The sequence below is a fragment of the Camelus ferus genome, chromosome 12 (genome assembly GCF_009834535.1).
Source record: "Camelus ferus isolate YT-003-E chromosome 12, BCGSAC_Cfer_1.0, whole genome shotgun sequence".
Taxonomy (NCBI): domain Eukaryota; kingdom Metazoa; phylum Chordata; class Mammalia; order Artiodactyla; family Camelidae; genus Camelus; species Camelus ferus.
The window spans coordinates 2,865,310-2,991,716 of record NC_045707.1 but is presented as its reverse complement, the minus strand read 5'-3'; the positions used below and the strand labels follow the sequence as shown (position 1 = coordinate 2,991,716).

The window sequence follows — 126,407 nt, the reverse complement described above, 5'->3', positions numbered from 1 at the left end:
TGATGTTGCACAAACACTTGGTAACCGATTAAACTAGCTGGGTCTTTCAGGTGTGACCTCCGCGCCCCCTGCAACCTCTGTAGAGACACTGAAGGAAGGTGTAATTTCCTGTTAGAAGGTTGGAAAACCAAATGCTTACCTGAGAGACCGTTAGCATCACTGTATCTCCTTCTTCTCTTAAGTCTATTTGCGTCATTTTCTATCAAACACACCACGTGCTCCTAGAGACTTTTGCAAATGTGATAATCCCTGTTTCAGTGGTGAGAGGGACACCAGCTCTCCCTGAAAGGCTCTGCAGTGGTTTTTCTTTGCAGACCAGGATGATAGTGGGAGATGCCACTTTGGAGATAGATGCCCTGAATTCAGTGGGGCAGGATGGGAACCATCTGCGGTGGAGGCTAAGAGAAAGCAATTGGAAGGTGGATGTGGTTAGCATCATGGGAAGCAGGGCTGAAGTAGTTACAGTGCAGCACGTCCTGAGAGAGCTTAACAGAAGTTAAGCCATCATAGTGTACGTGGGACAGACACAGTTGGGCAGCCTATGAAAGTTTTAATCTGTGCGTGTGAAAAAACTCTTAGCGGACAGAGATGTGATTTGAATCACCACGCGAGGGAGCTTTTCCAACCTCGTCCAGGTCCTAGAACCAGGCCAGCTCACAGACCCAGAGCCCCTTAAAGTGGCTGTCACCTGGCCATTTGGGGTTTCTCATATGGCTGAATCAACAGGTAAGAAAGGAGTCACTGTCCTGTTGGGGTGATGGGTTGTGACTCTCAAGCAGGAAGGAGATTGTTATTTCATAATGCAGAAGGAAGAGCACCTCTGGAACCCAGGACCCTGTTTGCAGTGCCTCTTAATATTACACGTTCAGTGGTAAAAGCTAGTTCAAAACTACAGAGACCCACCAGAGGCAGTACCACCTTCAAGGATGGTGGGGGTTGCCCTGCCAGGTAAAGAACCAGGAGTGTGGAAGTGCTGGTTGAGGGCAAGGAAAACAGAATGGAGGCAGAAGGAAAAGTGATTAATACTAGCTGTGTCCATGCTGCCAGTTGCAAAAATGAGGACTGTGTAGGGACTATTCAGTTTTTTCTCCTTTGTTTTTGAAAAAAGAAGAAACCCATGCTCCATTTTATTATTTATTGAATTACTAAGAGTATCCTGATGCATCGGCATCCACAAAGTTAAGTCGGTGTTATAGGCTCTGATACATGATTGATGTAAATTTCTTTTAAGGAATTCCCCGAAGTTTGAAATACAAATTCCGGTTTGAAATACATCATTAAATGGCTCATAAAAAGTCTCCCAAAATTTTGCCTACCTCTTCTTTGACATTTTTCCTTTTTTTAAACTTTCTCCCTTTCCATTTCTATCTAGTACAAGGTATGTTTGATTCAACACTTACATTATAAAATATTAAAGGGGAGTTGTGACTGAGACAGGAAAGGATAAAAGATAAATAGGACTTTGGAGAGAGATGTAAGTCTCTTCACTTGACTGAGAGAGTTGGATCATGTTATGCAGAAGAATGATGCTCTCACTGCCTGTATTTGGCAATCAAATGTGAGTGTAGGAGTGTGTGTGGATCCCAGTGGAAGGGGCTGAACTCTTTGAATCACCTTGGCATAACCACCATTGCCACCTGAGGTCTCTTGTACATTACAAAGGAGAAGCGGAAACTAGAGTTCCCAGAATCCCTTTCCCCTGTGGTCCACGATTAAAGCTTGTTTGTGAGAGACCCTCTGTGAGAAGTGGGAAGCTTAAGAGATGACAAGGCATTATTCACTGGAAGCAGGTGCAGCCAGTCCTGGGAGTGTATGTGAGGCACAGCTTCCTGGAGAACTTCCAAGAACCAACTGCTTGCTTGAGGCTGGGATCTTCTGTTCTTAGCTTCTCTGATCTTGGCTTTCTCTGTGCTTCCGTAAACGGTGTAAGCCCTCAGTTCTTGTATTTAGTCCTTCACACATGGAATGCATAGAATGAGTTCTGGTTTTCTGACTGAATCTTGATAAACTTGCTCATAATGAACACCTATTGTAGATTAGCTTTGATGTGCTTTTATGCTACAAATAATCTTTGAATGGCCAGAAGCCTTCTCCCCACGAGGAGTGAGATGGTCCAGGAAAGGTGAGGGGAAAATATTCTCATTCTGCTACATCTTCATCGGCCATTTGTATTTCTTCTGTAAATTCCTCACCCATCTTTCTCCTTCAATTTTATATTGCTCCTTCATTTTCTTGAGGGAACCCTTTGTATGTAGTGACCCTCTGTGGCTGCATCTGTCATGAAGTGTTGAGAAGAGGGAATATCTCTCCTCCCCCAAAACACACACACACACACACACACACACACACACACACACACAGGTGCACACACTCACTCAATGATCTCCGTAGAGGAGAGGAATTCTGACCCCTCTCTCACCCTCTTCCTCCATTTTTTCCTTCCCCCACCCTGGGGAAGACGCTGCTCAGACACGTCCATGTCTACCTCAAGTTCTCTTAACTCACCTAAAATCAGTTACAGCAGACCCTTCCTCTCCTTCCTCTCTTCTTGGGACAAGCCCACCACATTCCCATGGGTTTATTCATAGGTCACAGAGCCTAACATGTTTTACCAGAAGTTTTGGAAATTGGGGGTGTTGAATAGTTTTCAGCGACTAATAAAGCTAACATTTTTTTCTCCACTTGCCTCAGTTCTTTACATTTGCTAGTGAGAAGGATCTGGAAGGGTGGGTAGGAGCAAGGAGTGTGACTGAAGTTCCAAATGTCTTGCACAAATGTCCCCTCCTAGGTGATTGCTTGGTGGTTTTGTTTTTAACTTTATTTTGAGTGTCCACCACCACCTACACATTTAAAAGTTGTATATAGTCAAATCTGTCAATATTTTCTGCTAGAGCTTTTGGGTTTCATTCCTTCTGCCGTCACTCACCAAATATTATTTAAGCATTTATAACATGCCAGATACAGTGTCTAGTCCTGGGAATGTAACAATTATAACAATGCCCGAGGGCTTCCTTCCCTCTTGAACCGTTCGCACTAGTCACATTTAGAAGGACAGTCCCATCTGAAGATCATAAAAGCAGTTGCCTATCTTTTCTTCTAGTACTTTTATGGTATTGTATTGTTTTATTTTTAGATTTTTAGCCAATTTGGAAATTATTTTTGCCAATAGCGTGAGTTAGGGAACATAATTTCCAAATGAGAGCTAATTATCTCAAAACTTTCGGGGTATGTCATCCACACTTTCACCATGATTTGAAATGACCCCTTGTCTTAGTAAATTCCACATGTACCTGGTTTTATTTCAGACTCTTGTGGTAGGCAGCCTTCAAAAATGGTTCCCAATGATCTCTGCCTCCTGGTAGTCATGCCCTTGTGTCTCCTCCCCCTGTGTATGGGCTGGACCTAGTCATTGCTTCTAATCAACAGAATACCACACAAGCACTGTGACATCACTTCCGAGGGTAGGTTATAAAGGACCGTGACTTCCTCCTATTGGCCCTCTCTTGGTCTCTCTTTTGTTAACTTTGGTAAAACTAGCTGCCATGCTGTGAACTGTCTGATGGAAGGGCTCATCTGTTAAGAAACTGAGCATGTCAGGCTCCGGCCAATAGTCAGAAATGAACCGAGTCTCTTATTCCCACGGTACATGAGGCACTGAGACCCCCAACAATCACTGAGCTACCCTGGCAGCGAATCCTGGCTCAGCTGAACCTTGGGATGACTGTGGCCCAGGCTGACACCTTGACTGTATCCTCGCCAGAGACCCTGAGCTGGAGGATCCAGCTGAGCCACATCTGGTCTGACGCAGAGACTGTGAGATAATAAATCATGCTGTTTTAAGCTGGGCACCCTGACACTCTTCCCAGTCCTCTGCTCGAAGGTGGGTTTCTGCAGCCTTCAGGGCAGTCTTAGAGTCTGGCTTTATACCAGTTCTCTTTCCGATGGTGGTAACACCAGGGGGGTTTGCTCTTGGCCCAAGAGACCTCCTGCAGTGGCCAGATGGAGAAGTTACCAGGACCCATGTGATGTCCAATTACAAGTTCCTTTTATCTCACTTGGGATAATGATGCAATCACTCACTTTTCTCTAATTTTTAAGAAAAGCATATACATATATAGACAGCAAGCAAGTAGAATTCCAACCACAGCTCTGAATTATTTTTAAACATAATTTTGAGAAGGCAAATGAAGAAATTGCAGGCATGGTGTAATTCCTTCATTTTAGAGATAAGCAAGCTTTACTTGGAAGGACATGAAGCCCTTGACATAGCCTGCTGAAGGGAAGTAGGCAACAGCTAACAGGAGGGAAGGGAGGGAGGAAGGAAGGATGGAAGGAAGGAAGGATGGAAGGAAGGAAGGATGGATGGAAGGAAGGAAGGAAGTAAATAAGAGAGGGAGGCAGAGAGGGAGGAAGAAGAAGGAATAATTCCCCTCTTTCCACCAGAAGAAAGAAGTCCTGATACTTTGATACCACGAGGTCTTAGGTTTCTTGTAGAGAATTTTCCAGAAAGAACCTGACAATGACACACCAAAGGTGGAATGTTAATACTGATAAAGTCATAACCAGGACCTTTTCTGCTTCCAGGTTAGAAAACATTTTGCACTAAGGGCATCAGTGAGCTTATTCATGGCATGTAGATTTTACCAATAGTTTTATTTTGAGTGTTTTAGAAGACTTAATGCTGCCCTGGTCTACATCTAACTTTTAAAAGAGAAAATAAAAGCATGTCATGTACAAATAAGAAGAGTAGATACTGTCATAGAGATAGAGAAAATTAATAAAAGTCTAAGAAAATGTTATGTGCAACTTTGTGCCAATGATTTGGAAAGTTGAGATGAAATGTCCAATTATCCTGTGAAATATTAATGCACCAAAAACCAATTCAAAGAGAAGTAGAGATGCTAACGAAAGAGAAAAAAGATGAGAGTCTTTCTGATGTTGGTTTTAGTCTGATTCTCAATTTAATAATATTATTAAAGAAGCATATTAAATTAATACTATGCCACAGAAATCAAAGATACAGTTCTCAGGGGGCGCTTTTGCTCGGACACAGATCCTTGAGAGGTGAATGTTTGCTGTCATGTAGAAAGAGTAGTTTACAGACACCAACAACAGGTTTCCTTTTAAGTTGTGAAATACTGAAAAACAGAATAATCATAGACACAAGTGGAAAGCATTTTGAATAATTAACCACTTATAAATGTATCGGGTCCAGACAGTTTAACAAACAAGTTCTTTCAAAATTTTAAGTTCATTTAAGTTTTTAAGTTCTTTTAAGACAAGTTCCTTTTTTTTTTAATTTTAATTTTTAAATTTTTTATTGAAGTGTAGTTGATTTACGATGTTAGTTTCAGGTGTACAGCAAATGACTCAGTTATACATATACATACATGTATCTATTTTCTTTTCAAATTCTTTCCCATATGTGTTATTACAAGAAATTGAATATAGTTCCCTGTACTATACAGTAGGTCCTTGTTGTTCATCTATTTTATATATAGTAATGTGTGTCTGTTAATCCCCAAACCCTAATTTATCCTTCCCTGCCTTTTCCCCTTTGGTAACCATAGAATGTTATCTATGTCAGTGAGTCTGTTTTGGGTTTGTAAACAGAATTTGTAACATTTTTTAAAAGATTCCACATTAAGTGATATCATATGATATTTGTCGTTGTCTGACTTACTCCGCTTAAAGGATAATCTCTAGATCCACCCATGTTGCTGCAAATGGCATTATTTCATTCTTTTTTATGGTTGAGTAATATTCCATTGTATATATATACACCACATCTTCTTTATCTAGTCATCCACTGATGGACATTTAGGTTGCTTCCTTGTCTTGGCTATTGTAAATAGTGCTGCTATGAACATTGGGGAGCTTGTGAAAGACAAGTTACTTTTAAGTGACAGATGGAAGGAAATCTTCCCAGTTAGTTCAGTGCAACTGCCACATCCTTAAACTGTGGGGAGAATGCACTCAAGCCTCTCTTTATAAATTTAGAAAACAGAAGATCGGGAAGACGAAGGTCGTTTTTAGAATGGAGGTCGGCCAGCTGCTAATCAGAAACGGGCTTGCCGGCTAGAGTTTAAAATTACAGAAAAAGCCTTAAAACCAACGCATTTCTGCTTTACCTGCTTCACCTGAACTCAAACTTGCCTCCTAGGGAGGAAAAAATGAATTCCTCTGATGCTAATACATATGTTCATTTACTTTTTATTGCTCATATTAAGACTCTTTGAATAATTTAGTTGTTTCAAATGCTTGTGAAACATTGCTCAGGCTAAATTATATAATTCATGAAAATTGATGATGGTTCAAAAATTATGTCAGTAGACATGAATGATTCAACAGCGAGCTTAGCAAATTTCTTAAATAAGCGTGATATTCAGAGAACATGAGGTCTCAATGGGATGATTGCAGCATTGAGAGAGACAGCCCTCGGTTCTCTTTCTCCTGTAATAGAATTTTGAAATATATGATATTTGACAGCTTTTTTAGCCTGAAATCCAAATGTGAAAGCAATACTTTTTCACTTATTACCCTTTTTAGCTTTTTCTTCCATGTTTCCCAAATTTGAGAAAGCTGGCATAAAAAGAGATTTATAGAATAACCTGACTTACAAATGCAGATGCAAAATCGTCAGTAAAATATTAGCCAGTCAAATCCAGCAGGGTTTTAAAGGAATATCTGACGGAGTAGAATTCATTCCAACAATGCAAGGACAGCGCCAATTTAGGAAATCAATCAGCACCATAAATTAAAGGGGAGACCCTACATGTAAGTCCCATGACATTAGGAACCTCTCCATAACCCAGGGCAGTTGTCTCCCTGGTGGGTTTGGGGTTCATAGGGACTGTCCCATCACTGTTGCTTCCATGTCACCAAGCTAGGAATTGCCAAAGCAAAATTGTATCCAGCAAAATTAAACCGATAAGGAAGACTTTATTTAAGAATATTGAAGGGAGAGAAAGACTAGATCCACATCTGAATTTAACTTGCCCAAAACAAAAAGCGTAGGAGGGTTTTTTTGTGTGTTTGTTTTTTTGGGGGGAGGCAGTTAAGTTTATTATTATTGTTTTATTAAACTGGAGGTACTGAGGATTGAACCCATGACCTTGTACATGCTAAGCATGCAGCCTACCACTGAGCTATAGCTTCCCCTGAAAGCAGGAGGGTTTTTAAGTGCTCACATGAGAGGGAAATCATGGGCCATATGTGCTTACTAATAGGCTTCACCCAAAGAAGAAGTAAAGTTTCTTCTATCTTAAGACAGGAGAGGGTTTTACAACTCGGAGCAAGGTGTTCAGCGCAGCCAGGCACCTACCTCCCCACAGGCGCTGGGAGAGAGAGAGAGACCCATCTTCTTTGATGGTTACACTTCTAAGGGGTGGCACCCAGCCCCCAGAGAAGGTTCTGGGTTGAAACACTGGGAAGAGACATGACTTCCGTGTCTCTCAAAGGGGCAGAGAAAGAGTTGACAAGTTTTCTAAAGAAAATGCTTTAAGAAAAGGGAAGTTAGAGTTTCAGGTTGAGAAGCCACTCTAAGGTTTAGTAAATGACAGTTTCTTTTTAATTGGTCTGATTTACAAATAAAAAGTTGGTACTGCTTCTCCTGTTCTTTTTTTACTCACGAATATCAATGAAAACTCAAAGCCTGGAAACCATGTATGTAGACAGAGGTAGGGAAGCAGAGAAGAGACAAAGTGAGCAGTAATTGGGTGGGGGTGGGAGTGGGGGTGGGGATGTCCTCATTTGTTAATCGCTGGGGGCGGGGGAGGGTGGGGCAAGAGGAAACCTCCAGTAGGAAGGGGGTCTTACCTGCAGGACCCAGGGGGTGGGGCCCCAAGTGCATCTGGGAGCTGGGGAGGCAGGGAGTCAGCCGTCAAAGGCTGGCACAGGGCTGCCGTGGCTCTCAGGAGTAAGATTGGACCCAAGGATGCGAACAGAGGTGCACAGGGGTCAGAAACTGCTCTGACTCTCAGCATGCTTGCTGCCTAGGGCCAGGGCTGGTCCTAGGACTGAGGATGGGCCTCTTCCTCCAGCCTGGCAGTAAGGAGGGGGGGGGGTGAGAGGGCAGGGCACAGGTGGCTCAGTCAATGGGAGAAGAGGACCCAAGAGAGCACAGAGAGACCTGGATGGACAAATCCTGTGAATGTAGCTCAAGGCATGGAGTTGCCTCTGACGCAGGGCCAGTGGGCTGACATGACAATGAAGGAGGCAGAAGGCAAGAGAAAAATGGGTGTGCAGAGCTGGGTTTAGAGAGGCCGGGCTGAGGTTGGGGACCTGCACAACCATAGGAAACTAGTAGCCCTGGTTAGGGGAGCTGGCAGAGAGCTGGGAGGAAGCTCGAGGCGAATGCTGGCTCATCCCCGTCCTGGGAATCCCCCCAACCCCCAGTCACCACTGGCAAGGACCTGCTCCGGTTTCAGAGGGTGCCCTTTTCGCTGCCCTTTGGCCCTCTCTCCCCCATACTGTGCATTGTGTATCTGCCTTATGCATCGACCAAAATTCCCGCATAGGCATGAGTACCTGCTCAGCCATAAGGAGCAACATTCTAGCACCAACAAGACAGCTCCTTAAAAGACAACATCCCTTCTTGATCACGTATAATGCTTAGATCTGGACTGTGTAAACTGTCAGTAATATGTCAGTTAATGTGCAGCCCTCGGTCTCAAAACACTTATACAGCTGTGCCTTGACTTCTAATGGGCAGAAGCGTTCTCAGGGCTGAGATGCTCTCTGAGGATGCAAATCCTCAAACTTGGCTGGAATGAAAATGTCTATTTCTTTCTCAGATCAACGTTTAATTTTTCATTGACAAAGGACAGGCCCAGGCATGTAGACCCCAACACAGGGCCTCTTCCCCCAGGCTCCCACTGCACCCTCTGTGGTCTGTCTGCAGACACAAAAGCCACTTTTTCCCTCAGCTTCTTCTTATTCTCAAGAGGCTCCTCGACTCCAGGAAGCCGTTCAAGGCCTCGTGGAAGAATGATTATCCTAATCTCACTAATTCCCACAAGAACTTTATGAAGTAGAGGAACAACTATGATTGTTCCCATTTTACAGTTGAGGAAACTGAGACTCAGAAAGATGAAGTAACTTGTTCAAGGTCACACAGCTTAGTGGCAGAGCAGGATTCAACCCCTGGTGTGACTGCAAAGCCACTCCTCCCACCAGTCTGGGTTGGAACCCTGTCATGTGTTTCTTGGCCAGGAGCTCCCATGTGAAGGATTTTCATAAATGTTGTTCCATCACTGGAGAGGGAAGGCTGCCGTGTTTCTCAGCCCTGAACTCTTCCCTCTGTGCTCATATAGGAGAAGCTTCTTATCTGTCTTTGGATGGAATGAGCGCTGAGAGGTTTATCTTCCTTGTGACCACAGTGTAGTTCTTGGTATCTCCTTTGCTTCTTTGATCCGCCCTTGATAAAAAGCATGTGACTTGGGGAAGGGTTTTCGGGCCTCCTCTCTGGTTCCCCATTTTTGGCTCAGGCCACCTTGGCCCATGAGTAGTCATATGTCCGGCACTTATGTGACCTCAGCAGAGCCAGTGGCCCAAGGCTAAGTCACTTATAAAAGGTTAGGTGGCTGGGGGGGACTTGGGGTCATGGTTAGGATGTTGAATTTGAGGCGACTCTGGAACTTCTAAGACGAGGTGCCCTACACGTAGGTGGATTTGTGGCTCTTAAGTTGGGAGGAGAGAACTGACTTAGAGAAACATCCGGGGAAAAACTTGAGAAAGCCAAGACCGTGAAGGCAGGGCACAAAACAGGAGGATGGTTCATGGGCAGTGCGGTGAGAAATGGAGCCTTAGGCCCCTAGGGACATGGGGGAGGCCTCAGAGAGGGAGGTGGGAGAGATATGGGTGGCACTAGGAGCTGTTGGTGTTGGATGCTGCGTCTCAGAGGACAGGGTGGCAGCAAGCCCCCGGGATGAGGGGAATGAAGCTCCTGGATGACAGCAATGACAGACAGCCCTGGGGTGCGTGGAGGTGGGAGTGAGATCATAGTAAATATGAAGCAGGAAAATGAACACAGCTTTCTGGAAAAGCTTGGCTGGAAAGGGAGGAAAGAGATGGTGTGGAAGCCTTACACAGATGCCTGGTGTAGGGCGGAGAGGCAGGGAGGGTTTTTTGAAGATAGAAGAGTGGATTATGTTTTCAGATCTGAGGAACACACCAGAAATTTATGAAATACAAGACAAAGAGAGAATCGACTGGTGGGATGGGGGAGACGGAGGGAAGGACTCCAGCTCACACTTGACACAGCACAGGGAAGAGGGAGACGAGAACTGGGAAACAGGGATGCTCTGAAGTTGGGCACAGAAGGGCCAAATGACTAAGCACCTGCCTTGGAGATGCTTCTGGCATTGCTTCTGTGGGACCAACCATGTGACCCCAGGACCCCAGAAGTTACACTGAACCTGACCAGCAAGACTGCTCTGCCTTGAGAACCAACACCACTGCTGTGTAACTGACCACTCCCAAACGCGGCAGCTGAAAACAGCAAGCACTTGGTGGGTGTCACCATCCTGTTGGTAGGCTGGGCGCATTCGCATGGCAGCATCTCGCTGGGAGCTGGGCTGGGGCTGGAAGTGGCGGATGGCCTCGCTGGCTGTTAGTGGGAGTCTCCCTCCCCTCCACGTGGCCTCTCATCCTCCAGGCCTTCTCTGTCCCCCGAGGCCTCTACAGCAGGAGAGCCCGGGCTGCTTTGCCCGGCGGCTGATTTCTGACAGAGCAAAAGAATTAGCAAGACTTGGAAAGGCCTCGTCCTGGAGGCCGCACAGCTTCAGTCCCACTCCTTTCTACTGGCTGGTGTGAGGCAGCTCAGATCCAAAGGGAGGAGAAATAGCATCCTCCTGTTAACAAAAGAGCTGCAAAGTCACAGCCTAGATGGGCTGGGGGGGGGGGGCGGGGGCTGTTGCTGCCATCTTTGGAAACAGCTGACCACCACCCATCTCAGGACTCAGTGCTTTACCTGAGCATTCATTTTCACACACAGGCAAGCATTTGAGTTTTAATCTGCAGTGAAAGTATCTCGTGTGTGTGTTTTTAAAATGGCTCAGTGAATGCAAATTAAATGAAAAAAATCATCTTAAAGGAACCTTAATTATATTTATTGTTCTATTGCACAAATGTGCACTCATTATGGGAAAATGACAACATAGTTTCACAAAAAGGGAAGCCCCCATTCTTTAAAGAAAATGAAGAGTAGGTGTATAATCCTGCCGAGTTTGGACTGACGTTCAACCTGTAAGACCTTCAGCCGGAAACCCTTCTTCTGACGATTAAACTTCTTAGAAGATGTATTGCCCTCTTTTAATCATTATGAAAAATTATGAAGTGGAGCCTGAAAAGTTAGTGGAACAGAGAAGCGTGTTAGGTTGAGACCTGATTTATTGGATGTCTGGGGGTTGGCGAGGCTCCTGCTCTCAAGCTGCTCACCGTGGAATGGGAAAGACAGATGAATGAAAAGAGAATTTTTCTTCATCGCGGTGAGAGCTACAGCAGAGGGGTGCAGGGAAGGCCTCGAGCCGCTGGGTGGGAAGGGGGGAAGGGGGAGACAGGAGGAGAGATAGGACTAGTTTCTCACCATGATCCCTGAGTGGGGGTTGAAAGATAAACAGGGGTATGCCAGGGCCAGAAGGAATAGGGAAAAACAGGAATAAATTTAGGCAGGTAGGAAAAGTAATTTGTAAAAGAAGGCCTTTGATGTCACATATTATGCCCCAGGTTTTTGTTTTCCTTATTTCCAGGTTGGAATTTAATCCTCTTTGAAAATCCACTTTATCATCAAATACAACACAGCACCCCAAACCACATGCAGCATGGGTAGCTTAATGGATGGTTAGAAGTTCAGCGTCCCTGTAATCGCCCCCCTACTGCAGGTCAGGAGGTAGCAATTGCTAGCCACCCAGAGCCCTCCACATGCTGCCCCCAAAGAAACCTCTCAGCACCCCCAAAACCAGCATCCTGATTTCCATGGCAACATCCATCACTTCCTGACTTCTCATTTCCATGGCAACATCCATCGCTTCCTGACTTTATTGTTTTATCACCCCAGGTGCATCTTTGAACACTATACCATAGTTTTGCCTTTTTAAATCTGCTGGTACCCCATCTACTTCTTTTTTCTCCTTACAATTTGCTTGCTTACACAAGCACTTTTTAAGCTGAAATTGAATCAGTCAGTTGAAGTATAAACACATATTTATTATTTCAAGAGTAAAATGCTGCGCTAATTAATGATGGTGAAAACTGTTAATTTTATGAAGAAAGCCAATAATTAAGGCTTTAAATCAAATTCAAATAGGGAACTAGATTGATGGTTAATATAAGTATCAAGAGAGTGTGTATTTGCTTGATAATTTCAGGAAGACTATGATAGATGGTTTGAGCTTATAAAATTTAAACAACAATAAAAGGCAGAAAATAAAATTTAATGATAATTCTCGTTGCTGTAGAAATTTTAGATCGGTAGTGTTCCTTACATGGAACAAAATCCCTTTAAAATTTCAGTTTCATTTTTTTAGTGATTTAGTTCCACATAGGCCATAGATCCTTTAAGAAAAGGTCGGGTTTGAGCATTGTTGACATCTTGTGTGAATAAATTAAAAGCAAAATGTCATCTTTGCCGTGTCTGAATTTCACAAAAGTTCAAAACTGAGCTCAACATCCACGATAAATCATCTTTGAAGCAGACGTGCTAAAGACGATGAAGAAGAGAAACCAGAGAAGCGAGGCACCCAAGCACGTTTTATTCCCATTATTCAAACCTCAAAACTACAGACTTCACAGAAATGCCTGAGGAAGGCCATTCCTCATAGTTTTGAGTCTTTGGCGGCTAAAATGTAAACAAAAATGCTCATAGAAATGACTGCTCTAGACGGCCAACTATTTTCAGCAGTTAAAGAGGAAGGCTTTGGGATCTGTCTGAGCCATCCATCTTGGGTACAGAGCTCCTTCAAGAAACATATTGCCTGAAACTTTTACCTGAACGATGTTGCACCAGATAATTAGGGATATTTTCCAGTGGTTGGATACTATCCAAAGGAGTGTTTATTAAACATTGCAGGAGTGTAGGAGAGGAAATCCAGAAGGGATCTGGTGCTGACAGTGCTGAAAAATTGTTATTATTACCCGGAAAAATGTCAGCGTTTAAAGTTTGGAGACTCACATTTGTAATAATAAAATTGTAGACATGTTTCATTTCTGGCAGGTAACGTTTCAGATTTGTTCTTGGATCCTAGAAGTGTGTTTTCGGATGGTGATGATTGATTTGGGTCTCCTCGGGGCCCTGGGCTCTGCTTGTGGGGCTATCAGCAGAACAGAGAAGGCTGGAGGGTCCCCAGGGCAGCAGGGGCTGGGCTCAGGGCACAGACTGGTGAATGCCATCTGATACCCACATTTTACAGATGAAGAGACCTCAAAGTGAGGCTCAGAAACAATGAGGGGCATGTGCAAGGTCACATGGCCAGGTAGATGCTAAGTCCAGGCTGGGGCTCTGATTTTGGCTGCAATCCCAGGAGGGCTTCCCGGTGCGGAGGCGGTAGCCAGTCCCGGGCCCAGGCTCATGCTCCAGCCCTGGGACCCAGGAAAGAGAACACACTCCTACATGCAACTTCTCAGATCTTGACTTTCCAACCATCTTTCTGTGGGCTCAGCATTTCTGTTGTGAATCCACATAAATCTCACCATTTTACTTTTACCTGAATTCACCTCCACACAATGGCCCCCGTGTAAGGAGACCTCAGTTTGACCTTCTTACGTAGAAAAATTGCTACAGCTCTATCTTGAGTCTAAATGTTCCAACACACAAGCCTCTTCCCCCTTTACAATCAGTTCCCTTTCCTGAAGTTCCACGTTCCACCAAGGTATTCTGTCGCCCTCAGCCTCTGGGCAGCTCCTCTTCCCACCTCTGTCTGACTGAGACCCAGGACTCGCCATCAGAAAGAGAGTGGGAGGAACTTGGAAAGTCACCAAGACCAATGGTTTGAGAATGAGGGTGGGTTAGAGCTTCAGCCACTGCACATGGGGAATGGGGTCTATCCCAAGTGCACCTCATGGTGTTTATCAGGGTGAATAGCCAGGAAATCTCTCCCCTCAGGGCAGGCTTGGAAAAATTCTGGAGCCAGGAGGCCTTGGCTTAGAGACTTTATTTAACCATAACAGGGGGATGGAAAGAAGAAGCATGACTGGGGCCCAGGCTGAAGAGACTGTTGTCCAGAGATTGAGAAATGAGGCCTTCCGGATACTGGCCGGGACGCCCACCTGTGCCTTCACTGATAACAACTGTCATATGGCGTGAGCAACTATGTGTCTAAGTGCTTTATACACACCTACTGATCAATCCTTATAATAACCTTGTGAGTGAGGAGCTATTATCATCCTCATTCTACACATCAGAAAACAGCACAGAGAGGCTAAGTAACTTGCCCAAGGTCACACAGCCAGCAAGTGGTAGAGCTGAGATTTGAACTCAGATAGGTCAGTTCCAACTGTGCAGTTAACTATTCATTACAAGACATCACTTCTCTCTCTTTTTTTTTTTGGTGGTGTTGTTGTTGTTGGTTTTTTGTTTTGTTTTGATTCTTACTTTTTTATTGAAGTGTAATTGATTTACAGTGTTGGTTTCAGGTGTACAGCAAAGTGATTCAGTTATGCATATACATACATATATATATATTTTTTTCTTTTCAGATTCTTTTCCTTTATATGTTATTACAAGATTTTAAACATAGTTCCCTGTGCTATACAGTAGGTCCTTGTTATTTATCTATTTTGTATATAAGAAAGGACATTGCTTCTCTCGGAACCATCTCCCGGAACTATGTGGTGGAAAATGATTGCCCCAAATTTACCCTTATGGTTGATTCTCATAACTAGACCCAGGACATCCCTCAAAGCTCCCTTTTCATCATTTAATTTTTAGATGTTTTGTTGTTTAATATTTTAGTATATCCATAAGTGGTAATATTTTTAAATCTGTCATTATTTTTAAAAATATATTTTTATTGAAGTACAGTCAGTTTATAATGTGTCAATTTCTGGTGACAGCACAATACTTCAGTCATATAGGAACATACATATATTTGTTTTCATATTATTTTTCACCATAGGTTACTACAAGCTATTGAATATAGTTGCCTGTGCTGCAAAGTATAAACTTGTTGTTTTAAAATTTGTAGTTGTTTGTCTTAGGAAGCTTCTGCTTCCATAACTTCCTGTGCTCCATTACCCAGTTCCCATCTCATTGCAGCCTGGCCAGGGGACTCAGCTCCTGGCACACAGGGTGCCAGACAGCTAAGGGGCACCTTTGCCCACCAGGGAAGGCACCAGCCATGTGAATCTCTCAGCACTCTCTTGGTGAGTTATGGGGTTAGCAGTGCAGCTTCCTAAGCTCCCAGGCAGCAGAAATCCCTGGCAGCCCCTGCACCCGTGTTGGTGTCCCCAAGCCTTGATGTTTCCGGTATAGCTGTAGGTGGAGAACAGGGAGGAACTGTGATCCTCTGAGGAGCATCTCCCTCCCTCTGCTCTACACACCTCCAGACTGAGCTCCCCTACGGCCAGCACAGCCTAGGGGTTCCAGGAAGCTCAGTGGAAAAAGAAGGCTAGGGGCAGGATTCCAGCTCAGACACATTGTGCCCTGCACTGAACCCCTGAACGCTCTCTCCATGCCAGGATGGTGATCACATACATGCAGGAGTGCCAGAGAGCGTGCTGGATCCAAGAGGGGCCTCGATGTGCCCCGAGTGCCCGGCTGACCCCCAGCTGCTGTCCTGGGGCCAGGACTTCCCCACCAGGAAGGGTACTCTACATTCTTCCTGGCCAGATGTGCCCTTCCTGGAGGAAAGTAATCAAAGAACCATAAGGAGACAATGCCAGTGGTTGCCCACTCTTTCCCTCTCCTCCTCCTTGCCCTTTTCCCCATCCTAGGAAAAAAAACAGGATACCAGTGTCTGAATTCTGAACATCAGGACTCAGCGTGCCCATCCCTGTGGTCTATACACCACACCCAGCTCATTCTATCTCCAAATGAGGCTCCCAATTCATGTGCCCCCCCCAGACCTGGTTGGACAGAACCAGAGAGAAGGGAGACGTGTGGGCTCTGGAGTCTCTGTCCTCAGGGAGTCATTCATTCATTTGTTCGTCCATTCATTCATTCCACACACAGAGTCCTGAGCGCCATCTCCAGGCCGGGCCATGTGCAGACAACCCAGGAAAGTGATACTAACCAGGCTGAGGGGTGGACATGAAACCTGAGGTCCATAGGACAGTGTGGGAGGGTGCAGGGAAGAGGAGGAACTCAGGGGCGGGAAAGTACTTTCAGCCACCACGGAGTGAGGGTTATCAGGTGCCAGGTGTCACCTTACGTGATTCATTTAAAGCTCCTTTGAGGTTTGTAGATGATCACTTCCAAGTAACAGCTGGGGATCTTGAGACATGGAGGTATTTGCATAAGGTCCCTGTCTCAATCTGCTCGGACTGCCATAACAAAATACCGTAGGCTAGGAGGATCACACCGTGGAGGTTAATTTTTTCATCTTCCTGGAGCCTAGAAGTCCCAGATCAAGGTGCTGGCCAAGGTTCCTCCTGGTGAGAACTCTCTTCTTGGTTTGGAGATGGCTGCTTTCTTTCTGTGTCCTCACATGGTGGAAAGAAAGAGAGAGAGAGATTGAGAGAGATTAAGGGTGCTCTGGTGCTGCTTCTTACAAGGACAATGATCCTATCAGATCAGAATCCCATCTTTATGACCTCATTTAATCTTAATTACCTCCATAAGGCCCCATCTCCAATGCAGTTGCATATAAATGGGGAGGGGAGACACAGTGCAGGCCATAGTCCTTGCACTCGGAGCAGCAGTGGAGGTGGGAGTCCAGCCAGGTCCGTGTGGCTCTGGGCTTTCTCCTGCTCTGGGGTTGCAGCCGCCTCCCCCTACTTCCCCCCGGGGGGTCAGGGACGGCTGCGTAGGGGGTACTTTGCATTGCCCTGACAGAGGATGCATGATTTCCAGGGAGACAAAGTGTAGAAGGGAGGCGTACTTCTGGCAGAAGGAATAACATTCGCAAAGTCACATCTCAGGAGAAAAAAATGATATCTCGGCGTCCACAGTTCTAAGAAGCTGGGCAATCTCGTGAAGAGTCGCTTGTGCAGAAACAGGCCAGGGCCGGCATCGCTTCCTCTTTCTGCTTTTCTGTTTCCTAACGACGTCAGCATAAATAGGAAGCCGGAGAGACTCCGGGCCGCCTGGAGACTCCAGCAGGAGGTTGGTCTGTCCTGGCACAAAGAGGTATGGCTGGTTTCAGGGGCAGGCTGTAGGGTAGGGTGGGGAGTAGGGCAGGGTGGGAGTCTGGGATGGAGAGGACAGGGAGAGCTGGGGGGTGTGGAGTGGGCAGGTGTGTTCTGGGGACTTGGGCGGTTAGGGCTTGACCTCTTGGGCAGACATTGGGATGAGGAGTTGGAGGAGAGAGCTCTGAAATCAGGTATCTGTCTCCTGTCCCTTGCTTTGTCACTAAGGCTTTGGTGACAGTGAGAATATTCTCTCCCCACCTTGGGGCTTCTGTCTCCCCATCTTTATAATCAGGGTATTGTAGCTGACAACCTCTGAGACCATTTCCAGCTCTGACACAAACATTTAGAAGTGTGTGTGTGTGTGTGTGTGTGTGTGTGTTGAGGGGTTGTGAGGACAGAGGAAGAGGGATGTAAAAGGTGGAACTTGGAGATCTGCCCTATTTAGGCTCAACGTTCACTGTGGCTTAGTGAGCTCCATTTAGGAGTTGAGAGGGTTATTCCAGAGCTGTAGAAGGGCATTGACTCTTCTTGAGCATCAGTCATTCATTTCCCCCAATGTTGTATCATTAACCTTGCATCCCATAACTTTGTTAAATTCACTCAGTTCTAATAGCTTTTTTTTTTTTTGGTAGTTTTCTTAATATTATCTGGGTACATGAGTGTCCTCTATGAATAAAGACAGTTTCATTTCTTCCTTACCAATCTGTATGCTTTTTACTTCTTTTTCTTGACTTACTACATTGGCTAAGACCTTCAGCGAAATGCTGAATAGCAATGATGAGCGTGGACATTCTTGCCTTGTTACTAACCTTTGGGGGAAAGCGATTGTAACTTTTTCATAGGTGCTCTTTTTCAGGTTGAAGAAATTCTCTTGTATTCCCACTTTGCTGGCAGGCTTCTTGTTTTTCTTACTGTATCACAAATGGGTGTTGAATTTTGTCAAATGCTTTTTCTCTTTGAGATATCATATGACTTTTCTCCTTTAGTCTGTTAATGTGGTAAAATTATATTGATGTATTTTCAAATGTCAAGCCAATCTGGCATATCTGGCATAAACCCTACACTGTTATTATGGTGTGTTATCTTCCTTATATATTGTTGCTTCCAATTTGATAATATTTTGTTAAGGACTTTTGCATTTATGTTCATGAGAAATATTGGTCTGTAATTTTCTATTCTTGTGGTATCTTTGATTTTGCTGTAAGTGTATTGATGACTTCACAAAATAAGTTGAGAAATATCCCCTCCTTCAAGTTTGTATAGAATTGATTTTATTCATTAAAACTCATCAGTGAAGCCATCTGGGCCTGGTATTTTATTTGTGAGAAAGTTTTTCCCTATAAATTCAACATTTTAAACAAATATAGGCTTATCCAAACTTTACAATTCTTTTTGATTTAGTTTTGGCCATTTTTGTCTTTTAGAATTTTTTCCCATTTTTATCTAAGTTCACAAAAGTATTAGCATAAAATTTCTTCTTCTTCTTTTTTTTTTTTTTTTTTTGGTGGGAGAGGTAATTAGGTTTATTTCTTTATTTTTTGAGGAGATACTGGGGATTGAATCCAGGACCTCGTACATGCTAAGCATGCACTCTACCACTTGAGCTATACACTCCCCCAAGCATGAAATTTCTCATGACATTTTCTTATTATCTTTTTAACGTCTGTAGAATCTTTAATGATAACTACTTATTTCCTGACTTCAGTAATTTGTGTCATCTCTCTCTCTTTTTTTTTCTTGATTAGCCTAGCTAGAGGTATATAAATTTTATTATTGAGAAAAGAAAACAGCATTTAAATTTTCTCTAATTATTTTTGTATCTCATTTCAGTGATTTCTACTCTTAATCTATTATTCCTCCTTTTACTTATTTGTGTTTAATTTGAATATCTTATTTTGTGCATACAGATGAGTATAAAAACTTACACGTACAGTTTACCCATCACTCATACTAAAAATTTATTTATCCCACAGATATGTATTGAGCACTATTCTAGGTACTTAAGATACATCAATGAAAAGAGAAGACAAAAATTTTTATCCTTACAGATCATGTGGGGAGAGAAAGACAATCGAAAGAAATGGAGCTAGTAGGGAGGGAGAAACAATAAACACACAAAAATTCATATACCGTATAGTGTGTTAGAAAATGAAATGTACTGTACAGGGTACGGGACACCGGAGTGTGGAGGAGGAGGGAAGTGGGTTAAGGAAGGTCTCATTGAGAAGGTGCTACTTGAACAGAGACCTGAAAGAGATGAGGCAGTTAGGTGTGTGGATCTGTAAGGGAAGAGCATTCCAATCAGAGGGAACAGCCAGTGCAAAGACTCTGAGGGAAGAGCAGGCCTGGAGTGTTTGAGGAATCCCCAGGAGGCAGTGATCTAGGAGGGAGTAATAAACAAGATCAAAGAGGCAATAGGGGGCCAGGTTTTATAAGCATCGGAAAGACTTTGCCTTTACTTTAACTGTAGTGGGGAAATCATTGGCTAGTTTTTGTCTGAAGATTGACATCTGCTTATGGCTTCCGTATTGTGAATAGATGATGTCGAGAATGGAAACAGGAAACTGCTGGGAGGCTTCCCTGTAATTCTAGATGAGATACGATGGAGACTTGGCCGAAGACGTCAGCAGTGGGGGTGGTAAGAAGTGGTAGCTGGAGTGGGCAAAATCCTGATTAGAGCAGGCACAAAGACAGAATGGATGGAGAAGAGTTAAGATGCTGAACGCAAACAACTTTGAAGGAGTTTTATTGAAAAGAAGAGAAGAGAAATAAGGTGTGAGATGATGGGGGAAAGTGGGACCAAGAAAGAGTGTGTTTTTTTTTGTTAAAGATGGGAGAAGTTACAGCATGTTGTAAGGTGACGGGAGTGAGCCAGTAGTGAGACCCAGACTGATGCTGTGGGAGAGAGAGAGGGACGGAGAACTTTTGGAGTCATGTCTTTGAGTAGGCAGGCATGGCTGGGTCCTGTGCGCTAGGTGAGGACTTGGCTTCGGATGGGAGCACGGAGAGTCTATTGGTGGCAATAGGCCAGGGCACAGAGTGTGTGAGTGCAGATGCTAGTGATGGCGATCTGTAGGGGGTGGAGACCTTTTCTGATCAATTTTCCCAACCAGGGAGAAAGCAGGCAGAGGCTGGGAGTGGAAATGGGTGCACTGGAATTGTAGGTGTAAGGGGAGTGGAGAAGGTGTGAAATAACCTCCTAGATTGGGAGAGAGAATGGACTGGGTGAGTGTGGGATGGATGGCCCTTCTGGACCATAGTCAAGAATTTAAAGTAAGACCAACTGGTGTGGTTTTGTTTAGCTGTGCAGGAGCAGCTGGGTCAAGAGTCAGAGTTAGCCAAGATTGTGGATTAGCCTAGACGCAGAGAAAGACAGGCCAAGGGAGAGCTGAAGATGGATTCTGATGGAGTATAAAACACGGTCATTTTCTGTACCTATAAACATCACTGCCTCCTTGCAAACTCCATCTCAATCAGGTCCTCCTTCTCACCCTTTTCCAAAGTGAAAGATAACTTTCATACGAAACTCTATGTTAATGTTTTCCTGGTTTTTCCTTAAAGTTTGGCCATGTATTGCTAAACAAGATGCTATGAATCTAATTTCGGAGGACTAGAAGCACTCACAGACCTGGCTGGAAAGGGAAGGACAGCATCCCCACTGTGGGGCGGAGGCTCCCGTGGGAGGGAAGCCGGACAGAGTGTCTGACCCTCAACTCCGCCACAGAAGAACCCACTCGTGCTGGCCAGCCCCTGCTCATCAGAGCTGGCCCCGGAGATGGCGCTGACCCGCCAGCTGCTCCCCATCGCCCTGCTGGCGCTCTGCTGGGGGCCCAGCATGGCAGGGGCCCAAGGTGAGCTGATCGCTACCCCCTCCCGGACCCCTCCTCACTGCTGAGCCCCAGCCCCCAGGAAGCTCCCAGACCCCAGGGCTCCATCCTGTCCTCCCCCTCCCCGCCCCTCCCCTCCCTCATTTCTTCTCTCTCCTGATCTTCCCTTGGTCTCCCCTCTTCCCTCCTCCCTCACTCCCACTCATTCTTCTCTGGCTTCCTGTAAACTCCATCCCCAGCTGTGTGGCTTCTCTGCCCACACTTCTCAGTGAGGCATTCGAGGCCCCTTCAGGCCAGCCAGTCCAGTCTTTTCTCTGCCCCTCCTTCCCTGCAAAACATTCTGCTCCCCTGAAGGTCTTGACCTGTTTCCACCCCTGTGCCTTTGCTTCTGGGGACCCTCAGCCTGGGGGGGGTCTCTCCTCTTTCCTGGAGGCTCCTTGGGCTCCTCAGGCCAGTGAACCCCCCCTCCCCAGAGGCTCCCAGAGAGCTTGGCTCCTCTGGTGACTATGGGAACCACACTCCCTTTCCCAGCGCTGACCAAGAGAGCAGGCACCGAGGTCCCAGAGGAGGCCCTGCCCCTGGGTGCGGGGTCTGAGGGGTGGGTCTGTGCCTCTGCTCCCAGGCTGCACCGAGAGGTCTCGGGGCAGAGCCTGTGCCTGAGGCCCGTCTCCATCCCGGGGTGGGGGGACCCTGTTCCAGGGGCAGGGCAAGGCAGGGGCTCAGAAACGTGCTGTGAATCAACTAGAATATTGTGTTTCTGTCCAGCCAGGAGGGCCCACAACTGGCACCCTCCCACCTGCAGGGCCCCAGGGACCTCTGTCTGGAAGTCAGGAGCCTCCACGGGACTCTGGGAGACCCCGTGGGAGGCACCCAGGAGGTGCTGGGAGGGGCGGTGACAAGGGGCATCTGGAGGGGGTGTGACCGCCTTCCTGCCTCTCCCCCGTCAGGGACGGTCCCACTGCAGACCCTGCGCTGCCATAACGACTACACCAGCCGCATCATCTGCAGGTGGGCGGACACCCAGGATGCCCAGCGGCTCGTCAACGTGACCCTCTACCGCAGGCTGGACGAGTAGGTGATGTGGGGCCCCGGGCGCAGGGCGGGCGGGGCGCTGCTGCGGGGGGGCTGTGCCTGGGCCGGGGCTGGACGGAGGGCACTGTGGGGAGGCCCCTGGAGGCCGCCCTGGGGAAGGAGCCGCTCTCACCTCACAGCATCATCATGGTTCTGCTCTCTGTCCTGCTCTCCTGGGAGCCTCCATCTTCCTTGTCCACTGTCCTCAGCCCCCACACCCACCTCCCCGCTCCAGCTGTTACCACTCCTTCCTGCACTGGGACAACAGACACCCCCAGAAGAGAGGTCCCCACCCCACCTCCACTGCCCCCACCCATAGTCTGCCACCTCCCTGAATCCGTCCAGCAGTGACGACCTGTCCCAGGCCTGTCTGAGTCCACCACGGGGTCCCACCTGGTTTTGCTGCCCAAGGACATAGCAGCCAACACAGTCCCCAGTCTCCTTGCCATTGACGGGCCCTCTCCCAGGATCTGCTTACAGATGCCAACCAGGCTGCAGCTCAGGGTCCTCCTGGCCACACCCCCCACCCTTGTCCTCTGCTTCTCTTCACATCAAGGCTTCTCCCTTGGGGTTCCAAGAACCCATCCAGTAAGGATTTCACTCCCACCACGTCAGTCAGCCTCCCTTGTCAGGATTACCTGTGTTCTCACGTTGCTGAGCGTAAAGGTCATTTCTCAGCCTCCTTTACCTGACCCATCTGCATCACCTGTGCCAGTTGACTTTGGGACAGTTGCTCCCAGGGGTGCCTTGTGCCACTCTGGCCCCCGAATTGATCTCTTTTGCTTGCTCACCTGATACCCCTGACTCAGCTCGGTGGGATGTTCCAGTGCTCACATCACCGGCTGATGCCGCCTTCCCTGACAGTGCATTTCAAGTTGCACCCTGTCTCCGCCTTCCCTGCTGGGCTTATCTACAGAAAGCTTTCTCCATTTGACCTACGACATAGTTTTTTCCATTATTTCCTGTGTGTCTCCCTCCACCAGGAAGTCAGCTGGGCAGGCAGGGAGTTGTGTGTTTTGTTCGCTGCCAGCCCCACCCTGGCCCCAGGCAAAACCAGGCACGTGGGGGACATTCAGCAGTGTTTATGAATGAGTGATTCTCCTTCACTCTGAGCTGATCTGTACCCCCCCCCCCCCCGCAGGGACCTTCCACAGCCAGTGTCCTGCGATCTCAGTGATGACATGCCCTCATTAGACGGCCCTTGTCCCAGCTGTGTGCCCAGAAGATGCATCATTCCCTACTGGAGTTTTGCCCTTGCCGACTCTGACTACTTCTCATTCCAACCAGACTGGCCTCTGGGCACCCAGCTCATCGTTACTCTGATGCAGCACGGTGAGGCCTGGGGTCCCTGGGCAAAGGTGGCCCCCTGTGTGGACAGTGGGCCCCAAGGGTGTCCAGGCTGCAAGAGGTGGGCCAGGGAGGGAGAGCCTTCAAGGGGTGGAGACAATAGCTTGAGTTGGATTTAGTCCTTGGGGGTAGAGGATATGCTTTCTTTGGTCTCCATGGAGGTGCTGGGTTGGGTACAGCTGGAGGTGCCCTGGCCAAAGGCAACTCCTTCCCTGATGCTCCACCCCCTGCCAAACCATAGCCTCCCAGCACTGAAGGAAGAACCATCCTTCCTGTCCAGATACAAACTTTATAGCTTGAAGGTTCTTTCGTCAATACGGTCTCATGCACTGTCTGCGACAACCCATTTTATAGATGAGGCACTCGAGGCCCAGAGCGGTTATGTAACTTTTCCAAAGTGCTGCCATGAGCAGTCATGACAGCGATGGGCCGGACTTGCCGAGTGCTGCCTGCACGTTGGAGCCAGAGGTCATCCCCTCACTGCCCCCGCCGCGTGGCCCCCAGCGTGTGTGCCGCGTGCGTCTGAGAAAGTCAGTGGTCTTGGGTGGTTTTGAATGACTGTTTTCTATAGTCAGATTTTTATTTAACTATATATTAGAAAGAAGTATAACCAATGCTTCAAACTTGTGTGTTCAAGGCAGTTATTTCTTACAATGATGCTAAACAGAGGAGGGGAGTCATATTATAAAAGTTTACACTGACCTGGCAAAAACCACGCCTGTCCCAGCTTTCAGGAGACACTGCTGAATCTTATTTAACTCTCAAGACGACGACATGAACTTAAATACCATTGTTACTGCCATTTGGGGATGAAACAGGCAGAGGGAAGTGAAAGCTCAGAGCCTCGCAGCAGCTGGTGGCAGAGCTGAAATTCAAGTCCAGGGAGGTCTGACTTTAGTGTGTTGGGTCCCAACCTCAGGGCCACCTGCTGCTCCTTGCACGTGTCAGATGGGGAGGGGGCTCTGGCCTTTGTTTCCTGCCTCTTTTCATCCCAGCAGCACAAAATAGTTGCCTGGAGGAGAGGATGGATTAGGCTGTGGTGAATTCACTGCAGACAATGTCTAAGCACATGTGCCTGATGGATAAGGAGTCCCGTCCTGCACGAAGCTCAGAGCTTACAGAGCAGGAAACACCAGATGTTGTGTGGTGTGATCACTTACTGAAGGTGGGTGTGTGCCACGTGCCACGGGGCAGTGGACAAGGAGCCCCCTGGAGGTCAGGGCAGGCTTCCCCGAGGAGAGAGCTCTGCAGGGAGATCAGAAGAGAGAGTGGGAGGAGAGAGCAGAAAGAGCATCCCTGGCAGAGGAAACAGTGCGTGCAAAGGCTGGGAGACTCGGGAGCGCGAGGCAAGGTTAGGAAAAACATTAATAACTGTGTCCGGGGAACTTTAACTTCAAGGGGGCTAGACAGCGGTAGGAAGGAGAAGGGCAGGGAAGGCTGGGGGCTGACCTGGAAGAAGCTTGTGTGTCCTGCAAAGGAATTTAGGGGTCATCCTCCATCCAAGGTCGGCAAACACCTTGGGGGCAAATTCTCAACTCCACCATTGTGACATGAAAACGCATAAATGAACATGTTGGCTGTGTTCTGATGGAACTTTATTCATAGACACAAACTGGAATTTGATTTAATTTTCATCTGTGGCAAATATTTTTCTGATTTAAAAAAAAAACTAAAAAAACATGAAGTCCATTTTCAACTCCTGGGCCATATGACAAGATGTGGGCCAGATTTGTTCCCTGTATCAATCTCTGCTCTGGATAACAGTGGGGAGAGAACATCACATGTCAGAGGGGTGAGGCAGCCAGCAGAGGTGAGGGTCAGTGGGCCACGGGGCTGAGGTTCAAGGTGGGAGGTGAGGGCAAAGCTGCAGTGAGCAGCCCATGGATAGAAGATGGACCATGAAAAGAAGATCACAGTCAGGGATTCATTCATTAATTTGCTCCTTCACTGAGAACCTACAGAGGCCCGGAGGGCACTGAAGTGGTCAGTCAGTATCCCCGTCCCAACTGAGCTTACGATCTGGCAACCAGGGAAGGCTTCATGGTGGAGATCAGACAACTTAGGGATGGGGCAACGTGGCACTTGGGCTCCTAGAGCATTCCCTAAGTCAGGATGTCAGTTCTAGGCCATGAAAGCAGGCTCAGGGGCTAGGAGGGCAATGACTGATTAGTGATGCCTGCTGTGGCTGTGGGTGGGGCAGGGGTCCCCTGGATCTGCCATTCAGGGCTTAAGATTTTCTGAAGGCTCCAGCCCTGACATGCTCTACCATGCCCTGTTCTGAGTCCAGCAAAGAACATTTACATCTCGTTTGGGCTCTTATTGATTTTTTTTGTGTTGGGAAGTCACCTCTCAGTATTCAGACACAGACGCTTCAGGAAGCCAGGAGTCATGCTCTTCATGGATGAATCTGCTCACCTGACCCTGTAGGTCCCGGCAGGTGTCTGCTTGCTGTTGGTCATGGATGTTTCCATAAAAAGCCTCTGAAGGTGGCCCACATGTGTTCATTCATTGATTCCTTCATTGATTCCTTCACACTTCACACTTTGTCCCCCACACTCACAGAACCACTGATCTCAGGACCCAACCCCTGCCACCCACAAGCTCCTGGACTACAAGGGGAGGCAGACGTGGAAACACCTAAATCCTCCAGGGTCATAAGGACCGTTCACAGGGCTGTAGTGGGACAGGAAAAGGAGCAAGGGGCTCTGCCTAGGGGAGGGAGATCCAAGAAGGTCCTAGAGGAGGAGCACGTGTGCTGGGCACTGAGAGGTGCAGGAGGACACTGGGCGGTGCAAACAAGGAAGGGGCTGGACAGCAGAGGAAGCAACATGAGTCACAGCACCCTCTGCTGGGAAAGAGGCCACACAGCCTCCACATGGTCACTGGAGACAGAGGGAAGTTCCCTTGGGATTTAATCGCTAGCATCTTTTATGGGGCTTCTGTTCTCTGTGAACAACAACCTGCAGAACCTTCATTCCCATTGACTCCCCACGATTTAGCAGATGAAGGTCTGAGGTCCACAGAGGAGAGGGGTCTTGTTCAAGGTGCTGGGCCTGGAACCCAGGTCTGTCCACACACGAGCCACGTAGGCCCTTAAACTCCCGCACGGTCATCCAGCCCCTTATGGACCCTTGACTTCCTCTCCTTCCAGTGCAGCCCCCTGCGCCCAAGGACCTCCGCGTCAGCCCTGACGGGGACCGTTTCCTGCTGTCCTGGAATGTGACCCATGGGGGTTCTGAGAGCCACTGGCTGTCCAGCCTGGAGTTTGAGGTGGTCTACAGGCGGCTTCAGGACTCCTGGGAGGTAGGGACCCCCACCAGCTCTGCCCTGAGCCCACAGGGACCCGGCCCAGCCGGCCCTTCTCCAGCAGCCCCTGTCTCCCACAGGACGCCCCCACCATCTACTCCAACTCCTCCCGGGCCATCCTGAGGCCGGAGCACCTCACCCCCAGCAGCACCTACGTGGCCCGAGTGCGCACCAGGCTGGCCCCAGGCTCGGGGCTCTCAGGACGGCCCAGCCAGTGGAGCCCGGAGGTTCGCTGGGCCTCCCAGCCAGGTAACAGAGTCGGACTCGGGGGCAGTGCCGCCCCGTGGGGAGGGCGGCTCATTGCAGCTCCCGGCCAGAAGGAGGCCACGGTCACACCACGGGATTCACGGTGGCCCTGCGCCATGTGTTTAGAGAGGCTCCCCTGGGCCCACCCCGTCCCTGCTGTGACTCTGCAGAGGCAGCGGCTGCATCTTACTCACTTCTGAGCCCCAGTTGGCTGCCACTTTCTGGGGAGGAGCAACTGCAATTAAATCACAGTGGCGCATGAGCAGCTGCGCTTTGGGGAGAGCGGCGCCACGTGCGGACAGACAAGCGTGATCGTGTTTCCTCCCCGAACGCCGGGGCTGAGATGCCCTCCCCGTCTTGCACAGGGGGCGCAAAGTCTCACAGAAGTCCCTCCCTGACTGCGGCCGCACAGCGGGCGGGTCAGGCTGAGTCAGCCCCTGGGTTTTGGCCCCGACGCCCGCGGTCCCTCTGTGATGAGACTCACGGTGGGCCCACTGAGAGGGACGGAATGAATGAGCGAGGACTGAATGAGGGGCTGTCTCCTCCCTCCCAGGGGACGAGGCCCAGCCCCAGAACCTCCAGTGCTTTTTCGACGGGGCTGCCCTGCTCAGCTGCTCCTGGGAAGTGAGGTCCGAGGTGACCAGCTCGCTCTCCTTCACCCTCTTCTACAAGCCCGGGCCCCATGCAGGGTGAGTGTCCCCTGCCTCTGGCCCCTCCCCTCCTCTAGGCCTTGCCCTCTCCAAGCCTCCTCCTGCCCCTGGGGGCCCAGCCGAAGCCACAGATCATCCCGAGGCCTCATTCCTCGCATAGCCCTGCCTCCCGATGCGCTCACCTCTGCCGTGCTCCCCAGGGAGGAGGAATGCGCCCCAGTGCTGAGGGAGGCAACCAGCAGCCCCTACGTCCAGCACCGGTGCCGGATTCCCGTGCCCGACCCCAGGAGCCACAGCCAGTACGTCGTCTCTGTTCGACCCAAGGAGGAAGAGAAACTCATCAAGAGCTCCGATAACAGTGAGTCTGTGCCCAGCCTTCTGTGTAGAGTGTCTTGTGTCAGCACAGTTTTGTTTGTAACCCATATAAACTCAGGGTTCCTCATGGCCCAGTCTTCATATTTCTCATTTCAATGAAGTGCAATCCAGCAACCCAATGTGAACAGGAGTAATTCTAATACTTATTTTAAGTGTTCAAAAATATATATAAATGATGAGGTTGATAACATACCATTGCGGTTCTGAAAATACTTTCCCCCTTCTTTGCTCTGAGTTCTTTTTTCAATCTGAGTTTTGAGAACTTTGATCTGAACCACTTGGTATCACTTGCCCTCTCAACGTCTACAGTGGATGAACAATGTCATTTCACACCTAAACATGCTCCAAAGTGAATGTTTGTTGTCCCTCCTAACCTGCTTTCCCATTTCTTCCCCATCTCCCTGAATGATAAGTCTTTTTCAGTTGCTTAAGCCAGAAATCCTTGTCTTAGCTTTCTCTCAAATGCCACATCCAGTCCCCCAGCAAATTCTGTCACTGTTATCTTTTTAACACACCTAGAATTAGGCCACGTGTCTACTGCTCATCTAAGTGCAGTAAGGTCTCCCTCTCTCATCCTTGCTGTCCCTTAAGTCTTTTCCCATCAGCAGCCTGTGTGATTTTGTTAACACATAATCAAATTATGCCCCTCCAACACCCCAAACCTTCTGCGAGTTCCCGCCTGCACAGAGGAGCTACCAACGGCCCTGCCACAGCCCACAGGCCTCTCTCGCCTGCTTCTCGCTCTTTCCCTACTGCAGCCTCGTGGCCTCCTCCACACTGGGGGACTCCCTGGGCACACTCCTGCCTCAGGGCCTTTGCTCCTGCTTCCTTTGATCCTCTCAAGTTTATAAGGCTCCTTCCCTCATCCCTTTCAGGCCTTTGCTCAAATGTCACAATCTCTGTGACATCTTCTCTGAAAAGCTTATTGAAAATAGCACTCAACGCTGAAATCCTACGTCTACCAGTTACCCCACTTTCCTTTCCCATGGTACTTACCACCACCTGACGTGTATTAATCTATCATGTCAGCTTTGTCAATGCAGGGACCTTGCCTTGTTCCCCTCTCTGTTCCTGTGTCCAGAGCAGCACCTGGCACACAGTAGGCCCTCAAGATGTGTTGAATCAATGTACTGACGTTGCCCAACATTAGCAGCCCTCTCCCCATCTCCTGTCCGCTCTCTGTCCTTCGTCCTCCTCTTCCTCCCAAATTTCTCCCTCTCTCACTACCACAATGTACCCTCCTTGTGTGGGGATGGGGAAGGGAGGGGCCGAGGATGCTGTGGGGAAGGGTCGGAGCAGAAGGAAGGAGTGGATAATGAAATATAACATCCCCATCACAAGGTCCTTAACTCAGTCACACCTGCGAGAGTCCATTTTGCCACTTAAAATAACAAGTTCCGGGGGCAGGACCTGGGTACCTTCGGGGGCCTTTGTTTACCCTTCCACAACTTCTCTCTGGTCTTTTCATCATGGCAGCTCCAAATCCTGCCCGAGGGTCAGCCTCAGGGAGGGGTGAGCACAGAGCTATTGGAATAGCCCGGCCTGTGTCCAGTGCTAATGAAGGCATGGCCTCTCAGAGCCCGGATGGTGTGTCCCCAGCGAGCACCTCTGAATTCCCTCAAGGTGGTCAGTCTGCGCCTGTGTCCAGTCTCTGGTGGACATGAGCCTGTCCCATGCTTGGCAAACCCACATGAGCAGCAGCCAAGAGAAGACAGGCTGGAGCCGTGGGTGGAGAAGGGCACCTTTCCAGGGCCTGAAGCTCTGCCTACCTCTCCTTCTCAAGGCAGGTGCCTGGGACAGGTGCTATCAAAGTGACGAGTTTGACTCAGCCTAGGTTAATTTCAAGTAAAAGGCACAAATTGCCCAACATCGCTACTTTCACAACCATGAGTAACCAGCAACCCAGCCACCTCATTACTGATCAGTGAACAGCAGCTTATCCCTGCATCTCCCGGGGAGGAGCTGGTCTGGCCGTGGTAGATGCTGTTACCCCAAGTTGGCACACAGTGACCCGTGATGGTGGGATGTGGGGTCCTGGGTCAGTGGAGAGAACACCTGTGACCAGCATGCAACACTAGGAACGTTCCATGGGAGGAATGTTAGGAGCGCTGTTACCTAAAATTTCTCTCCCTCCAGTCCAGTTGGCTCCCCCGACCCTCAACGTGACCAAGGGCAGAGATGGCTACATCTTGCACTTGAAAAAAGAAAAAATTCACAGTGGACTCATAAGTCACATCTTCCAGGTCCAGTACAAGAAAGATGAAGAGACATGGGAGGTGAGGGCCTGTGCCTGGGGAGGGACCGGGATGGGGGGAAGGGACATTGAGACAACACTGGGGACAGTGCCACCTGCTGGATGCCTGGCTCCCAGCAGGCGACCAGTCAGAGGGAACCACTGAGACTTGGTGGTCATGCCCCTGTGCGGTCAGCCAGTCAATGTCCCATCCCTTGGTGAAGGAGCTGAGACTCACAGAGCTGATGTGACTTGGCCAAGGTGAACATGTGACCCTGACTGCAAAGGGGACGTAGATGTCAGGACTGGGAGGGCTGAGAGGCAGCTGTATGAAGGGTTTTCAAAAGTCATAAAGGGGACATTTCTTCACAGAAAGCAAATGTGCAGCTGCTGAGGGGAGAGAGGCTCCTGGTGAGGCAGGCAGGGCTCAGCCTGGGGTTCAGCATCCGGCCCCCACCCTCAGGGCCTGCATGCAGAACCTGGGGCTCGACAGAACCCGGATCAGAAACTTCAGAGCCAGCTCCAGACTTTCAGGCTGGAAATGGGGAAACTGAGGCCAGGAGAGGGTGGGTCAGTGGTGAAGCTGGGAGTGGTCCCCTGGCTCATGAAAATCTAAGGGTCAGTCATCCTGCACCACACTCCTGGGAAGGCCATAATTGGGGTCCAGGCTGCCCCAAGAAGAACTGGGAGATTGAGGGGATCCCAAAGTGGCAGGGGAGGGTGGCATGGTGACTCCTCAGAGTTTCTGCACCTCGGTGTTGTCATATGTCACAGAGATGCAGTGCAGGAGGGGCTGTCTCTGTGCCCATCCCGGTGCTGTCCCTCTTTGGCCCTGGAGTGCGGTCCTCCATGGTGGGAGTCATGTTGCCTCAGATTGGGGGACATGACTACAAGCTGGGGGACTGATGGGGAGCAGGAAAGCTGGGGCGATGAGGTGGGAGGGCTCTGTAGCTGTGCCCACGTGCGCCAGGCACGTTGCCTCAGCCTCAGCACACCTGCTCCCACACCTGCACCCACAGGAGACCAAGACGGAGCTCTTCCAGAATGCCCACAACATGCCCCTGCCACCTCTGGAGCCGTCCACCAGGTACCAGGCCAGAGTGAGAGTGAAACCCAACCCCAGCGGCTACAACGGGATCTGGAGCGAGTGGAGTGAGGAGCGCTCCTGGGACACTGAGTGGGGTACGTCTCCACAGCCCCCATCCGCCCCTCCTGGTACAGCCCTGCTGGGCAGAGGATGGGGATGTGTTGGACATTGAGACCCCATGCCCAAGTGCTATTCTCCTCTGCGCTCCCTTCCTTCTAGCTAACTAAAAGCTAGTGGGAATTAGAAAATGCATCTTCCACAGACCCACGGCCACAGCATATGAGCCTCAGGTTGGATTCCTGCCACTTGAACTTACATGGTGTCCCTGTGCAGAGAACAACCTGCATACCTACCTGTGGGGAACCCGCTTTTGTCTGTATACATCTTAACTTATTGACAACCCTTGGGAAGTCACACCTGATGTGCAACACAGACCCATCATGGCCTCTCAGACGAGCAGAGCAGAGCAGGTTCTTCTGTCTCACCTCTCTCAAGTTGGAACAAAGGCCTCTACTGATGTGACCCACAGTTTCATTAGCCTTTGTGGCAGCCACTCCCCAGAGACACTCAGCCTGAGCTTCCTGTTACCATGGCAGCAAAAGAGCTACAGGCCGGGGTCTGGGTTTCAAAGGTTCTCGTCTGATTTCTTAATCTCCCTGTTTCCCTGCACTGCTATTTTCATTTATCTTTCACCTTTTACCAGAGTGACCACCAAGGGACAAGTACATGACCAGGTCTAGGAGGTGTTTTCAGAGGGGATGGAGGAGGAGCTGGCAGCAAGGACTCCAGTCCACAGCCAGTCTTGCTAGAGGCGGAGCCCCAGAATGGGGGCTATGATCCACCAAGAAGGAGGGCTGGACCACCAGGCCCAAGAAAGGGAGAAGAGGGGAGTCCTTGGGGGCCTCAGCCTGTGAGGGGCTTGAGGCGGCTAAGCAGGAAGTGTGGGAGCTCGTGATGGGCTTTGTACCTGCTGGTTCCTCTGCCAGCAGGCCTGTCCCATCTCTGCCTCTCTAGTTCTCCCTGTACCTAGACACCTGTCTATATGGCGCCTCCTTCAAGAAGTCTCCCATGACTGCCGTGGGCTGCAATCAGTGCTTGTCACCCCTACCCCACCAAGGCACCTCCTGCTACTGAACAGGATCTAACCCTCTGTGTCCTGCCCCATTCAAGGAAATGAATTCTAAAGCACAGAGAGGGTCTGGAGAGCACTGACCTGGCCCCACCTGCCCCGATCTCCTGAGCCTCCAGCCCTTACCCTCCCCTGAATCTAACCTCCTTTTTCCTCCTGGCTCCCTGGAAGAGCTGCCCACGTGGGTCCTGGCACTCATCCTGGTCTTTATCACCCTAACCCTGCTCATGGCCCTGCGCTTCTGTGGCATCTATCGGTACAGGTAAGGGGACTCCTTCATGCGTAGGGGGAGGGACCACCACGGGGCACCAGGGACCTTACAGCAGATTTCCTCTGGTCTCTGCTCTACAACACACACTCTGTGGGGCCTTGGACAAATCCCGCCCTCTCCTTGGGCTTCTGTTTCACCTCTGTTCATGAGCACGAGGCAGCTTCCTAAGGTCTAGGGCAGCTGTCACCTCCCTGCTGTCTTTCCAGGCTGAACCAGAAGTGGGAAGAGAACATCCCCAACCCCAGCAAGAGCCACCTGTTCCAGGTAGGAGCTGTGGTGAGGGCGGCAGAGGTGCTGGGGGCCTCTGCTCCTGCACTCGTGTCCCCGAGCCCACATCCCCACCCCCATGTATGCTCTCCTCCCCATCCTCTGGGCTTTGAGTCAGGGGAGCAGGTGCTGAGGGCAGGGCTGGGAAGCTCTTCAGCGCCCCAGCCCCAGCGCTGCAATCCCGTGGGTCTCATGGATGCACGAGGCGTCCTACCCGGGGGACTCCCGTGGAGCAGGAGAGATGGCTGGTGTGGGGATGCCAGGACCCAGGGGGCCCAAGGAGGGGCTTAGTCTTGCCAGGGGGCAGGTGCGGTGGTGCGAGGCAGAATGGCTTCCCGAGGGCAGGATAGTGGATCTGAGTTTTGAAGGATCCAGGGTGGTGGCAGGAGGGAGAGGTCGCTGCACGCAGAAGGGAAGCATGTGGAGGGTGGAGACAAGACTCCCACAGGAAGGGAACTGAGGGGGCTGGGCAGTGAGGCTGGGGGCGCATCTCAGGAGGCAGGAACGGGAGCAAAAGGGGAACCAGAGCCCTTGGGTCAGGCAGGCAGGGCGGGAACTGCCTTGGGAGCGTCTGGTGACCAGTGTGGAGAAGGTGAGGTTGCAGGCAGAGATATTCCAGACTAGCCTACTCATGGGAACAGGGTCCCTGTCCTTGGATACCCCATGACCCCAGGGGAGTCCCAGCCCCTCACTGGCCTCATCTTCCTGGTGTTACGAGGCTGTGGCCGGTCTTGCTCATGCTGAGATTCTGCTGTGTCTGGGGGCCCCATGAATTCCCGCGAACTTCATGGCCCTTCCCACACCTGCACCTTCTCCATCACCCCCAACACCACAGACACAAATGTCCTTTCTCTTGCCAGAACGGGACTGCAGGACTCCGGCTCCCAGACAGCATGTCCATCCTCACCAGCGGGAGCTGCCCACACAAGGGGCCGTGGAGCAGCAGCTACCCTGAGCTGGATGGGTGAGTGTGGGGCCTGGGATCCCTAGGAGGTGGGACGGTGGCCTCACCCTGCGCATCAGGGGCTCAGAGGAGGTGGCCTTGGACTGGGGCTCAGGATGAGGAGATCCATGGAGGCTGGTGGCTCAAAAGCAAGAGGTATCCCAGTTAGACATCGAGAAGAACTTCTTGATTCCCAAGTTAGCAAGGGCTTGACCTCACACTTGACCAGAGGCAGGAGACTGGACCAGATGACCTCCCCTCTTCCTGCTGCCCAGGCAGACCCCACCCTGCCTTGGCCCCATTGGTGGTGGAGGCTCTGGGAACCCCGTGGCCTCAGCACCTGAGCCATCAGCTCACCACTAACCTCAGGGGAGGGAGGTGAAGGACGTGGAAATGGCTGAGCCCAGGTTGGGCACTGACCGGGGCCCTGAAGCTGGGTGATGTCAAGGAGCAGAGGGTGAGCAGGGCCACACCTGGTGGAGGCCGGCTTTGAGCAAGAGCATGGGGGCTAGGGGGCGAGATCCTCGGGGGCTGCAGGAGCGCCTGGTTTCCTGCTCTGGGCCTGCTCCCCCCTTGCCCTGCCCTGTGTTTTCTGTGAGACCCCACTCCGGGCGGGGGCGGGGGCAGGGCATGAGCTGAGGCATCTGCCAGGGATGGTCCCAACATCTCTGCCCCTGTTCACCCCACAGGGTGTCCCCCGTGGACTACAGGCACCGTGAGGTGTCACCTCTCACCACAGAGGACCCTAAAGATGCTTGTGACTCATCATGTGAGCCTGCCATGACTCTGGCCACCTTGGATGTCCCCACGGAGCAGCCTCCCAGCCCTCCATCAGGTCTGGCAGCCTCCTCAGGCCAGCCTGAGAGCCAGGTTTCCTGCTTTGACTTCAATGGTCCCTACCTGGGGCTGCCACACAGCAGCTCCTTGCCTGACATCGTGGGCCAGCAGGTGCCCCCACAGACAGATGTGAGCAGGAGGCCACCGCCCCCAGGGTCCCTGGAGTACCTGTGTCTGCCCCCAGGGAGGCAGGTGCAGCTGGTCCCGCTGGCCCAGGTGACGGGGCAGGGCGAGGCTGGGGATGCGGAGAGGAGGTCCAGCCCCGGGGCCGAGGGGAGTCCCTCCCTCGAGTCAGGGGCAGGCCCCGCCCCTGCCGACCCTGGACGAAAGGTGGGCGGTCAGGGCCCAGAGGACAGGGCCCCCACAGTTTCGCCCACTGGCTCTCGGGGTCCTAGGGGTGGTGTCGTGGCTTCTAGTTTTGTCACCACTGCAGATCTGACATTCACCCGGCCCACAGGGACCCCGTCTGCCTCCCAGGCTCCCCCTCTGGGCCTCCCCTCCGACCAGAACCCCAGCTTCTGTGCTAGATTGGCTGATGGGCCCCCTGTATCCTCCGCCTGGCTGAAGCCAGAGTATGAGGGCTATGTGGAGCTCCCTCCAAAGATGAGCCAGTTTCCCCAGTGCCCTCTGGTCAGTTTTACTCATCTTGCAGCCAGGAGCCCCAACTGAGCCATGTGTACCCCCAGGCAGATGTGTCCCCAGCCTCTCCACCCCACAAAGAGCTTTCCTCCCACAGAGTGTGGGTAACTATTGCCTCCCCTCCAGCTTTAGAGCTCCCTAGGCTCCTCCCCAACCCTCCACTCCTGGAACTGGGGGCTCAGACCAAGGGACCCTGGCCAAGATGCTCTTGCCAGTCCAAGTGTGATGGACAAAGTAAAGCTTGGGTCTTCAAAGTGTGAAGCCACTGCAGGACCCAGCACCACTGAGGGGTGACAACAGGCCTGGAGAGGTGTGGCCACTTCCCCTGCCTCAGCTGGGGCTCTGCATCCGCCTCCTTCCTTGTTCTGTCCTCTGGCTTCTTCCCCAGAACTTTCTGTGGTTCCAGAGACCATTGTGGTAGAGAGCAGTGGTTCTCAAACTTTATCCTGCACCAGAGTCAACTGCAGAACTGGTTATAGCAAAAGAGCTTTTGATTCTGTAGATTTGGGGTGAGACACCCCCTAGGTTGTATTTCTCAGGAGTTACCAGGTGACACTGATGCTGTTGGTCTGACAATTCCTCAGTTGTCCCTTGCCATGTGCACGGCTGTGGGTTGGGTCCTCAGGGGCAGACAGGTGAGGGAGACCAGATCCCTCAAGGTCTCTCAGGACATCAGCGAGTGAGAACCCACACCCTCATTACTTATCTTCAAAGAAATAAAAACATTTTTTACGCTCACCTCTGGCTCAATCTTCCCTCCCGCCACCATACTAGCTCGGTTTATAAATTTCTCTGTCTTGCAAGCAACATGGATCACCTTACATTTATGTGTGGCTCTTCCGGTGAGACACCTCCCTTTCGAGGGCAGACTCTAAACCACAGGACCAGGGTTCGAAGCCTACCTCTGTCCCCCACCGGCTGGTTGACCTGGGGCAAGTTCTACAACCTCTCTGTGCTTTTGTTTCCCCACTTACAAAAAGGGTATGATAAAGATATAGTATCTGTCTCAGAGGGTGGTGATCCCTTAAATCAATTGAGCAGGACCTGCCAAGAGTAAGCTGTTAATAATTCTCATCCATTTTTACGGAGAATTCAGTCTCTTTCTTTCTATTTCTCCACTCTCACTGGAGACCAAACACAGGATGTCCAGTTAGATTTGAATTTCAGATAATAAAGAATACTTTTTTTTTTTTTAAGTGAGTGTATCCTTTATATTCCTCTCCCCCAACCCCTTTCTCCTTCCCTCACTCCCTCCTGGCTTGTCCTGGGAGTGCCACCTGCTTCTCACTCTCACAGCATTTCTATTCTCACTGAAATTGCCCCTAACTCACTGTAGCACCTCAAAGACCAAAGGCCCTTCTGCTGAACAGATTCAACCTCCTTAAGGCAACTGTACTTTCAAACAGCACCCCTCCCCAGCCACCCCAACACACATACACACATTTAGGGTTTGGTTTTGTTTTATAATAAAAAATATTTTATTGCAATTTTTTTTTCGGCTAACAATGTCTGAACAATTGGCAATTAATATCTTGGACTTCCTTCTAATGCATGTGGGTTCACTTTATTCATTTTTAACACAGGATTCCACCTTAGGGTCTCAAATGTGATTAATTTCATTACTGGTGAATATTTAAGTTGTTTATCATTTTCTCCCACCACCAACATTGCTGTAATGAACAGGGATTTGTGGACAAAAGGAACCAGAACATTTTGCTCTGCCACTTATTAAAACAAATGGTAAAGCCAAGTGGCATTTCAGATACATGGACGAAGAAGGGGTGATTCAACCAATGATGCCAGAATACCTGGGCTACTGATTTTGGGGAAGCAGACAAGCCAGCTCTCCTTCCCACATGCGTACCTCCCCAAATCATCACAATTTTTACATCAAAATCTTGAAAGCAAAACGAACCCAAAAAACATAACTTAGGACAAATGTGATTTTGAAGTGGCGGAGACCCTTATGAATCTCACATCAAAAGAGGAGCCGTGAAGCCATTCACCCGTAGAGCTATTGGACCACACGGACAAACCTATACTCTGAACACCCCAAAGCTTTGCAGACGAAATTCACAGACCAACCACAAAATAGGAAAACAAATTTGCATCATACCTGAAAAGCCATAGACAGGTAAATTGTTTTTGAAACTGAGTCAGAAAAAGGTGAACATCTGACAGGACAAAGACCTTCACGGGCTTAGCCCAGTAGAAACATACAAACGCCCCAAAAATACGAAAATATGTGCAAACTTGAGAGTGATCAAATAATGCCAATTAGAACAATCTAATGCCTTTTTTTTTTTTTGCATATCAGAAAAGCAAAGCTGTGAAAAGACCACGACCCCCAGTGAAGCCCCTCGTATGTGGCTGGTGGGGGCGGGAGTCGTCAGATCTTTCTGGAAGGAGTCAGGTGATTCAGACTATACGCTTTAAAGAGTCCCTGCCCTTGGATCATTTTCCAGCTTTTCTACTGTAGACGTGGGTTCTGGACCCTTCTCTCTCCCGAATTTCCCCAGGCCCCAGGGTGTAGGAGGGAGAGCACTTCAGCCAAGAACCAGAGCTGCCCACTGCTCAGGTCAGTGGTCTCCACATGATGCAGGACCTGCAGTCCCTGAGGATACCGTCACCTCGGTGAGACCAGCAGGGCTTCCCGGGAGCTCTGAACAGTCCTTCCCAAGCCACTCCCAGTTCTTGGAGTGATGCTCAAGACTGGTGCTTTGTCACCGTGTCTGGGGCTACGGTGCCTGACATAAGGATGCCCGGCCCTGGGCTGCTCTTCCAAGCCTTAAACCCCTAAGGCCCCCACCCCGAACCTCCTGCCTCCTGCCCTTGGGCTGGAACCTGTCCTGCGCATTCCTGCCTCCTGGGGACAGACAGAAGCCCTCCACACAGCCAGGCACTTCAGCATCAGAATAGGCTCTGGTGGAGACAGGACATCTCAGAATAGGCTTAGCTCAGACCTCAGACTCACTCGAATAATAAATCGGTGAAGAGAGAAAGAAGAGTAAAAGCAAGGAAACCAGGTAGAAAGGCAAATGAAGGCAAATGAAATGGATCTGTGTGGAAAGCTTGAATAATTCAGAACGTAAAATACGTTAACTTGAAAGAAAGGTGTGTGCGTGTGTGTGTGTGAGATAGAGAGACAGAGAGGGAGAGGAGAGAAGCTTGACCGTGCTGAAGGTCAAGGGAGGAGGTAGATGGTTGACTCGTCTTTCTGGTCTCCATGTGGTGCAACATGGAAGCTTCTCCTTGGCTTTGCAGAAGTGGCCGTGGAAGGGACCAGAGGCTGGCAGGAGAGAAAGGCAGGGCGGGAGGGAAGGCAGACCTTCTCCTTTTACTCCCCTCCCCCAGGGCCTGCAGGGCGTCAGCACACCTCCCCGGGCCGGCTGACACCCCAGGGAGGCAGAGACAGGTAGTCCTGCTGCTTCAGGGCTTTGAAGAGCTGAATGGCCGGCACCTGCGGGGGGGCCTGAGACGGCGGCTTCTTGGCCTGGAACACCTGGTTGTGGTCTCTGATCTCAGGACAGGGTCCCGGGGAAGTGGGCTTACTCTGGGGGCAGAGAGGGCCAGATCCCGGGCCAGGGAGGAAGCAATAGTCACCCACCTGCTGCAGGACCAGGAGCCCCTCGGGGGTTGGGGAGGCTGGGGACACATCTGCCCGGGGCTGCCCTGGGCTCAGGAAGGAGCTGCTGGCTACAGGAGGGGCAGAACTGGCCACAGGGAGCTGGGGAAACTGGCTCATCTTTGGAGGGAGCTCCACATAGCCCTCAAACTCTGGCTTCAGCAGGGCTGTGGGTGCAGGGGCCCCATCAGCCAGTCCAGGACAGAGGTTGAGGTTCTGGTCTGAGGGGAGGCCCAGAGGGGGAGCATGGGAGGCAGATGGGGTCCCTGTGGGCCGGGTGAATGTCAGATCTGCAGTGGTGACATAACCAGAGGCCACGACACCATCCTCAGGACTCTGAGAGCCAGTGCGCAGAACTGCGGGGGCCCTGTCCTCCGGGCCCTGACCACCCACCATTCGCCCAGGCTCCGGAGGGGCGGGGCCTGCCCCTGACTTGAGGGAGGGACTCCCCTCGGCCCCGGGGCTGGACCTCTTCTCTGCATCCCAGGCCTCGCCCTGCCCCATCACCTGGGCCAGCGGGACCAGCTGCACCTGCCCCCCTGGGGGCAGACACAGGTACTCCAGGGACCCTGGGGGCGGTGGCCTCCTGCTCACATCTGTCTGTGGGGGCACCTGCTGGCCCACGATGTCAGGCAGGGAGCGGCTGTGGGGCGGCCCCAGGTAGGGACCATTGAAGTCAAAGCTGGAAACCTGGCTCTCAGGCTGGCCTGAGGGGGCTGCCAGACCTGGTGGGGGTCTGGGAGGCTGCTCCGTGGGGACATCCGAGGTGGCCAGAGTCATGGCAGGCTCACATGATGAGTCACAAGCATCTTTAGGGTCCTCTGTGGTGAGAGGTGACACCTCACTGTGCCTGTAGTCCACGGGGGACACCCTGTGGGGTGAACAGGGGCAGAGATGTTGGGACCATCCCTGGCAGATGCCTCAGCTCATGCCCTGCCCCCGCCCCCGCCCGGAGTGGGGTCTCACAGAAAACACAGGGCAGGGCAAGGGGGGAGCAGGCCCAGAGCAGGAAACCAGGCGCTCCTGCAGCCCCCGAGGATCTCGCCCCCTAGCCCCCATGCTCTTGCTCAAAGCCGGCCTCCACCAGGTGTGGCCCTGCTCACCCTCTGCTCCTTGACATCACCCAGCTTCAGGGCCCCGGTCAGTGCCCAACCTGGGCTCAGCCATTTCCACGTCCTTCACCTCCCTCCCCTGAGGTTAGTGGTGAGCTGATGGCTCAGGTGCTGAGGCCACGGGGTTCCCAGAGCCTCCACCACCAATGGGGCCAAGGCAGGGTGGGGTCTGCCTGGGCAGCAGGAAGAGGGGAGGTCATCTGGTCCAGTCTCCTGCCTCTGGTCAAGTGTGAGGTCAAGCCCTTGCTAACTTGGGAATCAAGAAGTTCTTCTCGATGTCTAACTGGGATACCTCTTGCTTTTGAGCCACCAGCCTCCATGGATCTCCTCATCCTGAGCCCCAGTCCAAGGCCACCTCCTCTGAGCCCCTGATGCGCAGGGTGAGGCCACCGTCCCACCTCCTAGGGATCCCAGGCCCCACACTCACCCATCCAGCTCAGGGTAGCTGCTGCTCCACGGCCCCTTGTGTGGGCAGCTCCCGCTGGTGAGGATGGACATGCTGTCTGGGAGCCGGAGTCCTGCAGTCCCGTTCTGGCAAGAGAAAGGACATTTGTGTCTGTGGTGTTGGGGGTGATGGAGAAGGTGCAGGTGTGGGAAGGGCCATGAAGTTCGCGGGAATTCATGGGGCCCCCAGACACAGCAGAATCTCAGCATGAGCAAGACCGGCCACAGCCTCGTAACACCAGGAAGATGAGGCCAGTGAGGGGCTGGGACTCCCCTGGGGTCATGGGGTATCCAAGGACAGGGACCCTGTTCCCATGAGTAGGCTAGTCTGGAATATCTCTGCCTGCAACCTCACCTTCTCCACACTGGTCACCAGACGCTCCCAAGGCAGTTCCCGCCCTGCCTGCCTGACCCAAGGGCTCTGGTTCCCCTTTTGCTCCCGTTCCTGCCTCCTGAGATGCGCCCCCAGCCTCACTGCCCAGCCCCCTCAGTTCCCTTCCTGAGGGAGTCTTGTCTCCATCCTCCACATGCTTCCCTTCTGCGTGCAGCGACCTCTCCCTCCTGCCACCACCCTGGATCCTTCAAAACTCAGATCCACTATCCTGCCCTCGGGAAGCCATTCTGCCTCCCAGCACCGCATCTGCTCCTTGTGGGACTAAGCCCCTCCTTGGGCCCCCTGGGTCCTGGCATCCCCACACCAGCCATCTCTCCTGCTCCACGGGAGTCCCCCGGGCAGGGCGCCTCGTGCATCTGTGGGACCTGGGGCGTTGCCGCGCTGGGCTTGCAGGGGCTGGCCCAACCCTCAGCGGTTCCCAGCACTTCCCTGCCTCCTACACCCCTGCCTCAAAGCACTCAGAGTCCAGTTTCTTCAAAGGCAGGTGAGGAGAACATTGTCTGAGGACATGGTCACAGGAGCACTGGCCCCCAGCACCTCTGCCGCCCTCACAACCGCTCCTACCTGGAACAGGTGGCTCTTGCTGGGGTTGGGGATGTTCTCTTCCCACTTCCGGTTCAGCCTGGAAAGACAGCAGGGAGGTGACAGCTGCCCTAGACCTTAGGAAGCTGCCTCGTGCTCACGTACAGATGTGAAACTGAGCTCAGTGAGAGGACGGGATTTGTCCAAGGCCCCACAGGGTGTGGATTGCAGAGCAGAGACTGGAGTAAGTCAGCTGTGGGGTCCCTGGTGACCCCTGGGGTCCTGAGTGGTCCCTCCCCCTACACATGAAGGAGTCCCCTTACCTGTACCCGTAGATGCCACAGAAGCGCAGGGCCATGAGCAGGATGAGGGTGATGACCACTAGGATGAGGGCCAGGAACCAGGTGGGCAGCACTTTAGGGAAGACAGGAAGGAAGAAGGCACATTAGCATCTGGGGAGGGAAAGGGCTGGAGGCTCAGGAGTTTGGGTGACATCACCATCGTGGGGTGCAGAGGAGAAGAGGAGACCAGAAACATGCTAAGAAGAAGAGGGCCTTTGTCTGAACCACCCACAAAGTTCAATTGCTGGCAGGACACAGAGGGTTAGATCCTGTTCAGTAGCAGGAGTTGCTGCATGAGGTCAACGACTGCCACCAGTGGCAATCACAGGGGACTTCCTGAAGGAGGTAGCATACAAGGTGGTCATCAAGGACAGGGAGGACTGGAGAGCCAGAGATGGGGAAACAGTGATGGTGGAGGAACCTGAAGGTGCAAAGGCCCATCAGGGGCCCCCACAACTTTCTGCTTGGCAGCTTCTAGCCCCTCACAAGGAGGCCCCTCCTGGACTCCCCTGGTCTCTTTCCCTTAGGTCCAGTGGTCCAGCCCTCCTTTCTATTTGATTGTGGCCCTCTTCCTGGGGGCTCTTTCCCTGTTAAGGTGGCTGGGACAGAGGACCTTGCAGCCAACGCTTCACCCCCTCTCTGCAACCACCTCTCGGACTTAGTCTTGTACTGCCTCCTGGTGGTCACTATGGTGATGGTGAAGGATAAATGAAAGTAGCAAGTACAGAGCCTTCCAATCCCAAGCCCCAGTCTGTAGCTCCTCATGCTTGCTGTCATGGCAACAGAAAAACTCAGGCTGAGTGGTCCCTGGGTGGTAGCTGCCACAAAGGCTAATGAAAGCATGGGTCACATTAATAGAGGGCTAAGGTCCAGTCTGAGGGAGAAGTGTGGATGTGACATGCTTTCCTCTGCCCTCTCAAGACCTCACCTGCAGTCTGTGTTGCATACAAGGTGTCACTTCTAAATGCTAATGACATCTGGGAGGGAAGGATGCTGGTGTGGGGTGAAGCCGCATCTCTGTGTCCATATCGCCTCCATCCTCTGCCCAGCGGGGCTGTACCAGGAGGGGCGGATGGGGGCTGTGGAGACGTACCCCACTCAGTGTCCCAGGAGCGCTCCTCACTCCACTCGCTCCAGATCCCGTTGTAGCCGCTGGGGTTGGGTTTCACTCTCACTCTGGCCTGGTACCTGGTGGACGGCTCCAGAGGTGGCAGGGGCATGTTGTGGGCATTCTGGAAGAGCTCCGTCTTGGTCTCCTGTGGGTGCAGGTGTGAGAGCAGGTGTGCTGAGGCTGAGGCAACGTGCCTGGCGCACGTGGGCACAGCTACAGAGCCCTCCCACCTCATCGCCCCAGCTTTCCTGCTCCCCATCAGTCCCCCAGCTTGTAGTCATGTCCCCCAATCTGAGGCAACATGACTCCCACCATGGAGGACCGCACTCCAGGGCCAAAGAGGGACAGCACCGGGATGGGCACAGAGACAGCCCCTCCTGCACTGCATCTCTGTGACATATGACAACACCGAGGTGCAGAAACTCTGAGGAGTCACCATGCCACCCTCCCCTGCCACTTTGGGATCCCCTCAATCTCCCAGTTCCTCTTGGGGCAGCCTGGACCCCAATTATGGCCTTCCCAGGAGTGTGGTGCAGGATGACTGGGCTCTGGACCCTTAGACAAATGTTCAGGAGCTTGGGGACCACTCCCAGCTCCACCACTGACCCACCCACTCCTGGCTTCAGTTTCCCCATTTCCAGCCTGAAAGTCTGAAGCTGGCTCTGAGGTTTCTGATCTGAGTTCTGTCGAGCCCCAGGTTCTACATACAGGCCTGAGGGCTGCCTGGGGTGGGGGCCGGATGCTGAACCCTGGCCTGGGGCCCTGCCTGTCTTACCAGGAGCAGCTCTCCCCTTAACAGCTGCACATTTGCATTCTCCATGAGATTCTTATGAAGAAACGCCCCCTTGATGACTTTTGAAATCCTTTCATCCAGCTGCCTTTCCGCCCTCCCCGTCCTGACAGCTACGTCCCCTTTGCAGTCAGGGTCACATGTTCACCTTGGCCAAGTCACATCAGCTCTGTGAGTCTCAGCTCCTTCACCAAGGGATGGGACATTGACTGGCTGACCGCACAGGGACATGACCACCAAGTCTCAGTGGTTCCCTCTGACTGGTCGCCTGCTGGGAGCCAGGCATCCAGCAGGTGGCACTGTCCCCAGTGTTGTCTCAATGTCCCTTCCCCCCATCCCGGTCCCTCCCCAGGCACAGGCCCTCACCTCCCATGTCTCTTCATCTTTCTTGTACTGGACCTGGAAGATGCAACCTATGTGTGAATAGTGCATTTCTTCTTCTTTCCAGTGCAGAATGTAGCCATCTCTGCCCTTGGTCACGTTGAGGGTCGGGGGAGCCATCTGGACTGGAGGAAGGGGAACTTTTAGGGAACATCGCTCCTAATATTCCTCCCATGGAACGTTCCTTGTGTTCCATGCTGGTGACAGACGCTCTCTCCACTGACACAGGACCCCAGGTCCCACTCATCTCACGGTATTTGCACCCCCACTTCATCATGTCATCCATTTTGACCCAAGACCCCCTTCTCTCGGGAGATGCTGAGATACACTTGTTTTGTAGTGAGGTGACCCAAAGCACGATTTACTCCTAGTATTTAAGTAGAAATAAAACTACTATTAATTTATTCCATTCTAGAGTATTGACAATGTTCTAGGCACTATTATACATACTAAATCTACATGAGCAATTTCACTCCATTTCAACAAAAACACTATGTAGTAGGTACACTTAATGAATTTTTCAGACAAAGAACTGAGCCCCGGAATGAAAATAGGTTGACAAGGACAGGTCAGTAACAAGTGGCAGGGACAAAGATTGCAATCTGGACCATCCCAGATAGTAAGTAGTGCATTCAAACCCAGGCGATTAAGACAGATTGGCTGCTGCCTCTGACACACACTAGAGCGGAGGGAAGAACTTGGCCATCATGAAGCGATGTAGGAGATTCCTTTGCATGAGGTACTTGCTGCATAACAGGAATCAGGGATCTTAACCTGCAAGAAACTAGTCTATTTGCAAATGCACTCGTCCCCAGTTGAAGAAGTAAATCATAGATCGATTACTTTGAAGACTGAAAACATCAGTCAGGGGAGGACTTTGGAAACCTGAGAGAGAAAAAACCCAAACAGGAGATGAAAGGGAAAGTTTGATGGAAGGACCAGGAGGCCATGGTAGGCAGTGGAGTTTCACAGCAGCGGCAGAATTGGAGGGGGAATTAGAGCTAAAATAATGAGGTAAAAAGATTTCAAAGGCATGTTCTTAAAGAATATCGATTGCATCTTCCTTCACGTTATTTGCCATTGTCATTGTTGTATTATTGCTGCTTGAGCACTTTGACTGGAAAAAGATTGGAATTATTTTTGTTCAATTTGCTCCCTCGACTGCCTTTCGTTGAAAGTGACAAATATGAAGACTGGGCCATGAGGAACCCTGAGTTTACACGGGGTACAAACAAAACTGTGCTGACACAAGACACTCTACACAGAAGGCTGGGCACAGACTCACTGTTATCGGAGCTCTTGATGAGTTTCTCTTCCTCCTTGGGTCGAACAGAGACGACGTACTGGCTGTGGCTCCTGGGGTCGGGCACGGGAATCCGGCACCGGTGCCGGACGTAGGGGCTACTGGTTGCCTCCCTCAGCACCGGGGCGCATTCCTCCTCCCTGGGGAGCACGGCAGAGGTGAGTGCATCGGGAGGCAGGGCCACACGGGGAATGAGGCCTCGGGATGATCTGTGGCTTCGGCTGGGCCCCCAGGGGCAGGAGGAGGCTTGGAGAGGGCAAGGCCTAGAGGAGGGGAGGGGCCAGAGGCAGGGGACACTCACCCTGCATGGGGCCCGGGCTTGTAGAAGAGGGTGAAGGAGAGCGAGCTGGTCACCTCGGACCTCACTTCCCAGGAGCAGCTGAGCAGGGCAGCCCCGTCGAAAAAGCACTGGAGGTTCTGGGGCTGGGCCTCGTCCCCTGGGAGGGAGGAGATAGCCCCTCATTCAGTCCTCGCTCATTCATTCCGTCCCTCTCAGTGGGCCCACCGTGAGTCTCATCACAGAGGGACCGCGGGCGTCGGGGCCAAAACCCAGGGGCTGACTCAGCCTGACCCGCCCGCTGTGCGGCCGCAGTCAGGGAGGGACTTCTGTGAGACTTTGCGCCCCCTGTGCAAGACGGGGAGGGCATCTCAGCCCCGGCGTTCGGGGAGGAAACACGATCACGCTTGTCTGTCCGCACGCACGTGGCGCCGCTCTCCCCAAAGCGCAGCTGCTCATGCGCCACTGTGATTTAATTGCAGTTGCTCCTCCCCAGAAAGTGGGCAGCCAACTGGGGCTCAGAAGTGAGTAAGATGCAGCCGCTGCCTCTGCAGAGTCACAGCAGGGACGGGGTGGGCCCAGGGGAGCCTCTCTAAACACATGGCGCAGGGCCACCGTGAATCCCGCCCGTGGTGTGACAGTGGCCTCCTTCTGGCCGGGAGCTGCAATGAGCCGCCCTCCCCACGGGGCGGCACTGCCCCCGAGTCCGACTCTGTTACCTGGCTGGGAGGCCCAGCGAACCTCCGGGCTCCACTGGCTGGGCCGTCCTGAGAGCCCCGAGCCTGGGGCCAGCCTGGTGCGCACTCGGGCCACGTAGGTGCTGCTGGGGGTGAGGTGCTCCGGCCTCAGGATGGCCCGGGAGGAGTTGGAGTAGATGGTGGGGGCGTCCTGTGGGAGACAGGGGCTGCTGGAGAAGGGCCGGCTGGGCCGGGTCCCTGTGGGCTCAGGGCAGAGCTGGTGGGGGTCCCTACCTCCCAGGAGTCCTGAAGCCGCCTGTAGACCACCTCAAACTCCAGGCTGGACAGCCAGTGGCTCTCAGAACCCTCATGGGTCACATTCCAGGACAGCAGGAAACGGTCCCCGTCAGGGCTGACGCGGAGGTCCTTGGGTGCGGGGGGCTGCACTGGAAGGAGAGGAAGTCAAGGGTCCGTAAGGGGCTGGACGACCATGCGGGAGGTTAAGGGCCTGCGTGGCTCGTGTGTGGACAGACCTGGGTTCCAGGCCCAGCACCTTGAACAAGACCCCTCTCCTCTGTGGACCTCAGACCTTCATCTGCTAAATCGTGGGGAGTCAATGGGAATGAAGGTTCTGCAGGTTGTTGTTCACAGAGAACAGAAGCCCCATAAAAGATGCTAGTGATTAAATCCCAAGGGAACTTCCCTCTGTCCCCAGTGACCATGTGGAGGCTGTGTGGCCTCCTTCCCAAAAGAGGGTGCTGTGACTCATGTTGCTTCCTCTGCTGTCCAGCCCCTTCCTTGTTTGCACCGCCCAGTGTCCTCCTGCACCTCTCAGTGCCCAGCACACGTGCTCCTCCTCTAGGACCTTCTTGGATCTCCCTCCCCTAGGCAGAGCCCCTTGCTCCTTTTCCTGTCCCACTACAGCCCTGTGAACGGTCCTTATGACCCTGGAGGATTTAGGTATTTCCAGGTCTGCCTCCCCATGGAGTTCACAAGCTTGTGGGTTGCAGGGGTTGGGTCCTGAGATCAGTGGTTCTGTGACTGTGGGGGACAAAGTGAAGGAATCAATGAATGAACACATGTGGGCCACCTTCAGAGGCTTTTTATGGAAACACCCATGACCAACAGCAAGCAGACACCTGCCGGGACCTACAGGGTCAGTTGAGCGGATTCATCCATGAATAGCATGACTCCTGGCTTCCCGAAGCGTCTGTGTCTGAATACTGAGGTGACTTCCCAACACAAAAATTTGGTAAGAGCCCAAAAGAGTTGTAAATGTTCTTTGCTGGACTCAGAACAGGGCATGGTAGAGCATGTCAGGGCTGGAGCCTTCAGAAAATCTTAAGTCCTGAATGGCAGATCCAGGGCACCCCTGCCCCACCCACAGCCACAGCAGGCATTACTAATCCATTGTTGCACTCCTAGCCCTTGAGCCGGACATGGAGTGGGGGTCCTTCTCAACATGGAGCTCTAGGAAGCTGCTACCAACTGAACAGAATGGGAACCCATTGGAAGACCTATTCATTCAACCAGAGAGATTTAGCCTACCAGTTCATGTCACAGATAGAGACCCTGACAGAGGAAGTGACATCCAGATCACCACACGTGGGAGCTTCAGAGCAGATCAGATGCACATCTGTCCCTTCCCAGTACCTCAGAGCCTCCCTGATTCGTTGCCAAAATGGTTTGGGCTAGAACCGAACTTCCCACTTAACATACGCTCCAGCAAGCAAATACCACACTCCCCTCCCCATTTCTTAGTGGGCTCCATCTTCATAATAACAAGTTCTGTCGTCGCCGGGTAAGTTTCAAAGGACCAGGGATACTGATGGCTTGTTTACTGTTTTCCTGGTATGTGCAGGTGTTCAACTGAAGAACAGATTAATGAATGAATTGCATGCATACCCCAACTTTGATTTGTATCCCTCCAGTTTCCCATCCCTTCGCCACACTCCAGTTGAATCCCCATCATGTCTGTGGGACAATGTCTTAGGTCACAGTCTGGGCTTCATCCTCCCACTACTTCCTGTCCCCTATCTACCTCATACATCACCTACCGCCAGCATCCTCAAACCCACATCTGATCATGACATGCCCTTTCAGTGGCTCTCCACTCCATTGCCTAGATGTTGACCCCTAAACTCTGTTGCAGGACACAGAAGCCCCTCCAGGTCAAGCCCCTGGCTTCCCTGCCCCTCTCGTTCCTCCTGCTGTCCAGCCTTCTTGATGTTGATGCTCCTGGGACACAGTTACTAGCGTTTTTCCTGATCTTGCCTCACGCTCCCGAGTCTCCCAGCCTTTGCACGCACTGTTTCCTCTGCCAGGGATGCTCTTTCTGCTCTCTCCTCCCACTCTCTCTTCGGATCTCCCTGCAGAGCTCTCTCTTCGGGGAAGCCTGCCCTGACCTCCCGGGGGCTCCTTGTCCACTACCCCGTGGCACGTGGCACACACCCGCCTTCAGTAAGTGATCACACCACACAACATCTGATGTTTCCTGCTCTGTAAGCTCTGAGCTTCGTGCAGGACGGGACTCCTTCTTATCCATCAAACGCATGTGCTGAGACATTGTTTGGAGTGAATTCACCACGGCCTAATCCACCCTCTCAGGCCGGAGCCCCCTCCCCATCTCACATCTGCAAGGAGCAGCAGGTGGCTCCGTGTTTGGGATCCCGGATGTTAAAGACACCAGCGTCTGAGTAACTGGCCTTGGGAAAGCTCCTGCCCTCTCAGCCTGTTTCATCATCAGTAAAATGGGGTCAAAAGTAGTACAGGACGCCACACATTATTGTAATGATTAAGTAACACGCAGCGGGGGCAGTTCGGGGATGACCTCCGGCTCCAACGTGCAGGAAACACTCGGCAAGTCCGGCCCATCACTATCAGGAATGCTCATGGCGGCACTTTGGAAAAGTTACGTAACTGCGCTGGGTCTCGAGTGCCTCATCCATAAAATGGATTGTCACAGACATTGCATGAGACCGTATTGATGAAAGAATCTTCAAGCTACAAAGTTTGTATCTGAATAGGAAGGACGGTTCTTCTTTCAGTGCTGGGAAGCCACGGCTTGGCAGAGGGTGGAGCATCAGGGGAGGGGGTGGAGCATTAGGCATTGGCCTGACTGCCTCCAGTTGTACCCGCCCCCAAGCCTCCACGGAGACCAAAGAGACCATATCCTCTACTCCCAAGAACCAAACCCAACTCAAGCCGTTGTCTCCACCCCTTGAAAGTGCTCACTCCCTGGCCCACCTCTTGTAGCCTGGACAACCCTGGGGCCCACTTTCCACACAGGGTACCACCCTTGGCCAGGGGCCCCAAGCCTTACCGTGCTGGGTCAGAGTGACAGTAAGATGGGTGCCCAGAGGCCGGTCTGGTCGGAATGAGAAGTAGTCAGAGTTGGCAATGACAAAAACCTGATGGGGAATGACGCATCTTCTGGGCACACAGCCAGGACAAGGGCCGTCTAATGAGGGCATGTCTTCACTAAGATCGCAGGACACTGGCTGTGGAAGGTCCCTGCCAGGAGAGGACACAGGTTAGCTCAGAGTGAAGAAGAATCACTTATTCACCAAAATTATTGAGTAGTTTCTATGTGTAAGGCTTTGTCCAGGACTAGGGGCCTGGCAGGGAATGAAACACTCAGATCCTGTCCACAGAATCAACATCCTAATATAGAGAGACACACAAAGCAACTGAATAAACTATGTCACATGTCAAGCGGAGAAAGATTTACATAGATAAATCAAGCAGAAATGAGGTATGAGGAGACCAGAAAGGCTGGGTTGGGGATACGACTTGAAATAAGAGAGGCAGGAAAGGCTTCATGGAATAGGTGACATTTGAGCAGAAACTTGAAGGAAGTGAGGCAGGGAGTATACAAATTCTGGAGAAAGAGGATTTCGAGTAAAGGGAGCAGCAAGTGCAAAGGTCCTGGGGTAGGCACAGGATTGTAGTGTTGTATGACTAGGTAGTTAACCAGTGTGCAAAGAGTAGAAATGTGAAGGGTGGGAAGTCTAGGAGCCTCATTGAGTGAGGTGACAGGAGACCAGCACTTAAAAGGAATTTAAGGAATTTTGATTTTACTGTAAGTGGGGGAAATTTAGAATTTTGAGCAAAGGAGTGACATAGTCTGACACGTGCTTTGAAAGGACTCCTCTGGCTGCTGGGCTGTGGCTAGATTGGGTTGGGGCTTCTAGAATATCTCAGTGCTTGGAGGTGTTTGAATCAGGGTGGCGGTGTTAGTGTTAGCCAGGTTCACATTCTATTTGAAGATAAAGTTGACGGCATTTGCTGATGGATTGGATTTTGCAGTGGGGACGAAAAGGAAGGAAAGGAGAGTGAAAAACAAAAACCAGAAATTAAAGAAAAACCCCTCCCACTTGTTTGGCTTGAGCCACTTGGAGCTCCCATTTAGATGGAGACTTGGAACAGGAGGCGTCTTTGGGGGACAGAGCAGGAATTTGGTTTAGGATGTTTGGGGTTGAAGATACCCATTATCTAAGGGAAGATGTGGAGAGGCAAGTGCATATGTTGGTCTGGAACTTGGGGGATGGTCTGGGCTGGAAAGAGCATGTGGGCGTCATCAACTAAGCCTGAGGCTGCATCTCTGCCATTGGGTCCAGATACAAAGGAGAGGAAGTCTAAGAGCCCTGGGGCATCTTACCCTTCTGACTAGGAGACACAAGAAGAGAGCAGACAAGGAGACAGGAAAGGGCAAGCCGGGGAGACACAAGGGAAAGCCAGGTGTACTGGCCAGGGTCAGGGTCAGGGGTGCCGCAGCAGGATGCCAGGCTCAGGACTGGTCAGTCCGAGTCAGGTGCTGTCCATGGTTTCCCTGGGAGAAGGCCAGGACTGATCACTGACTTAGCACCAAAGGGCATTGCTGAGTTCTTTGGCCAGAAGAGTTCGGGTGACCTGGTGGGGGCAGCAGAGTCCTGGGGGAGTGGGTACAGGAGAAGGTAACTGGAAAGGCATTGGATACAGGGGTCTAGACAACACTTCAGAGGGGGTCGCCTCAGAGGGAAGAAGGGGAAGGGCTGGCTTGAGGAGACGGGGTTCAGGAGGCCCCAGGACTGCAGGTGGTTGGCATCTGTAACTGGATCCCAGAAGAGGGCCCGTCAATGGCAAGAAGATTGGGGACTGTGGTGGCAGGGATGTCCTTGGTCAGCAAGACCAGGTGGGACCCCGTGGTGGACTCAGACAGGCCTGGGACAGGTCGTCACTGCTGGACGGATTCAGGGAGGTGGCAGACTATGGGTGGGGACAGTGGGGGTGGGGTGGGGACCTTCTCTTCTGGGGGTGTCTGTTGTCCCAGTGCAGGAAGGAGTGGTAACAGCTGGAGGGGGGAGGTAGGGGTGGGGGCTGAGGACAGTGGACAAGGAAGATGGAGGCTCCCACGAGAGCAGGACAGAGAGCAGAACCATGATGATGCTGTGAGGTGAGAGCGGCTCCTTCCCCAGGGCGGCCTCCAGGGGCCTCCCCACAGTGCCCTCCGTCCAGCCCCGGCCCAGGCACAGCCCCCCCGCAGCAGCGCCCCGCCCGCCCTGCGCCCGGGGCCCCACATCACCCACTCGTCCAGCCTGCGGTAGAGGGTCACGTTGACGAGCCGCTGGGCATCCTGGGTGTCTGCCCACCTGCAGATGATGCGGCTGGTGTAGTCGTTATGGCAGCGCAGGGTCTGCAGTGGGACCGTCCCTGACGGGGGAGAGGCAGGAAGGCGGTCACACCCCCTCCAGATGCCCCTTGTCACCGCCCCTCCCAGCACCTCCTGGGTGCCTCCCACGGGGTCTCCCAGAGTCCCGTGGAGGCTCCTGACTTCCAGACAGAGGTCCCTGGGGCCCTGCAGGTGGGAGGGTGCCAGTTGTGGACCCTCCTGGCTGGACAGAAACACAATATTCTAGTTGATTCACAGCACATTTCTGAGCCCCTGCCTTGCCCTGCCCCTGGAACAGGGTCCCCCCACCCCGGGATGGAGACGGGCCTCAGGCACAGGCCCTGCCCCGGGACCCCTCGGTGCAGCCTGGGAGCGGAGGCACAGACCCACCCCTCAGACCCCGCACCCAGGGGCAGGGCCTCCTCTGGGACCTCGGTGCCTGCTCTCTTGGTCAGCGCTGGGAAAGGGAGTGTGGTTCCCCCAGTCATCAGAGGAGCCAAGTTCTCTGGGAGCCCCTGGGGAGGGGGGTTCACTGGCCTGAGGAGCCCAAGGAGCCTCCAGGCAGGAGGAGAGACCCCCCCAGGCTGAGGGTCCCCAGAAGCAAAGGCACAGGGGTGGAAACAGGTCAAGACCTTCAGGGGAGCAGAACGTTTTGCAGGGAAGGAGGGGCAGAGAAAAGACTGGACTGGCTGCCTGGAGGTTAGAGGCCTTGAATGCCTCACTGAGAAGTGTGGGCAGAGAAGCCACACAGCTGGGGATGGAGTTTACAGGAAGCCAGAGAAGAATGAGCGGGAGTGAGGGAGGAGGGAAGAGGGAAGACCAAGGGAAGATCAGGAGAGAGAAGAAATGAGGAGGGGAGGGGGGGGAGGGGGGAGGGCATACTGGAGCCCTGGGGTCTGGGAGCGTCCTAGGGGCTGGGGTCCAGCAGTGAGGAGGGGGATGGGGAGGGGGGAAGCCATCGGCTCACCTTGGGCCCCTGCCATGCTGGGCCCCCAGCAGAGCGCCAGCAGGGCGATGGGGAGCAGCTGGAGGGTCTGTGCCATCTCCGGGGTCAGCTCTGATAAGCAGGGTGCTCCAGTGGGTCCAGGTCTAGGTGGGGTCTGGGCTCCTCAGTGTCCTGGAATCTTGCGTTCCTCCTTGGCTGGAGGCCAGGGCAGACCCATGTCGTTGGCTTTCGTGAATCCTCTCTCCAGGACCCTGCCTCCTCTAGGCCTGCTGAAGGAGGCATCAGCCCATGGGACTTGGCCCACATGGTGAGATGAACACAGGAGAGGCCCTGGTATATGGACTCCAGCCCTCAGCGCTGCCTCAGCCCAGCACCCGGGGCAGTCCCTGCTTCTTAGCCTCAGTGCCTGGGATGAGGCTGAGGGGGATACACTTAACAGCCTCTGAAGATGGTGGTTCCCATGGGGTCGCGCATCAGGTACCCCTGTGCACTGCCCCTGAGAGGGAGGCTTGGTATTGGGTTAGTCTCCAGCTCCCTGCGGATTCTTGGTGGAGGGTCACTGACTATGGGGGGTGTGATCCTTCCATGCGCATGAGCACACGCAGACTCATGCACACACTCACATTCACAGGAGCCTCATGCTCTCCCCGCCCTCCTCCATTTACCTCACTCCTCCCACACCACTCTGTGACAGGCCAGTTCCCTTTTCTCCGCAGAAGCCTGGGGATTTCCTTTTTTCATTTCATCCAGCTCCGGGAAGTACCCAGGAGAGCAGAACAGAGACCGTGGTTCCTTTACTGCCCGTAAGATTGTCCAAGACTTCGTTCAAACTGCACATGCGCACGCACACACACACACACACACACACACACACAAATACATGCATGCACACCAGCAGCTGTCTTGCTGGGAAAAGCGTGGCTCTGAGCTCAGCCAAACGGACTTTCAGCACAGGCTCTGCCCCTCCCATGGTGATGGCCTGGGCTAACTCACCAATGCTCCCTGAACCTTGCTCTCTGTATCTGTAAAATGGGCACAACCTGGTGAATCTCACATGGCGGTGGTGAGGAGAACCACACACGATGATGTAACAGGGTAACTAGCTCAGGAAAGCTCAGGAGAAAAGAGCAGGTGTGTCTGGGGCTAGGGGAGAGTATTGGTCCTTGTTAGTTCCCACAGGTGGGGGCAATGCCGTGGGGCAGGCGTGGGAGAGTCTGGAGAGCTGATGCAGCTTCCTCTGCATACCTGGGATGAGCCTAAAACCTCAGGGCTCCTCTTTGGGTCTTACCTTAAGGGGGCAATTCATCCCAAAATAAGTTACAGGTTTAACACAGTTCTAATCAACAATTAACATGATGCTTTTTGCAAGAACTTAGAAGAAAAATATATATGTGAGGACAGTTAATGAGGTTTTTAAAAATAAGGAGTCTCTATCCAATAGCAAAATTGATACAAAGATCTGATAAGGAAAGCAATGGGTTGCTCACACACACACACACACACACACAATAGATTAATGGACATACTGACCACACAAACTCTGTTTCACTGGAGAATGTACTATGTTATGAAGGACGAACCACATATCACTGTGAAGTGATGGAATGATAAAAAGTGCTGAGATAATTGAATAACAACATAAAACATGTCAGCCTACATCCCTATCTCCCACCATTCCCCAAATACAAGGTCAATTAAAAATTTAGATGTAGGCAGGAAATCATATTAAACTTGCAAACCATAGAAGTGAATATCTTTGAACTCCTTAAGCATCAAAGCACCAGAAGAAATCAGGACAAAGGCTGACATAGAAGTGCACAAAAGTGAAATCTTCTGTATTTTATAAAAATGACAGAACCAGAAAGCAAAGGACAAAGTACAAAAAAAAAAGTTTGTTCCAGAAGCAAGGAGGACAGGTGATTATCTTTACATTGTACATAGTTCAAACAAGCTAATGTCATCAAAGGATATGAGCATAAAAGTCACATACATGTAGGGAATTCCTATTAGTGGCTAACAATATTGAAATGTTTACCATGAGCCAGGCATTGTTCAAAGGGCTATCCAGATATTGATACCTCAGTGTGTGGGTTAAAATCCCTGGTTTGTAGATGAGGATAAAGATATAAGGTCCATGATCACGCAGCTAGTTAGGAAGAGGCTGGGACTGAAGCCCACAGCAGACTGGCTTTAGAGTTTGTACCCTTAACCATTATGCCAATGGTGGTTCTATTTCCCAATTTCTGGCATCATACGTGTCTTTTCTGACATCTGCTGATCCAACAGACACTTCCACAGACTTGCACAGATACAGCAAAAACAAAACAAAACTTTAAAACGTCTTGATTAAATTGGTGCAACCACTGTGGGAAACAGGATTGAGGTTTCTCAAAAAACTAAAATTAGAACCACCATATGGCCCAGCAATTCCATTCCTGGGTATATATCCAAAAACAAACAAACAAAAGCACTAATTTGAAAAGATACATGCACCCCAGTGTTCACAGCAGCATTTTTTACAATCGCCAAGGCATGGAAACAACCTAAATGTCCATCAACAGGTGAATGGATCAAGAAGATGTAATACACACAATGGAATACTACTTAACCATAAAAAAGAATGAAATTTTGCCGTTTGCAGCAACATGGATGGACCTGGAGGGCATTATGCTAAGTGAAATAATCAGACAGAGAAAGACAATTGTATGATATCATTTATGTGTGGAACCTTAAAAATACAACAAACTAGTGAATATAACAAAAAAGAAGCAGACTCAGCTACAGAGAGCAAAGTAATGATTACCAATGGATGAGGTGGGAGGGACGAGGGCCTGTACAGGGGTGGGGGCTGGGAGGTACAAACTATTGGGTGCAACATAGGCTCAAGGATGTCTTGTACAACACAAGGAATATAGCCAATGATTTTGTAATAACTGTAAATGGGAAGTAACCCCTAAATATTGTATAAAGATTTTTAAAAAATTTTTAATTAGCGACCTCAGGGAGATTTGAGAAATCATAGCCATTTAAGAACAAACTGCTATGCAAAGAGCAAATAAACAGAGTTCTTGGAATTTGGAGGTATGAAATCCATAAAAAACAAACGAACAAAACCCCCAAAACTCAATAAGGCTAAATCATAGAATTAACCATATAAAATAATCATGTCACAAAGGTAGGTATTGAAGACAGAGCAAATAGGCAAGGAAATGGAAAGTTTTAGAGAAAAGCTGAGACCTGGGAAAGAAATCCAGGAATTCCAACATCTAGAAGCAGAGGACAGACAGAACTGAGTTCAGGAATAGCAGTGTCAGCTACTTAGCAGTTCCTTTCCTCCTTGATAACAGAAGCTCAGGTTTTGGCTGGGCTTATTGCTGTATAGACAGAAGAGTATATGATAGAATAGTGTATTTCCTACATTTTCCTATTGCTAGTTATGATCATGTAACTCAACGTTATCCCTGAAGATGTGAGTGGAGTCATTGGGTGTGCCTTCCAAAAAAGGCTACTGAAAGGTAGTTGGCTAAGGCAGGAGGAGTCCATTTTTGCCTCCCTGCTTTTCATTCTTCTTCCAGCCTGCAACTTGGAAGTGATGGCTGGAGCTCCAGCAGCCATTTTGAATTATAAGGTTACCTTGAGAATGGAACTCATATGCAACAGAAAAAGAGGAACCTGGATCCCTCTTTTCACTATGGAGCAATCACACTAGCCCAAGACTGTCTACCTCTGGACATCTTTTATGCGAGGGAAAAATAAACTTCTTTGTTGTTAAGCCACTGTTATTTGGGGATTTTCCTTATATAACCAAAGAGATACAATTGGAAATAGAAGAAAGCTTCACAGGGCTTTAAAGGAGACGATAGTCCACTAAGTGAAAAGCAAGATTCATTTTTAATAGTGCCATGCTCAGTCACATGCTAATGAACTTTGTCTTTCAAGAATAAAAGGGTAAGCCTAGAAGCTTCCAGAAGGAAACAAACAGGTTATTTTCAGTGAAACAAAGATCAGGTTGGCAAGATTTTCACATAAGTGACCCTGAACTCTAAATAGATAGCAATGTCTTGAAAAGACTGAGAGGAAAATATGCTGGAAACTCAAATTACCAAAAGCCAAGGGCAGAAAACCACAACATTTTGGAAATGCATAAACAGAGAAAGCTTTTCAGATCATTTATGAAAAAAAAAAAAAAAAGAATTAAGGTGCTTTTCCAGAAAGAAAAAAAAAAGTCCAAGAAGGTGAGACAGCCTGTGATACCGGAATCAGTGTTGAGAGAAGAAAACCAACAGGGCTTATAGCTAAGTAGAGAATCGTTACCATATAAAGTGAAAATAAATACATGATAACAATATTGAAGTAAAACTCATAATTGTAACGTGGAAGTTGGCTGTGAGGTGAGAGGGGGAAAGCGGAGGAGAACTGAAAGCTTGTTTAAAGATCTTGTCTCATTTTAGAGGAGTGTACATACACTCATTAAGCCCAAATGCTGATGGAAAATATAAGTTAAATATGTGTGTTTAAAATGTAAGGAGTAAAAATCACTAAGAGTGAGGGGTAAGCATGGAAGCAAGAGGATGACAGAGTGGGGGAAAGGCAAAAGAAAGAGGGAGCTAGAGAAGGGAAGAGCCAAACACCTTTTCACTCAAAATAACCCCCAATTCATCAAGCAATTTAATGCTAAAAATAAAAACTGGAAAAGGAAAAAAATAAATCAAAGCACATTCACTCTGGACAAAAACAATTTCCTAGGACAATCTGACAAGGACTTTTAAAAGAAGAATGCATCAAATCTATTCATGATAAAAAGAAGTAGATCATTGCTCAGTGGTAGAGCACATGCTTAGCATGCACGAGGTCCTGGGTTCAACCCCCAGTACCTCCATTTAAAAATTTAAATAACCAAATAAACAAACTTAATTACCTTCACACACACACCAAAAAAAAAAAAAAATCAACTGATTAAAAGGAAAAGAAGAATAAGTTTATCTCGACAGATGCTCCTAAATATTTGATGATACAAAAGCCATTCCTGATCAAATAGAAGAATGAACCTTAGTAAATGAGGAAGTGAGGGGAAGGCTGGCATTTCTGGGTCTACTGGAAACCTGTGGCAACATCAGAGTCTAGATTATAAAAAATCAAACATGAGAGACTTGCTCTGTTAGCTAGAAAAATAATAAGGAATATAAGAGTAGACAGATGGAACAGGAAACAGTAAGGAAAATAACCAAGTAGGAATTTAGGAAGAAATCATGGCATTTCAAGTCACTGAGGAAAGCATGGGCTGTATCCTCACAATTAATGATATTCAGACAATTAGTTAATCATTTTTTTAAGTTAGATTATTACTTTACCTATTATCCACACCTCCAAATTCTAGATGGATTAAAGATCTAAAAGTCAAAACTAAAATGATAAAAGCATTAAGATTATTTCTTTAATCTTAGGGGTTGAACAAGACACCAGATCCAGAAAGCATGAAGTAAAAATTGACAGATTTGACTTAAATGCAACTAACACATCTTCATGTGATGCAAGATAACTTAAACATGTCAAAAAAAATAAAAAATAAAAACAAGTGGTAATCTGGAAGAGTCGATTTTCAACATATGCAAATAAATGGTTAATACAAATAATAGATGAATCACTCCAAAAATAATACATAAAAGACAAAGAACCCATCAAGAAATGGACACAGGACATTTCCATGCACATCATAAAAGGAATTCACATGGCCAATAAACGTATGGAAGATGCATAGTTTCACCTATAATCAGGGAAGGGAAAAATCCAAGCCAGAACCAGATAATTTTCATCCATTGCACTGGATGAAACAATTAAAAGATGAATCGCTTCCCTAAAGAGAAATCAGCCTTTTTACATACAGCGGTGGAGGTTATGTTAATTCAGCTATTTTGAGGATGATTTGACAATATCTATTACTATTTTAAAGGTAAAATCTCTTGCCCAGCAATTCTGCTTCTAGGAATCTGAGCTGGAGAAATACTCTCAATGGTGGAAAAATTGAAAACAACCTAAGTGTCTAGCAACATGGGACTGGGTAAATTGTGGCATGCCTATACTAATAAATGCCACGTGTTTCTTGGGGCGAATTAATGGGTTAAGTCTATATGTATTATTCTGGGGAGTTGTCCAAAATGTAATATTAAGTGGAAAATCAAGTCACAGAATAATATGTATGTGATAATCTCATTTATGAACCACACTCACACAAAACCTACATAGTTGCAGCATGCTTAGAAAATGTTTTGAAAGAATACATGTTGTAAAAGAATGGATATGAGACAACTAGGGGTTTGAAATGATTGGGATTTTGTCTTTTAAACTACATAATTCTGCATCATTTTAATTTTTAACAAAGCATATATCCATGTATTTACTTGTTTAGTATTTATTATTCTATTATTTAATTATCTTATTTTGGCAGATGAGAGGGCAGTTTATTTATTTTTAGAGGAGGTACTGGGGATTGAACCCAGGACCTCATGCATGCTAAGCATGCGCTCTACTACTTGAGACATCCCCTCCACCCTTACTTGTTTAATATTAAATGCGTTGATTGAAGAACTCATTAGTTATCCCATAGTGTTGGTAGATACAGCACAACATAAGGAAAATGGATGGATGGAAAAGGAGTGACCAAAAATTAATAGGAAAGGTTTTACTCGTTATAAAACTATCAGAAAGCAGGGAAGATGATAAGTAGAGAAAATTAGAATCTAGTTATGCAAAAATATAACAGCAGAGCCTTTGAAAACTTAAACATCGCATATTTGCAACTTGTCGCTGGAGCCTGTCTGGCGAGTCCCCATGGGTTCATACCCCAGAGGGGACCCACAGAAACACCTGCCCACCCATCCACAGGGCAAGTGCACACATCCTGATGCAGACACCCCCAGATGCCCACCAGCAGCCAACACACATCAGTACAGGACTACGCACCTGGGCCCAAACCCAACGAGGCAACTGCGGCTCAGAGTGGAGCACGACAGTAAAGAAACCATTCTTTGAGAGGGGACAATATGTCTCTGTGGAAGGGACTGGGCCCCTTCTTATCTTCCAAAGTGAGCTTCTCAAGGAGCACCAAGCTCTGGGCTCCAGCGCAGCAAGGTTCTCGCTTCATCCTCAGCCTCCTAGTTTCTCTGCATCCCCATGGACACCCACGTATGTACACACACACACAAACACACACCATACACACACCACACACATACACACTTTCTAAACCAGGATGTCAGAGAATATTGGCGCTCCCTCCCCGTTCCAAAGATGAGACAGAAGCCCTGGACAGGATATTCTCACTGCCACCAACACCTTAGTGACACTTTAGTGACAAAGCAAAGAGGACAGTACACAGGTGACTGACTCCCAGGCCTGAGCACTCCACCACCCCAGGCAACCCCCACCCCTCTGCCAGGACAGGCAGATCTGCCTGTGAGGCCCAGCCCCCCAAGAGCTCTTCACACAACACCAGGCCAGCCGGCACCCGCTGTCTCCTCGCCCACGGGCTGCCCGAGGAGTCTGGGTTCGCCTCTTCCCAAGAGGCCAAGCCCTAACCGCCCAAGTCCCCAGAACACACCTGCCCACTCCACACCCCCCAGCTCTCCCTGTCCTCTCCATCCCAGACTCCCACCCTGCCCTGCTCCCCACCCCACCCTTCAGCCTGCCCCTGAAACCAGCCATACCTCTTTGTGCCAGGACAGACCAACCTCCTGCTGGAGTCTCCAGGCAGCCCGGAGTCTCTCCGGCTTCCTATTTATGCTGACGTCGTTAGGAAACAGAAAAGCAGAAAGAGGAAGCGATGCCGGCCCTGGCCTGTTTCTGCACAAGCGACTCTTCACGAGATTGCCCAGCTTCTTAGAACTGTGGACGCCGAGATATCATTTTTTTCTCCTGAGATGTGACTTTGCGAATGTTATTCCTTCTGCCAGAAGTACGCCTCCCTTCTACACTTTGTCTCCCTGGAAATCATGCATCCTCTGTCAGGGCAATGCAAAGTACCCCCTACGCAGCCGTCCCTGACCCCCCGGGGGGAAGTAGGGGGAGGAGGCTGCAACCCCAGAGCAGGTGAGAACCCAGAGCCACACGGACCTGGCTGGGCTCCCACCTCCACTGCTGCTCAGAGTGTAACCTTGTGCAAATTCCACGCATATAACTTCACCAAGGCTCAATAGCCCCATCTGCTACTTACAAGCATCTATAAACATCGAAGAGCCATTGAAACATCACACTGCAAGACAGCGGCTCAGAGCCTGGTGCGCGATAACCCCAAGGGTTAGCTGGAACGATTTTGATTCCCCTGGTACCGCTTTGTCCTTTTCCTGGCCCCACTGTCCCACAGTCCTGGGGCTGCGGGCTGTCTCTCTCCATCACTGTCTTGTGTGGGGCTCCCCTTCTCTCCCTAGTACCCAGCGCGTGCCCTGGCACAGACGGGACCCTTAGTGACTCTGTGGAATAAATGAATGCATGAATGAGTGAATGAATGACTCCCTGAACACAGCAGGGCTGAGGTTAAGACCAAATGAGTACAGCATCCCCTTTGGGCACAAAATTTAAGGAGGCACCCAAATATTCAGTAATCAAGATAATATTTTAATGCAATATTGTAAAAAAAAATCCAAGATGAACAAAATATGAAATTTTAGATAAAGACAAGCTTGGTGACATGCCACGCCGAGCCGGACTGGAGTCTGGCAGAAGGAACAGGCAGTACAATTTCTCCTGAGTGAAGACAGGGCAGGGGCCCCTGGGAGAACCTGTAACTGCTGGATTTCTGGCCACTGGAATCCTGATCTGATTGTTCTTTGCTTTCTTCCTGCCAGGAAGGGCCTGGCTGGGAAGTGCCTGGAATGCCCCACAGGGCGGGGACAGCTCAGGCTGAAGGGCAGGGAGGTGGCCGCAGGACCAGACTTCTCTGTGGCGCTCCTGCCCCTGTGAAGTCCCTGCCTGGTGGGGAGAGGTCTGTGGGGGCCTCTGTCCTGGGCTGGAGAGGAGGATCTTGGTAAAGTCCTAGGTCTTTCTTCTCTCCCAGGGGCTCCCACCCACCCCGTCCTCGCTGTGCTCTTTGGTTGTGGGCTGGGGTCTGGGGACCCCACCCGGAAGGGGCCACCCCCAGGCTTGGTCACTAGAGGGAGGAGAGAGGCCCTTCCAGAGGTCAAGATGGGGCAGCGTTCTTCTGCCTTCTGCTCATCACTGGACTGAGCTCAGGGACCTGAGAAGCCCAACATAGCACTGGGCTCTCCTGGTCTCCGGGAGCATGGGGAGCTCCATCCTGTCACTTCAGGGAAGGGCGAACCCCCCACTTCCCACCTAGAGAGTGCAAGAGACCCACACCGCTTAGGAGCCTGGCTCCTGGTTAAAAACCTCTGTGTGCTTTTCAGCCCTAACCACAGGCAGTCACAAACTTTCCATGGCTGCCCTCCCCCCACCCCCCAATGGGGCGCACACAATGCAAGGCAGCTCTGAGGAAGCGGCTAAGGTCAAAGACTCAGGCGCCTGGCCGGCCACATCGTGCTCTTTTGCATATTTGCATTCCTAGGCCTCTTAGCTGAGGCCTTGGGCAGAGACCTCCTTATGGGGGAAAGGGGGGACACCCGGAGGACCCTTCTCCAGTCCGACTCAGAACCCTGTGCTCTTCCCCTCCGAGCCCTCCCCCAACCCCAAGGTCCATAAAAAGGCAGAAACCTTGTGTTCTGGCTTCAACAGTGAGAGGACCCTAAGAGGGAAAGGGTGGCAGGGAGTCGGTGCTTTCTTGGGCTTTGCAGTCTTGCTTATAGGGTCTTATATCATCTACCATCACAGGAAGTGATTCCGTTGTCAGCTTGTTGCTATAATAATCGGGTCTCCCACATCTGGGCACTCAGCTCTCTCTCCCCGCTCAGCTGAGCTCCGGACAAGGGTCATACCCTTTCCTCCCCTCAGCCTCCCGGCTCCCTGTGTGATGCACTGACTGATGGGGACGTCGGACCCAAACTCAGCAGCGAGGTGGCCTGAAAATGGAACATCCGAGGTTAACAGTGGTCAGCCTCTGAAAATTAAGTTGCCAATGATATAAAAACAGGCAAACAAGCAACAAAAAGTCAAGCAAAAATAAAGCAAGAGAAGCTTAATTACGTTCTTGAGTCCCTGTGACGTGGCTGTGCGCTCCCAGGAGGCGGGATGAGGCGCGCGGTTACTCAACTCCGTTCTGATGAGAGGGTGGGGGATGCACGGACCCCACCAGTTCACAGGCTTGCTTTTCTCGGTTCCGTGATTCTTGGACAACTGTCATGAATGAATGTCGTGGAGCCCAGCTCCTTTCTGCCTGGAACCTAAGAAATTTTGCTCGTATAATTTTTTAAAATTCCCACAGTGAGTCAAGAGCTCTCTACTATATCTGCATTTAAAATAGTTTAAAATTTCATACTCTGTAGTGCCCAAATCCTACATGGACAGTGTAGGGAGTATTAATAAATTTATACACTCACATAACCCCCACTAAATCAAATATAGAACGTTCCCAGATGCCAGAAGGCTCCTTTGAGCCTCCACCCTGTCACGGTCTCTCAAAGATAACCACTGCTCTGATTTCTCTCCCTGTAAATTAGCTGTTTTTGCTTAATTGTAGTAAAATATATGTAACATAAAATTTGCCATTTTTACCACTTTGTACAGTTCAGTGGCATTAAGTACCTTCACATTGTTGGGCAACCATCACCACCATCCATCTCTAGACATTTTTCATCAGCCCAAGCTGAGAGTCTGTACACATTAACCAAGAACTCCCCATTCCCACCACCCCCTAGTTCCTGACACTATCATTCTGCTTTCTGTCTCTGTGAATTTGATCATTCTAGGTATCTCATTGAAGTGGAACCATACAGTATTTATCGACTTATGACTGGGTTATTTCATTTACCATAATGTCTTCATGGTTCATCCACATTGTAGCATGGGTCAGAATTCCTTCTTTTTAAGGCTCAGTAATATTCCGTTGTATGGATATCAATGGACACCAGGGTCCATGGCAGCTCTGGTGAACGATGTTGCTATGGACATTGAAGTAGACATATCTATTCAAGTCCTTGTTTTCACTTCCTTTGAGACTATTCCCAGAAGTGGAATTGATGGCCATACAGTCCTCCTGTTTAAGTGACTGAGGAACTGTCATTCTGCATTGCCTCTGTTTTTGAACTTCACTTGTTAAGGAATCTCTTGATACTTAATTGCATCTTAAAGGCTTCAATTAAAGTGATAGGCAAAGGCTTTCTGACCTCAGTGTTGTCCACAGCCTGCTTCATTCTGCTTATTTATTTGAACTCGCTCACGCCATGGGTAACCCCATATCTGACTTTCAAATTCTAGTCTAAAGACCACCTACAACTTCTGAGGTGCTGTTTAGAATGCAGATTTTAGATTTCTAGATTAAGTGAGAGAGTGAAGCAGAAGTGTAGACTCTGTCTTCCAGATACTAATCAAAACGAACACAAAATTCATTAAGATAATCGGACGAGACGTTGAAAACAAACATATGGCTGCCAAAGGGAAAGGGGCAGGGGGAGGGATAAATTAGGAGTTTGGGATTAGCAGATACAAACTACTAGATACAGAATAGATAAACAACAAGGTCCTACTGGATGGCACAGGGAGCTACATTCAACAACTTGTAACAACCTATCGTGAAGAAGAATACACATGTATATGTATAAATGAACCACTATGCTGCCCACCAGAAATTAACACAATATTGTAAATCAACTATCCTTTAATCAAAAAAAAAAAAGAAAATTGGACAAAAACATATCAGTAGCAACCAAAGCTACCAGTGGAGGACATGGAAGTGACCTGCTCTCGATTTTACGATGCAGAAGCCAGGAACATGTGGAAGAGGCCAGCAGGCTGCCCTTCAGCCAGAAGCAATACTGAGAAAGAGGGTGAGTCAGTGAATTCAAGGGACAGAAGTACCCTTGACCGTGGAGAGGAGCTGGTCAAAAGTCAAAGTAGACGTCCTGCAAAAACCTGGGGAAAGGCCCTCGAGGCCCCTGCATAGCCCCTGCAGGAGATCAAATTTTAAAAAAGTCAGGCCCGTCTCCACTGCTCCACTGTGACTTCCCATAGTGAGTCAAGTGCCCAACGGCGGAAGAAGGTCTATGACTTCACTCGGTGTGATGAACTAGATGTGTACCGCAAACCCCCTAGATCGCGGATAAACGTGGTCTTTAAATGCATTGCTGGATTCCCAAGGGAAGAAGGGATTCTCGAAGGCACCCCCTTTTTTCAAACAAAAACCGAAAACAAAGAATAAAATCAACAAAAATAGTGAGCTGAAACCTGAATATTAAGCAAACAGGAAATGTCGTGTCGAGTTTGCAGTCAGCTCAAGTGCTGATTAGCAGTTCCGACCAACTGGAATGGAAGCCCTGGGCTCCCAACAACGTGGACAGCTGAACTCAAGATTCTCAGCTTAGACTGAGGGCCATGGAGGAGGCTGCAGCCGATTCTAGGGTAGGACTGCTCCTGCCTCCCGTCGGAAACAAATGCAAATTTCTAAAAACGACACAAATGAACTTATTTACAAAACAGAAATAGACTCACAGACATAGAAAATAAACTTATGGTTACCCGGGGGTGGGGAAATGGGTTGGGAAGGGATAAATTTGGAATTGGAGATCTGCAGATACTAACTACTGTATGTAAAATAGATGAACAACAAGTTCCTACTGTAGAGCACAGGGAACTATATTCAATACCTTGTAGGAACCTATAATGAAAAAGAGCATGAAAAGGAATATATGTATGTATATGGATGACTGAAACATTATGCTACACACCAGAAATTGACACAACATTGCAAAGGGACTGTACTTCAATTTAAAGAATTAATTCAAAAAAATCTCTCTGCAGGAAAGTGCTCTCAGTTTCCCTTCTATAAGCTCACAATCAACAATCACCAAACTCACAAGGAAAGAAGCCACCTTGGAGAAAGTAACCAGAAACAACAAACAATAGATACTGACTCCCAAGAAACAAAGACACTGGCATAATCAGATTAGACAGAAAATACATGTGTAAGAAAGGGAGAAAATTTGTAGTCACAGACTGTCTCCTAACCTCCCTCCATCTCTCTTTTCTTCCTTCCTTCGTTTTCCTCATTTATCAAGTCTGAATATACACAGAATGATGCGTGGTGGGAGGCAGATGACAGTGGAGCACTCACATAAGCGATGCTGCATCCCCCATGCCCTCGATTGTACAAAAGATGCTGTTGGGGAGAAAAGCAAAGACACAGAGAGTTTGAATTAAATGATCCAGGAGCACCAGTTTCCAAATATGAAGAAATCTCAAGCACACTTCAACCAATTCATCTTGCCTGTAATTTTCCTTTTATACAATCCATAGAGTGACATAGAATTAAAAAAAAAAGGTCTACATTTAAATAAATCTAAAAGAGCTCTTTCAATAAGAATTAAAAATGCTAAGTGAGGAGAATCGCTTTGTCAGCTTCACTGGGCATGTTTTTATTTACCCAGAGGCGTATAGAATAATACTGTGTCTTACAATCAATGACATCTCAGGTTCTATGAATACTGCCAAATGTTGACAAGAACATCATACTAATAAGGGCTACGGAGTGAGCTTGAAAGTAGGGTCTTCACAAATAATCAAGTGAAAATGGGGTCATTGGGGTGGGTCCTCATCCAATATGATAGGTGTGCTTATAAAAGGGAAATGTGGACACAGAGACACGCGCACAGAGGGCAGAGAGCCATATATCTGTCGTGATGACCTATGTGCAAAGGGGCCCCAAGGATTGTCAGTAAACCCTGGAAAGTGTAAAAGGTGAGGCAGGAGTCTCCCCTAGGGCCGACAGAGGGAGCTTGGTCCTGCTCACACGTTGCTTCTGGACTTGAAGTCTCTAGAACTGCGAGCCAGTGAATGACGGTCACTTTGAGCCACCCAATTTTGGTACCTAGGGGTGATGGCAGCCCTTAGGAAGGATAGGAAAGGAAGAGAAGGAGGGAGGGAGTCTGGAACTTGAATTTGAATACAGGTCCACCTGTCTCCAGAGGTTGTCTGTGTTCCTTCTTTTCCTGTATATATATATATGTGTGTGTGTGTGTGTGTGTGTGTGTGTGTGTGTGTGTATTGAAGTATAGTCAGTTTACAAAGATGATTTAAAGAAACAGAGGCTGTGTCTTGATGATTCCACCTTTTTTGCGCTACCATGGTAAAGTCGAGTTGTAACAGAGACCGTGTGGCCTGAAAAGCCATATTTACTACCTGGTCCTTTATATATAAAAAAAAAAAAAAAAAAAAAAAAAAAAAAACCCTTTGCCCGCCCCTGTTCCGCAGCAGAGATTCAAAGAGCATCCGATGACTTACCCACTTACGGTGAATTAATCTACAGCAAAGTGGGTAAGAATATGCAATGGAGAAAAGACAGTCTCTTCAATAAATGGATCTAGGAAAACTGGACAGCTACATGCAAAAGAATGAAATTAGAACATTCTGTAACACCATATACAAAAATAAACTCAAAGTGGATTAAAGACCTAAATGTAAGACTGGATACATGAGCATCCAATGAGAGTATGCGGAAAAGAGAGATGACTTCTGCCCAGGGAGGCCGGGGAAGCCTTTCAGGGCCAGTGACGGTGGCTCTGTGGAGTGAAGGAGGATATGAGATTTTGACGTTCATTCTTGTATTCATCCATTCAGTCAGCACTGAACACGTGCTGTGTGCTAGGGAATGAAGAGGAGTAGAACCCGCAGCCTGGCTGCGTGAAGTTCACAGTCCAGGGAGGATGATGTGCGAACCTCTCCCTCCTAGCGCTGTGAGGACTTCCCACTCACGGTGGAAGGACCGGGAAGCCGGAGATGCATCTCCTGGGAGGTCAGAGGATGCTCCCCAGAGGAAGTGCCCACAGAGCGAGAGATCTTGGAGTTTACGGAGGCTCTACCAGGCAGAGGAAGAGGGTCTCCGGGCAGGCTTCTTAGAGGTGAGGGCTTTTGCTCTCGGACTTATTGTCCCTGGCTCGCTAAGGAGGGCACCAAGCAGTCAAGAGGTCCTCCACATAGGACTGGGTCCACATCCCCACTTCCAGGCTCAGAGTCAGCACCCCAAGGTCACAGCTGGTTAGAGGCTGAGTTGAGGTCAATGCTACCTCTGATGGCTCTGAGCACAGTAAGGGATCCCAGGAGCAAATGTGAAATCCTGAGCTTTCTGTACCCTTTCCTCCCACTGCACACTCCAGCTCCTGGGACTTTGGGGAGAAAGGTGACCAAGCAGAGCTCAACATTGCTCCAAATCCATAGGAAACTGAGCGAGAGGAGGAGCCTTCACTTTCCCACCTTCTCCTGCCTCTGCCCTCCCCCAGTCCCCTGCAGAACCTTCATCTTAGCACTGTCCACAATTTATTATAGTTGCCTGCATTTCTCTGTCCTGTGTTAGCCTGACAGCTTGTCAGGAGCAGGGGACCATACCATTTCTTTCTTCTCTCTGATGCCAAGGACTTGTAGACAGTTAACGTCTACTGAAGGGACTAGGATGTAGTTGAACTGAATGGAGCGGACAGGATGGGATTGAATCAAATAAGAAAGGTAAATGTACCAGAAGATGATCTCAGTGGGACACAGGCGGCCTCCCTGCATCAGTCTCAAAGGTCACAGACTCTTCGAATCATCCTTTTTTGGGTAAGTGCTAAATTCCCTTTACGGGTCTTGTCTGGGGATTTATCTACAATCATACTTTTAACAAAACATTGTATGATATCTAAGTGACTTCCTTCTTTTTTCTTGAGCAACTGCAACTACCAAAACCCCAGTTCATTATCTCCTCAGCACAGCCAGCCCCTGTCCTGAAGGTCTTTCCATAAACAGTTTATATTCAGTATTTTCTGAAACTTCTTACCTTCCCACCTGCTAGTAGATCCGACTTTGTGTTGATTCTGTTCTGGCAAAACCTCAGCCTTTTGTGACTTTCTACTTGTCCCTCTGCCATCCCCTAGCAAGTCTTTTTATGTCTCCCAAGAGTTTCCTATCCAGTAGTCCTAGCTTGCACCCCCTCTCAGCACCAGCCCTTCCTCACAGGGCTGCCATATTGCACAACTCCAGAAAGCACCATTCCCATTGTGCTCTATGGAATTGTGAATGGTGTCTCCTGAGACACTGCAACACTGTGACCCCGAGTGTTCACCAGAGTGATCTGTCACCAACTTGCTCAAAAAGAGCACTGACCCTGGGATTTCCAGTACCCAGGACATTAACTCCAAGCCCATCAGAGTTATTTAAGACACTCCATGAACCTACCCTCGCAGCCTGACATGTCACCACTCACAACTTCCCTGAACCAGACCCCTTTCTCTAAGTATTCTCTCAAACTCATCATTTCTAAGACGTTGAGTCATTAATTCCCACTTCTCCCTTCTGTTTTCAAACTGAGAGGTCCCCTAAGCCATAAACATAATCAAGCTTCTGCCTCTTTAAAAACAAAACCCCCTTTGCCCCAGCATTGCTCTCAATACCTGTCCTTCCCCTCTTCATTCATTCATTCAACCTTTTTTTTTTTTTTTTTTTTAACAGCGCCTGGGTGCCAACCCTATGTTCTAGGCGCTTGGGACGTATCAGCGAACAAAAGTGACAAGGGCCTCTGTCTCTGGGACTCTTTCAGTCTCGCAGGGGAGATACACAATCAGTAAGGAGCATCATAGATTAGTGAAGTACAGAGGCAGGTAATATTTTGGAAGGGGATAAATGCTATGGGACAAATAGCGCATGGTAAAGGGGTTGGGTGGGCGAGGGGAGAGAAGGTTGCAGTACTAAACGGCATGGGCAGGTCCACCACCGCGGGCAGTGGGGACTCTTGCCATTTCTAGAGTCTTGTCTATAATTACTGCCATCACTTCTCGCCTCACCCCTACTCCTCAACCCAGGGAAATCTGCTCCATAAACACTGCTTCTGGCAATTTCCCCATTGCCGAGCCCAGGGTCACCTTATGCACTGCAGAAACAGAGCTAGGATGCTGCTGGACAGTCAGTGCCTGTCGCGTGTCTGTGTCATGGCCTGAGGACACTGCACTTTTCTATCTTCTATTTCTCCTTTATCATCTCTTCTTTCTCTGGCCAACCCTTAAGTGATGGTGTTTCCAAGGCCCATCCATGCTCTCAGCTCATCTCAAGCCACTTTCCCAAGAGAGTTTCATCCACATACACACAGGGAAACCCAAATATGTTTCAGCCCTGAGCTCTGGAGAGATCTACAGGCTCCTTGTTGTTTAGGGAAGGTGAGGCCCCTGCCCTCCTGCCAGAAACTTGATCAGCATCACTAATTTTCAGGAATCTGGTGGACTCCTGGCAGAGCAGGAAGAAGGCAGTGGAGGGCTTGGGTTAGAGCTCAAGGTCTAGGATAAGAGGAGAAATAGGAGAAGGCTTGTTGTGGGGTGCAGAGACCCTGGAAATATAGTCACAAGTGAAGCCCAAGGAGAGGGACCACCAGTGAGACCTCCTTGTGGTGTGAATGGCCATTTTTGATGGTGATGGTCTGTTTTCTTCCAACCCTGAAATCATGGTAAAGGCAGGTTGCCTAGATTACCGTGAACCCCAACACAGGGTATTAGAAGAAAGAACATCCTTTTCTGCTTTTCCTGGGCTTATATTTTCCATGGCTTCCCCCCAGGCAGCCATGCTGAGAGAAGGAGCAGGTGTGACAGTGTGGACATGGAACCATGTGACTTGTTACAAACACCAGCTTGACCAGGAGGAACAATGGGACAGATGACCCTCAAATGCATCTCAGGTACCAAGCTCTAGTTGACTGTTGGTAGAAGACACCATTTTTTGGCCAAACCATGTTGACTCTCCATCCAGCCACATAAGCCCATAATTAACCATATTCACAAGGAAACTAGCCACCATGGGTGAGAGTAAACAGAAACAACAAACAATAGATATTGACCTCCAAGAACCGAAGATACTGGAATAATCAAATCTTGGATATAAGATAAATTCCTATGTCCAGCAGAATTTGACTAGTCTGAGCTACTCATGGTAAATTCTCCTCTTGGCAGAGGTTGGCTTAAGAAGAGGCATTTGCACCCAATCTGACCATCGAGTCCCGAAGGGAAACATTTCCTTGCAAGGAAAGATGTCATTCCTACCTCTGAACATTGTCCTCTGCCTGTGACATCTAAAGCCACCCCAGCCATCATTAGAAAGAGCTGTTGGAGCAGAAGGAGGGGAAGCACATGGGTTCATGATGAGGTTGAGATCCTGCATTGACTCACATGGTGCTGTCCCACCTCCAGGCACTGTGTCTTAAACCCCAGTTAATTTCAGTGGTTTTTTAGTTGCTTGCAGCTGAGCGAGCCCTCACCACTGCACCATTTTACATACTATATATTCTTTCCCCTTCATGGCATCCTTCTTTGCTCTACAAACCCTCCCAGATCTTCCCACAGGGTGATGCCAACCAGGTTCTTGCAATTCACAGTGTGGTATCTCAGCATCTCTTGGCATTTTGTCAGAAAAGTAGGATGGGAGGCCTCACTACAGACCCAGTGAACAAGAATACATTTTTAAACAAGATTTCCAGGTGATGTCTGTGCTCATCAAAGCTTGAGGAGTAACGACCTAGACCAGATGGTGCCTCCCCTTGACTACTGTCTCTGTCATATGTGTTTAACTTTCCTCTTTGTAATGCCATTACCACCGGCAGGGCAGCCGCTGTGGAGGCCCTGAGTGGGTTTCCTGACCCGATCTGGCCAGGCTGGAACTCTGCTCCAGGGTCTCTCACTCTATAGGGCAGAAGAATATCAGCCCATCCTTAGTGACTGCTTGTTTGTTGGCCTCATTTCGCATTTGTTTGCCCCAAGATCTGACTGCAGAGCAAGGGAATGACTTAAACTCCTTAACTTAAACCGTTTAGCCTACACCACTGAATTTACCTATTTAATTCCTTGATGTTTTTTCTTGCTTTATATCATTGATTGCTGCCTTTGATCAATACTGCATACCTCCCCCCTACATTTTGGTATTTCGTGTTCAGTGCTCAGATGCAACCCCCTCTGTGAGCCTCCGACCTCCAGCAGCTCTGCCTTCCCACACAGCCTTGTGCAAAGGGTGCTGTGGGGCACTACTGCTGGCCAGCATCCACTTAAGGGACACCATTTTTTAAAAAGAATACCTTTATTGTGGCATGGTTCCTATACAGTAAACTACGCATATTTCAGATGTACAATTTGATGAATTTTGATAGATGTGTACACCCATGAAACCACCACCACAATCAAGATAGCTAACATTTCCATCACTCCCCAAGAGGTGGAATTTTCGAATTCCCAGTTTATCCCTTCCCACCCCCTTGACCCCCTGGTAACCATAAGTTTGTTCTCTATGTCTGTGAGTCTGTTTCTCTTTTGTAGATAAGTTCATTTGAAGGGACACCATTTTTTAACTTGAATGTTTTGAAAAAATTTCCCTGAAATTCTGTGTTATTACTTTTATAATCCTGAAGAGATTCTAGCATCTGAAGTTTTTCATGCACTCAGCTATTTTGCATAATGTCTGAGCTGATCAGTAATAAACACTGTGATGAGATAGTAGTTGTGATCTGTGATTATCATCCTTTTGCAATCTAAAAACAACAGGAATTTTCAGTTCTGTACTGGCAGCCAAGAAGTTACGAGGAAGTAACTGTGGGTCTGAAAGGAATTTGGCATCTTTTCCTTGATCACTTAATACGTCCAGCTGAGAACCTGGATAGGACTTCGCAAGTTGGCAGCATCATAAGCCTGCCATTCACTTCGATATGATCCCAGATAGCCCCCCTTTTCCCAGGCTTTCCTCCCTGGAAGGAGAGAGCACTGGGTTGCAAATTCACCTTCTGAACCTTGGGAGCCAGCATGACCTTGTGGCCACGGTAGTGTCATGTGGAGGCATGCATAATACTCCAGGGTTCCCACATCTCCAAAACAGACATGAAACAAAATCTCTCTCCCCTCCAAGGGAAAATGGAATGAGTAGGGAGGTGGGTAGAGGGGAAGAGAGGTAGAAAGATATTAACTAGATGGACTTTTCCAAATTTTTACTGTGGAGATGCACTACTTTTATAATTTAAAAATTACCATAAACCTCAACTTTTAAGGATCACCTTGGGTGGGAGGGAGACTGTAATGGGATCAAGTGAGAACCTTCATTGAATATCGTTTTATACATTTTAATTTTTGATTGTATTACCTATTCAAAATATTTACAAAAAATATAAATTCTATTCTTCCTTAAAAACCCATTTCAAATTCATTTCATTTCTCCATGAAGCCTTCTGAATTCCACACCCAGACATCTTGCTCCATCTTTAATCCTCACAGAAACATAAGCCATGAATTCTTTGAATAAGATGGTGTTGGGCCCTTGACATCTGCCCTACGTTGTGCTCCACCTCAAAGGTCTCAGACTTTGCAAAGTCACACATTGATAATATTTCCCACCCCAGTTTCCCCCAAATTATTATAGTGACCACCGTAGTGTTGCCAACATTTGGGTGGAGAGATGGTGCTGAGTGAGTAAAGATATCTTGAAAAGCCACTGTAGGTCAGTCAGTTCTTTTTTTTTCAAGACTGCTCATGTAACTTGCCACCAATTACCAATTCTTCCATTGGGGATGCTAATCTTTCTTCTAGTTCCCTTCCTAGAATGTTCTGTAAATAAAGAAACTATGGGATAAAAATGTCAAAACCAGACACCACACCATCTACCATTGTTGACTTCACCAGAGAAAGAATGTTGGTATATTTTAAAGGAAAAGATACAATCTCAGAATAAATAATAGTCTTATAAACTAAATACAATTGTTTGAATTTTCCTCATTACACTTCAGACTGGTGAGAGCTTGGTCTTGGACACAAATTTGGGAAGAGCTGGTTTACTGCTCTTCCTGGGAGCATCCCTCTGCAGGTGTGTTTTGTCCTCTTCCTGGATTCTAAGAGTCTCAAAGTTGCCTCATCCAATAGAAGCAGAGCTTGGGAGAGGCACACATCACCTCGCCTATTCCCACGGATGGGGCTTTGCCCTATGGACACACTCAGCTGCGAGGGAAACTGGGAAACTCAGTCTTTATTCACAAAAACCGTGTATATCAGTTCTTGGAGCTGCAGTAACAAATTAGCGCAAACTTAGTGGCTTAAGGCAACAGAAATCTTTCTTTCCTCTGACAGTTTCAGGAGCCAAAGTCCAAAATTGTCATGTCCTAGGGCTGTGCTCCCTCTGGAGGGTCTCAGGAGGATCCATCCTTGTTTTTTCCAGCTCCTAGTGGCTCCAAGCATTCTGTGGCTCATGGCTGTAAAACTCTAATCTCTGCCTCTGTCTTCATATGGTCTTCCCTCCTTCTCTCTGTGTCTACCTTCTGCCTTCTTCTTATGAAGACACTTGTCATTGGGTTTAGAGGTCACTTGGATAATCCAGGATGGTCTCATAGCAAGATCCTTAACTTAATTACATTTACAAAGGCTCTTTCCAAGTAAGGTCACAATCATAGGTTTTGGGGGTTGGGACGTGGACATATCTTTTGGGGGAGCCATCATTCAACCCACTATGCTATGTATCCCGCACACATTCTTTTATTAGGAAAAGGAAAGTACAGACACTGGGGGACAATGGGCAGTCTCTGCCCCACACGGGATGATGGGCATCCCCGGGAACCCACAGACCCAAACTTTGCAGAACTAGGAAAGTAGCTGGGGACTTGCAGGTGGCTGAGAATTTGACGTAGCTGTAGGGACTGGTTACTTTGTCAGCCACTTCCATTGCAGTGTCCCTGTCATCTGCTTTCTCTCTCTATGTCACAGGCTGGGCTCCCTGTTAGGCAGACTCTGAGATGGAGTTTAGTGTGTCGTTGGTGTTTATTAAGATGTGTTCTTGGGATCAAAACCTGGAAGAAGGAAGGAGAGGAAGTAGGGCTAGCAGCACCAGCTGGGCTGTGATGTAGACCCAACCACAGTCTGCACATGAGTCTATATATATGCTAACCTCGATCCAGTTTCCCTTCCGTACAAAGTAGATGGTCAAATGCTCTGCCCCATACTGCTCATTGGGAAGATTTTTCATGCCACTGTCTTTCAAGACCACTCCTACCTGGGACAGCCGTGTGACTGTCATGCCCTTTCTGCTGGCACCCACACACCCAGCTGACCCACATTTGAACCAAGCTTAGCCTTTTCTCTCCCTGTCAGCTTATCCTAAGGAACCCTCCCACCCTATGCAATCTAAGCATGAGCTCTAAGCATGCGGTCTAAGCATGAGCTAAGGGAGAGGCATCAGTGCAGACAGGCATCCTGTTCATGCTTGATCCCTGGTGGACCACTTCCATCTGATGATGTAATACTGTGGGCCTGCCCGACATTATGACTTGGTGCATTGGACAGAACCCAATTCATGATGGCCACTTGTGCTCATGTGGTCATAGGGTGTCTCATAATCAAGCATTGTGTCTCTACTAGGACCCCGTGGCATGCAAAGGATTATTTTCCAAAAGGTGTACAATTCTCCACTGCAGAAGGCATAGCCTTGCCTCAGGGCTCCAAGGGTCTCCGTTGTGGTCCCCTCACTGGATCTCACCGTGTGGCATCTTTTCCCACCACTGATGTTCTCATATCACAGATTCTGGTGAGCAACATGGCCCAAGGGGCAGGGCTGCTTCACAGTATCTCAGCCCTGTCACAGAGCCCTTCCCACCCCTGGCTCCCTCTCAACTCTGGCAGCCTTTAACGTGGCCCAGTACATGGGTCAGAGAAGTATTCCCAGGTTGAGAATGAGCTCTGCAGAAGCCCACCCAGCAGTGGGTTTTCTCCTTTGTGGTGGAACGTGCAAGATGCAATGCTTTGTCCTTTACTCTGAGTGGAATGTCCCGGTGCTTCCTTGACCACTGAACCCTTAAAATTTCTACTGAAGTGGAAACCCCTGAATTTTCATAAGTTTTATTTCCTGTCCCCTGGGGTATGTGTGATACATCCAAGCTTCTAACATTGTCGCCTTTTCTTCCTCATCTGTTTTGATGAGTATGATGTCATTGACTCAGTGAGTCAATGTGATGTTCTGCAGGCTGTCCAGATAGTCCAGAAGTCCTTTATCTTATGACCTAGGGTGGGAGAGTTAACATAGCTCTACAGAAAATCTGTAAATGTATGCTATGTCCACCTGATGCCAGTGTGAGCTGTTTCTGATCCTCTTTTCTGATTGGATGGAAAAATAACACTTTCACCAAATCAATGGCTACATACCATGGACTTAAAGCCGTGTTCATCCACTTTTTCAAGGACACCCATCTGACATGTCAGCTGCAGCTGGAGCTGCCGCTACTTGGCAGAATTTGTAGTAGACCCCTGCCATTTGTGTGATTTTTTCAGCGACCATTAACTGATGAATTAAGTGGGGTCATGATGCAGATCACCACCTCTGCATCCTTTAAGATCTTTAAGAGTGAGATTAATGTCTGCAATCACAAGTTGCCACTGGTGAAAGTGTGAACAATTGAACTGCTACTTTGTACTGGGTGTTATTTATGTTGTGTGTCACCAGTGATGGGGTCTCCCTGCCAGCTGGGCAGATCCAAAACCTCACCTTCGTGCCTGCTGTCTTGAACCATTCCTGCCACTGAGTGTTACGGGTCAGGTTTCCCAGGAAGTAGGCTCTGAGACAGTTTAGCATGCAGGATGTTTACTCAAGAGTGACCTTGGAATCAAAGACTGTGGAAGGGAGGGGATGGGAGAAGGACTAAGTAGACGGAGTAGTTGAACTGTGATTCAGGACCACAAATGCTCTGGCTGATCCCATAGGAGCTAGAATGTTCCTTCATAGTTGTCTGGAGTCTGGCTAAGATAGCCAAGCCTTCATGCTGCATCCATTAGTCACTGTATGTCCCCCCAACTCCACTCCCCTGGGAAAGGGCATGACCTTGGGCAAGGTGGAACTCCACAGCTATCCCTTAAGGGGCTTCCAGCTGAGCCAACAGCACCCCAGGCCCTGGGGTAATAAGTCCTCCTTGCTGGGGGTGGTTCTCAGTGTTATGTCGGTGTCCACCACAATGTGGTTTTTAGCTTCTGTTCTCACTACCAGATCCTCACTCTCTCACCAAGTCTTCTTCATTCAAGTTCACAAAAGAGAATCAAACAGACTCAACTAATCCAGTATCATGGAAGGATAGCCAGCTGTGGGTTAGGATGGCTTTAGATGGGGTCAGATGCAGGGAAGGCATGTTGACATTTGGCCTTCTAGTGTTTTTATCCATATGATGGAGATGTCCCCACCTACCTGTCACAGCGCTCTGGGACAAAGTCAATGGAATTACCTATGCAGCATGGCTAGCATATAGTAGGCATGAAATTAGTGTAAGCTTTCTTTCTTTTTTCTTTTCTGTTTTTCCCCCCTTTCCCCCCCAGGGAGTGGGGAGGTAATGAGGATTGAACCCAAGGACCTCATCCATGCTAAGCACACGCTCTACCACTGAGCTATACCCTCCCCTAGTGTAAGCCTTCTTACCCTCTTCCTCCTCTTCAACTTGTAAACAGGAACTTGTAATTTCAACTCATTTCCTTCATGTCAACTCAGTTCAACTAAACAAATATGCACTATGGCAGCCAGGGTCTGCTGTCTACTCTACAGGTTTGCGTTAGCTGCCTATAAGATCACCCCAATGATTCCCATCTCCTGATTCATATTCATATAGTGACCAGTAGAATAGAGCCGGGCTTGGTCTGAGTGACCAAAAGAGCAAAAGTTGGTATACCATTTATGAAAGACACTGCATCTTCCATCATGGCTCACTCTCTCTTGGTCTCTCTCTCTCTCTTCCTCCTTTCTTCCTTCCCTCCCTCCCAACCCTCTTGCCCAGATCACTCACTCTGGAGAAGCCAACTGCCATGGCATGAGCAATGCAATGGAGAAGCCCACATAACAAGGAACTGAAGTCTTTTGCCAACAAACATGGAGGGATCTTGAAAGTGGATCCTCCAGCCCCAGTCCAGCCTTCAGATGACGACAGCCCAACTGATAGCTTGACTAAAACTTCATGAGAGATTCTGAGCCAGAACCACCTTGCTAAGCTGCTCCCATATTTTTGACCCTCAAAAACTATGTGAGACAATGTTTATTGTTTTAAATCATTCAGTTTTGGGGTAATTCAATACACAGCAATAGTTTATGTATTCCTCCTCACCCCCCACCTTCTTTTCTAACAGAACCATGGTTTTTCAGGTGTTGGGGAGATCCCTTGGGCTCAGGGAAAATGGGTCTTTATTGCAAGCCACAAAAAGAATCACAATTTTTAAAAAAAGAGTCATGACTGAATAAAGCAGTTTTGGAAACCTCTTCTGCTTGGGCAGTGATTGGCCTAAGGATGAACATCTGACCTGTTTTAACCAGAACAACAAGGGTAGTCTGCTGGAGAGAGCTCTTTTTCACAAATAAAAAGACATAGGCTTGTGAGGAGACAGCTTTTTGCCCTCCCTTCTTCCCCCTCCTCTGTCCTTGAACATGGGTTTGAAGCCTGGAGCACAGCTATCTTCCAGCCATGGACCAACAGGAAAGAGGGAAAAGCCAAGAGAACGAACCATACACTGGACCTGACATTATCAAGGCAATGAACCAACGCTGGAATCCCCCTCACTTCCACATCTATTCTGTGAAAGAAATTAAATCATTGCAGATGAATGCAACCCTAACTCAACAATAGATTAAGCTCCTACAGTGTTTGGGATGTGGTGCAGGCTTTGAGAACAGAGCTGTGAACCAAACAGCCATGGTCCTGCCTCTGTGAAGCTCAAAGTTCTGTGCAGGACAGAGATAACAAGGAAAAGTACAATGGACCTTTTGAAGCTTTGTAAAAGGAAGAGTTTAACTGCTACAGCAGGCAAATTGCATGGCTGCCTGATCTAGCCTGGAGATTTGGGGATGCGCTCCCAGAGGAAGTGTCATTTAAGCGGAGACCGGAAGGGTGGGCAGGAGTTGGTTAGGGAGGGAAGAGTATCCAACAATCTCCCTAAGAGAGTATGAGATATCTGGGGAGCCAGGGAGAGTAGGGGATGTGAGGAGAGTGAGATACAGTGACCGTTCAGGTTCTGAGGATGCTGTTGGGCCACAGTAAGAATTTGGGACTTATCCTCCAGACACTAAGAAGCTCTAGGAATTTCGAGCAGAGGAGGGATATGATCAGATTTGCTTTTGGAACAGGTGATTCAGGCAGCCAGGCTGAGAAAGCTGGAGACCGGGGCACCACTGGGCAGGAACTCGTCGGGAAGAAGATGATGCCAATTGGGACTCTCTCGTGGTGATACTGGGGAGAGAAGGTTGAGAGGATTCTAGACACATTTAAAGGATAGGATCACAGGGTCTGGGATGACATCATCGTGTAACACTACGGGGCTGAGAGGGGTGGCACCAGGCGTTTCTCAGTATATCTGGGTGGGTGGATGGGAAGCAGGAGCACGTCTCGGGGGAGATGAGACCTCCGAGGGCAGTTGCTCTCGGCCAGAGCTGAGGCTTGCACACAGAAATCATTCTTTCAGGGCTTGTGGTTGGACTCGGTTTCTCTGGCAGGGGGAGCTGGGTGGCCACGTGGGGTCTGAGAATTTGTGTTTTGAGTTCCAGTGACTTCATTCCCTCCTCCCACTGCCCTCCCTGGACCATCTCAACAGCTTTGCCCTGGATCACTAGCTCTTCCAAGGCCAGAGAAGCACCCAACACACATCTCCTCACCAGCAGGGGCACCTGAGTCTAAAATGGGGAACTGCAGAAGAGGCCCCGACCCCCAAGCATGAAACCACCTGCTATTTTTCGAGGGTAGGCCAAGGCAGTGAAGGGGATACCAGGAACTCAACTGTGTGGTTTGGAGTCATGAGAAAGATAAGAGACTGTCAGCATTTCATCTGTGCAGAGACTGATAAAACAACTGCCCTTGCATGATGAGATACAAGAAAATCCCTGCGTGAGAAACCACACTCCCTTCTGAGTGTTTCACAAGATCTCTGGGTAGTGGAGTTCAGAGCTAAGAGGCTTCGAGTAAATTAGTGGCAAGCAGCAGTTGCCCAGGGTCAGGGCTTCCTCACCGCGGCTGATTACAGTGACAGGGAAAGCTGATTTGTTCTGAGGGGCAGGCTGTCATCAGGGAGCCCAAGGCCTGGGGCCCAGGAGTACCAGGTGCAAGGTTAGGAAGTCAGCTGGGGCGAGGTCATGGCAGGTAGGGTGAGCAGGACAGGCAGGACTCCATCTTGAGCTTTAAAGATTCTTTTTTTAAAAAAATGATTTTTTATTTTTAACAGATGTACTGGGAATTGAACCCTGGACCTCATGCACGCTAAGCACGTGCTCTACCACTTGAACCATACCCTCCCCCTTACTCTAGTTTTTATAGTAAGTCAAATTTGGATAGTGTCAGTTCTCTGATTTGTTCTCCTTCAATATTGTACTGACTATTCTCTGTCTTTTGCTTCTCCATATTAGACTTTAGAATCAGTTTGTTGATATCCACAAAATAACTTCCTGGGATTTTGATTGGGATTGCATTGACTCTATAGATCAATTTGAGAAGAACTGACATCTTGATGATATTGAGTCTTTCTATCCATGAACATGGACTATCATTTCATTTATTTAGTTCTTTGATTTCGTTCATCAGAGTTTTCCTCATATATACCTTGTACGTATTTTGTTAGATTTATGCCTAAGTATTTAATTTTGGGGAGTGCTAATGTAAATGATACTGTTTTTAAATTTGAAATTTCACTTGCTCATTGCTGACATACAGGAAAGTGATTGACTTTTGTATATTAACCTTGTATCTTGCACCTTTGCTGTAATTGCTTACTATTTTCAGGAGATTTTTTTTGATCAGTTCTTTTGATTTTCTACATTGATGATCATGTCACCTGTGAACAAAGTTTTATTTCTTCCTACCCAATCTGCATAGCTTTTATTTCCTTTTCTTGTCTTATTGCATAAGCTAGAATATCCAGTGCAATGTTAGAAAGGAGTGGTGAGAGGAGATATCCTTGCTTTGTACCTGCTCTTAGTGGGAAAGCTTCGAGTTTCTCACCACTAGTATGATGTTAGTGGTAAGCTTTTTGTAGATATTCTTTATCAAGTTGAGGATCATCTTGAGCTTTTTAAGATAGAGAATCTGTCATGAAGAGGAAGGTATGAATTCAACTGTCAGACATAAATGAGCCTTGGTTCTCAGAAATAAGGGTGGACCCAGAAGTGAGAACAGAATCTCAAGGAGGACTGGGGAACAGTTGTGACCCCATTCATTCCTCCTGTTGTGAATGGGAAAGGAGGAACTGAGACCATCATTGAGAAAACTGTCCTGTAGGGTTAAAAGCCATATTCCAGGTGAGAATGCAAGGACCTCTGGGAGACATCTTGGAACAAGGCCTGGACAAACAGGTTCCGTGAATGTGACTCAAGGCATGAAGCTGCCTCTGACCAAGGGCATTCTGAAGGCAGAAGTCTGATGGAGCAGTCGAGCACAGTGAGTATGGTGTACTGGGCTCAGAGAGGGCAGCCTAGGCTGGGACCCTGCACAGTCATGGGGAATCTGGGACACTGCCACTGACTGATGGAGCTGACAGAGTGAAGGGAGGGAGATCAAGGCCCTCATGGCCCCCTTTCCCATCTTGGGAACTGCCATCCCACCTCATCATTGGCAAGGGCCTGTTCATGACTCGGAGTGCTCAGACTCTGTTCCTAGTTTCAGACACATCTTCCCTGGGGTCCTACATGAGATTCTGCTTTTCTCTAGACTGTGGTTTCAGTCCTATCTCTAGATTGCTGTCTCTGTTGCATAATTTGATTCTTTTGAATTGGTAGTTTCTTGAGTACAACAGAGGAAGTGGTAAGCATGTGTCTTGAGGTGATCAGCATGGGAGAGGGGGAGATGACTGGACACATAGGGTGTCTCACATCAGAAAGTCTTGGGTGATGGGGCAGGGGGAGGTTGGATTTTGGTGGAAAGGCAAATGAGGTGAGCTGAGTAGATTCAGAATTTGTAATCCAAGGGGATGAGAGCAGAATGAGAGGACAAGTCAAGGGATTGTTTGCTTGATTACTTTATGTAGTATATACTTTATATACTGATCACTTTATATATTAGTGGTGGAATCAGGTCTGGAATCCAGACCTTCCAAGTCCCAGACAATGACAATGCAATAAATAGAAATAACTTATTTTGATTCTTTAAGTAAGTCAAGGTCAAATCCAGAGAGAGAAATTACACTAATTATTTGACCAGGGAGAATTTAACATAAATGTCAAGAATAAAGTTGTTAAGTAAGTAACTAAAAGGTTAAAAAGAGAGAGAGAGAGAGAACTCTAAGGTACCATGGATGTAGCAACTGCTGGAAATAGCTACCAGCCCGAGGGCTGGGGGAACAAAGGGAAGAGTTTGGAACTGTAAAAACTTAGACATGGAGTGAAAGGACCCCATTAAGGTGAGGCTGAGACCTCTGAGGAGGGGATACTGTTCAGTTGGTGCTGATGTCTTGGAAAGTGAGGGGTAGAGTTGCCCAATGAAGCTGGTTCTGCCAGTGCTAAAAACAGCACAAAATGGACTCAACTGCTGCAATAGGAAAGAATTGCTGCGGCCAGGGTGAAGCAGAGTTCCCGGAGTGAGGCTCACTGGAACTGCAAGGAGGCAGGAAGGAGCAATTCCTTTCTCCCACTTCCTGCCTCACAGCTTCTCTCCCGGGTCCCCGTTAACAGACACTAACAGGGAGCCAGCAGACAGAGCAGAAATGTGGTTAAGGAGTCCCAGGCCCAACATCGCAACAAAGCAAAGCACAGAAGAATGGGTTTGGAGCTGAGAGACCATAGCTTAATAATCAGCACAGGCAGGTTATTGATACAGGAGGAAAATAAGGAAATGGGTGAGAGTAGGTTGGGAAGGGGCTGGGTTAGCCAATAAAAGATGAATTTCAGAATTAATGCCAATGAACTATACACTTAAAATGACAATTTTTGTCCTGTATATTTTATATGCTTATTGTATATCTGAAGGAGATACAATTTAAAGAAATTTTCCCTACCCACCCCCTCCAAAACCACTGAATTCTGTGGCCAAGTTGATCTGGAAATCCCTTGGCTCTCTGAGAGCTCCTGAGTGAAAGCCTTCCAGAGTTTAAAAAGCAGAGTACGCCCCCCACCCCACCCAGCCAAACTGTACAATTGCACAGTGCTAAGACGTGCCCAGGCCCTTCTGAGACAGCCAGAAAGTGATAAGCTGAGGATGGAAGTTTGCAAAACATACCAGATACAGAGTTGATCTCAATATAAACAGTGGTATTACAAATTCCTAAGAAAAATGTGAACATGCCAATTAACAATAATTCACAAAGGGAGAAATGCAAATGCCTAATAAATGTGAAAAAATGTTTAACCGAGAAAATGCAACTGCGTACCATTTTTTCAATAAGAATGACGAAGATTGAAAAGAATAGTAATACGCGGTGCTGGCAAAAGTCAGTGAAAGAAGAGGAACTCAAGTTCTCACACACTATTGGTGAGCGTGTAAATTATTTTAAATTTCCCATGGGGCTACTTGTTGTAAGTATCAGCAGCCTTAAATAAAACTACTCTTATGCCCTTCCCAGATAGTCCACTTCTTGGAATTTATTTGAAGGAGATACGTAGATATCATGGATCTATACTGGGAAGTTCTTCGAAGTGCTTTTTGTAGCGTGTGTGCGCACGCACACACATAGGAAATCACTTAATACTAAATGATAGTATCAGTTAAATCAGTTACAGTACATTCTCAACCATAAAAAGATGTTCTCAATGTATTGTTGTCCCAACAGCCTTGACGAGATGTTCAGAGGAAAGCAGGTGGGGCACCTGGCTTTATCTGGCTTCATACACGGGCCACCCTTCTTCAATGCGGCAAAAAGCTGTTTAACAATGGCTCCTACCAGACAGCCTCCACCTTCCCTGGGACAGGGGACAGATAGCACCACTGATGGGCCGTCACCAGGTGACTTTCTACTTCAGGTTGCAGAACCGTTTCGTCCCTTTTGGGTGACTTTGAGCTCATCTGTCCCATGTTGGTTTGTTGTTTCAGAAGACTCTGTCCCTTCACTCCACACTGATCTTCAGATGTTCTGTGACTCAGTCATGGGGATTCCAGGATTCTAATGACCCAGGTTTCTGAGGTTATGAGATTTCAGCATCCACAAGAGCTAATATTGCATCTCAAAAACCCGCTTTCCAAACAGGAAGGACACAAGCCATGGACCAAAATCACCAAACATCCCAGCAGATGTTGTTTGGGTCCAAGTGTACACTGTTTAATGTCAGATGGTTGGGAAAAAGTCAATCTAGCCTTACAGGAAACCCGATGAATTCTCGACAGGCATGACAGGAAAGGGACACCGTTTGTGAAAGTTCACTTAACGGTAATAGCTGCATCACAGGCACAGTCCCTGGATGGTTTCATGTTTACAGGAGCAGTTTCCTTCCTTGAGGGAATGTTCATAGAACGGATTGGCTGGGGTAGAAAAGTACAGTCGAAGTGTCTGTGGTTCCTTCCAGACCCCAGCCAGACTCCGCTGCGCCCTAGTTCCCCGCCAGACCATGGTTCCCCGCTCAAACGCTGAGAGTTTCTGTTAAAACTTAGTGACTTCTCTTTAAGTGGTTTTCTTTTTATTAAGGCTGCATTTTGGGGTGGGTGCATGTGTCCAACAATGTACAAAATATATTTCCTTATTTTCACAGTAAGACAAAGAAAGGTGCTATTATTGTGAGCCCATTTGATGCAGGAGGAAATTGAGTCTCTTACCCAAGTGACCCAGCTGGGAAGTGATGGAGACAGAACCGATGTTTTCACCCACGGGATCAGATGCTGTCCCTGCTTTCAGTCTCTTTGGAGCCTGCTCCAGGAGGGCAGCTGCTTCCCTCTCCTTCCCCCTCCTACTTCCTGCCCTTCTCATCTGCCCCATCCCCTTCCTTTTGTCCATTCTTCCTTGCCCCTAAAGAAAAACCTCCAAGTTGAGGCTATTGTGAAAGTTTACGGCACTGGCTGATGGGGAAATGGAACATTAACCAGAACTTCAAAGGTGGAAAGTCCCAAAGTTTACAGCCTGGGAAGAGAGTTCCAGGACAGTGTTTACTTGGATTCCTGCCCTGGCTTTTCCTCTCCAAGGCCAGGCTCACCCATCCACAACCTCATCCCACCCTATCTTTCAGAAAAAACCCACTTTTAACACGTCCTCAGCCAGGAGGTTCAAGACAACATATTAAGGTCACATTCATGGATTGCCTATTGTAGCCTTGGGTGCTACAAAGAATAGAAGTCATTTCTGCTCAGAAAACAGGCATCCTCCAATTATTACAGAGATGGGAAATGTCACCCCTCTTGCCCCTTTTTGGAGCAGGAGAGAAAGAACTGATCAGTGTCACTTAATGCCCAAAAAGGTGCAAAGTGACCCAAGGAGGGGAGCCAAAGCTCTCTTAGCATAATAATAGATTAAGTGGTTAATTCACATAAAATGAAGCCAAAATTCCAAAAACTGGAGACTATGAATCTCCCACAGAAACTGGCTTCTAAACTTCTAATCTCTAGTATATCTTTAACAGCTTAGTGATGCACAGAAAAGAATATGTGTAACACGTATGTAAGCTATAAAGCATAACAAACAGGTGTGAACCCACCACTCACACCCAAGTACTAGAACCCATCACCAATCATTTGTATCTACCTGTCTTCCCTCCCTCCCTCCCTCTCTTCCGGAAGTAACCACTGTCCTGCATTTTGTGTTTGCTATTTTTTGTCCATAGCTTTTGAATTTTATGAAAATAGAATCATATTTTCTAAGACTTGATTTCTTCATTTAATTATGTTTCTAAAAATCATTCATGTCGTCATGTATGTTTCACCTTTGTGTTATAATCAGTGAATGAACCTACTATTCTCTGGATGGTGTTTGGGTTGATAACATTTGTGGGGGGTTATTGCAAAGAGAACTGCTGTCTCCTGGTCTCATGCAAGAGTTCATTGCTGGGTCATAAAATACATGGATGTTCGACTTCACAAAATAATGGCAAACGGATTTCCACAGAGACAATTAATTTGCATTCCTCTTATTACTACTGAGCATCTTTTCATGTATTTATTGGTCATTTATTTTCTCCTTTCTGGTGGAATACTCACTCATATTTTTTTCTCATTTTAAATATAATTGTCTGTATTTTTCTTTTTTATAGGTGGGGATTCTATATATATTCTGGATGCTAATCTTTTGTAAGTTATATATTTTTCAAATATCTTCTGGTTTTTGGCTTATCTTTTCCCTTCCATATTTTGATGAGCGGAACTTCCTAAGTTTAATGTAATCGAATTTATTAATATTTATTTTTGTTTTGTTTAAGAATTCCTTCCCTACTCCAAGATTATGTAGACAATATCCTATATATCTTCTCAAAGCTTTGATTTTCCCTCCCACAACTTAATGCATCTAAAACTGCCTTTGGGAGTTGTTTGAATTAGGGGTCCAATATCCTTTGTTTGGGGTTCCATATAGGTGAGCAATTTGCCCAAGTGCTATTCTTTGATTTTTTTTCCCTCCTCTCCCCGCCCGGTCTGCAAAGCAATTTCTATCATATAACAAATGCCATGTACATATGATCCAGCAATCCCACTTCTGGGTATATATCTGGAGGGAACTCTAATGTGAAAAGATACATACAACCCAATGTTCATAGCAGCACTATATACAATAGCCAAGACATGGAAGCAACATAAATGTCCATCAACAGATGACTGGATAAAGAAGTTATGGTATATTTATACAATGGAATACTACTCAGCCATAAAAAGAATAAAATAATGCTGTTTGCAGCAACATGGATGGACCTAGATATCTTCATTCTAAGTGAAGTAAGCCAGAAAGAGAAAGAAAAATACCATATGATATTATTCATATGTGGAATCTAAAAAAAAAAAAAAAAAGGACACTATGAACTCATCTACAAAACAGAAACAGACTCGCAGACGTAGTAAACAATCTTATGGTTACCAGGGAAAGGGGATGAGAAGGGATAAATTCGGGAGTCTGAGATTTAAAAATGTAAGCCACTGTGTATAAAAATAGATTTTAAAAATTTCTTTTGTGTAACACAGGAAACAATATCTTGTAATAACCTTTAATGGAAAAAAATGAAAATGAATATATGTATATATATGCATGACAGGGACATTGTGCTGTACACCAGAAATTGACACATTGTAAGTGACTGTACTTCAATTAAAAAAATACCATGTACAAAACAAACTGTGGTTACTTGGGGGATAGATGGGGAAGGGATAGATTGGGAGTTTGGAGTTAACAGTTACACATTATTATATATAAAGTAGCTAAAGAACAAGGATCTACTGTATAGCTCAGGCAACTACATTCAACTTCTTGTAATGAGCTGTGATGGAAAAGAAACTGAAAAAATATATATGTATAAATATGTATAATGAATGGCTTTGCTGTATATTTGAAACTAATATTATAAATCGACTACTCTTCAATTAAAAATAAGAATAAAATATGCCATATATGCATGGTATTCCTGGGCTCTCTATTCTGTTCCGTTGCTAAACTGTCAGTCCCAGTGCAAATATCATACCATTTTCAGTTCCATTGCTTTACAATAAGTCTTACTGTCTGGAGGGCATGTCTCATCACTTTATTCTCTTCAGGAGTACATTGGCTATGCCAAGTCGTTTACTCTTCAAATATAAATTTAAGAATACGTTTATGAAACTCTAAACAAAACAACAAAAGCAAAAAACTTATTGAAGTGTATTTTCTAATTAAACTCGTGGCTACCTGTGGGTCAGTGGGGAGAACTGACATCACTGCAGACAGAGCCTACATCAGCATCTGTGAATGTTGATTTTTCAGCATCGTTCTAAACGTTGGCAATTGTGTAAATGACGTTCTTAAGACTGAACTCTTCTGAGAGTGATGGAGGCTTAGACTCCATGATTATAGTGCACACAGTCTGAAAAAAAGTGTCTATTTTTGCTCAGAAATTGTACACAGACTGTAATACACAAGTCCCACTGGGGAGAAATCAAAGGAAGGGGGAGGGGGTGTGCAGAGCAGTTTTCCAGGAATGCTGATGACATCTCGCAAGTGTTTTTCTCCATTCTGGAGCATGCCTGCCCTGAGTAAGCCACTGGCACCAGGTGGTTGTTAACCAGTCAGAAAATATTTCTCTGGTTACCCACGCAGTCTTGTTTGCACAATAATGGACAGCATTTCTTATCTGAGCTAAAAAGAGGTTGGCCGCTGCTTCACATCTGCTATCTAAATGTCTCTTGCAAAATGTCTCTTCTGGCCCACGCTAACCTAGATCCGTGCAGCGAAGGAAATTCTTGGAAATATAATTCCAGTTTAGCGAAGTCAACACAAGTACAAAAATTATGTTCACCATCATTTTTGTTCATCATTTGTTCTTGCATCTCAGACTATCCCTCGAGGGCAATTGCCCTGCCTCTTGGAGCATGGACTTTAAAGTTCATGTATCTTGATGGCAAATTCTCACTTTGCATCTGTACCTGACCTCATTTCACCTTCATTATTGAAAGATATTTCACTGAGCATATAATTTTAGATTGAAAGTTATTTTCCCTCAAAAATCTGAAGGTATAAGTATATTGGCTTTGGCTGCCATTGGTGCTGTTGAAAAGTCCACTTCTCATTCAAATTGTTGTTGTTTTGCAGTCATTTCCAATTTCTCTGACTGCTTTTAAGATCTTCTCTTTGGCTTCCATGTTCTGTGGTTTTGAAATACTGTAACAAGTTGTGACCACTTCTTATTTATCCTGCTTATCAGACATGCTTCTTATCTCCATAGATTTAAGTTTTTCATTGGTTTTGAAATAGTGCATCTGCCATCTATTTAAATGTTGCCTCTTCGCCATTCTTTATATTTTCTCTTTCTGAGATTCTGATTTTTAAGAAATTTCATTCTATTGTTCATATCTCTTAACTCCATTTTCATACTCTCCAACTACTTGTCTCTCTGTGCTATATTCTGAGTAATTTCTTTGGTTTTATCTTTCAATTCACTAGCTTTCTCTTCACCTGTATGTAATATACTATCTAAATCATCCACTGAATTTTCTGTTTCAACAGATGTACACACACACATACACCTATATATAGGTACGTGTACAAGTTCAATATATAATCCATCTTTCTTTTGCCAATCTGCCTGGCCATTCTCTTTAGCTCGTTCATTTGTATGATTTTATCCTTTATTTCTTTATACATTTAGCCATGCAGTTCAATAATCTGTAGTCCCTGGGGGAGCTAAAGCTATCGTTTATTGTCACTGCCTATTCTCACTCAGAGATTCAGTGATTTTTGACTATGAGCTTTTGCCTCATCTTAATCTGAGAGACTCCTGTCAGCCTAACCTGGGGACACTTTACTCCAGAGGAGATTTTCTTCTGCTTCTGCTTGGAGGCAGGGATGCCACTCTCTCAAGATTACCTCAACCTGTACCCTCAGGCCTTGACCCAACACAACAGCCCCTGGTCCAGCCTCCCCATCTTGCCTCCCTGAGACTCAGCATTCTAACAGCAGCACTGCCTCTGCGTTGCAGAACAACCTCCCAAGGGCTGTGGGTTCTGGTCCCAGCTCTGATCATGGGGTTTTTTTTGGCAGGGGGGAGGGGAGTAGGATGGTCTATTTCTGTTTAATGTTTCTTAAACAAATGTTCTAGTGGGTTCTTACATGTTGAACTGTGCTTTCCCAAAAGACATGTTGGAGTCTGAACCCCCAGTAACTCAGAATGTGACCTTTCATGGAAATAGGGTCTGTGTAGAGGCTATCAAGTCACAATGAAATGATTAGGGTGGCCGTAATCCAGTATGACTGGTGTCCTCCTAAAAAGGGAACAGCTGGACACAGAGACGCTCACAGAGGGAAAACAATGTGAAGAGACACAGGCAGGGAGAACATCACATGAAGACAGAGGATTGGAGCGAGGCACCACAAGCTAAGGAAAGCCACAGAATGCTGAGAAACTACTGGCAGCTGGGAAGAGGCAGAGAAGGATTTCCCAACAGGCTTCACTGGAAGCCTGGCCCTCCTGACACCTTGATATCAGCCTTCCAGCCTCCAGAGCTGTGTGACAATAAATTTCTGTTGTGTGAGCCACCGGTCTGTGGTACTTTGCCATGGTGGCCCTGGCACGCCATGTCAGGAGCTGTGATGGCCTGGAATGGCATTTCCACAACACAGGGCCGAGGGGTTGAGAGGCACTGGCAGCCAGCCCTTTCTAGGGTGAAATGGCAAAAGACAGGGGGCTGAGGGGAGAGGGAGCCCCCATCTTCTTGGCTGTGTCCACCTAGAGTATCGCATCCCGAGTAGCATTTCCATCACGTGGAGCCGGGGGTGGGGAGGGGATGGGAGCACATGGAGGCTCAAATGCCACAGACTCATTGTTCTTACTGGGATTTAGGAGATTTCGTAGAATAAACGCTTCTCCATTTGCTGTATGCCCTCAGAACAATTTCCAGAGACTTTAAATGGTTGGCTTTAAGCATTTTTCATCAGTTAAATGGTGTTTCATTGGAGAGAGGGTCCACCAGGCTCCTTATGTCACCATTCTGGAGGTGACACCTGTTGACATTTTGGCTGGTTAGGAGAGAACAGCTTCAGCTCACAGAGGGAGACCCATCATTCTGCCTCCTCTTCCTCCCGGGTGGGGCCAGCATCCGCCCTTCCCTCACCCCCTGCTTACAGAGGAGACCGCAGTCACCAGGACCCAGGTCTCTGCCCCCTCTGCAGAACAGCAGATATAATAGGGCGGAGGAAGACTCTGACCCTGGTCACGCAGAGGGCCTGGCATTGGCCTGACCCTGAGGGCACCTGGGGGAGGATGACTTCCTTGAGGCCAATAGCCAGTGCCAGAAAAGGCTGCAAAAGAGAGTCGCTGGGTTTCTCCATACATGTGGACCGGGCGAGGGTCTGGGGTGGCTGGATTAGAGGCCCAAAGCCAGCACCACCCCCGCCCCTCGTCTGTATCTAAACAACCCCTAATCGATGCTCATTAATGGGTATTTTACTTCCTCGCCTCTCTTCCCTCAAAGGATACTATCTTCCCCCGTCTGGCCCTTTGACATAAAATGGTTTATTTAATCAAGAGACCAAATGTGGAGACAATACAAGCCAAGGCCAGCAGGTCCATCTGAGTCCAAACCAGGAAGTCTGTCCGTGTTCCCAGTCTTTACTGGTCTGAATCCCCTCCAAGGGCTCTTTGCCCCCGCACTGCCCGGGGAACACGGTCAGCTCAGGGGACCGTGTTGTAGACCTTGTAGTCGTCCTTCTGGGTGATGTGCAGCTTCCAGGGGAAGAGGCGCTTCTGGGAGGGGAGACTTTGGGCCTGCCTCACCATGAGCTGCACGTCCTCGTCTGACAGCAGCCGAACCAGATCCCCGTCAGCATCCTGGTAATTGAGGGCGATGTCTTCTCTCTGGAACTCCCGCCTGAGTGGGAGAGATCAGGGTTCAGGAAAGGCCCCTCAGCCTTAGGCCAAAGAGTGACCTAAGGGAGAGGGGGCGGAGAGGGTTTTAGGGCCGGGATCCAAGAATCTGGAAGAGGTCAGGGCTTGACACCGGCCCTATCATCTGAGTGGTCCAACCTCCCATTGTACAGATGGGGACACTGAGACCTGCAGGGGAGAACAGGACTTTCACAAGAAATTAGTGGCACAGCCTGAAATGCCTTGTGTCTAAATGTGATGAAGATTCAAGGACTGTTGTGGGGAAGAGGAGCGGGATTTGCTGGGCGCAGAGTAGAGCAGAATAAAGCCCCTGGGAGAGCCCCGAGTGTGGCTCTGGAGCAGAACTCCTTAAGGACTGGAACTGTCCGATGTGGGCTGCAGGTAGATGGGCATTCTGGTGACAGTGAAAAGCCATCAGGCCTTTTCTTAGGTAATTTGACAAAATGGGTCAGCAGCCTGTCAGACTTGCAAACAGCTTGATCTCAAAATTTCACTTCCAGACAAGCAATCAGGGAAGTCAGCAAATACGTGAATCACGACATTGTTCACAGCAGTAAAAAAGTGGAAGATGACTTAGATGGCCAACAGAAGAGGCTGGCTGCGTTAGTTACGGAGCATCCACAGAATGATGTCGTGAACCCAACGAAAGTAAGATTTATGGGGCTGTGGGGTCGGGGAGGGGTGGGGTGTGCATTGAAAAAATCTACATGCACATCAGCTAACGAAAGGAGGAGAATTCTCTATCTTCTTTATACCCTTCTGTGATTTCAGACCCCTCCCTTCCTTTTTAAACTATAATGACTAGGTATTCTTTTCATTGTCAGAAATGTAACAATGCTATTTCCATTCTGTAAAATCACTGCCCGTAACTAAACTGAATCCTGGGAGGTGGGAGTTGCCTGGTGGTGGAGGGCCTAAGTCCAACGTTTTGATCTAGAAAGACTTTAGCTCTAGCTGCAAGTTCAGGCTCACAAACTGTGTGACCCCGTCTAAGCCCCTTCACCTCTCGGCGGTCCCCCCACTCATCTAATACAAGGAGGAGATACCCATCCTGCAGGGCTGGGCTGTGGATAAAACAAGAAGGCAAAATAGATGTAAAGCACCCAGCACCTGAATGCGCTGTGTTCCTCCCTCTGTTCTCTTCTCCGGGGTTTCTGGTGCCCTCCCGCCCTCCTCCCGCCCCAGCCCCTCACCTCATGAGCTCCAGCAAATCCTTGTAAAGTGGGGTGCTACTGAGGTCTTCCTCCACCGCGATGTCCCTAAGGGGACAACAGGCCCAGGTGAGGACGCAGCAGGCCAGAAGGGGGACACAGGACGAGGCTGGCCATGCTACACGGAACCTTGACATCTTTACAGTGGTATGGCTTGTCTGGAGGGCGGTGGGAACCACTGCAGGCTTTTAAGTGTGTGTGTTTGGTAGGGGTGGGGGCATGCGATCTGGTTTGGGTCTTGGAACCTGGAGTGTGATATAGAGGTGAGAGTGGGGATGGGCAGGCGGGGAGGACAGGTCCCTCCCTCCCAGCAGGCCACGAACTTGATGGTGCTGATGGTGTCCTCATAGTAGTAGCAGCGCAGCCAGTTGGTGAGATCTTCCTCCTCTGGGAAGTCCTTGAGGATTTTCACGAAGGACACTGGGAAGATGCCTGTAGTTCCCCGGACAGTGCCCTGAGAGGGAAAGAAGGCATTACCCTGTCGGGGCCAGGAGAGGCAGCGGGGCCATGCCTCGGGACCCTGGCCCCTTTATAATGATGGGGAAAGACAGATGAGGTCTGGGTTCCCTTATGCAGAGGGAGGAGAAAAAGTGGGCAAGGTCAGTAAGCTGTTCATCCCGAGCTATCCATTTTAGAACAGGTCAAGACCTGAACTTATCCAGAAAGCTGCTTTTATCTCATTCATTTAACCACGCACTCAGTCATTCATTCATTCTTGAGCACCAGCTCTGGGGCAGGCTCTGGGCACTCAGAATAGATCAAAGTCCCTGCCTTTCCTTCTGGAGCTTCCACTATGCGGGAGGGTGACAGACAGTGCAGAGATAAACGGGTGAACTTTGTGGTGAGTCAGAGTGTGGTAGGTGTTCAGGAGAAAAATAAAATGCGGGAAAGGGTGGGGCCCATTCATTCATTCATTCATTCCATGGATACCACCTGCTCTAGACCAAAAAGCCAGAAATCTCCCTCCAGCCAGGCCTCTCTTCTAAAGTCCTGTCCCACATTCTCTTAATCATCTCGATCCTATGGAGAGACACATTGTTTACATCCCCTTTTACAGATGGATATACTGAGGCTGAAATAGTATATCCTCGCTCCTCCCCAACCCTCCCCTCAGTCTGAGGCCAGGAGTTGGCCAGCATACTGATACATAGAACTTTCTAGAAAACAAGTCAACAAACGTTTCCTGTTTCTGGAGAATGCCCCAGCAATACCCCCAGGAAGCTCTTAGGGCTGTTGAGTGCCTGAGACGGAGCTCCAGGACTAAGATAAAATCAAAACTGCCAAGTTGGTGAGACACACGTTGGGTCCTCGCTGCTCTCCAGCCCCTGGACACCAGGGACCCTCCCCTCCCCTCAGTGGTCCCAGGACCCCTGGGCGCTGGCCCTGCCTCAGGACCTGACCCACAACCTCCTTCAGACACCCGCTCAGGAACCCTGAGAGAAGGAGATCTTTAATAACAACTGGACTTAATCCAAAAGGCTGGCACCAGGCCAGGGCTTCCCACGCGGTGCCCTTCCCCCCGTCTCCAGTCATGAGCCCTTGTATGGGCCACGCTGGCTGCGCAGGGATGTGCAGTGACAAAGCATGACCAAGACAGGTTCTGGCTTCAGAGCCTCATTAAACTCCCCCAGGGGCCCCGGCACCGGCCGGACACCTCACATCCAAGCTCTCTGCGGGCTGAGCCCTGAATAGCTGCGCCTCCTTTAACCCTTCCTGGAAAGCTATTAAGAAACAGCCAGTGTAATCTCCATTTACGGGAAAGGAAACCACGGGGTTGAGCAAGGGACCCAATGTCGCAGAGCCAGCTAAAAACAGCGAGGATGTGACGCCAGACTCCAGAGGCAAGCTCTTCCTCACTCTCTTCACTCGCTGCCCGCAAGGCAAGGAACATTACCCCAGACGGCAGATGGCGTTTCCCAGCTGGGCGTGATTTTGCCCCTCAGGGCCAAATGCCTGGGGACACGTTTGACTGGTGCAGCTGGAGGGGTGCTACTGGCATCTAGTGGATGGAGGCCAAGGATGCCGCTAAACATCCTGGGACGCTTAGGGCAGCCCTGCAGCAGAGAACCGCCTGGCCCCACATGCCAATAGTGAACAGGCTGAGATTCCCTGTCACAGGAGATTAAGACCAAGAAATTAAACTCGGAAGGATAACTGGCTTGCCCAAAACAACCGTTTGTTGGGGTCAGCACCAAAGGCTCCAGAATCTTCTGCACCAGCCACACACAACTGTATTTTCTCAGGCTTCCCCCATCCACCTGCCCAGATCTCCAGGGCTGTCTTTGAATAAGATCTCTTCCCTGGGACCTTCTCAGATCCCTCCTCATTCTCTGATTCCCCACCAGACTCAAAGCGACCTCATTTCCAACTTACCTCCAGCCTCAATTCCATCCTCAGCTCCAAACTTGCCTCCATCCTCACCTTCATCTTTACCTTCAACCTCACCTCCATCCTTGCCTCCATTCTCCCTTTACCCTCCATCCCCACCTTCAACCTCATTTCCATCCTCATCTCCTTCCTCACCTCCAGCCTTACCTCCAGCCAGTCTTTATTGATCCGACTGCGAAGGAAGATCACATCTCCAACTTTGAAATTCAGCTCTAGTTTGCTGTTCCCGGTAAAGTCAAACAGGGCCTGGGGAGAAAAGCAGAGTAAGGAAAGAAGGAGGAAACATTCACTGAGTTCCTAAAGAAGTTTTTTACATACTTCAGTGTCTCATTTAACAGGTGAAGAAACTGAGGCTCAGGGAGGATGAGTGACTTGTCTGAGGCCACTCTATTTGTTAGTGGAGGAGCTGCATGTAGAACCCAGTTCTCCCTGACTCTAGAATGGGTGCTTCTTCCTGTTGGGATGAGCATGAGAGAGAAGGGTCTAAACTCTCTGGATCAGGCAACTTCCCTGGGCCCCAGGCCTCACTGGGGACTCCAGTGCCCCCATAACTCCCAGGGCACTGATCACACTACTTTTAAAAATCCATTTCTAAGTCTGCATCCCTGGGGAGCTTTGAGCCCCTTGAGGACAAGACCTTGTCTGAGTCACCTCTGAGGCTTCAGTCCCCAACGCGGGGCTAACCCAGAACTTATGGAATGAATAACTGATGGATGTATTCCCCTCTGCTCTAGTCTTGTGCCCGTCACATCCCCTCCGCTCAGGTGGCTGGGGGCCTCAGGTGTCCAAGGCTGAAGCTGTGGGTCATTCCTCCCTCCGGTACCCAGCCCCATCCTAGGCACACGGCAGGCGCCAGCAGGAAGGGTTCAGTGGCTGAAAGGTGGAGCCAGGCTGCAGCCCAGGGGTGCTGTGGGAGGGCCTGGCCCAGCGGGGGTACCTCCGCTCGTGGAGCTGCCATGCGGTCAAAGCCGGCACCTTGTGGGGACTCAGTCTTTCTGTGGAGAGAGAAGAGAGGCTTGTCATCCCTCCTGGTGCCCCCCAGGGTCCACTCCCTGCTTTTGTGCCCAGAGGAGGCCCTCAGCAGCAGCAGGAAAGGTGAGGAAAGGAGAAGGTATTAAAGAGGCAGCTATGTGGGATTAACAGATACACACTGCTATGTGTAAAATAGACAAGCAAGGGTTTACTGTACAGCACAGGGAACTTGATTCACTATCTTGCAATAACCTATAACGGAAAAGAATCTGGAAAAAAAGTATATACATGTATAACTGAATCACCTTACTGTACACTTGAAACTAACACAATACTGCAAATCAACTATACTCAAAAAAAAAAAAAAGGAAAAAATGCAGCTACACTTACTTCTCTGGCCAGCACACTTCCCCTCGTTCTCACGGCCCTGGACGAGGGATTGTATCCCTGCTTTGTGGACCACGAATCAGAGGCTCAGGAAGGAGGCGGGGATGGGGAGACACACTTGTTTAGTTCTGTAGCTTGCCGACTCTTTCTTATTACTCCCCACATCAGACCTCTTAATTTTTCAGCTGAGGAAATGGGCTTCAAGAAGTGCCCTGCTCTGCTCCAGGAGCCAGTCCTGCTGTGAGGCACGGCTGGAATTCAGGCCACGCCTGCCTGGGTGCAGAGGGGAAATAGCCAGGCACCACAAGGGCAAGGACACTCAGAGACCCTGGCAGGAGGAAGGAGGGAGGGGCTTGGCTGGAGGGCGGGGCTCGGGAGCGCTGTACCTGGAATTCTGAGCAGCCTCACATTTGGAAGCTCAGCTCTATTTCAGTGGCTTGGATTTTCGATTATTTTTTTTCTTGTTTAGGAGGGGGCTGGAGGGAGTGGCGGGCTCTTTGGAATAAGGGAGTGAGCAGCAGCATCCCCTAGGGGTCAGCATGATACACTAGGAGCCACAGCAGCCCCATGGAACTAAAACTCACCAGGGATGAGGCATTCCCAGAGATGCTGGGAGGACTGTTTGCAGACAAAGTGGCTCCCAACCTCTTCCCCACTCCCTACTCTCTCCAGGCACTGAGTCCTTAGGCCATCCCCAGTGGTTGCTGTGGCACCAAACTCTCCCCATCATTGGTCCAGGCCTGTCCTCCCGTTCTTACTGTCACATATCAAAACACACGCACTGTCTGTCCCTGTAGGACCAACGCTTGTTCAAGCTCACCTAACAAGCCAAACCACCCTGTAGTGCTCAGGGATAGACCTGGTCTCTGTTCCTTCTCTTCTTCCAGGGAAAAGAAGCGCCTTAGCAGCAAGGACCTCTGGGACAGAGCACTGGTTAGGGGCAAGTGGTCCAGGGCTCTGGCCGGCAGGAACGCAGGGACTGGTCACTTACACTTTCCGGGTGCGTGGGCGGAGCCGGCGGAGAGCCTGGGGCACCTGCTCCGAGTCGTACGGTGACTGGTAGAAGAAGATCCGGACATCCTCATCCATCAGCACCCAGATGGGCAGGCTGAGGAGGTGCTGCGTTTGGGGAGGAGGCAGCGCATGTGGGGTGGTCAGCAGAAAGGTCCCGACATCCCAGTCCAGCTGCTCCATCCCCTTGCCCCAAACTGGTCGCCGCCTCTCTACTAATGCTTCTCTGCCTGATCACAGAAACTAGACATATTTTCAACCCTCAATGAAATGATGGTAACATTTCACAAGACTTGCCCCTGGGTTCAAGGTCAGGAGGGACCCAACTTGCTTAAGAACAGTTCATTTAGAAAAAGACGCAAAGGCCTCCAGACATGACAGTAAGGTGATGATGGGTAACGTGATGTGGTGGTGGCTGTCTACGCCCTGCACTGAGCGTCACTGTGTGACCTCGCTCCATCTGACAATAACCTAGGAGTGAGGGCCAGAGAGGTGAGGGGACCTGCCAGGGCCACACAGCCTAGCAAGTGACAGAGTTGGCCATCCTGAGCCATCTGCCACCAAGGCCCATCCCTGAGGTCAAAAGGAGACAATAGTGAAGGAGGGCTCCCCTAAATAAATCAAGTTAACAATAATTGGTGGTATTACAGCCTAAAGCCACTTCCTGATACTTTATCTCATGTCACACTTGGGGAAACTGCGGCTCAGAGTGAGAAGGTGCCTGGGCTGCTTGGCAGAGCCAGGAGGCAGTGGGGTCAGGACTCTTGGTGTGATGCTGGTTATACCTACCACGATGCAAAATCCTCAGGCTGTGAGGACAAAGATACCCAGAACCTGGTAGGGTCAGTCCCCCCAGGCTGCCCACTACACAGGTCCCCAGGAGCCCCGTGGTTGGCTTTGGGGGCTACAGCTCCAGAGGCACTCAGATCCCCTCAGAGAATCCCACAGGAACAGCAGGATGGGGAGGGGCTGGGAACTCCATCCCAGAGGAACTGGAAATGCAGAGCCTGGAAGAAACATGTCTGTCCTATGGGCAGAGGAGGAGGGGCGGTGCAGCCCAAAGGTGGATTTAAAGGCACAGACAGAGCCAGGCTGTGCCCGGCATAGAATCCCAGCTCTGCCGCTCACCTGCTGGGAGACCCTGAGCAAATGTGCTTCTGTATGCTCGTTAATAAAATGGGGATGATAGTATCTCCTTCGTGGGATTGTGTAAGGATTAAATTAAATACGTGCACAGCACTTAGCACAGCGTCTGGCACCCAGCAAGGGTCCCATCCAGGCTGGATATTATCATTGCTGCTGTCACTTTTATTGCAACCCAGAACAGTGGCCAAGAGCACAATCTTGGAGTCCCAGAGATGTGGGTTCAAATCCCATCCTAACTGCTCTGTGACACTGAGTGAGTGACTCTCCCTCTCGGTGCCTCCATTCGCTCATTTTAAAATAGGGATCAGAGTATTGAACTCACAAGCTACTGAGGGAATTAAGTAAGCCTATCCATTTATCCAACAAATGCGTATCAAGAACCTCCTGGTTGCTTGTCAGAGCACTCCCCATAGTTCCAGCAATTGTCATTACCACAGCAGCCATATTCTTCGTGAGGACAGAGGTGAGACCAGTGGGTAGAAATTACAGGGAGTCAGGCTTTCCTAATAGCTGTCGAACAATGGACAAGTGGCCTGGGTCAGGGGTGAGCTCCCCGTCTCTGAATGTTTCAAGCCCAGGGTTGGGTTACCATAGCAGATTCCTGCACTGATTGACCTCTGGGCTTCGAGAAACCCACCCATACACAGACAGGCAGATTCGGGATCCACCAGGTTGCTGGTTGCTAAGACCAGGTGTGGAATAAAAAGCTCCAGCTCCACAGCCCCTCCTCCCTCCCACCAGCACCCACTTCCCTCTCCAGACCGGCTGGAGGAGAGTGGAGCCTCCAGCCACCCTGCAGGAGCCACTGTCACAGCGCCCCCTGGAGGGGAGATGCCGCCAATGCTGGAGCCCACAAGCCTTCCCATCCTACCTCTTCTCAGCCCAGAGCCCAGGATTCCTGCAGCCACCTCCTCCCTCCGCCCACCTCTTCTGCTCTCCTCCTGCTCCCTCACTCCACTCGGAGTCATAATCTCTCACATTCTGAAAGCAGGTTCACAGTTTACAAAGCACTTTCCTGTCCTTTTCTCAATAAATCCCAACATCACTCCCCTCCTGTGAGACCAGAGAGCTGGGAGCACTGCCCTGTTTCACAGGGGAGAAAACCAAAGCCTAGACAGAATAAGCAATTAGCCCTAAGTCACCCAGTCAATGTCAGAGCAAAGACTAAAGAGACTCCTAGCGCGGTGCTCTTTTTCCGTAAGAGTAGAAGAGGAGGGAGAGGAGTCTGCGAGGATGACTCTGGGCTATGAAGAAAGCTTCCCTCCCCAGTTTCCTGAAGTTGCCATCAATCACGGCTTGTATGCCTCTAGTGACGGGGTGCTCACTACCTCGTGAGGCACATTATCCCTTTTTTGCACAGCTCTAATTGGTGAAAGGCCTTTCCTGACCAGCCTGGTTTCTGCCCTTATGATGCTCCTTCCTTTGTGCTCCTGTCTCCTAAGGATGCCAACAGTTTACAGGTTGGGGAATAAACAAGGGCATCCATCCAAGGCCCAGGGATGGTACCTGGGCCCTCCGTGTCTGTAGCACCCCATGCCCTCCTCATTGCCACGTGGTCTGGCACCACTGTTACCTTCATGTAGGCGTTGAGGGCAGGTATCCGCGTCTCAGCGATCTCCTGTTTCACACCCATGTAGACTTTGGCTGAGGAGATGCAAAGAGCTGTCCTGAGAATCTGGCCCAAGAGTGAGGTCTCTGGGCTCAGAGCTGCCCACCCAGGCCAGGAACCCTCCCCACTGGCTCAGCGCTTTCCCCCCACATCTTTCCACAGCACTGAAGTGGCCACCATCCAACCTGCATTCTCTGAGTGGTACTATCGCCAGCTGGTATTTGTCCTGTTTTAATTGTTTATTTACCACCTGTTCCTACACACACACATACACACACACACAATTCTTCGCTCCAAGAGAACAGCGTGGCTCACAGCTGTATCCGCATCACCTAGGACACTGGTCCTCACCCTTGGCTGCACGTTGGTGTCACCTGAGGAGCGTTTAAAATCTCACTATGCAGGACTCATCCCAGAACAATTCAGTCAGAATCTCTAGGGGTGGGACTCGGGCATCAGGATTCTTTAAGTCTCAGGATACTTTCAATATGCTGCCAAGGTTAAGAAGCACGGCGTAGGATAATGCCCAAATCAATAAATATTTGTGGAGTGGATGGTTGGATCATTCCTCAAAAGCAAGGCACAAACGGGAAAGTGGTGCGGAGGGATGAATTAGGAGTTTGGGATTAACAGATATACACTACTATTAAAAATAAATAAAGCAACGTAGACAAGGTAGAGTGTTTGTGAGGAAAGGAAGACAGACGGCAGCTGATCAAAGACAGATGTCCTCTCCAGGACCCTCAGGCACAGGCCCTGGGGGAACCACCCCAGAGAGCCCCCAGGAGGGCCAAGGTGAAATGGGTCTGGCTCTCGCTGCCCAGTGCCCATGAGACACACTGGGCTGGTGTCTGGCGGTGGCAGGGGAGTGGCATCAGAGATCTGGGTTAGACATTGAGGGGTTAGTGGCAAGAAAGGGGCAGTTAGAGTCACTGGCACAGGTCAGACTGTCTGGGAGAGGGGGAGTGAGAAGACAGATGGAAGACGATGGTGCAGAGGACGCCCAATTTCCAAGGAGCAGCAGAGGAGACAGATTCTGTAAGAAGCTGAAGGAGCAGCGGTGAGGTTGGAAGGGAATTGGGAGACACTGGTGCCATAGAAGTTTGGAGAGAGCTTCCCGGAGGGAGAAGGAAGACTTCGAAGATGAGGGCTGGGATGTGGCCATGGATCAGTGAACAGGTCACCATCCAGAGGGAACTTCAACGGAGGAAAAAGAGCTAAAACCAAGCTGGTGGGTTGAACAGAGGCTGGGAGATGCTTTGGTTAGACAGCAAGTAAAGATTTATCATCAAAGAAGGAGAGATCTTTGAGGGCCCTCGGGGCTCAAGGAAGCTTGTGGCCGGAATGCTCACTTCCGGCATGTGTTTGTTTAAAAATGGAAGAGAACCTAGGCTGCTCCTGTAGAAGCTTGGCAGAGTCAATAGACAAAGGAGAAGGTGAGTCTACAGGGAAAACGCGGAACAAGATGCCAGGGGAAAGTGTGGAGCCTGGAGGAGAGGCTCATCTAAGGGCAGGAGAGACCCTCCTCCCTGGCACCCAGGGACGAGGGGGGTTGTGGAGTGAGGGGACCAGTGAGGCCCTGGGAGACAGCTTCCTCCCCGGGGCTGTATGTGGGGAACCTCAGGCATTTGCTAAGGCAGAGAGCAAGCTGGAGGCGGGGTTTAGAGCCTGGAAAAAAGGAAGTGTCTGCCCTTTGTGTGCAGCCTGCGGAGTGTGGCGAGCACAGCCAGACCACCCTACACCCCACTCCAGGGGGACTTCCTTCTGCTGAGCTCATGAGAGCTGGCCTTGAGAAGCCAGGGATTTGGGCCTGGCCAAGGTGCGTGTTAGCTGGGAAGGAAGGCCAGGAGGCAGAGGGTGAGGGGGGACTGTCCAAAAGCAGAGTGTGTCGCCCACAGCATCCCAGCAGAGCAGGAAGGAGGGGGAGCCCCGGGGAGCTGGTGAGTCAGAAGGCAGTGCTCACGGAGGGGCCGGAGGGAGGCTGGAAGATGAGTCTGTGTGTTTAATAAGGGAGACATGGGAATTGGTGGGGGCCGATGCACTCCAAACCTGGCCTCAGTGGTGGACGGCTGAAGCAGGGCAGCCGTAAAGGTCATCGGAGCACAGGGGGTCAAGGACTCTGAGGCCAGAGAGCTAGAGGTGGCAGCGCTAACAGGCAGGAGGGGAGCCATGGACTAAATGAACAGTTTTCACATGCACTAAAATAGAAGCACGAAGGGCATCAGCAGAGCTGGGAGGAGAGGCAGGTGGATGCAGCTCTGTCCTGGGGCAGCCGGCCGGCTGGCCTACCTGGGAGCGTGGGCAAGATGCAGGTGAAGGGGCTGGTCTTGTTCTCCGGCCCGAAGCGCTCCTCCAGCTTGCTCTGCAAGGCATAGAACTGGCGGTAGCGGCGGTAGATGAGGTACTTGGCTCCCCCTTTCGTCTTCACCTCGATGACAAAAACCTAAGGACAGAGGATGTGGGTGGGGCCTTGCAGGCCAGGGGCCCAGAAAGGTGGTCCAGAGGTCTAGGGTCAGAGCAGGGCTTCCCGACCTTGGGATTACATGTGGGGCCGGGCAATTCTTTGTTGTGGGGTCTGTCCTGTGCACCGCAGGGCGGGAAGCCCCATCCCTGGACTCTACACTCTAGACGCCCCACCCCAAGTTGTAATAAACAAAACTGTCTCAGGATATTTACTGCTGAGCATCCCCTGGCAGGCAGAATCGCCCTGTTGAGAACCACTGGGATAGAAGTGAAGCAATGAGAGAGTTGGGGGTTCAGAGGTCAGAGGGTCAAGGTTCAGAGGCCAGAGGGTAAAGGTCAGGTGGCTCTCTTACGAAGTAGCTGGTGAAGCCTCTCTTCTCCTCGATGTCGGCGATGTTGGCTGAGATGGCAATGTCGTCGGGAAGCTGGTCAAAGTCGCTGAGGGAGGCAGAAGAAATCCTGGTTATCACCCTGCTGGGTTCGGTGTCCCCTGGGGGTGAGGCCGTGTGCAAAGGGAACCAAGGTATATCCGGGACCCCCCATCAGACACCCCTCTTGCACCATGACACAGACCGGACGACCTAGACAGTGAAGGCACTTGGAGTCGGGTCCATAAGTCAACCGCCACGTTAGAGTCTAGCAAATCACTTTGCGACTGGGTTATTCATCCGGGAACAGTGTGTCAAGCATCCCCCCCTCCATATCAGACCCTGTTCCAGGCCCTGGGTCACAGGGATAAACAAAGTTGTTGACACACGTCTTGCAGAGAGAATGGCTCATTATGTCCAGATTGGGGAAATCCTCACAGAGGAGGTGACATTGATCCAGGTCTGGTCTAGAAGGCTGAATAGGAGTCTACCAGGTCAGACGGGAGAAGGGGGAAGACCTTCTGGGGAGAGGGCCTTCTGGGCAGAGGGAACAGCATGTCCTGAGGTTACGAGGTCCGAGCAGTGGGCCCAGGTCTAGGGTGGCTGCAGTCTCATGTGATCAGAGACTGAACAGGAGGATGAGGCCAGGCTGAAGAGGGTTTCCAGCACTGAGCTAAGGATTTTTATAGGCAACTGGGAGCCACATAAGACTTCAGAAGAGAGTGGAAACACAATAGGATCCTGGCTTTAGGAGGTCAACTCAGGCAGCCGGTGGAGAGGAAATGAGGACAGAGACTAAAGGGACAGAGCACCACTGGGAGGCCCTGAAGTGGTCCAGCTGAGAGAGGATGTGAGCCTGCGCCTGACAGTGGGGACAGGAGGAGAGGACAAACATGAGGGACACCACCCTTGGCAGACACTGTTCCATTTTTGTGTCCCTTGCTTCCTCCTGCTAATCAAGCTCATTTCTATTCAATGCCTAGCCCCAAGTTGATAGATCAGGATGGGTCTGAGTCAAACATAATAATCCCATTCTTGTTTCCCAGCCTCCCTTGTAGCTAGGAGAACCATATGACCAGTTTTGGCAAATGAGACCTAAGAGCAAATCTGCTGCAGGGGCCGCTGGGAGAGCGTTTGCTTTCTTGATCCAGAAGGATGGAAAAGGCTAGCATGGTGTCCTCCCCTTCCCCATTCTGTCTGCCTGGAAAGCAGGTGTGACATCTGGACCTGCAGCAGCCATATTGCATCCATGAGGCAAAAACATGAGCATGATCACAGGAGTCTCTGGGATGCTGGTCTTGAAGTCACTGAGCTGCAGAACCAGATGAGGCCAACTGCTAGACTTCTTGTTATATGAAAGCATAAGCCCTTGTTTGTTTCAGTCACTGTCAGTTCCTCTGTTCCCTGCAGCCTTATGCATTTCCGACAGACACACTACTAATTTATGAGTTATTCTTGAGTTGTGACCGGCAGGGTTTGGGGACTGTTTGGATGCAGAGGTGAAAGAAAGGGCAGTGTCAAGAGTGATACTCATATTCTAATCAGGATGGGTGGGAGGGGAGCTGGGTTGATGGACTCAGTTTGGGGCATGCTAATTTGAGAGGTCTCTTGGGCACCCAGTTATAGATCCAGCAAAAGCTGGTGTGTGGCTCTGGAGTTCTGCAGTGGTGGGGTTGGGAGGAGGGGGTCTTGGCTGGAGCAGGAGAGATAAGAACCATGTGCCCAGTGACTGGTGGGTAAGACCCCCAGAGAAGAGCAATCAGTGAGCAGAGAGGGAAACTGAGAGGGACAGATGGTGGGAGAGAAAACAGCCAAGGAGATGGAGAAGGAGCAGCGAGGAGTGCAGCTGCTTGTGAACAGAGGAAATAAGAAGCAATGGTGACTGCACTGTTGCAGCAGTTGGGAAACAGGGTGGAAGCTGGGGGCAGGGGCTGCCACACCCAGGCCTCAGAGCTGGCGGGGCCCTCGGGAGACATCGGGTTTGAAGTCTCCACACCCAGTCCCAGCCCCTGCTGGTCCCTATGTGACCAGGGCTGCTCGGGAGCGTGGGCTGCCTCAGAACTCGCCAGGCTGCTGCAGGAGGTGATTCAGGGTGGCAGAAGCGGGCAGAGGAAATCCCCAGCACTCCCAGGGCAACGTGCTGGCCGCTGGTAACCTCCCCACTCACTTTCCACACACGGCCTTGCGGTAACCCCCTTGGGAGAAGCTTCCTCCTCCACTTTCTCCCCTGAGACGGTGCATTTCATGAGTATTTCATCTGCAATCGGATGCGAGTGGGGCAGGAAGGAACCAGAGAGGTAGAAATGGCCCTTCACAGGGAATCAGGCAGGTTGGGTCATAATAACTGCAGTTAACTATTTCCTGGGTGTACATCAAGCACCAGGTGCTCTTCTAAGACAATGTCACCTTTTTACAGGCAGGGAAACTGAGGCACAGAGGGGCTAACGAATTTGCCCGAAGAAGTCAAGAAGCTAGAATATGGCTCCAGAATTTTGTTCCCAAACTCTGCTGCACTGGCCCTGGTTGGAAGCTTCTGGCAGCTTGCTGTGTGAACACAGATAAATTCCCAGCCTCTCAATTAACAGATACACGTGGCTACATATAAAACAGATAAACAACAAGGACCTACTGTATAGCACAGGGAACTATAGTCAGTTTCTTGTAATGAGCTGTAATGGAAAAAAAATCTGAAAAAATATATATAAATATATATATATATATGTATACCTGAATCACATTGCTGTGGACCTGAAACTAACATTTTAAATCAACTACACTTCAACTAAAAAATAAGAATTAAAAAAAAATCAATTAAAAAAATCCCAGCCCCTCTCAGTTTCTCCATCCGAAGAAATAATAAAATCACACACCCTTGTTAGCCCCGATTGTAGCTCAGACACTGTTCTAAGAACATTGGGACATGGCCTCTGCCTTCCTGGGTCTCATGGCTGAGCGCAGGAGTTGGACACTAAACAAATAATTATGTAATTTCAGTGGTCACAGAAGCCGTGAAGGAAAAGCACATGATGTTTGTAGCTACAACAGAAGCCTGGCCATTATATTCGCTCAAAGGATCAGTGAGGCTGTGGGCAAGAGAGCACGGCAAGCAGACACTTCTAAGATGGGGGTGACATTTGTCAAAGAGAGAAGCAAGATGCTGTGCATGTAGGAGGGCAAGGCTCTCTCAGACCGAAGGTGGTCAGGGAGGGCTTCCCAGAAGAAGTGGCACCAGATCAATGGAAGAAACAAAGAGGATTTGGTCCCAGGATGACAGCAAAGGAAAGAGTGAGGGCAAAGGCCCCAGTCGTGCAAGAGGGGGCACGTTATGAGGGATGAAGCCAGCGAGACAGACAGGGTCTGCTCACAGAGGGCCCTTGTGCCTCGCCCTGGGGTGGTGGGGTGAAGGGGTTATGTTGGGAGGGCATCAGCGGGCCTGTGTGTCACAGAGCAGGAAGGCACAGGTGAAAGATGAAGACCCAAGTCCCCGCTCTGCCATTGCCAAGGTCAGCAGACTTGGGAAGAGTCCTCTCTGTGCTCCAGCCCCTTCCCCACTCCAAAATGGGGACTGTAGAAGTAGTTACATCCTCGGAAGGTTCGGAGGTCACATCTGTAAAAGCACAGCTGGAGAATTCCCATGAGAACAGGGGTGCTGCTCACTGCTGCATCCCCAGCGCCCAGAACAGCACTGGTAGGCGCTCCACCCAGTGGCACTCCCTGCATCTGCGTTTCAGCAAGTCCGCTGGTAGGCTTTGTGGGAATGACCTGGCTGCCTGGAGGAAGGGAGGGGTCCCTGGAGCCAGGAAGCTGCTGCACTGGGGCAGGGCGAGGACAGGGGTGCAGCAAACCCAGCTGGAATCGACCAGCCGCTCCCCTAGAGACCTGAGCCAGGACCCCTCCAAGCTGAAGTCAACTCAGGGCCCAAAGGCTTATGTTGTTCATGAGAAGTCCATTTTGGAGCCTGGATAAGAGATGCTGAACGAGGGGCAGAAAGACCACGGGGCGACAGCCCATTCAGGTTTTGTGCCTCCTGCATACAGTAGGTGCTCAAAACATGTTTGTTGGAAGCAAAGTCACTATCCTCGTGGCAGTCATTGCCATCTTAGACGTCTCAGGTCTTAGAAAGTCCTGCTGCCGAAATCCACCAACCTCCATCGGATCCTCCACTTCTGCCTCAAGCATCGAGGGACCACCTTCAAATAGACATCCGAGGCGCAGGGAGGCCAAGGGACCTCAGGGCCTGGCTCTCTGCCCCCGTGAAGGAGGGGAACAGGGTGCCTTTCTTCTGTGAAGGAGCAAGGGTGGCTGAAGAGGGATGGGGAGTGGGAGGGAGGGAACCCACTGTCCAGGTGGCCAGCTCTGGGAATCCCCTGTGTGGCCCATGTGCCCTGAAAACAGGAAGTGCCACCAGCCTCAAACAGCAGCTGTCTCCCGGAGGCTCGGGCTCGTGTGCCGGAACAGCGTCTGATGAGAACCTGTGGACCAGTGGGGCTGGGATCTGGTGGGTCGACCTCGCCCCGGCCCCCAGCACCGTCCTCCGTGGCTCTCGAAGCCATTCTTGATTCACCCTCCGAATAGTGATTTCTGCTGCCCCTGCCTCTGTGCATACTGACAAGCCTTCCTTCTGCCATTTGACCCTTGGGAATTCCACCCCAGGCTCCACTCCTGGCGCCAGACTCCACCATGGGCCCCTGCTGTTCACTTTGGCCCAGGCCAGCCTGACCTATCTCCGGTGACCCTCCGGGTAACCTCCACACTGTTAGCACTCTCCTTCCCTGATGTCACCTGCTGTTCCACTCCAGGAGGGAAGGAGCCAAGCCCTGTGTCCTTGGGTTCCCCCAAAGCTCAGAGTACAGGCCAGGCAACAGAGGACATACTCAGAAAAGACCTGAGAAACCACACTAGGCCCTGGCGAGGCTTGCTCCAAGCCCCAGCCTTGCCTCTCACTCCATGTGAACCCGAGTAAATATTTTATTCTTCCTGGGGCTCAGTGTCCTCATCCATATGATGACAGGATTGGACTAGAAGGATCTAAGGACATTTTCCAGCTCAAAGATCCATCCATTCATTCATTCATTCATTCAGCAGCATTTACTGAGCACTTAGTCTAGGCTGGCATTGCTCAAATCCCCGGAGGGTACAACAGAGATCAAAAGAGACAAACTGTGTGGAACTTGCTTCTAAGGGAGGAGCTAGTGATAAAGAAAACAAACAAGTGTGTATAAAATATTATGCCATAGTGTAAGGACTCGACAGGAAAAGGAAACATGGCGAGGGTTCAGAGGGAGCTGTCAGGGAAGGCTGCTTGGAGGAGGTGACATTTGAGCGAAGCCCTGGATAAAAAGGGAGAACGAGCCAGATTCTGTGACTCTGAACAGAAGATGAAAAGCCATTACTGAGCAATGCGGTGCAGCGAGGCCCAGCTTGGGCCCCAGGACACCTGAGTTCCCCATCCAGACTCCGCCATCCACTTGTGCGTGACCCTGGGAAAGTCACTCCCCCTCTCTGAGCCTCTTGGTCTGTGCGCTATTCGGAGTTTCCTCAAAACAGTTTTAAGAATCTTCATTTCTGAGTATTTGGGTTCTGACTCATCTCCAGCCCCTCAACTTTTGACATCGATAAGTGTTGAGGGAGGGCCGGCCTCCATCCCCCGAGGCCTGTCGGGAGCAGTGAGGAGGCCCTGGGAGGGAAGCGCCCCCACACTCACCTCTCAGCCCGCAGCTGCTGAGCCACAGCCATGGCTGCCAGTGGTCCAGGGGAGTGGGTGGCAGAGGGTCTCGCTCAGCTGGACCCAGGCTGAGTTCTCCTCTCACTTCCCTCCAGCCCCCCTGTGTCTCAGCTGTGGTCCCAGGAGCCTCCAGGAGCTGCCTTTGGGGAGGCCCCACCCTGGCTCCTCTTGATTCTAGAAGAGGCTCCTCCTCCCGGCTCTCAGGGTCTGGCCTGTGGCCCGCACTTCCTCTTCCCCGACCCAGCTGCACCACAATTGGGGAAGTGCCCACCCTCTGACGCTGGGTGTGCAGGAGTCCAATGATCTGGGGGCTTCAGGGACTTCCTCAGTGTTAGTTCTTGGTGCCAGGCCTCGGCTGGGCATCACAGAGCCCCACTCCCATCAGAGATGGGGTCCCAGTGCTGGCTCAGCCACCAGGGGGACTTACAACCTTGAGAAGTCATTTCACATGCACCGGCTCATCAAACTCAACCCCCACGCCCTCACTGCCGAGACTTTGCCAAAGCCATTTCCCAGGCCTGGAGTGTTGGCCTCCACCTTGCCTGCCATCCCTCAAGCCCAGCTCAAATGCCACCTCCTCCAGGAAGCCTCCCTGGTTCTCCAAATTTGGGTGGTGCTCCTGGGCACCTGTGCCATATTAGGCTGTGAAGGGTGGTTTATGCTTTTGTCATCTCCTTCTCCTGGAGCTCCGGGCTGTGCTTTTCTCATCCCTAGGTTCCCGGGCCTGCCGGGGCCTGGCACAGCCAATGCTCCCTACCCAGCTGCCGACCAGAGTGAGCTTCACATTGCAAACCTGATCACACCCTTCCCTACTTAAACTCTTTAACTGCTTCACTGTGCACTTAGGAGAAAGTCTAGACTTCTAGCCCTGCCTGCCTCTGAAGCTCTGGCACCCTGCTGGCTTTCCCAGTCCCTTTCCTGGGCCATTTCCTTCCCACATTTCTAGAAAGTTCCAAGATGTCTTCCCATCTGGGCCTTTGTGCATGCTGTTCCCCTGGTGGAATGCTGTTCCTTGCCATCTTTAAGGCTCAACTTGGAAGTCATCCCTTTAGGGAGGCCTTTCCTAAACCCTCACCCCAAATATCTCACCCTCCCTATGCTATTCTTGGCCAGATCCCTGTCCTGTACTTTTACTTCAGAGCATTTGGAACTATTGTGATTTCATATCTGTGTATTTATATGTTCCCAGCTGTCACAGCGCCTAGCACATTGCGAGCGCTCAGCGAATGAAGACAATGCTTCCAGCTGGTGATTCTGTGGTTCCTCCAACAGGTATGGCTATTGCATTTTGAAGGGAGCTCTCTAAAGAAGAAGTTCACAGCCACACGCAGTAACCCCAACCAGTCACACACACACACGCACACACCCACACACACTCGTATTCACATTCACACTCACTCATGCATCACCGATGTGAAGCAGAAGGGCAGCTGGGAGACTATATAGATGAGGGAGCCACTGAGACTTCCGGGCCCTTCTGACTCTCTCTTCCCCAAACCCATGCTGAATTAGGAACCCCCAGGACAGGGACAGGAGTCTGCAGGGACAGAGCCAGCCGGGTGGAGCGTGAAACGAGGACTTCTCATTGTCATTTCCCAGACGAAGGGACTGGGGACAGGAGCCACTCTCAGGATCCCCAGGGCTGTCTGGCTCCAGCCTCAAACCCTTCCTCTGAACCTCATCCCTCAGCCACCCCAAGGGATCCCCTGCCCCAAATAGAGTTCAGAAACGAGCCAGAGTCCCCAGGGGGGTCTATGCTCTGAGCCCAGCACTACGGCCCTGACCCAGTGAGGATCGCCCTCTCCAGCCAGCCAGCCAGCCCAGGGCCAAGGCTTCTACTGAAACCAAGATCATTTACAGACTCCCTGTGAGGTAGGGACAGTGCTGGAGAAGGATGGAGGAGAGGACAAGAAAGGAGAGAAATGGAGAGAGATGTCCAATCAACAGCTATTTATCGAGCGAGGCATTTGGAATACAGACATAAATTAACAGGGTGAACACAAGCTGAAATTTCCCATCCTACTCAAGGCACATGAAAAACACCATGTAATGTATTTTTAAGTATCTTAAACATATAGAGCCCATCTCAAAGGCAAGAAAGTGTGATTTTCAGATTCTAAGAGAGGGGGAACCTATACCAGTGAGAGGCGCCCCACACCCAGTGGGAAGGCCAAAGGTGGATATGGGTTTGTAGGGCTGGGATTTTAATGCCTAATCTGGCACTAGGTCCAGGCTTTAGGTCCTGCTGTTGGCAGGAAGCTCAAATCTGAGCTCCTAGACTGAAGCAGGGTATCAGAACCGATTAGAGGAACAGAATGCCTCAGCTATCAGGCTAAGGTCACTGCAGGAATTGAGATTCGTTCCCAGGCCATGGGTAGAACAAGAGGTATGTACAGATCAGAGCCTCAAGCCTCAAACATGCACTGGTGTCATGCCAGGATCTAAGCCACCCACAGAATATACCCCTAGAGACCCCAGGCTGAAGCATTACATCAAAATAGTTTGGAGCCCATGAGCCTGCAGGGCAGTAACAAAACTGCCCTGTGGGCTCACAGACCCAAACGACAAATCGTGAAAAGAATCCCCTCCACTATGAAAGACAGCTTATGGACCCAGCACACGGAAGAATTCACACCCAAGGAACGAGAAACATACAAATGATGACTCCGGCCCGTCGTCTGGAGGATGAAACAAACGAGCAGTAACGGGACAGGGTGACAACTGGCAGGTGTGGCAGGTGCCTGTGAGTTCTAAGAGGTGCAAGCACCTAGCCGGGGCTTGGGCCGAGGAGGACGCTGGCCTAGAGCTGGTCGGGAATGACAAGAGGTGACAACAATTTTAGAAGAAAGTGGGATCCAGCACCTGCGTGTGATGGTGTGTATCAACACATGGGTAGAGCTGAAAACACGTATTGCATATAAACGTGCTGGGCAAGTGTGAGCGTGTTTATGCTGGGTCTGTCCAAGAGCGTGGGATTGTACAGTCGTGACATCGTGAGTTTGAGAGAATGTATTTAAATGCTGGAATCTAAGTGGGCGCGTAAGGAGCATAGACGTGAACGCACTTACAGCACCTGAACTTGGACGAGCTCATGTGTCTTTTTTGATCCTTTCTTTATTCACCTGTAAAATAGATTTACTGAATGGGGTTCTTGTAAGAATTAATGACAAAAATGAATGAAAAGTGTCTAGACATGGGACTTTTAAAATCTTGTTCAAAATTTTCCGTTTGTGTGTGTGTGTGTGTGTGTGTGTGTTGGGTAGGACAAGTCCTCAAGTCCATCTTCCCGGGTTTCTCAAGGTCTTGCCTTCCCATCCCTCACTCCCTCCATCCCCAAAAACCCTCCTGTGACCCTGACTCGCCACCGGGCAGCCGCCTCTGCAGCGGGGGACAAGGTTGTCCAGGGAAGGGCCTGGAGGACGAGGTTGTCCAGGGAAGGGCCCAGGGCCTGCGATGGGGCAGCTCTCCCCTCCCCAACTCCTCTCCCTTTCTTCTGGCCCTGCCCGTGGTTCTGCTGAATATGGCTATTTTGTCTGGCTCCTCGTACACCGAACACTGCTGCTAATTTTGTGCCCGAGCTCTGATACGGTGTAATTTGAGGCCAGACACCCTGTCAGCTGTGGGCTCCCATCCTGCGGCTGCTGGGTTCCCATGTCTTCTCCCCCACCCCCCACCCCCACCAGCGGTCTCCTGCTGCTGCTGTTTGTGGGGTGGGGAGGAGGTCAGGCAGAGGAATCACCGGAAGAGGAGCCAAACCCTTCACACACACCAGGAAGCAAGTGTGTACGGAGCCTTTCTGGGCAGGTACCAAAAGATGCCTGAAGTGACCTCTTGCATATGGAGAGCTGACGTGTGATACCCAGCTCTCTCCACGGTCTGTGAATAAACCCACACACAAGCCATCAAACAGTCTAAATTGGTGGCTCCCCGTCCTTGCAGTAAAACTCATATAGTTTATTTACAGAAGTAAGCAGGCTGGCCCTCCCTTCCCACCAGGTTACTTAGAGAGGACGCTCAAACTCACCAGCTCAGAGATTCGAAGCACTGAATTAGGAGGGAGAAAACTGCTAGGGGCCATTGGAAGCAAATGACAATTAAGTGACATTCTGGCAATGACAAAGAGGATGGAATGCTGAAAAATAAATAGGCTCAAGGACTCAAAAACAAATGCCAGGGGTTGTTCAGAGATGGGGCATCGCTGCATTATGATAGTTTACTAACGACCATTCAGAGCCACGTCTCCAAGGAAAGGGTCAATATGCTTAGAACATATTGAGGGATTGCCAGCGCCTGAATGAGGACTGGATCTAAAAGGCACAAAATGCACAGTGTTTTCCAAAGCTTGTTCACTCAGATGCCGCAGGTATGCATGATAAGGCAAGGAAAGTTGCCTCCAAGTAGCCGTTAGTCAGGGCTAGGAACTCTAGCTGTAGGAAAGGGAGCGTGGTGATGGTCAGGGGCTGGGGAGGAGGCGAGCATCTCCTGCAGGACCGGGAGATGCCCCAGGAGCTCCTTATGCAAACACAGTAAATGCCCCCTGCCTGAGTCTGTGACTCTGCTAGGGAAGAGAAGGAAAATCCCAGATTAGACTGAGCAAGATTCCTGGGGATCCCTCGTGCACTGAATTCCCCAATCCTGACCCACATGTGTCTCTCTTTATAATTTATGAGGGGAGCTTCACTGGACCTCCTCCCTGAGCCATAAATAGCCAACCTGGCAGGCCCCCAGGAGCAGTATTTGAAGACAGGGAGGGTGTGGGTGAGGCCAATCAGACAGCAATCTCCCTGAAGGCAGAGGGACCTACCCTCCTCCATGACCTTCCAGCACGCAGCAGACCTGGGTCTGGAACTCAGGTGCCCTGATTCAGGCACGCACTAGCTGTGTAACCTCTCTGACCATCAGTTTCCTTGTTCATTTTTCTAGATGGAGATGATAATACTTGCTTCATGGGACTACTTCCTTATTCATGTGTTCAAAATGTTTGAGCACCTACCGTGTTCCAGACACCTACTGTGTGCCCAGCTCCCGATGGAAGTCATTGTTCTCATGACACATATTTTCTGGAGGTATGTTAAATAAGACGGTGAATGCCAAGTGCTTAGTACCATACCTGGCACATGGAACGTGGGCAGTAAATCATTGGTGTTAATGTTATCATTGATGATAATTGCCCTAATATGCCTTGGTCCCTTCCTGGTCTTTCTCTCCCTGCACACTTTTCTCCTCTCTGTCTTAAAATTTATCACACCAACTTCTATTTTTTCTTCATATTTGTCATCCACTGTCACTGCACTGACTTGTGGAAATGGCACGGAACATAATCAAAATATTGACGGAAATTGACCACCAGGGAGCGCTGCGACTCAGTCGTCCAGTTCCTACTCTGCAGCGCCACCTAGAGGACGAATGCTATAAACAGCAAGAGAAGGACTTGTCCAACCAGAGGGTCAAATTGTGAGCAGGCCTGGCAAAGCGCTGTCTGCGGGAACTCACAGTTCTCTCCAGACCACATCATCAGTCACAGTCCGAGCAGGACTCGTGAGAAGATGCCCCATCAGGCTTAAGGATCCTGAATCTCTTCTCCACTGATCATACATATGATTATGGCCAAGATGCTCTGAGTTTACTGTTTAACCACCCCTCTACTATAAAATTGAGGGAGTATATGAGTTAGCACTTGCAAAGCCCTTAGAACAGTGCCTGGCTCAAAATCCAGCTCAGTACATGGTGGCTCTGATTATTGCTACTTAATCCTCACACCAACACCCATAAAATAGGTCATATTTTTATCCCTGGTCTGGAGATGCGGAAACCGAGGCTCTCCGGGATTAGGAGACTGAGAGCAAAGTGACTTAGTGGGTGAGTGGCAAAGTAAGATTTTGACCTCCAATCTGGCTGACTCCAAACCCACACTGTTACTCATTGTGCTCTACTGGCCCATTCATTCATTTATTCATTCCACAAGAACTCATTTAGCACTCCATCTGCACAGGGAGAAAGGATACAGACGAATCTGGCACAGTGGCTGCCTTCAAGGAGCTCACACTCCTGCTGAAGCACACATGCAAACATGCACACACACATGCACACGCATACCTACACACACGTGCACATACACAGACACGCATGGAGACATGCATACACATACACACAAACGCATACACCCATGCACGTGTAAGCACGTGCCTACAAAACAAAGTCCAATTTGGGGAAAAATCAGGAAATACATGTTAAGAATCCAGTTTCCCAGATTGCATGCCCAGTGCTGTCTTCAGCCCCCAGGGATTGCAAACAAAAGGCTTCAGGGGCCTGGCAGGTATCCTCACAGTTTCATATGGAGACAGGATGGAAAGGCAAGGCAGCGGGGTGCAGGCTGAGGCTTAGGATCTGTCTTCCACGCAATCACCTTGTGGCACAGAGCTCCGAGGACTCCAATTTCAGATTTGAACCTGACCTTCCAGTTCATCATGAAGGTCTGCTTGTCAAGATAGAAGGACAGGATTGTTTTATCAGCCGTCTGTCGGCCCGATCTGCAGCTTCATATATTAAGACACACGGTACACGGGCTTTCATTTGTCCTGTCACTCCAGGTCCCCTAGTGTGGGGGTCAGCAAGCAGGGCAGAGGTGCTTGTAGGCCACGGTAATCCTCTGGGTTTCATTCAAAGAGGAAAGAGAATCCACCAGAGTGTTTAAATAAAGAGTGATGTAATCTGATTAACGTTTTTAAAAGATCCCTTTGTTTGCTGCTTGGAGGGTGGCTCACAGGAGGTGGCAATGGAAGTTAGGAGACTACGTGCCCCCTTCTGACAGCATTCCAACTCAGTTTTTAAGAATCAGCTTTTTCGGGGCATAATTTACATAGAATAAAACTCACCAACTTAAAGTGTATAATTTAACAGTTTTTGACAATTACATAACCACCACATCACAATGTAGGATATTTCCATCATCCCCAAAAGGTCCCCTAAAAGATCGTGCCCCTTTGCGATCAATCTCCTCCCTTCCTCACCCCAGGCCCTGACAACCACTGGGCTGCTTTCTGTCATTCTATTTTGCCACTTCTGAAATTTCATATGAAGGGAATTGTAGAGTATGTGATCTTTTGCGTCTGGTTTTTTTTTTTTTTCCACATGGTATAACTCATCAGTGTTGATGTGTGCATCAATCATTTATTCCTTTTATCACCAAGTAGCAGTCTACTGTGTGACTACACCGCGACTTGTTGTCCATTCACACGTTGATGGACGTGAGGGCTGTTTCCAGTTTGGGGTTATTAAAACGAAGCAGCTCCTAACATTCAAGTGTAAAGGCTTGTGTGGATATGCGTGTTCAATTCTCTTGCGTAGATATCTAAGAGTGGGATGCTGGGTCTTGTGGTCCTTGCATATCTAACTTCATGAGAAAGCCGTTTTCTAAAGTGGTTGCACAATTTGGCTTTCCCACCAGCCAGCACATCAGGAGGAAGATGGTCCTTGCTGGCTCAGAGACAGGGGCTCCAGGTCTATAAACACCAGGGGTCTAAATGTAGCCCTGGCCCCTGGGCTAGTTTTTATCTCTCCTCAGCTCCAGACCTACCCTGCTACGCGCAGCTCTCTGGAGCTGGGGTTAGGTCTCCAAACCACGTTTCTGCTTTGCCAACTGATTCCCATTTGTCTCTGCCAGTAGGGGGCGCTAGAGGGAGATGGAAGGATGGAGAGAAGGAAGGCATTTATTCCTACATATTTGCTCGCTGTACCCAGCAGTGCTACCTTGGAAGCCATAGCTGTTTCAGTAACAATCAGTTCTTGTTTCTAGTTTTTTTTTTTCCATGTTCCCAGGATCAGCCCACCCCCTCCTCAGAGATCTGAAGTTCTAAGTCCCAGCTCCCTGAGGGCCCTTCTCCAAGCTCCTAAGGCACCAGCATCAGCAGGGTGACATCTCCTATGCCAGCTTCCTCCTCCAAGCTTTTAGGTTGTGAAAATCCCACTTTCTTCCTTCTGCTCCCCCAGCTGTAGGAAGAAGTTACCTTCCTCAGTTATCTCTGGTTACTTCAATGTCCCTCTTTGCCTTTTCCGTTCTCCAAGATATGATCAATCAATCCCCTATATTAAATTCTCACTGCTAAAATAATTTGTGTGATGTTTACCCAACACCCAACCAGCCTAGCAGGCCACAAGTCTAGCTCCCAGCTAGGATGTCCCGAGGGAAGCCGGACAGTCAGACAGGAGGAGCCTCACGCCAGGAGCAGAAGAATAGGCCCCTGGATAACTCAGCTGACCACTCTGACCATCAGTTTCTTTCTCTGTGAAAGACATCCAGCTAGAGCCTGATATAAGTGAGGGCTCAATTAATATTTGAGGAAGGAAGTGGGGGAAGGAGGCATTTTGTATTAGTTACTGATACCTGCTCAGTTTGGGCGTGTTACAAATTTTATTCCAGTGCCCTACAGGGAACGCAAATTCCTCCCCCTCCCCACCCTGCTTTTGTGCTTCTTGACCAGAGGCTGCTAAAATCCCCTAGAACCCACACCCTCCTTCTTCCTTTGGTAATGAAGTCCAAAGGAAGTTGGTCTGAACCCATGGCCACCCAGCTAAAAGTGACATTTCCCAATCTACCTTGCGGCTCCATGTGACCACGTGACCAAGCGCTGACCAGTGGGATGGGAGGGGAAGCTGTGGGTACAACTTCCTGGCTGTGTTCTCCTCCCCTTCCTGCTGGCTGGAGAGGCTGAGGCCAGAAGACGGTTGAGCAACAGAGGAGAGGGAGCTTGGGTCTCTGACCAGCCCCAGACAGCTGCCTTGCAGACTGTTCATGAGAAAGGAGGAAATCTCTATTGTGTTCAAGCCACTGATATTTTGACCTTCGTTTCAGCAGCTGAGCCTGTGTCCCACTTCGCAGGCTAAAGCAGGGTTGGCAAACGTATTGTGTGAAGGGCCAGATAGTAAATATTTTAAGCTTTGCAGGGTGCCGCTCTTGGTCACAACCACCGGATTCTGCTGTCACAGCGCAAAAGCAGCCATAAACAATAAATAATTGAATGGGTGTGGCTGTCTTCCAGTACAATTTTATTTACAAAAATAGGCCACAGACGTGGCCCTCGGCCCGTAGTTTGCAGATCCCTCCCCCAGGGTTCAGAGCCAAGAGTCTCCCTGGCAACAGGGATGAGGCAACCCAAGGGCGTGGCCCTGCCCAGAGCCAAGGTCACCTCCTCCCTGAGGGTCCACTTCTGCTCCTTGGTGTCGCCATGATGCCACTACCTTCAGCTAAAACTCCGCCCCAGGAAAGGAGCTCTCCTCTGACTGCTTTTGTGCAGCCTGGCCATGCTGGAACTTGACTTTCTTTTTTTTTTTTTTTTTTTTTTTCAGATTCCATTTTTTGCCACTTTTTGAAAATTGAGGTATAGTTGATTTACAATATTATATATGAAAGGTTACCTTCCATTGGTTATTATAAAATATTGGCTAAATTCCCCATGATGTACAATATAACCTTGTCACTTATTTATTTTATACATAGTAGTTTGTGCCCCTTAATACCCTACCCTTATCTTGCCCCTCTGCCCTTCCCTCTAAATAACTTTCTTGAAGGCACCAAAAGGGGGAAAATATAACCAACAGAAAAGCTATGGCTCTGGGCTGTCCAGGGTCCGCATGGCACTCTGTTCAGAAACCAGGGCTGCTTCCCCTCTCAGGAGCTCCTCTTCCTCGCCTCCCTCCTTCACACTTTGGGGCTGCGCTGAAGCCCCTCCCTTGTCCAGGCTCCACCCATCCAGCCCCAAGGGCATGTTTTCTTTCTGTTTCCTGCCTGTTCCTCAACCTGCAGATCAACTTGGTCTCTCTTGGTGATGCCTTCTCCCCACCTTCCTCCCACCTCCATGATTCAATGGCTTTTCCTCATCCTTTTAATTCTCCATTACCCTAAGCTGTCATAGATTTTCCCTGAAGGCTGGGACGGCCTCTCTCTCTAGCCCTGGGGGCGGTGGGGGGTCCCCTATCAGAGCCTCATCTAGACTTTCCACCTCTTCCTGCTGAGGATTATGTACCACGAGCACATGTAGGTCAAGGGCTGTGTCATATTCATCTATGAATCTCCAGTGTCCAATACAGGAACAACAAGTGTTTGTGGGAGGGAGGGAAGCAGGGAGGGAGGGGAAGAATGAAGAAGGGGGCACAGCAGGTCAGTGGCTTGCAGACACCTGGGACTGGGCTTCCGGGTCAGGGAGCTCCCCTCCCCCTGGGCCAGGCTAGGACCCTGGTGGCTGAGGTGTGTCTCCTCCCTTCATGGCTCTGCCTTCTGTGTTAAGGGAAGTGCTTCCTCTCTTCCAGCCCACAATGTGCAAGAACGTCCCAGAGTGCCCCATCGCACTGGAAATGCATGCTGGGAAACGAACGGCTTTGCAACATGAGATCCTGGAAGCCCTGTAACTGCCCCTCCATCCTCTCACCCTTTGGCAATCTGCTCCCACCCCCGAAATCCCGCGACCTCCCACCAGGGATGCCGGTGCTGCCCTCAGTGCACCCACCCCAGGCCTCCGCAGGGCCCCTTCTCCAGCTCTGGCCTCTGCTGGTGCCCAAGGTGCTGCCTCGGTTCCTCGGCTCCACCTACTCCACCATCTCCACCTGGAGTCTGGGGGCTCCGTCCCAGGCTCCCTTCCATCTGCTTCCTCAGCCTCCTTCTCACCCTCCACGCTCTCTCTGGATGCAGGTTTCATCCACTCCCATGATGGTTCCCCAGTCCCTCCCCGGAGCGCCAGGTCCCTGTGTCCCAACTGCCTCCTGGACACCCCACCCAGATGCTCCCCAGCACCTCGAAGCCAGCCTCCTTCTCTCTGTAGAGCAGATCTTCCTCGGGCATTCTGTCCCCGAATTCACTGAAGCCAGGAACGTGGGAGTCATGTGGCTGTCTCATCCTCCTTTAGCTGCTACATCCTATCAGTCAGGAATGTAATTTACTGCCCAGGGTCCCTCCAGCGGCCCCCTCTTTCCATCCCTACAGCCTAGTCTCAATTCACACTTTCTGCCTCTTTTGCCTGAGCTATTTCAACAGCTACCTAACTGGTCGTCCTACCATCTCAGCCCCGTAGTTTATCATCCACACTGGCTCCAGGGAGCACTTCCCTAAATACATCTAACTCTCAGGCTTCCAATCCTTCCAGCTCTCTGGAGACGAAGCCCAGATTGCTCTCATTCAAGCCAGGCTCCAGCCCAGCACTGGCCTCATGCGTCTCCTCTCCCGATGAAAGCCCGCGATGTAGGCTGCTCCCCAGTCATGACCACAGCTTCGCAGCTTGACCGGCTATTTCTCCTGGAAGACTCTAGTGTCTTCTGTAGGAAAGGCGCCACAAGGATCAGAAATGTGTTATACGCGAGACACAGAGTAGGTGCTCGAGGAAGTTAGGACTGTTATGTATGGTGGGGGCCCTAGGGCCCTGGGTGTGTGACAATGGGCATTGTTACTGCTTTCATGCAGATCCCAGAGTGGGCTTTATCCTCATGATGACAACTGATGCTCTGACCGCTGGCAGCCTGTGTAGTGTAGTGGTGAGAGCAGAGGTCATCTTTTCCTCATTTTACTTAACAGCAGGATCTAGACTTTCTCCAGCTCCCAACTCTGATTCTTTCCAAAAGCCCCCTTCCTCTAGTAAGAGGAGGAAGAGAGATCTTATCTCTCTATTCTTCTGCAGCCACACCCTTCCACCTGTACCCCAGGCCCCTTGGGCCCTGCAATGTCCCATGAGGGGCATGGTTCCGCCCCTCATTTCTCCCAAACCATATTTACAGATTTATATGGAAGGGTGGAAGGTGTGGGCATGATCAGAGGGACAAGGGGGTCCTTGCCTACTCCTTGTCTTGGCTGGATGCATGGCCCATTGCACCAATCTTCTCTTATATATGATCCTTCCCTTCCAATTCTCTTCCCTACCCAGGGACTCTGCACATGTTACTTCTTTTCACTGATATGTAAATGAACAAAAGATGCAAGCACAAAGAAGATTTTGAAGAGCCTCTGCCCTCCCTTTCCCATCCCCAAAGGAACTACTTAAACCTTTTCCATTATTTCCTCTAAATTCCTCTATATTTCTAAATTGAAAGCTTATATTGCTACTTTTGCTTACTTGCTTGCTTGCTTGATTTTAAAATAATCCATATTGGTTCCCTCTTATGGTAAATGAGAATTCATCTTTCTTGCATGGGTGCACGCACCCACACACATACATTGCAATACTCCTCTCTCTCCCCACCATCCCAAAATATTTATAAAACTACTTTTAGTTAAAATAATAATCCTTGTGTACAAGTCCATGACTATATATTTTACTTATTTAGGATTCATCATATGTATTATGATTAATTTTTCTTGTAGGCAACTTTTGTTTTTCCAGGAGTTAATAATTGCTTTGACTTTTACTTGCCAGAATGTTCCTAATATATACTGTTAATTCTTTCCAGGATCTCCATCATGTTACCTAATATATTATCTACTCTACCAAATCCACTTTTTTCTCAAAGTTCTCTGACTGCCGACCCATATCCTAACTGGCTGTTCTCTCAGCCTCCCCATTCCTTCCTGAGGCTTTTCTCCATCATGATATCTCCCTAAGAATGAATGCATTGGAGGTTAATGTTTTGAGTCCTTGTATGCCTGGAAAGGTCTTTACTCCATCCTCACACTTGATTGGGCTTAGCAGGGTATAGATTTATTTGTTGAAAATAATTTTCAACAGAATATCAAAAGCAATTTCCCACTGCTTTTTAGCATCCTGTATAGATCTTGGGGGAAACAGAAATATCAGCTTTATTCTTATTTTTGTTTCAATGTATTAAATCTATTTTTTCACCTTGGAAGCTTTTGGGACTTCTCTTTTTCTCTGGTCTTCTGGGGTTACATGGTGATATTTGTGGTGTGGATCATTTCTCATTCATTTTATTAGTATCTGGTAAACCTACTCAATCTGGAGTCTCATGGTCTTCATTTTGTGGAACTTTAATTACTCTTTGATAATTTTCTCTGTTCTCTTTTTCTTTAACTCTTCTAAGTCAAATGTTAGATTGCCTGAATTTTTTTTTTCTGTCTCTTTTTCTCTCTCCTATTTTCTGTCTCCATTTGTTCCTATCATACCCCCAAAAGCATTTCTGTGACTTATTTTCCAAAGCTGCTACTGAAATTCTTATTTTGATTACCTTATGTTAAATTTCAAGATCTCTCTCTTGTCCTCTGCTCAGTTGTCATAGCTTCCTTCTTGTTTTATGGTTTGTATTAATCAGATTTTGCTGTGTAACAAACAAACACACACAAAATCTCAGTGGCACACAACAATAAACAGTTTATATTTGCCATGCATCTGTGGCTTGACTGGAGTCATTTTGGTACAAATGACTTATTCTTGAGTCCAAGCTAGTGGTTCTGTGTTTCTTCCAGTTTCTTTTTCTTTTATATATATTTCAGTTTGATGTCTCTGTTTCCCAATAATGGCTTTCCTCATGTGTCTAATGCTCTTTGGTCATTAGCATTTAAGACAAATGCACTAATAGGGCTGATCAGAAGCTCTGCAAGTGTGGATGAGGGCTTGTGGATTGACAGGTGTCCATTTGGGTGTTGAGACAGGGAGGCAGCTATGTTGTTGGGAACCCTCACAAAGATAGCATGCGTAAGTCTTTCTCTCTAGCAAATTTTCCAGTAACTTGTCTTGCAGCGGACTTTATGCTTGGGATATAGGAGTGGGCAAGAGTGGATTGGGGGTGGGAGAATCGGGAGGATGTTCTGACAATCTGGGATGCAGATTTCTAATTAATACCATATACAGCCTAGGGTGTTGCCCCTGTCCTCTGTCATGCTGGTAGACTTGGTGTCCTGAGAGTCTCCCCTCCATGGTCTCCAGAGAATGAACCTCCTACAGGAGGCTTAAGGGTTAGCACTCGACTGCTGGCTCTCAACTCACCCAGTTGTCCTCTCCAACGGTGCCCCTTCAGTCCTGGACCTTGCTGGGGTTCTGGAGGCTCACTCGTTTTCTTTACTCTGGAGTCCCCTTCTGTGTGCCCTAGTTTCTGTTGCCTTTCTAAATATGTTACCATCATCCCAAACAAATTCCTCTTCTAAAAGTGCTGCAATCTCTCATCTCTTGATGCCCTCTTTCTATTCTCTTTGTCCTTGTCAGATTATACTGTTTATATATATTTTTCTCCATAATGTCAGCTTGTGCTCAGGAGGGAGAAGAATCCAATGCTGCTAGCTTTTTCTACAAAGTGGTTTATTGCTTTCTGTGTGTATAAACGTCTTTCATCCAGGCTGTGCCCGGGAGGCCTCTCCTTTCTAACAACATCACAAAAATTAATCAAAGTATTTAAGAAGTTATCTTTTACCAACTCCTCCAGGAATAAAGCATAACAGGCATTTTATTGAATTTTTTTTTTTTATTTGGCAATGCATTTTTTTTTCTTTCCTCTGCATCATTCCTCTCATTTCAGAGATGAGGAAACTGCAGCTTGGAGAGGAAAATGAACTGCCCCAGGTCACAGAGCAGAGCTGGGACTTGAGTTCTATCCTTCTCATTTCAAAGTGCCTGCTGCTTCCCCTACACCATGCTGCCGGGGGCCCAGAGCGCCATCTGATGGAGAACGGAGGTGCAGGGGCCACGTGCTGGCCAGGTGCTTTACCTGGCTCATTCAGCACTGCCAGCTGCATGCAACAGCCCCTGTTTTATTCACAAGGAAACTGAAACTCGGAACAGCCAGAGTGATACACTCCACATCCTCAAAGGGCAATTCCCTTCCACGTAAGGCTGACCTCAACAATTTCCTGATGCTTCTCTTGCAGACGTTTCTAACTTTGTCACACATTCAAAGATGGTTTCCCGATGTACCCACGGGCGTCCAACAAGCTAACCCATTGAGCGCCACGGAGACCATAAAGCAACAGACACATAGGAGAGGGTTTACCTTTGGAGATTGCCATCTCCCCTGGCCCGAGGGGACCAGAGGCCTGGAGAGGCTGAGTACCTGGTATAAGGTCACTGGCTCCCATCAGCCCAAAAGCTCTCAATTCTCACCTCCAGAGGGGCAACCCTCTTCCTTTTTTTTTTTTTTTCTCCTTTTTTTTAAATTGAAGTATAGTCAGTTACAATGTGTCAATTTCCAGTATACAGCATAATGTCCCAGTCATACATAAATATACACATATTTGTTTTCACATTCACCCTTCCTTTTTTAAAATGTGGTTACTAAACTGTGTCTCAAAGGCTAATCCAATTTGCAGACCTATTTGTATGGAGGACTCAGGTGGCAACTCATTATTTTGCCTGCCATCCTGCTGTTTGTTTAGTGTGAGCTGGGGAGAGGTGGGGAACAGGCTGCGGGCTGCGAGCTCCCTGCCCCCCAGCCTGCATGTGTGGTCCCAGGGCTGAGGGGATTTTAGGCTAAAAAACCAGGCCAGATGGGTGTCCACAGTGTCATGTGGGGAGGGAGGATTTCCAAGCCCTGTGGACAAACTCTGTAAGAAAAAAATGGGTCACCCTAACGCTGTACAGTCTTCAAAATAAAAGTCTCCAAATAGTGATGGGTGGGAGGTGGCCACGGAGCAATAGGGCAAGACCTGAGGATGCTGGGGAGACGGGAGGGAGCAGGGGCCAGAGATGGGGAAGGAGATTTCCAGAGAAGTAGGCACAGCTATGCCATTGTCACAACACTGATATACTTCTACATCACTCAGCTAAAAAGCATTGCCCCTTCGTGCCTGTGGACCTGCCCCTCCTGATTCTCCCCCCTGGACCTCCAGAGCATTCTCAGAATCCGGCAACTAAAGGGTTAATGCCTGGTACATCAGGCAGCCTCCAGGACACTGCTGTGGACCAGACAAGTGTGGTAACAGATTTTGAATATGACCCCTGAAAAAATAATGACATTAACGGACATGGATGCCACGCTGGCTTAGAGCATTCACTCTGCGTTATCCCACGGGCACATCCATGGACCAAGCTTTAAGGAGCCTCTGCTGTGTGCCAGGCCCTGTGCTGGGCCCTGGGGAATTTGGCAGGAAGCAGGTGAAGCTCAAAGTCAGGTGAAGCTTAGAGACCTAGGAGTTGGTTAATTGGCTGAAAATGGAGCAGGAAGGGAGAGAGAGGAGAGGAGAAGCAGAGATGTCAGCAGAGGACAGACCAAGGGGGCCCTTTAAAGTCAAACGAAGGAGGCTGGGGAGGGATCTGAGCAGAGGAGGGACTGGATAGGATTTATGTTTCACCTAGAACACCAAGGAAGCCAAGGGGAAGATGGGGGAGTGGAGGGTGGGGAGCAGGGCAAAACCAGAAGCTGGAAGATCAGGTAGTGGGCTGAAGGTATCTCCAGGGGAGGGTCTCAGGAGAGGGACAGGGAGAAAGCAGGATCACAAAATCCCTGGCTGATTCCCTGCAGCCACTGTGTACTGAGGAAGATTGAATATCATCCCCATTTGAAAGGCTGGGGATGTGAAGGCTGCAGAACAATAAAAGTAGCCCACCTTTAGGGCATTCAGCACTGCTCCAGGGGCTTTACATGTAAAGTACCCAGTGAGGTACAGATTCCTATGGTTCCCATTCTACAGATGAGGAAACTGAGGCACACAGTGGGTAACCAGTTCAAGGTCATACCGCTAGGAGGCAGCATGAGCCTCAGCAATGTGAGAAGAGGAGAAAACTCAAGAGACTCATGCTGGCTTTGAAGAACCAAAGATTCATTCTCTGTGTCTTTAAAAGGAAATTCCAGAAATAGGGGTAGAAGGAAATGCCAGCTCCTTATAAAAAGTTTCTAACGGGCCAGGCTGCCTTGGGAAGAAGTAAGCTTTTGGTCAGTGGCAGTTGCTAGTCAGGTCGGGGCCCTGCAGGGTGGGCCACCTGGAGAAGACGGGCATCCTCAGAAGGGGCTCTGGACCCAGACAAATCGGGTTCAAATCCCAGCATGCTACCTACCACCTGAGTGACTTCAGAAAAGTACTTAATCTCATTGTGGCTCAGTTTTCTCATCTGTAAAATGGAGCTAAGAATAAAGTCTGTCACAGAAGGTGGTTAAGTGGGTTAATATGTAAATTAACTCACTGTTATCCTCATCACCTGAAACCAAGCCTCCCCCAAAATAGAGTTCCCCTACCGAGTTTATGATTTCTCTCTCTATCCAAACCCTTTCTTGTCCCCTCCCACCTTAATCCTGTGCTAACTGAACACTAATCAACCAAAGTCAGATGACTAAATTGCTGTTGTCAATATCATCATTAACGGACAAACTCAGGTTGTTTGTCCGGGGCAAGATGAGCTCACAGGTCCCCAAGCCATGGACCACCTGGCCAGAGATTAATAAACCAGAGTCACCCCCATCCCCAAAACCATGATTAAGAAATGTCCCGAGATGACGATTAATCCCAGCTTCTTTGTTCTTCCCCTTTAAAAACACCCCCAAATCAAAGATTATGCTGGAGTGGATCTGGGGCTTGTCTCCCACTCCCTCGCTTGGCGCCCTGCAATAAACTCTTACTTTGCTGCAAACACCTGCTGTCAGAGT

General features: G+C 49.4%; 3 protein-coding genes across 5 annotated transcripts; 1 reads left to right on the top strand and 2 right to left on the bottom strand.

The window, feature by feature from the left end:
- Positions 1-16,999: 16,999 nt before the first annotated feature.
- Positions 17,000-36,252, top strand: LOC102504038 (colony stimulating factor 2 receptor subunit beta). 2 transcript variants are annotated; one of them, XM_032492154.1, is made up of 14 exons: positions 17,000-17,284; positions 20,848-21,137; positions 22,061-22,184; positions 23,326-23,516; positions 26,683-26,834; positions 26,918-27,086; positions 27,637-27,772; positions 27,934-28,091; positions 30,245-30,384; positions 31,361-31,523; positions 32,729-32,819; positions 33,035-33,092; positions 33,956-34,059; positions 34,728-36,252. In XM_032492154.1, exons 2-14 carry the CDS (start codon positions 21,062-21,064, stop codon positions 35,542-35,544), a joined length of 2,379 nt encoding a protein of 792 aa, XP_032348045.1. In that variant the 5' UTR covers positions 17,000-17,284; positions 20,848-21,061; the 3' UTR covers positions 35,545-36,252. The 2 variants fall into 2 exon arrangements, with proteins under 2 accessions (XP_032348045.1, XP_032348046.1); XM_032492155.1 differs by lacking the exons at positions 17,000-17,284; positions 20,848-21,137 and having other exon boundaries at positions 22,059-22,188.
- Positions 36,253-36,968: 716 nt separating this feature from the next.
- CSF2RB (colony stimulating factor 2 receptor subunit beta) lies at positions 36,969-61,051 on the bottom strand. 2 transcript variants are annotated; one of them, XM_032492152.1, is made up of 14 exons: positions 60,791-61,051; positions 53,109-53,356; positions 52,059-52,182; positions 49,814-50,004; positions 46,786-46,937; positions 46,534-46,702; positions 45,839-45,974; positions 45,520-45,677; positions 44,220-44,359; positions 43,046-43,208; positions 41,935-42,025; positions 41,654-41,711; positions 40,679-40,782; positions 36,969-40,010 (listed from the first exon to the last, which is right to left on the bottom strand). In XM_032492152.1, the coding sequence occupies exons 2-14, from the start codon at positions 53,182-53,184 to the stop codon at positions 38,882-38,884; spliced, it is 2,691 nt and encodes an 896-aa protein (XP_032348043.1). In that variant the 5' UTR covers positions 53,185-53,356; positions 60,791-61,051; the 3' UTR covers positions 36,969-38,881. The 2 variants fall into 2 exon arrangements, with proteins under 2 accessions (XP_032348043.1, XP_032348044.1); XM_032492153.1 differs by having other exon boundaries at positions 53,109-53,353.
- A 30,182-nt stretch (positions 61,052-91,233) lies between these two features.
- Positions 91,234-109,098, bottom strand: NCF4 (neutrophil cytosolic factor 4). The gene is made up of 10 exons (XM_006194656.3): positions 108,885-109,098; positions 103,166-103,250; positions 102,639-102,792; positions 100,314-100,384; positions 97,575-97,702; positions 96,162-96,219; positions 95,372-95,470; positions 93,160-93,290; positions 92,819-92,884; positions 91,234-91,608 (listed from the first exon to the last, which is right to left on the bottom strand). The coding sequence occupies exons 1-10, from the start codon at positions 108,914-108,916 to the stop codon at positions 91,413-91,415; spliced, it is 1,020 nt and encodes a 339-aa protein (XP_006194718.1). The 5' UTR covers positions 108,917-109,098; the 3' UTR covers positions 91,234-91,412.
- Between the last annotated feature and the right edge of the window lie 17,309 nt (positions 109,099-126,407).

Excerpts from the sequence above, each read along its gene's own strand:
- LOC102504038 (XM_032492154.1), top strand. The coding sequence starts at position 21,062 with ATGGCGCTGACCCGCCAGCTGCTCCCCATCGCCCTGCTGGCGCTCTGC. Across the intron at positions 27,087-27,636 it reads TCGCTGGGCCTCCCAGCCAG|GGGACGAGGCCCAGCCCCAG; the intron begins GTAACAGAGTCG and ends CCTCCCTCCCAG. Across the intron at positions 34,060-34,727 it reads AGCTACCCTGAGCTGGATGG|GGTGTCCCCCGTGGACTACA; the intron begins GTGAGTGTGGGG and ends TTCACCCCACAG.
- CSF2RB (XM_032492152.1), bottom strand. The coding sequence starts at position 53,184 with ATGGCACAGACCCTCCAGCTGCTCCCCATCGCCCTGCTGGCGCTCTGC. Across the intron at positions 46,938-49,813 it reads TGTCACTCTGACCCAGCACG|TGCAGCCCCCCGCACCCAAG; the intron begins GTAAGGCTTGGG and ends CTCTCCTTCCAG. Across the intron at positions 40,783-41,653 it reads GCAAGAGCCACCTGTTCCAG|AACGGGACTGCAGGACTCCG; the intron begins GTAGGAGCGGTT and ends TTCTCTTGCCAG.
- NCF4 (XM_006194656.3), bottom strand. The coding sequence starts at position 108,916 with ATGGCTGTGGCTCAGCAGCTGCGGGCTGAGAG. Across the intron at positions 93,291-95,371 it reads TCAATAAAGACTGGCTGGAG|GGCACTGTCCGGGGAACTAC; the intron begins GTAAGGCTGGAG and ends TTTCCCTCTCAG. Across the intron at positions 91,609-92,818 it reads GATTTGCTGGAGCTCATGAG|GCGGGAGTTCCAGAGAGAAG; the intron begins GTGAGGGGCTGG and ends TCTCCCACTCAG.